Source organism: Mercenaria mercenaria, chromosome 12 (assembly GCF_021730395.1).
Source record: "Mercenaria mercenaria strain notata chromosome 12, MADL_Memer_1, whole genome shotgun sequence".
NCBI lineage: Eukaryota > Metazoa > Mollusca > Bivalvia > Venerida > Veneridae > Mercenaria > Mercenaria mercenaria.
The window spans coordinates 271,880-401,676 of NC_069372.1; the positions used below are offsets into that span (position 1 = coordinate 271,880).

At 36.2% G+C, this 129,797-nt stretch overlaps 3 protein-coding genes across 5 annotated transcripts; 1 reads left to right on the forward strand and 2 right to left on the reverse strand.

The window, feature by feature from the left end:
* Positions 1-2,423: 2,423 nt before the first annotated feature.
* On the reverse strand, positions 2,424-54,389 carry LOC123533796 (coiled-coil domain-containing protein 157-like). Of its 3 annotated transcripts, none has more exons than XM_045315674.2 (11): positions 54,284-54,389; positions 49,454-49,720; positions 47,115-47,286; positions 44,757-44,904; positions 42,131-42,724; positions 39,084-39,274; positions 36,503-36,679; positions 33,728-33,896; positions 22,304-22,491; positions 10,587-11,112; positions 2,424-7,814 (listed from the first exon to the last, which is right to left on the reverse strand). In XM_045315674.2, the coding sequence occupies exons 2-11, from the start codon at positions 49,696-49,698 to the stop codon at positions 7,660-7,662; spliced, it is 2,565 nt and encodes an 854-aa protein (XP_045171609.2). In that variant the 5' UTR covers positions 49,699-49,720; positions 54,284-54,389; the 3' UTR covers positions 2,424-7,659. The 3 variants fall into 3 exon arrangements, with proteins under 3 accessions (XP_045171609.2, XP_053374925.1, XP_045171608.2); XM_053518950.1 differs by lacking the exon at positions 54,284-54,389 and adding an exon at positions 52,392-52,603; XM_045315673.2 differs by lacking the exon at positions 54,284-54,389 and adding an exon at positions 50,059-50,437.
* A 13-nt stretch (positions 54,390-54,402) lies between these two features.
* On the forward strand, positions 54,403-93,571 carry LOC123533798 (translation initiation factor eIF-2B subunit alpha-like). Its single transcript, XM_045315676.2, has 9 exons — positions 54,403-54,549; positions 61,623-61,724; positions 62,321-62,460; positions 74,571-74,687; positions 75,015-75,127; positions 76,348-76,416; positions 83,212-83,287; positions 88,252-88,377; positions 93,391-93,571. The coding sequence occupies exons 1-9, from the start codon at positions 54,528-54,530 to the stop codon at positions 93,544-93,546; spliced, it is 921 nt and encodes a 306-aa protein (XP_045171611.2). The 5' UTR covers positions 54,403-54,527; the 3' UTR covers positions 93,547-93,571.
* A 26,732-nt stretch (positions 93,572-120,303) lies between these two features.
* On the reverse strand, positions 120,304-122,753 carry LOC123534993 (galanin receptor 2b-like). The gene has a single exon (XM_045317499.2). The coding sequence runs from the start codon at positions 122,751-122,753 to the stop codon at positions 121,614-121,616; it is 1,140 nt and encodes a 379-aa protein (XP_045173434.2). The 3' UTR covers positions 120,304-121,613.
* Between the last annotated feature and the right edge of the window lie 7,044 nt (positions 122,754-129,797).

Genomic DNA, 129,797 nt, shown 5'->3' on the forward strand with positions numbered 1-129,797 from the left:
TTTCTAAAACTTTGGAGCATCGTTACGCCGCTATTAAAATCATATGTCATTTAAATTGGCTTTCATTTTAAAAAGATATTTAATAAGAAAATATGAAAATCGTAAGCATTTCAAAACTTTTTGAATTTTTAAAATCCATAAATTAGCTAAAAAGATATTAAAAAATTAAAAATTCCGATCCCATACACAAACAATGCAAAAACATTTGTTTAGCCCACCAACAGATAAACAGGTGTTAATGCGTGACGTCATGGCGATCTCTCCTACAGGTTTACTGCTGTAACTAAAATACTGTTATTTTACTGTCCCTTTACAGCAGTAAAACTGTTCTTATTTTCTTACGGGTAGACCTGTGAAAGCCGGACCAGATTTTTCTATTTTTAGCTCTGGTGGCCATTTTGTGCAGCAAAGCGGAACGTTCCAGCCAAATGCACAAATAATTTTGGTACTGATCACACTTAGTTGAGAAAATGAAATTCCCTGACTTTACACTGACTTTTCCCTGACTAAACGATATTTTTCACTGACAAATACCTTCAAATATTTGTGGTCTCCTTCTCCCCTACAGCCTTCCAATGCACCATTTCTAATCCAGGCAAGGGTTGAAAATCCTTTCAGTCTTCAAAATTCCAAAGATAACATAAAAACGAAATTGATTCAAACACAATTAAATCATGTTTATACACAATTATACCAAAATGTGTTTGGAAATAGTTATAAATACCACTTGAAGATTACCAAAGCTGCTGAACATTTTAAACATCGACCTAGAATTTCATTTTTCCCTGACTTTTCATTTTTCACTGATCATTAACAAAATTTCCCTGACAATTCATTGACATTGAAAAAAAATCATTTCTCCCTGACTTTTCAAGGTAAGTGGCAACCCTGTGGACAAGATTTTTCTATCTTTAGCTCTGGCGGCCATTTTGTGCAGAGAAGCCAAATGTGTTGGTGATTTACACCACTAGGCTTGGTACTGATCACTCCTGTGAATTTTCGTCAAAATCCGGACAGCAGTTTGACCCATGAAAGTTGGACAAGATTTTTCTTTTTTTAGCTCTTGTGGCCATTTTGTGCAGCGAAGCGGAACATGACGGCGACATGCACAACTAGGTTTGGTACTGATCATTCCTGTGAAGCTTTGTCAAAATCTGGCCAGCAGTTTGACCTGTGAAAGCCGGACAAGCTTAATGCTGACGGACGGACTGGTGGACGGACAGACAGACGGCGAAGGCAAAATCAATACGCCTCCCCCAATTATGGGGGAGACATAATAAAGCAACAACTGCTCTAATCAACTGATTAAAAAAAACTTGTGAAAATACATCGTCATGTGTGTCACGTGCTCACATAATGAAACAAGAGCTGTCACTGATGGTGACAAATGCCCCCGCAGCACCTTGACCTTTGACCTGGTGACCCCAAAGTCAGTAGGGGTGGTGTACTCAATAAGTACTAACAGCATGTGAAGTTTGAAGGTCCTGGGTGAAGTGGTTCGCGAGTAAAGTGCCTTCATGCAAAAAGTTAACGTTGGCCCCCGTGACCTTGACCTTTGACCTGCTGACCCCAAAGTCAGTAGGGTTAAGTACTATCAGCATGTAAAGTTTGAAGGTCCTGGGTGCAGTGGTTCGCGAGTAAAGTGCCTTCAAGCAAAAAGTTAACGTTGGCCCCTGTGACTTTGACCTTTGACCTGGTGACCCCAAAGTCAGTAGGGGTGGTGTACTCAATAAGTACTATCAGCAGGTGAAGTTTGAAGGTCCTGGGTGCAGTGGTTCGCGAGTAAAGTGCCTTCATGCAAAAAGTTAACGTTGGTCCCTGTGACTTTGACCTTTGACCTGGTGACCCCAAAGTCAGTACGGGTGGTGTACTCAATAAGTACTATCAGCACGTGAAGATTGAAGGTCCTGGGTGCAGTGGTTCGCGAGTAAAGTGCCTTCATGCAAAAAGTTAACATTGGCCCCTGTGACCTTGACCTTTGACCTGGTGACCCCAAGGTCAGTAGGGGTGGTGTACTCAATAAGTACTAACAGCATGTGAAGTTTGAAGGTCCTGGGTGAAGTGGTTCGCGAGTAAAGTGCCTTCATGCAAAAAGTTAACGTTGGCCTCTGTGACCTTGACCTTTGACCTGGTGACCCCAAAGTCAGTAGGGGTGGTGTACTCAATAAGTACTACCAGCATGTGAAGTTTGAAGGTCTTGGGTGCAGTGGTTCGCCAGTAAAGTGCCTTCATGCAAAAAGTTAACGTTGTGACTAACGAACGAACGAACTAAAAGACGGACAGTTGAAAACTAATATGCTTCCCTTCGGGGGCATAAAAAACCAATTATTCTCAATATAAATTTTCTAGAAATTGCATCCAAACACCAGTTGCTGCTAAAAGAACACAAATTAGCCGAGGCACTGCATGAATAAAACACAAACTCACTTTCAATTTTATTACACAAATTGCATCTAGAGAACAATTATGAAAAAATAGCACTACTATATTGAAAACTCATTATTTATTTATAACCGAGTGAATTATTTAAATGATGCTTTCTTTTCTGTTTTGTTTTAATTGTTACATGTTTACTACACTGCTCTCTGACCAATTACTTCATATCTATCATTGCAATTATTTCATAAAAGTCAATGGAGACAAAATATGTTTATCAGTTCAACCATGATTTTAACACACATGTAACAATTCAGAATTTCATAAATCAAAGTTTTTCTTCATCCTGGAAGAGATCAATTTCGACTGTTTTATAGTCATATGCTTTATGCTTCCAAGCCAAGTCCAAACAATGACTTGCAAATACAGAAGGACGTACTTTTAATAACGTATAAATACTATGCACAATTAACAATTTACATATATTATATTAAATAAGATATCTGTATAATACATATAAAACTAACAAACAATGCTAGCTAAAATTTAAAGAAAGTTTGTAATTTGCTTGAATCAAAGGCACATGGAGTTCCACACTGTTTACAGTAAATTATCTCGTACTAGCTTTGGTTCTAAGGAAAAGCTAACGGTTTTAATTAAAACAAGAGCTGTCCGTAAGACAGCCAAGCTCGACTATTCGAAATATTGACCCAGAAGCAGGAAAATATTACCCAAAAAAGTTAAATATCAAAAGAGTTTTAAGTTCAAAAGGGGGAATAATTTGACCAAAATGCATATCAGTTATGGGACTTGCTGCTATCAACTAGTTTTATAACCCCGAAGGCACATGAGAAGTTTCAATTCAATATCTGGATTAGTTTTGGAGATAGAAACTTGCATTTAAAACTTTAACCAGAATTTTCAAAGTCCAAAAGGGGGCATAATTTGCCCAAAATACATGCCAGAGTTATGGGACTTGATCCAGTGAGGTTCGTAATGATCTAGAAAAAAAAGAATAAGTTTCAAATCTATATGCCTTTTAGTAATAGCTGTATGTACTTGCACACAAAACTTCAACCAGAATTTGCTAAGTCCAAAAGGGGGCATAATTTGGCCAAAATGAAGGTCAGAGTTATGGGACTTGATCCTATCAACTAGTTTTATAACCCCGAAGACACATGTGAAGTTTCAAATCAATACCTGTATTAGTTTTGGAGATAGTAACTTGCATGTAAAACTTTAACCAAAATTTTCTAAGTCCAAAAGGAGGCATAATTTGCTCAAAATACATGTCAGAGTTATGGGACTTGACCCAGAGAGGTTGGTAATTGACCTAGAAAAAGAAGAAATAAGTTTCAAAGCTATATGCCTTTCATTGATGGCTGTATGTACTTGCATGCAAAAACTTAACCAAGGTGTGACGCCGACGCCGACGCCGACGCCAGGGTGAGTAGAATAGCTAGACTATTCTTCGAATAGTCGAGCTAATAAGATATGCCCCATCTAATGATCATTTTCTAACCTTCAATAAGTATAGAAGTATAGTAAAGAAACCAATATAATAGTTCACATACAGCTCTACATCTGTTGTCTAAAACACACATCTTATAAATGAAATGTCTTCTATGTTCATTGCGTGCTGTATGAAATATCATGCATATCTGAATTCTAAATCCCTGTACACATTTCATCAGAGCACATACATGTTTTAACATTATGGTTTTTGTGTTCACCCAGTGCAGTATTACAAATGTATATCCATATCCACTGTGGGCTGACACGTGAAACGTAAAGTGTTTCTCAAAGACAGCACGTGTATGTTCCTCAATGAAAGCGTGTTAATAACATTCTGGCGTCCAACTCACCGGTGAGTATAATTAACACGGAATGCACTGTGTAGGTGTAGGAAATTTTACATAGTTTTAAACTTAGAATAAAGATTATGCAAATGCATAGTTGTTTTATGTGTTTCAACGTCTAAAACGTCAGCAAATTATGTACGTTTCATGAAATGAAGCAATGTTTTGATAATAAAGACCTAAATCTATAAATTTACACATGAAATGCAATTATAATGCTATTGTTTTTCACTAATAAGATCGTAGTGATAGAAAGTATTCGTTTTTAGAACCAAAACATAAATTATCATCGGTTAACGAATGGTTTTAAAAAAGTTGCAATGCCTGGATTAAGGAAAAACACTGTGTAACTTTCTATACGAAACCTATAAAAGTGAGTGTGTTTCTAACAGGGAGTGTGTGCGTTTTTCACTGAAGACATTTTAATAATGTTCTTTCCAATTATTGCGCGTCGACCGGTGTCTAGTCAACCGGCGTCGTCTGCATGCACTCATGAGAACTTTGGAATACCGCCACTGTCTCATGTCGGGACATTTCCTATCGTATATTATCATATCAGTGTGTGGTCTTTACTTGTCAAAACAGTGTTTTATTATGTTAAAAAACTATGTTATCATGTCAAAGTACGGTGTTAACTTGTCACAACAGTGTCTTATTATGTTACCTAGTCATGTTATCTTCTCAGAGTGTGCTGTTAACCTGTCAAAACAGTGTCTTATTATGTTAAGTACTATGATATCATGTTAAAATGAGATGCCAACTTGTCCAAATAGTGTCTTGTTATGTCAAAAAGCTATTTCAATATATCGAAGTACAGTGTGATCTTGTTTATAGAGCGTGTTATTATGTTTAAATAAGAGCTCCGCCAAGCGGGGCAATATACGCCCGAAGGGTAATATCGGAGGATGGGAGCAAAATTTAAGGAACTTGACTGTTGAAGCCCTAAGGACAGGAACAGCAAAGGGAAGAAATTCCAAAAAAAATTCTGAGTCCACAAAAAAAATTCCAAGTCCACAAAATAATCTTTACCAGGTACAGGTATGTCAAAATACACCTAAAAATTGGAGGTATCATCCATGTTGTACCATAGAAAAGTGGTCTCGGTTTTTCCCTACGGCCAATAATAAAAGTTTCAAAATAAGCTATTTATAGTAACATAAAAGGGAAGGAATTAAAAAACTTTTAATTGTGACGAAAAGGGATCTGCCAAATAAAAACAAAGGCACTGCAATGGAGAACAATATACACAAAATAAAGTCATATATGACCTTTGACCCCTAAGTGTGGCCTTGACCTTGAAGCGAGTCATCCGAAACATGTGCTCTGCATGTCGTCTCGGTTTGGTGAACATTTGTGCCAAGTTTCTTTGAACTCCTACAAGCAGTTTAAGAGTTATAGAGCCGAAACGAAACAAAATGATATGACCTTTGACCCCTAAGTGTGACCTTGACCTTGAAGCGAAACATCCAAAACATACGCTCTGCACGTCGTCTCAGTGAGGTGAACATTTGGGTCAAGTTTTTTTGAAATCCTTCAAGGGGTTCAAGAGTTACAGAGCGGACACGAAATTGCTAACGTATGGACGGACAAACGGACGGACACCGGGGGTATAACATAATACGTCTCTTCGGGCGTATAAAACCCAGACAAGATCAAATGATACTTTAACAAGATGACATAGCTTTGTGACATACTAAGACACTGTTTTGACAAGTTAACATCGCATTCTGACATGACGATAGCATGAAATTTCCCAACATAATACAGGTGCGGCGTTCGATAAAGAACATTTAATTATCTCTTTTCAGTCTCCATTTTAAATCATGCCTCAATCAATTAACTTCTTGCTTTTCATCGTGTGTATATAACTGGCAATGGACTGATTAAGTTTTGCAATTTATTAACAGAAGAGAAAAGGTATGGGTAGATTTCTCGGAAGCATAGAGCACCACAAACACAGCCACAGAGCCACGCATTTGCAAAGTAGGCCCTCAACAAAAAGAAGCTGTAAGAGCCTTTCCACCATCACTGAAGATGGAAATGAAAGCTTTTCAGTTAATTTATCAAGTTTTAAATCATTAACTGTTGATGCCATATCACGGCCAAGTACTTTAAACGTCCTTTGTTTATATTGTACTTTTGACGCAGTGAGTGTCTTGAACATGTATGACAATTTTTCCTCTGGATGGACCGCTGCGCTGTGACATAACGCATCATTTACCCTACCAAATGAAAGATGACAGTATCGACATACAACATGGTTCATTTCCTAAAATTAAACATGACTTCGTTGATAAATATACACATAAAATTTGACTTCGTTGGAAAACATACACACTCTCTGTAAACTGTGAAAAAAAATCCTTTTGTATGTTTTTTTTATCATAAAACAAAGAAAAAACTTCTTTCCAAGTCACGACATTTATTCAAGATATCACTATTATTAATCTTTTTTTCTTTGTAGTTAGTATGTACATAAAATTATTCAGGAAAGCACAAAGCGCATTCTTTCATGACATAAACTGCACTAAAACATAGTGTAACAACAAGAGGCATTTGTGTTACAGAAATAACATTTAACATCATGTAACTGCTATTTGATCTCCGCGACAAGTACTAAAGTCCAGGGAATACACAACTAAAAATGTGTCCATGGGACACAGATGCCCCCACTACATGACAAAGGACACAATTTTTTTCCTAGGTCAGGGGCCATAACTCCTACAAGACTTGATGAATCCGGACGAGAAACCCCAGGTGCACAACTGCACATGCTGACCAACATTCCTTTAAACTTTGGTGACTCTAGGTCAAATACTTTTGGAGCTACGCGCGACACAACACTAAAATGACCAATTATTAACTAAGTCAGGGGCCATAGCTCCTGCACGACTGAATGAATCCAGACGCGAAACCCCAGGTGCACAACTGCACATGCTGACCAACATTCCTGTAAACTTTGGTGACTCTAGGTCAAATACTTTTGGAGCTATACGCGACGCAACATTAAAATGACCATTTTTTTACTAAGTCAGGGTCCATAACTCCTACAAGACTGAATGAATCCAGACGCGAAACCCCAGGTGCACAACTACACATGCTGACCAACATTCCTGTAAAGTTTTGTGACTCTATGTCAAATACTTTTGGAGCTAGGAACGACAAAACATTCTCGGAAGGACGGACGGACGGACGGACAAGGGCAAATCTATATGCCCCCCAAAAGTGGGGGAAAAAATGTATCCAACACGTGGTTATCATAGTCTTCACTTGAAGGAATGTAAACACGCTTTCGCTGAGGAACATACACGTGCTTTGAGAAACACTACGTTACACGCAGCAGTCCCCAGTGATATCTCTCTGTCTTGAATATATTTTATCACAGCTCAGACATTTTTAATGTAAATAGTTGTTTTTTGTGTGTTCATCCCGTGCAGTATGACATATGTATATCCAAATCTCTCTGTCTGTCATACATCTTATCACAGTTCTGACACATAAAATTGTCTTTCCTAATATAATTATCTTCTACATCAGCAGTTGGAATGTAAGCCTTTCCTCCTGTTGTTGGTCGAGATCCTATAACATACAGTACAAATTACTACACTGAATTATTTATTTTGTTACTAAAGAAATTAAATAAAATATAGAAAGAGAGTTTTAAAATAAGCTCAGTGCTTCTTTGCAAATATGTTAATATCATTTAAACCATATCACTATATTTGTCCAGGCTTTAAGTGATGACAATTTAGATCATACAGCGGCTTTCTTGCTTTTATGGTGCAGGTTAACCCAATGTGCTCCAGGCAATATTTCAGACACAAGTAGGGACCTAGATAGAACCACTGATCTTCCATATGTCAACTGATTTATTTTCCTCACATGAAAGAATTCTAGATCCCAAGTGAGGCTTTAATGACAATATCTGTGCTTCTTTCTTTTATATCATGGTAAATCTATCTGATCAGCTATAACCTATTTTTTTTTTAAAATCTGTATGTGAAAAACAACAAGAGGACCATGATGGTCCTGAATCGCTCACCTCTTCCCACATTACCCAGTTTTGAGTATGACGTCATTTTTCTATTATTTGACATAGTGACCTAGTTTTTGAGCTCATGTGACCCAGTTTTGAACTTGACCTAGATATTATCAAGATAAAAATTCTGACTAATTTTCATGAAGATCCATTGAAAAATATGATCTCTAGAGAGGTCACAAGATTTTTCTATTATTTGACCTATTGACCTAGTTTTCGAAGGTACGTGACCCTGTTTTGAACTTTACCTAGATATCATCAAGGTGAACATTCTCACTAATTTTCATGAAGATCTCATGAAAAATATGGCCTCTAGAGAGGTCACAAGGTTTTTCTATTTTTATACCTACTGGCCTAGTTTTTGACCGCACGTGACCCGTTTCGAAACTGACCTAGATATCATCAAGGTGAACATTCAGATCAGTTTTCATGAAGATCCATTGAAAAATATGGCCTCTAGAGAGGTCAAAAGATTTTAATGATTTTAGACCTACTGACCTAGTTTTTGACCGCAGTTGACCCAGTTTCAACACTGACCTAGATATCATCAAGATGAACATTCAGACCAACTTTCATACAGATCCCATGAAAAGTATGGCCTCTAGGGAGGTCACAAGTTTTTTTTTATTATTTGACCTACTGACCTAGTTTTTTAAGGCACGTGACCCAGTTTCAAACTTGACCTAGATATCATCAAGGTGAACATTCTGACCAATTTTCATGAAGATCCATTCAAGGGTATGGCCTCTAGAGAGGTCACAAGGTTTTTCTATTTCAAGACCTACTGACCTAGTTTTTGATCGCAGTTGACCCAGTTTCAAACTTGACCTATATATCATCAAGATAAACATTCAGACCAACTTTCATATAGATCGCATGAAAAATATGGCCTCTAGAGAGGTCACAACGTTTTTTCATTATTTGACCTACTGACCTACTTTTTGAGGCACGTGACCCACTTTCGAACTTGACCTAGAAATCATCAAGATGAACATTCTGACCAATTTTTATGGAGATCCATTCACAGGTATGGCCTCTAGAGAGGTCACAAGGTTATTCTATTTTTAGACCTACTGACGTAGTTTTTGACCGCACATGACCCTGTTTCGAACTTGATCTAGATATCATCAAGATGAACATTCAGACCAACTTTCATACAGATCCCATGAAAAAATATGGCCTCTAGAGAGGTCACAAGGTTTTTCTATTATTTGACCTACTGACCTAGTTTTTGACGGCACGTGACCCACTTTCAAACTTGACCTAGATATCATCAAGGTGAAAATTCTGACTTATTTTCATGAAGATCTCATGAAATATATGGCCTCTAGAGAGGTCACAAGGTTTTTCTATTTTTAGACCTACTGACCGTGTTTTTTGACCGCACGTGACCCAGTTTCGACCTTGGCCTAGATATCATCAAGATGAACATTCTGACCAACTTTCATACAGATCCCATGAAAAATATGGCCTTTAGAGAGGTCACAAGGTTTTTCTATTATTTGACCTGCTGACCTAGTTTTTGATGGCACGTGACCCAGTTTCGAACTTGACCTAGATATCATCCAGGTGAACATTCTCACCAATTTTCATGAAGATCTTGTGAAATATATGGCCTCTAGAGAGGTCACAAGGTTTTTCTATTTTTAGACCTACTGACCTAGTTTTTGACGGCACGTGACCCAGTTTTGAACTTGACCTAGATGTCATCAAGGTGAACATTCTTACCAATTATCATGAAGATCCATTGAAAAGTATGGCCTCTAGAGAGGTCACAATGTTTTTCTGTTTTTAGACCTACTGACCTAGTTTTTATCGGCACGCGACCCAGTTTCGAACTTGACCTAGATATCATCAAAGTGAATATTCTGACCAACTTTCATAAAGATCCCATGAAAAATGTGACCTCTAGAGTGGTCACAAGCAAAAGTTTACGGACAGACGCACGCACGCATTTTGACGACGGACGCTGCGCGATCACAAAAGCTCACCTTTTCACTTTGTGACAGGTGAGCTAAAAAGTACAAGCTGAGTGACTGACTGATCAAACTTTAAACAAAACAACATAATAGTACACAGGTTTTAGTGAATAGTGTGTCACAACTGACTTTTGGAATGTCAGTGGTTCAACCAGCTGAGGTATTCCTCCAGTATCAAAAGCTGGATAAAGTCACCATATGACATAACCTATCAGCGTGACTCTAAGACCATAACAAAAACTGTTCATAAGACTTCTCATGGGAGTAAAAGTTTCAATACTGACTCAATAAACAAGATTCTGTTAAACCACCACTACTGCAAAAGATACATACCTGCAGAAGATTTAGCGCCTGTACTATGTGGCAAGTTCAACTTTCCTGCTTTTTTCAACTGCAAATATGCGCTTATACTATTTGTGTTCACTGGTGCCATAAATTTTCCACTAGAAGGACGGCTCTTCCCTGTTGAGGTGAATGTATTTTCCTTCTTAATCTTAACACTGTCCGGTCTAACAGCATGACCTACAATAAATTCATCTGTCTGCTTCTTTTTACCACTTAGAGGCCTATGACCAAAAGCTGGTCTGTCTTTTGATGGGGAAGACTTTTTAACTGCGCTATTGTCAAATTCAATATTATGAACTGCAGAATGATTTCTGTTTTTAGAACTGTGTTCTGCCATAGAATGGTTCTGGTGTTGAGCAGAATGTGTAGACTGTGTATCAAACATCCCTGGTGTCTTTGAGGAAGACTGGTTATATGTATTTTCCATATACGAATATTCTGGTTCATTTCCATGCATGTTATTTTCCTTGTGTTGAACAGAACTAGGCTCCCACAGGGGTTTGGGTCTTCCTTTCTGAAGCAAAAATTACCTACGTCATCTAAATAAAGCAACAATGATGTGAATGATGTCCAAGGAGTCTAGTTTCTGTTACAAAAGCACATGAAAAATGCATCACTAGAATTTAGCCAATAACAGAGATCAATGCTACAAATCATCTTTAAGTTAAAACATTAAAGTCCTCATGCAATAGAATATCTACTTTCACTGATAACATTGTCAAATAATGTATAGAATATATACATTATGTGACATTATTTGAATTATCTGAATCCATCTAAAAACATTTTCCGAACCGAAGTACTTTTCAAACTAAGTATAGTTTAAACAAGAGCTGTCGTAGGACAGCAACGCTCGACTATTCAACAGCCTTGTCAATTGAATGAATACAAAAGTCGAAAAAGGGGCATAATTTTGTAAAAATGGGAAACAGGCTTATGGAACCTGCACAGTGCTTATCAGCTCATGACAGTAGACAAGTGTGTGAAGTTTCAATCCATTCCCATTAGTGGGTACTGAGATACCAGCTTACACATAAGGATTTAACCAAAAACTGCTAAGTTGTAAAAGGGGCATAATTTTGAAAAAAATGCCAAGTAGGGTTACTGAACCTTTGCACTGCATGTCATATCATGACAGTGAACAAGTGTGTGAAGTTTCAATCCTTTCCCTTAGTGGATACTGAGATACCAGCTTACATACAAAAACTTAACCAAAAACTGCTAAGTCGAAAAAGGGGAATAATTTTGAAAAAATGCAAAGTAGAGTCATGGGACCTGCATAGTGCATGTCAGATCATGACAGTGAACAAGTGTGTGAAGTTTCAATCCATTCCAATCAGTGGATACTGAGATACCAGCTTACATACAAAAACTTAACCAAAAACTGCTAAGTGGAAAAAGGGGCATAATTTTGAAAAAATGCAAAGTAGAGTTATGGGACTTGCACAGTGCATGTCAGATCATGACAGTGAACAAGTGTGTGAAGTTTCAATCCATTCCTGTAAGTGGGTACTGAGATTCCAGCTTACATACAAAACCTTAACCAAAAATGTTTAAGCCGAAAAAGGGGCATAATTTTGTAAAAAAGCAAAATAGAGTTATGGAACCTGTGCAATGTAAGTCAGTTTATCACAGTGAACAAGTGTGTGAAGTTTCAATCCATTCCCATTAGTGGTTACTGAGATACCAGCTTACATACAACAAGAGGGTCATGATGACCCTGGATCGCTCACCTGAGTAAGTTGAGCTACATGTTTGAACTTTCAAATGTCAAACTGATGATTTTTAGAAATTTTTTGGAAGATTTTCCGATGTACAATCAAGTAACCCCTGGGGCAGGGCCAATTTTACCCCGGGGTCATGATTTGAATAAAGTTTGTAGTAGCCTACTAGGCAATGTTACATATCAAATATCTAAGATCTAGGCCCTCTGGTTTATTTTTAGCAAATTTATGAAGAGTTCCCTATGTACAATCAAGTAACCCTTGGGGTTGGGTCAGTTTGACCTGGGGGTCAAGATTTGAACAAATTTTGTAGGGGTCCACTAGGCAATGCTACATGTCAAATATCTAAGCTCTAGGCCTTCTGGTTTATTTTTAGAAAATTTTGAAGATTTGTCTATGTACAATCAAGTAACCCCATGGGGCGGGGTCATGATTTGAACAAATTTTGTAGAAGTCTAATAGGCAATGCTACATGTCAAATATCTAAGATCTAGGCCTTCTGGTTTATTTTTAGAGAATTTTTCAAGATTTTCCTATGTAAAATCAAGTGACCTCTGGGGCGGGGTCAATTTTGACCCAGGGGGTCATGATTTGAACAAATTTTGTAGAGGTCCACTAGGCAATGCTACATGTCAAACATCTAAGCTCTAGGCCTTCTGGTTTATTTTTAGAAATTTTTTGAAGATTTTCCTATGTAAAATCAAGTGACCCCTGGGGCGGGGTCAATTTTGACCCCGGGGTCATGATTGGAATAAATTTTGTAGAGGTCCTCTAGGCAATGCTACATGTCAAATATCTAAGCTCTATGCCTTCTGGTTTATTTTTTTAAAAATTTTGAAGATTTTCCTATAGAAATCTATGTAAAATCAAGTGACCCCTGGGGCGGGGTCAATTTTGACCCCGGGGTCATTATTTGAACAAATTTAGTAGAGGTTCATTAGGCAATGCTACATGTCAAATATCTAAGCTCTAAGGCTTCTGGTTTTTCAGAAGAAGATTTTTTAAGATTTTCCTATGTAAAATCATATGACCCCTTTGGGCGGGGTCAATTTTGACCCCGGAGTCATGATTTGAATAAACTTGGTAGAGGTCCACTAGGCAATGCTTTACACCATATATATAAGCTCTACGGCTTCTTGTTTTTGAGAAGAAGATTTTTAAAGTTATTCCTTTCGGTTGCCATGGCAACCAGAGTTCTGCATGGAATTCAATTCTTTGAAAAAAAATTGTAGAGCTTCACCCAAGGAACATTCCTGTGAAGTTTGGATGAAATTGACCTAGCGGTTTATGAGGAGATGTCGTTTAAAGTAAAAGTTTACGGACGCCGGACGGTGAGTGATCACAATAGCTCACCCTGAGCCTTTGGCCAAATCATGAGACCGACGCGGACGCAGACGCCGATGCAACACACGGATGAGTCCAATAGCTCTACCATTCTTTGAATAGTCGAGCTAAAAATCCATATCTTATGAGTCGTCAGGTCAAAAGTGACCATCTGCCGTAAACACTGAATACATTACTTTAAATATTAATTATATTATGACAGTTCTGGTAAATTAACATAATTTCCACTACATATAAACCATCAACACTCTTACACATAATTCTAATATAACTAACAATGCTTTAATCATCACAACAATATTATCAAGGTTGCCACTAAGTTGAGAAAATAAAATTCCCTGACTTTTCCCTAACTAAAACATACTTTTCACTGACCAATACCACCATATTTTTTCGGCCTCCTCCTCCCCTACAGCAGTCCAATCCACCCTTTCATATTTATTTTGTTTCCGATATAACTGTCTGCTCTGGAGGCAAGGCTTGCAAAGCATTTCTGTCTTCAAAATTCCAAAGTTAACATGAAAACAAAATTGATTCAAACACATTTAAATTATGTTTATACACAATTACACCAAAATGTGTTTGGAAATACTTATAAATACTGCTTGAAGACTGCCATAGCCACTGAACATTTTAAACATCGACCCAGAATTTCATTTTTCCCTGACTTTTCTAAAATTTCATTTTGCACTGACCATTATCAATATTTCCCTGACAATTCACTGACCTTGAAAAAAAGTCATTTTTCCCTGACTTTTCGAGGTAAGTGGCAACCCTGAAATTTATGTGGCATCACATTGACGTGATATTTAGTGCCATGTACACATCTTGAAATAGTGCTTTCAATTGTCAAATGTCACATAGAATAACTGTCTTAATTAATTTTTTTTTACACACACACAGAGTTGGTTATTAGCTGTGCAGAATAATTCGCCATCATTTGCCCCCTAATGGAACTATTCCGCAAGATGAATTACCACTTTCAGTCCAGGCTTGTATAAACAAATGAGCGTGACAACCTACCATTTGGCGCCATACATGCGCATATAAACAGTTCTATCATATTTTATCTAAATTTTACAATAAAAGATGTATTAGAATTGAAATAATTTATAGCAAAACCGTGTTTGAACACTATTTATACACTCTGGCTGTATTACGCCAGACGTATAACTGCCCATCGTGTATAAATAGTGTTAAAACACGGTTTTGCTATAAATTATTTCTTAAATAAGTTCATACAGAAAAACAATTCATAAGATGAGACATGTATATATCAAGGACTGACTGTAAAAAATAATGTGAATAGAAGGCAAAAAATTACTCATTAGTTATAAAATAATAACTTGATTTAATAAATTTGAAAAAATAAACAAGAGCTGTCTTTAAAATACATATCTCATGGTGCCTATCCATACCGGCGGACTCTTAGCGAAATCTGAGATATCGGCAGTTTCTTTGCGTCGGTACCGGCTTTTCTTTGCTATAAACAATGTCCAGATCGGATGAGGAGGCGAAAAATCAAGCTGCCATCCATTATAATATATATGCTGCTCAAAAATAAGTAGAGCACGGAACATTAGAATGTCTTTACAATGTATTGTAGTGTTTACTTTTTAATTATCAGCCATTTTGCTCGCAAACTCGATGAAATTAATTGATGGTGTACTGACATGGAACACTAACCCGACCTTTTCCACAGTCTTTAACGAGATTTTGCTTTGATATCATACGTATCAAGCACACTACTTGTATTCATTTTTCAATATTCTTCCAAAAAATACTGACAAATAGGCCAAAATGTAAATGTAATTCTTCAAAACCCCTTACTTCCGGTTTTGTCGGGGCACCGGCGGTCTCTCTGCACACCTGTTTTTCATGCACAGGCAGGTTCTCTGCATTACGCGCAGGAGGCTCTATGCTAATGTCAATTTGGACACGTTATAGCTTAATTCATTTGTTGTGTAGATCTGACTTTTTATAACTGTCAACCATCACACCTTATTTCAAAACGACAGAAACCAAGCTGAAAATGAGTTTACTATCGACCCATAATATTACTACACTCAACAAAATTCCTAATCGGCCAGTTTATATTTGTATTACTATATTGTCAGTAATGCATGTATTTACACGAAATTTCACATGCCGACATTTGGTAAGGTACTGCAGCTAATTATTAATTTATTTTTGGCGACTCATGGCCAAAGTAACCGCATTAGGCGTATTGCCTATTATTGGATATTTTGCACGTGCAGTGCATGTGCACCAACATGCACGTGTTCGTTTGCAATTTTGGCATAACTTACGAAAGTCCAACTAGATAAACACATATTATGGTAAAATTGACACAAGAGCAATTGGATCGAGCTGTCGGAATGTTGCTAGCTGGGACACATTTACGATACGGGTGTAATTATTTTTACAATTTCATTAGAATTTTGATGTAATTTGTTTGTAACTGTTACTTTGATGTTTACAGAAACCTTCACTCGTTGGTTATCTACCATCCGCGCTCTTTTGTCGAAATTTAACCAAAGTACAATTTATTGAAGTGACCGATTTTGAATTTTGTTGTATAATTTCGACAGCCCGGGCGCGTTGCTCTTGTGTCAATTTCACGATAATATGTGTTTTTCTCGTAGGACTTTCGTCAGTAATGTCAAAAGTGTTCATTAACACGTGCATATTGGTACACGTGCCATGCACGTGCAAAATATGCTAAATTGGCCAAAACGCCTAAAGCGGTTACTTTGGCGGTGGGTCGGTCAAAAATAAATCAATAATTAGCTGCAGTACCTATTTAAATGTCGGTATGTGAAATTTCGTGAAAATACTTGCATTATTTACAAAATAGTAATACAATAAAAACTGACCGATTAGGAATTTTGTTGAGTGTGTATTAAAATACTTTAAAGATTAACGTTGAAGTGACAATTTTTCTATTTAGATGTAAGAGTTTTTTTTATTGAACCAGGAATCCTGAAGACGTCTGAAAATTCACAGGGCAGATTAAAATTTCGGATGTTCAAACCCTTACATGCACGCATCGTTTCACAAAATATACTAAATATCTGTTTGTGTATTGCTATGAACAGCCGATCTACACCAAGAAAATCTATTTTGAAAAATTGTTTCTCCCCTTAAATTTCTTTCACCAGTGTCCATGTTGCCGGTTTCAATTGTTCTACGAGTGTAAAATTACAGCTGCTTTTTTGTTTAGTTATTTTTATCTTCATTGTGTGTTTTATTTTTTCAGATATCACATACTGCATGTTTTTAAAAAAGGTAAGTTGTTTTTATTGTTAATTAATAGGATCGATATCAATATTTTCTTACTTGTACGAACTTCACAAATTTATACTGATAGTCTAAACCGTTCAGGCTGTTGTTTGTAATAGGAATAGCAAATGTAAATATAACAAGAGGGTCATGATGACCCTGGATCGCTCACCAGAGTAATATGTTTCAAATGTCAAACTGATGATTTTCAGAAATTTTTTGGAAAATTTTCCGATGTACAATCAAGTAACCCCTGGGGCGGGGCCAATTTTACCCCGGGGGTCATGATTTGAATAAAGTTTGTAGAAGTCGACTAGGCAATATTACACATCGAATATCTAAGATCTAGGCCTTCTGGTTTATTTTAAGCAAATTTATGAAGATTTCCCAATGTACAATAAAGTAAACCCTGGGGCTGGGTCAATTTGACCCTGGGGGGTCAAGATTTGAACAAATTTTGTAGAGGTCCACTAGGCAATGCTACATGTCGAATATCTAAGCTCTAGGCCTTCTGGTTTATTTTTAGAAAATATTGAAGATTTTGTTATGTACAATCAAGTAACCCCATGGGGCGGGGCCAATTTGACCCTGGGGGTCATGATTTGAAGAAATTTTGTAGAGGTCCACTAGGCAATGCTACATGTCAAATATCTAAGACCTAGGCCTTTTGGTTTATTTTTAGAAATTTTTTGAAGATTTTCCTATGTAAAATCAAGTGACCCCTGGGGCGGGGTCAATTTTGACCCTGGGGTCATGATTTGAATAAATGTTGTAGAGGTCCACTAGGCAATGCTACATGTGAAATATCTAAGCTCTAGGCCTTCTGGTTTATTTTAAGAAAATTTTTGAAGATTTTCATATGTAAAATCAAGCGACCCCTAGGGCGGGGTCAATTTTGACCCGGGGGTCATGATTTGAACAACTTTAGTAGAGGTCCACTAGGCAATGCTACATGTCAAATATCTAAGCTCTTGGGCTTCTGCTTTTTGAGAAGAAGATTTTTTAAGGTTTTCCTATGTAAAATCAAGTGACCCCTGGGGCGGGGTCAATTTTGACCCCGGGGGTCTGATCTGAACAAATTTTGTAGAGGTCCACTAGGCAATGCTACATGTGAAATATCTAAGACCTAGGCCTTCTGCTTTATTTTTAGAAATTTTTTGAAGATTTTCCTATGTAAAATCAAGTGACCCCTGGGGCGGGGTCAATTTTGACCCCGGGGTCATGATTTGAACAACTTTAGTAGAGGTCCATTAGGCAATGCTACATGTCAAATATCTAAGGTCTAGGGCTTCTGGTTTTCGAGAAGAAGATTTTTTAAGATTTTCCTATGTAAAATCAAGTGACCCCTTGGGCGGGGTCAATTTTGACCCCGGGGTCATGATTTGAACAAACTTGGTAGAGGTCCACTAGGCAATGCTTCACACCAAATATCTAAGCTCTAGGGCTTCTGGTTTTTGAGAAGAAGATTTTTAAAGTTTTTCCTTTCGGTTGCCATGGCAACCAGAGTTCTGCATGGAATTCAATTCTTTGAACAATTTTTAGAGAAGACCATCCAAGGAACATCCCTGTGAAGTTTCATCAAAATTGGCCTGTTGGTTTAGGAGGAGATGTTGTTTAAAGGAAAGTGTGGACGGACGGACGGACGACGGACGGACGGACGGACGGACGCCGGACGGTGAGCGATCACAATAGCTCACCCTGAGCACTTTGTGCTCTGGTGAGCTAAAAACATATTTTGTATGGCAAAACCAGGATTCGAACTCTTTCCGTACGGCAACGTAACATGGGAATGTCAAAAAGCAAATTCATACTATATAATATATTGTTTAAAAGCAGGGGAACGATTCAGATAAAGGATCCAGAACACAAGTAACATAATATGCAGTTCAAAGATGTAAATGCATAAGTCACTTTTCAAACGGGTCTGTCCGGCCGCGCGCGGCTTATGAGGTCGGGCGAACACCGGTCTTTTCAGTCATGATAAAAACTGCCCATTTATTGTGCCAAGGTGGGTACCGACGGGGTTCGGGCAGCTTGATTTTAAAATAAACGAGAGTTTTTCTCGTGTATTTCGTACAAGTAAGAAAAATTGATATCGACCCTATTAACAGTAAAACAGCGTACCATTTTCAAAACCCTGTACAATCTGTGCTATCTGGAAAACAAGAGGGTCATGATGACCCTGTATCGCTCACCTGAGTAATATGAGCTACATGTTTCAAATGTCAAACTGATGACTTTTAGAAATTGTTTGGAAGATTTTCCGATGTACCATCAAGTAATCCCTGGGGCAGGGCCAATTTTATCCCGGGGTTAATGATTTGAACAAAGTTTGTAGAAGTCTACTAGGCAATGTTTCATATCAAATATCTAAGATCTCGGCCTTCTGGTTTATTTTTAGCAAATTTATGAAGATTTCCTTATGTACAATCAAGTAACCCCTGGGGCTAGGTCAATTTGACCCTGGAGGGTCAAGATTTGAACAAATTTTGTAGAGGTCCACTAGGCAATGCTACATGTCAAATATCTAAACTCTAGGCCTTCTGGTTTATTTTTAGAAAATTTTAAAGATTTTTCTATGTATAATCAAGTAACCTCATGGGGCGGGGTCAATTTGACCCAGGGGGTCATGATTTGAATAAGTTTTGTAGAAGTCTACTAGGCAATGCTACAAGTCAAATATCTAAGATCTAGGCCTTCTGATTTATTTTTAGAAAATTTTTGAAGATTTTCCTATATAAAATCAAGTGACCCCTGGGGCGAGGTCAATTTTGACCCCGGGGGTCATGATTTGAACAAATTTCGTAGAGTTCCACTAGGCAATGCTACATGTCAAATATCTAAGATCTAGGCCTTCTGGTTTATTTTTAGAATTTTTTTTGAAGATTTTCCTATATAAAATCAAGTGACCCTTGGGGCGGGGTCAATTTTGACCCCGGGGGTCATGATTTGAGAACTTTTTTGTAGAGGTCCACTAGGCAATGCTACATGTCAAAAATCTAAGCTCAAGGCCTTTTGGTTTATTTTTTAAATTTTTTTGAAGATTTTCCTTTAGAAATCTATGTAAAATCAGGTGACCCCTGGGGCAGGGTCAATTTTGACCCCGGGGTCATGATTTGAACAACTTTAGTAGAGGTCCACTAGGCGATGCTACATGTCAAATATCTAAGCTCTAGGGCTTCTGGTTTTTGAGAAGATTTTTTAAGATTTTCCTATGTAAAATCAAGTGACCCCTGGGGCGAGGTCAATTTTGACCCCGGGGTCATGATTTGAACAAACTTGGTAGAGGTCCACTAGGCAATGCTTCACACCAAATATCAAAGCTCTAGGGCTTCTGGTTTTTGAGAAGAAGATTTTTAAAGTTTTTCCTTTCGGTTGCCGTGGCAACCAGAGTTCAGCATGGAATTCAATTCTTTGAACAATTTTTGTAGAGATTCACCCAAGGAACATTCCTGTGAAGTTTGAATGAAATTTGCCTAGCGGTTTAGGAGGAGATGTTGTTTAAAGGAAAGTGTGGACGGACGGACGGACGCCGGATGGTGAGCGATCACAATAGCTCACCCCGAGCACTTTGTGCTCAGGTGAGCTAAAAAAACACAGGAAAGATAATAAAAAAGGCAGCTTTAATTCTACACCCGTAGAACATTTGAAACCGACACTGGTGAAAGAAATTTTAGAGGAAAAAAACTCAGTAGCAGTTTTGGTGTCGGCTGTTCATAAGTTCCAAGGTAAATCTTTTAAGTATTTCAATATAGTAATATTATGGGTCGATAGAAAATTCATTTTCAGCTTGGGTTTTTGACGTTTTGAAATAAGGTGTGATGTTGACAGTTATAAAAAGTCCGATCTACACACCAGATGAATTAAGCTATAACGCGTCCAAATAGTCATTAGCATAGAGCCTGCCTGTGCGTAATGCAGAGAGCCTGCCTGTGCATCAAAAACTGGTGTGCAGAGAGACCGCCGGTGCCCCGACAAAACCGAAAGTAAGGGAATTTGAAGAATTCCATTTACATTTCGGCCTATTTGTCAGTATTTTTGGAAAGATGAATACAAGTAGTGCGCTTGATACGTATGATGTCAAAGCAAAATCTCGTTAAAGACCGTGAAAAAGGTCGGGCTAGTTTTCCATGTCAGTACACCGCCAACTAATTTCATCGAGTTTGCGAGAAAAATGGCTGATAATTAAAAAGTAAACACTACAATACATAGTAAAGACATTGTTATGTTCCGTGCTCTACTTATTTTTGAGCAGCATGCATATTATCATGGATGACAGCTCGATTTTTCGACTCATTTATTAACCTGGACATTGTTTATAGCAAAGAAAAGCCGGTACCGACGCAATGAAACCGCCGATATAGCAGATTTCGCTAAGAGTCCGCCGATATGGATAGGCACCGTGTATCTCCCATGATGACCTGCCCCACTGTCAGTCCTGAGATCACTCTGACCTTGCCCTTTGTCCTAAAGACCACCAACATAAATAGGGTCATCTACTGACCACAGGCAATCATCCTATGAAGTTTGTGGACTTGTTTACCAAAGTGGTCATTGTTATTGGGCATATATTGGTTTTCAGTGTAAAGGTCATTGTGATCTTGACCTCTGACCTTCTGGCTAACAAACTACTAGAGATCATCTATTGGCAACAAGCAATTATCTTATCAAGACTGAAGGCAGTGAGCCATAGAAGTTACCGAGCAGAAAACATTTTCTGTCTGGGAGTCACTGTGACCCAGATGTTAGACATATTGGCCCCAAAATGCTGTGATAACTTTCAGACCAAAAGGCAATCACCAAAATGAAGTTTGGCGACTGTAGGCTAACATGTTTTGTAGTTAGTAGTTGGAAACTTTTTCAGTATAAAGGTCATAGCAACTTGACTTTTGCCCGACTGAGACCCAAAACAACAGAGGTCAACTACATGTATATAGGCAATCATTCTACGATTTGAAGCTTGTAGGCCAGTGCTTTCTTTAATTATTAAGAAGAAACTGTCTTCATTCTCAAGGTCATTATGACTTTGTTCCTTGACTTACTGGCCCAAAAACAAAAGGGGTCTTCTACAGACCACAGGCAATCATTCTGTGATGTTTGATGATTGTAGGCTAAAATATTCTTAACTAAATGAGTGGAAACTATTTCAGTATAAAGGCATGACACTGACCTGACACTGATATACGTATCCTAAAAACAGTTAAGGTCATTTACAGACAACAGTCAATCATCCTATTAGGTTCGATGACTAGACCAGTTATTCAGTGGACACTATTTTCTGTATCTGGGACAGAAGTATAACAATGCTGATTGAATGTGAAGGTAACATTTTTCAAGGCTGCCAAGTTCACCTACCTTAACATTTACATGAGTAGCCCATCTTTGGTTATCCTCCTCTTCTACATATTCAGGTTGTTCTTGTTGCATAGCCTGAAGTTTTCTGACGGAGTTCCGTAGTCCATCATTCTGTGTTTCAAGCAGTTGTATCCGGACAATGTTTGCTCTTATCTGATTTTCCATGTCTAACAATATATCGCCAGTCCCTATACAAAAATTAACATGTGTTATCTAACAAAACACATATAATAAAAGACCATGATGTTGTGGCATACTATGAAGTCTTGACAGTTCTTCAGTCCATTATTTTTGTGCAAAGAAACTTTTATTTCTGATCTAATTGGCTTTGACCCAATGTAATTATTATTAATACCTGCAATGATTCATCAACAAATATATGTCATACAAATAAATGACCTCAGACAAATGTTCAACCAATCATCAAGGCAGAAATATACTTCATCCAGGATTTGAACCTATGACATTCCCACTGGACCCTAACTCTTAACCCTAACCATGAAAACAGCACTGATCAAAACCCCAGTATCTGTTACATTTTGCCAAATACAATATTCCTTCTACATTAAGCAGAATTCAAATATCTAATTTTCAGCATCTGAGAATTTAACTTTTTCCAAGTATACATGTATGTACTCATATAAAAGGTTTATATTCAATAACATGGCATTAATAAAATTTACAAGTTGGATGCATACAAAGCATTACAGACATAGAAAAAGTTTTCTATTGAAATAAGTCATGCAATTCCTTTGGCAATTCAACATACTCTTAAAACTCAAGCCTTGCAATTACTCAATATCACTAGGCAAACCTAGTGCAAACAAGAGGGTTATGATGACTCTGGATTGCTCACCTGAGTAATATGAGCTACAAGTTTCAAATGTCAAACTGATGCTAAAATATTAAGAAAGTAGGTCAGTAGGTCACATTCATGGTCACTGAAAGTCAGTTTTAAGACCAGTGTGCGTAGCTATATTTGTCATCCAAATTTCAAGGCTCTATCTTAAAAAACAAAAAAAGTAGGTCAGTAGGACAAGGTCAAAGTCAAGTGACCCCTAATTACTTGGGGTCATCAGGTAATTATAATAAAACAGTCTAAGAAATATGATCAGAAAAATTTTAAAGCAGTTTTTCCTATATAACTCATATAACAAGTGACCCCTGGGGCAGGGCCTCTTTTCACCCCAAGTTAGAGAACCACTAGGCAATGCTACATACCAAGTATCAAAGGCCTAGGCCTTGAACTTTCAGACAGGAGGATTTTTAAAAAAAAATTCCTATATAAGTCTATGTAAAACTTGGGACCCCCGGGGTGGGGCCACTTTTCACCCCAGGGTAATAATTGAACAATCTTGGTAGAGGACCAAAAGGCAATGCTACATACCAAATATCAAAGGCCTATGTCTTGTGGTTTCAGACAAGAAGATTTTTTAAAGTTTCTTTCCTATATGTCTCTGTAAAATTGGGACCACCGGGGCGGGGCCTCTTTTCACCCCAGGGTAATAATTTGAACAATCTTGGTAGAGGACCACAAACAATGCTACTTACCAAATATCAAAGGCCTCGGTCTTGTGGTTTAAGACAAGAAGATTTTTAAAGTTTTTTCCTATATAAGTCTATGTACAACTTGTGACCCCCGGGGCTGGGCCTCTTTTCACCCCAGGGGCATAATTTGAACAATTTTGGAAGAGGACCACTAGTTGATGTCACATACCAAACATCAAAGCCCTAGGCCCTGTGGTTTTTGACAAGAAGATTTTAAAAGTTTAAAGTTTCTTTCCTATATAAGTCTATGTAAACTTGGGACCACCGGGGCGGGGCCTCTTTTCACCCCAGGGTAATAATTTGAACAATCTTGGCAGAGGACCACCAAGCAATGCTACATACCAAATATCAAAGGCCTAGGTCTTGTGGTTTAAGACAAGAAGATTTTTAAAGTTTTTTCCTATATAAGTCTATGTAAAACTTGGGACCCTAGGGGCGGGGCCTCTTTTCACCCCACGGGCATAATTTGAACAATCTTGGTAGAGGACCACTAGATGATGTCACATACCAAATATCAAAGCCCTAGGCCCTGTGGTTTTTGTCAAGAAGATTTTCAATGTTTTTCCCTATATAAGTCTATGTAAACCATGTGACCCTAAGGGCAGGGCCATATTTGACCGTAGGGGGATAATTTGAATAATCTTGGTAGAGGACCACTAGATGATGCTACATACCAAATATCAAAGCCCTAGGACCTGTGGTTTTTGACAAGAAGATTTTCAAAGTATTTCCCTATATAAGTCTATGTGCTAATATCAGTTTATTTAGCAATTCAATCAACTACACATGTTCACAGATTACTGTAAACCTCCACACTGAAGAGTGCCTATTAACTCCCTTGACATTAAACTAAGCCTGCAGGATTAGTCTCCCTTATTCAGAGGAGGTACAACTATTAACATTCATTATACTTCCTTCTTTTGTTAGTTAAAATATTATTGAATTTTAAAGACAAAAATGTAAAATTAAGCTATCCCAAAAAGAAACAATTAATTTAAAAAATCTAACTGTTACTTTACAGTAAACAAATACTGGAAAAAATAACAAAATAACATAACATGTTTAAAACAAAAACAATTAAAGATTATAAAGTACATGTAGCTGTGTGACCATGTAAAGTTTCAACAGAAAATATGTTCCAACAGTAAATAACTTTAACATTTGAAATTAACCCATTTTCTAACTCAGTCAATTCTTAAAACTTGAAGTAACACACATATTACAACAATTCCTTCAACATTTGTCCAGTTTGTAGTACTTTAATTAACTGGAGGCCTGATGCCCCAAATTTTGTCATACAGTTTGCTAACTGAAATTGACCTGGACACCATTTAACGCACTTTATCTCATTGTTTCTTACTGATTCCTGAATAGCAGCAATGTCTATTCTGAGCCTTTTGTCATCTACAAGTCTGGTTGAGAAGATGGCTTCAATGACGCTTTTATTGTCTACATATGCTGAAATTTGGATTGTTTTATCAGGAACTCCCAACAAATTTGTTAACATACTTCTATAGTAAATACCGGCTTCTAGTCCTTCCTGAAGACTGAGGGATTCTGCTGCTATTGTAGACCTAACAACACGTTTGATTTTATTTACTTTCCGTGATACAGGGCAGCAGTTCCCTTTACCATCAATTAACCAAAGTATATACTTGTACTGCCCTTTCCATTGTCAAGATTTCCCAGAGAAGCATCTGTAAATACTAGCAAAGACATGTCTGAATCAAGACAAGGATATCTGACGAACGATTCAAATTCTTTCAGTCTACTAACTACTCTAATAGCCCTTGATAAATCTTTCACAGTTCCCTGTTTCAGTTTTGTACTTAGTTCAATCATTTCAAAAGCCATATCGGGTCTGGAGCTCTGTACAACCCAATTCAACTTTCCAATCAGTTGTCTAAACAAAGTTTTTTCATCCGATCTGAGTTCAGATTCTTTTTCAGAGGCTCTGGCTACACTAATATTTTCCAGCTGTATACATAATTTGTATGATCTAAAACGATATCTTTTTCATTTTGCTGAAGATCAAAACCAATGTATTTGAATGACTTTTCTTCTATCTTTCCGGCTAGAAACCTATCTCTAAGTCTTTCTATTAATAGGTCAAAGTATTTATCCCCTGCATGAAGAAAATCATCTACATGACAACAGATAATGCCACGTAGTCCAAACTTACATTGGATAAAGCCCAAGCGAACTAATTCTTCCCTGACACTCAAATAGAACTGACGAGCACCATCTTTTAGCCCATAAAATCCATGTTTCAATTTCCAAATGATTCCTTTGGGGGTCATACTTTTCATTGGAGGTCTAACAAATATTTCCCTTTCGAGTTCCTTTCCCTGAAGAAATGCTGATTTAATATCTGTTGTCTTAACTGTCCATTTATTGTGTGACGCAAATGACAAAAATATACGCATTGCTCCTTTGCCTACAGTAGGACTATCCCGCGGTATGTCTATGATCTTTTCCTCAAAACCCCTTACAACTAACCTTGCTTTCACTTTTCCATCTTTTACTGTAATAACCCACCTTGTGGAAATTGTTTTCTGACCACAGTCTGGTACTTCTTCATCAGTTCCAAATTCTGCTAGCATTTCTAATTCAGACTGTTGAGCAGTCCTTGTTTCATCGGTTTGACTGGTTATGTAGTTATTTAAAACTTCTTCGTTCTCATCTCTTTGACTGAGAAATTTCCATTCTATCTTTTCTAAGTCAACACTCTTTTCCACTTGATTTTCGTCCTTTATATTGTACCAGTATTTATATTTCCCTGAAGCCTTTCCTGCCCTACTCGTAACTTCGGCTTCTAACCATTCATTGTTTTCTTTATACTGAATCTTATCCCCTTTATTCACTTTCATCTCACTTATTCCACCTTCTTTCTCTTTGTTTTCATTAGATTCTATTTGTTCACATGTTTGCTTAGCTATGTATTCTGAAATAGGGTTGCTATTCTCATTGTTCTCTATACTAGATACAGTCTTGCTTTGGTCTGTTTGGACTTTAATGGTATTATTATCTTCCTCATTCACACTCTGTCCTGCTCTAGATAACCTATTTGGGGATACCCTTAAAAAGACTCCTCCGTGTCTTATAAATATTACTTTTCCATCTTGGAAAACAACTTTCCCAGGTCCTAACCATCTCTCCTTTCCTTCCCGTTTATAGTAAACGAGGTCGCCATTTTCATAATTTTCTTCTGCAGCTCTAATTCTGTTTCTGAGTGCTCTCCTGATTCGTTCATTAGCTTCGGATTCAATAAATGCCTTTCTTGCTTGGTGAAGAGCATTCAAATGTTCCGCAAACTTTTCACTTGAAGTTGTGCCTTCCAGAGCGGGAAGCGTATCTTTCAGAATTCCAGGTAAGTTTGAATTTTTTCCAAAAACTAGCTGATGACTACTAAATCCGTTCCACATTTGTAATGAGTTTCTTGCCATATTTGCCCAAGATAACAGTGTCTGGCTATCACTTGAGGGATTTTCTGCCTGCAGTTTTAACAACATCATATCAGTTACAGCATGCACTCTTTCACAAAGTCCATTTTGAAAAGGACTTTCTGCTGAAGTTGTGCAGACCTTGACATCTAGAATGGAAGCTACCTCTCTCATTTCATCTGAGCTGAATTCCCCGCCATTATCTGTCATCAGCGCCCCCATGACCCCATACACACCTATCCAGTGCTGCATCATGGCATCAATCACATCACATGGTCGCTTCCTGTTGATGAATATTGAAATCGTATACCGAGACCACATGTCAATCATATGCAAAATCCATCTGCCTTTCCACTGTTTCAAATCCATCGACACTTTTTCATTGAATTCCCTTGCCATCGGCATTGCAACAACTGGTCGTGATGGAGTTCTTGTATACACTTTACAAAGTTCACATTTTTTATCAATGTCATTTAAATCGTCTTCATATTCATTTTTCCATATTTCCGCACCTTGAAGTAATGACCGTAATCTTTTCATTGGTGGGTGTGCAAATTGTCTATGCAACTTTAGTAATGTCTTGTACCTATCTTTCACAGTCATTTCACCCAGTTGTACAGCACATACACTTTCAACTTCAATTCTGTCAGATTTGTCAATAGGAATACAATAATGACCTGATGACGTTAAATTAAGTCCTACATCTCTACCAAAATGCTTGCTGTGTCATTTTGCAAATCCATTTTTATATTTGCTGCTTTCATTGCTGTTCTTGACAAAAGGAGAGGAATATCAGAGTCTACTACATCTGTTTTGATTGTCACTTCTTTTCCAGCAATTGTAGCTGGAATCATATATTCACCCTCGGACTTGAGTCTTGTACCACCTCCAAATTTAAATACCTTTTCTCCCTCATTTTTCTCTACCTTTTCTCTATTAACTTTGTCTAGAGTCTTAATGTAATCTTTCAACCATGTTTTTCCACATACCGTACTGCTACAGGCACTGTCTAAGACTGCACACTGTCGAGCATCTGCACCTAATTGTGATAAATCGTCTTTATTATAACCTGTAAATAAAACCACATGATCATCTTCTGTTACATTGACCTTAGCCATGTTTTCATAACTATCGGGACAGTCTGCTAGTAAATGCCTGTAAGAACCACATGATTTACAAGTTAATGTCCTTCCATCCGCCCCCATGGGGTTCATTTTCTTGCTTTGATTCCCATCTCGGCTCTTGTAATTTAAACCTCTACTATAACCCCGATTTCCTCTTCCTCCTCTCCGTGCTGTGCCCTTTTGGACAAATTCTGGTCTTGCTTTCACATACCCTGCCGCAAGCAATGCTTCCTCATTTTGTACAAGAAAAGCTGGTTCAAGTTTAATGGCTGATCCCGCACCATGTGAAGATAACGCCCCTTCCACAACACCGCCCTTGAACTTTTTCAATGAACGCTTAGCCTCGTCGTATAATGTTTCCTTATTTTCATAATTCATTCCTGTTAAGACTAACAATTTTTCTTCTTTTGAGATATTGGCCCGTCTAAGAAGTTTAAATGCTAGGATTTCAGAGGGCAGTTTCATACTCTTCTTTTCTATTTTTCTATACTTTGAATCAAACTGGGCAATATATTCAGTAATTGATTGGACATCCGAACGTTGAAAATCCTCAAATTCCTCAAACTTTTCTAGACTATCTGTTAAATCATCTTTAGCCAAATGTTTGTCCAAAAAATGAATTAAAGTATCTAACCCATCTTCCTTTTCAGATCATCCAAGTTTAATTGTTCAAAAACCTTTTCACGAATTTTATTCTCATCATCTTCTGGAAGTGATAATGCTATAGCAACACCCTGCTTCTTCTTATCCAAGTCTGTAACTTCCCTCCAAGCTAAAAGTTCATGTTTATATAGTTCATATGCTTTTGATTTCAGTGATGGCGAGTTTATTTTTGTTGCCATTTTTCATCAATTGTTACACTTTACACTCAAAATTTGCTGTCCAAAAGACGATACTTTCACTGAACACAAAATTGACACTGTCCTCTTCAAATAATATTAATATTCCGCTTTGCTACCACTTGTTAATACCAGTTTATTTAGCAATTCAATCAACTACACATGTTTAAAGATTACTCTAAACCTCCACACTGAAGAGTGCCTATTAACTCCCTTGACATTCAACTAAGCCTGCAGGATTGGTCTCCCTTATTTAGAGGAGGTACAACTATTAACACTATGTAAACCATGTGACCCCAAGGGCAGGGCCATATTTGACCCTAGGGGGATATTTGAATAATCTTGGTAGCGGACCACTTGATGATGCTACACATCAAATATCAAAACTCTAGGACCTGCGGTTTTGGATAAAAAGATGTTCAAAGTTTTCCCTATATAAGTCTATGTAAAAAAGAAAAAGTGGAAACTCCACAGGTCGCTCAACACAACAAAATCGAAAATGTTGCAGGCTCGGTTTGACTGAGCCTGTTCATGGACGGTAGTGGAAATGCATGCTACCGTCCACGCCCTCTAGCCCCGGGTTGAGCTGAACTCAACATTTACACACGTTAAAAGTACAAAAAACAATTTAGAGACATCCGCAGATGTGTTCATACGGCGGTGCACATGGAACCTTTAATGCTACACTAGTGTGTAAATCCATGAAAAGCGGCGTATGGTCCCCAGTTAAAATAATGGGTTTGTCCTAAATGAGAAAACAATGAGCAGAACTAAACAAACTGGAATTTAGAAAGGGGATCTGAGGTTATGGAGCCTGCATATCACAGGAACTGTGTGATACTGTAAACCATGTGACCCCCAGAGCGGGGCCATATTTGACCCTAGGGGAATAATTTGAATAATCTTGGTAGAGGACTACTAGATGATGCTACATACCAAATATAAAAGCTTTACGAACTGTGGTTTTGGACAAGAAGATTTTAAAAGTTTTTCCTTTCGGTTGCCATGGCAACTAGAATTCTGTATGGAATTCAATTCTTTGAATAAATAATTTTTAAAGACGACCATCCAAGGTACATCCCTATGAAGTTTAGGATGAGATGTTGTTTAAAGGAAAGTGTGAACGGACGACGGACGGATGATGGACGGACAGTGAGCGATCACAATAATTCACCCTGAGCACATTGAGCTAAAAACATATGAATGATTGATGTGTAAAATCCATCAATTCTATTGAAAGTTGTAATTTTTTTTTTCAAACCAACTCCCATTTACTTATAAATCATTCAGATTCATATTGGTCCAGACAAATGGGTGCAGCCCATTTCTCCACTTCTGTTAGCATTTCTCTTTTTTGTTAGCTAACTGAAAAATGAAATTCATATTGAACTGCTTCCTGTATTTTTTTCTTTTTGTATTCTGCTTATTTTTCAAAGGCCATAACATCATTCTGAAAATTACTTAAGTTTAAATTTTATGTTTAATCTGATCTTGTTTACAGCTTAGTGCCATTTTTCAGTATTTCAGTTATTCAATAGCAGACAGTTAACCTAACTATTGCTCTAGGACAACCTGTACTAACCTGTTATTTACAAGTAACTGCCACCTTCTATCAGGATACTCTATAGATATATCAGGACTGACTGTGTATAAACAAGAACATACCAGATATATCAGGACTGACTGTGTAAAAACAAGAACATACCAGATATATCAGGACTGACTGTGTATAAACAAGAACATACCAGATATATCAGGACTGACTGTGTATAAAAAAGAACATACCAAATATATCAGGACTGTGTATAAACAAGAACATACCAGATATATCAGGACTGACTGTCTATAAAAAAAAAGAACATACCAGATATATCAGGACTGACTGTGTATAAAAAAGAACATACCAGATATATCAGGACTGACTGTGTATAAACAAGAGATATATCAGGACTGACTGACCTATACTTGTCTGTATATTCCCCAGTGTATAAACAAGAACATACCAGATATATCAGGACTGACTGGCCTATACATGTCTGTATATTCCCCAGTGTATAAACAAGAACATACCAGATATATCAGGATTGACTGGTCCATTTATGTCTGTATATTCCCTCGTGTATAAACAAGAACATACCAGATATATCAGGACTGACTGGTCAATTTATGTCTGTATATTCCCCAGTATATAAATAGGAACATACCAGATATATCAGGATTGACTGGTCCATTTATGTCTGTATATTCCCCAGTGTATAAACAAGAACATACCAGATATATCAGGACTCACTGGCCTATACATGTCTGTATATTCCCCAGTGTATAAACAAGAACATACCAGATATATCAGGGCTGACTGGTCCATTTATGTCTGTATATTCCCCAGTGTATAAACAAGAACATACCAGATATATCAGGACTGACTGGTCCATTTATGTCTGGATATTCCCCAGTGTATAAACAAAAACATACCAGATATATCAGGACTCACTGGTCCATTTATGTCTGGATATTCCCCCAGTGTATAAACAAGAAAATACCAGATATATCAGGATTGACTGGTCCATTTATGTCTGGATATTCCCCAGTGTATAAACAAGAAAATACCAGATATATCAGGATTGACTGGTCCATTTATGTCTGGATATTCCACAGTGTATAAACAAGAAAATACCAGATATATCAGGATTGACTTGTCCATTTATGTCTGGATATTCCCCAGTATATAAACAAGAACATACCAGATATATCAGAACTGACTGGCCTATATGTGTCTGTATATTCCCCAGTGTATAAACAAGAACATACCAGATATATCAGGATTGACTGGTCCATTTATGTCTGGATATTCCTCAGTGTATAAACAAGAACATACCAGATATATCAGAACTGACTGGCCTATACATGTCTGTATATTCCCCCCGTGTATAAACAAGAACATACCAGATATATCAGGACTGACTGGTCCATTTATGTCTGGATATTCCCAAGTGTATAAACAAGAAAATACCAGATATATCAGGACTGACTGGTCCATTTATGTCTGGATATTCCACAGTCTATAAGCCAGAACATACCAGATATATAAGGAATGACTGTGTATATACAAGAACATACCAGATATATCAGAATTGACTGTGTATAAACAAGAATATACCAGATATATTAGGACTGACTGTGTATAAACAAGAACATACCAGATATATCAGGACTGACTGGCCTATACATGCCTGTATATTCCCCAGTGTATAAACAAGAACATACCAGATATATCATAACTGACTGGCGTATACATGTCTGTATATTCCCCAGTGTATAAACAAGAACATACCAGATATATCATAACTGACTGGCGTATACATGTCTGTATATTCCCCAGTGTATAAACAAGAACATACCAGATATATCAGGACTGACTGGTCAATTTATGTCTGTATATTCCCCAGTGTATAAACAAGAACATACCAGATATATCAGGATTGACTGGTCCATTTATGTCTGTATATTCCCCAGCGTATAAGCAAGAACATACAAGATATATCAGGACTCACTGGCCTATACGTGTCTGTATATTCCCCAGAGTATAAACAAAAACATACCAGATATATCAGGACTGACTGGTCCATTTATGTCTGGATATTCCCCAGTGTATAAACAAGAACATACCAGATATATCAGGACTGACTGGCCTATACGTGTCTGTATAATCCCCAGTGTATAAACAAGAACATACCAGACATATCAGGACTGACTGGTCCATTTATGTCTGGATATTCCCAAGTGTATAAACAAGAACATACCAGATATATCAGGACTGACTGGTCCATTTATGTCTGGATATTCCCCAGTGTATAAACAAGAACATACCAGATATATCAGAACTGACTGGCCTATATGTGTCTGTATATTCCCCAGTGTATAAACAAGAACATACCAGATATATCAGGACTCACTGGTCCATTTATGTCTGGATATTCCTCAGTGTATAAACAAGAACATACCAGATATATCAGAACTGACTGGCCTATACATGTCTGTATATTCCCCCGTGTATAAAAAAGAACATACCAGATATATCAGGACTGACTGGTCCATTTATGTCTGGATATTCCCCAGTGTATAAACAAGAACATACCAGATATATCAGGACTGACTGGTCCATTTATGTCTGGATATTCCACAGTGTATAAACAAGAACATACCAGATATATCAGGATTGACTGGTCCATTTATGTCTGGATATTCCCCAGTGTATAAACATGAACATACCAGATATATCAGGACTGACTGGTCCATTTATGTCTGTATATTCCCCAGTGTATAAAGAAGAACATACCAGATATACCAGGACTGACTGGCCTTTACATGTCTGTATATTCCTTTGTGTATAAACAAGAACATACCAGATATATCAGGAATGACTGGTCCATTTATGTCTGTATATTCCCCAGTGTATAAAGAAAAACATACCAGATATATCAGGATTGACTGGTCCATTTATGTCTGGATATCCAACAATTAGTCTCTCTCGTTCCTTTGCCTCCTCTAATTTATCATTCAGTGATTCCACTGTTGTTTCTAGTGTTGTTATACTCTGTTCTAAGCTCTCTTTGTCTGCTAACACATGCTCCATATCAGCCTTAAAATCATTAACAGTGAAAATGTAGAAATCAATGTAATATCATAAACTAATACACACATAAACACTGGCTAGAATACCAACAATATTCCAGTTTCTACAGTAGTCATTTAACTGTTCACAATGCTCTGGAATGCTATCATGAAGTAATACCATCATATAACAAGACCTGTCACAGGAGTCAGTGCGCTCAAATATATAGATCCTGGATAGTGAAATTGAACACGTCCGAAGAAGCTGGAATGTTTAATGACTCAAATCTGAATTACGATATTGGACAATAGTATAAGCTTTTGCCAAATATATTTAGTAATAACAGAGATAATTGTAAAGTGTATCAAAACATTAAGTATAAATGGGACATCATTAATGGATAATTTCTGCCAGAGTAACACACTGTTTGTGGTATGTTGCTAATAATGTGGAACAACTATTTTAAGTTGGAATCAAATCTATTTCGTAATAACTAAGATAGAGCAAAAGTGCACCACAACTTGAACCAGAAATTCTAAAGTATGAACGTGGCATAATTAATATCATACTGGAGTAAGAGTTGCAGCCCTTGTGTCATATGATATGGGTGATGAAGTGGAACAACCATGTAAAGACTGAATCAAAGTCCATTTTGTAACAACAGAGTTATGGTGAAAAATCATCAAAATCAAACTGAAATACTCAGTAAACAAGAGTGGCAGACTGTCACAAAATACGCCTGTCATCGAATTTGGCCTAACTCAAGGGCCATAATCCAAGCGCACCGCCCGCCGCCCCTGCCCGCTCGCCATGGGTATTCACATAATACGTCCCGCTCATTCAGAGAAATAATTACCTTGTGTCATAAAATATAGGTGATGATGTGAATGAACTCTGTTAAGTCTGAATCAAATTCATTAAGTAATAACAAAAGATACAGTGAAAGTGTCCCAAAATTAACCTGAAATTCAAAGGGTTTTTTGGGGGGATTGTGTTTTTTTGTTGGGTTTAACGTCACATTGACAATTATTGGTCATATGGCGACTTTTGAAATTCAAAGTAAAAAGGGGCATAATTCATTAATTATTGGTGCAAGAGTTATGACCCTTGTGTCATATGATGTGGGTGATGATGTAAAACAACTATTTTAAATCTGAATCAAATCCATTTGGTAATAACAGAGATAGAGTGAGTGCTTCAAATTCAAAACTTTAACCTATATTCTAAGTAAAAAAGAGGGTTAATTTGTAAAATATAGGTGCCAGAGTTATGGCCTTTGTGTCAGATAATGTGAAACAAATATTTTTTTTAATTTGAACCTGATCTCTGTAATAAGAGAGATATAATGAAAATGCATCAAAATTAACTTGGAATTCTAAGTAAAATGGGGTCATGATTCATAAACAAGAGGGCCATGAAGGCCCTGTATCGCTCACCTCATCTATTGACCTTAAGATCATCAAGATTAACATTCTGACCAAGTTTCATTAAGATATGGTCATAAATGTGGCCTCTACAATGATAACTAGCTTTTCCTTTGATCTGACCTGGTGACCTAGTTTTTGATCCTACATGACCCTGATTCAAATTGGACCTTGAGATCATCAAGATTAACATTCTGACCAAGTTTCATGAAGATACAGTCATAAATGTGGCCTCTACAGTGTTAACAAGCTTTTCCTTTGATTTGACCTGGTGACCTAGTTTTTGATCCCAGATGACCCAATATCGAACTCCTCCAAATTTTATTGAGGGTAACATTCTGACCAAGTTTCATTAACATTGGGCCAAAATTCTGACCTCTAGAGTATTAACAAGCTTTTCCTTCGAATTGACCTGGTGACCTAGTTTTGGACCCCAGATGACCCAATATCGAAATCATCCAAGATTTTATTGAGAGTAACATTCTGACCAAGTTTCATTAGGATTGGGCCAAAATTGAGACCTCTAGAGTGTTAACAGTCAAATTGTTGACGACAGACAACTGACGACGGACTCAGGTGAGATAAAAATTAGTGCCTGAGATGTGGACCTTCTGTCATAATATGATGTGGAACAACTATTTTAAGTCTGAATCAAATCTAGTTTGTAATAACTGAGACAGAGTGCAAGTGTACCAAAATTTTAACCTGAAAACTAAGTGAAAAGTGGTGAGAGTTATGGCCCTTGTGTCATAATGTGGGAGATGATGAGGAATAACTACCTTAAGTTTGAAGCAAATTTAACCAAGTTGTGGACGCAAAAGGACGCCGAAGCTGATGCTGACACTGGGTCAAGTAGGATTGCCTCCATATACTTTTTATAGTTGAGCTAAAAACTGGTCTACCATCCTGTCTGTGTTTCATACGGGAAAACCCTGTTGGGAAGGTTTTGCCAATTTTAATTAATACATGCACACAGTTAATGTGCTGTATCTGTTTGTCTTTTTATTTTTTCCACTTGCAATTAAAACAATTTCTTCCCATTGTGAAGATCCCTTTCCAAGAAAAGTACAGAAAGGATTCTTTTCCAAAGAAAGTCATGGAAACAGTCTTTTATCTATGGAAAAAAAAACCTACATGATAAAGTTTTCTGTCTGCCTTCCCTTATATCGCATTCACTATTCATATATCTCTCTACAAAGAATACATTACCTTGTTTTCTTTCATTTTTCTCTCCAACTGAGTTGTCTCCCTTTTGCACTCATTCAATGACTCTTCTATTTTATCTTTTTCTTCCTCCATTTCAGAGAGCTGATCTTTCAGATCTTTATTTTCTTCATCCAGTACCTCAATTCTGATCAACAGAGCTTCTTGTTTTGACTGCAGACTCTGCAGATAATCAATGATTTTTTAAACATTTGTTTTCTTGACAATACAGTACATTTTCAGCTTGTTACTGAAAATGAATAATACACTGCAATAAATTTCATACAAATAAAACAAGAGCTGTCGGATGACAATGCGCTTGACTATTTGAACTCTTGCCTACAGATGGAAATCATGATGATAAACAAGGGTTCAAAGTTTAAAAGCCATAATTATGTCAAATAGTTTTGACAAAATGTGGACTTGTACGAAAACAGAACCAATTTCCAAGTCCAAAAAGGGCCATAATTCAAGCAAAAATGGATGACAAAGTTATGTACTCTTGCCTACTGATAGAGACTATTATACTGAACAAGTGATAAAAGTTTCAAAGCCATATGTCAAACACTTTACACAAAATATGAACTGGTATGAAAAACTTAACCAAGATTTCTAAGTCAAAAGGGGCCATAATTCAGCCAAAATCCTTGATGGAGTTATATACTCTTGCCTATAACTGGACATGGTCATGGTTAACAAGTGTTGAAAGTTTCAAAGCTTTATCTCAAAATACTTTGTCAAAATGTGGACTGGTACGAAAAACTTAAGCAAGATGTGACGCCGACGCCGTGGTGAGTAGGATAGCTCTATTTATTCTTCGAATAGTCGAGCTAAAAATCATTCCAACCAGAACCATATATACCTAACTGACTTTTAAAACATTATGTTGTTAAATCCCTTTAAGCAGAACTGATTTTAGCAAAATTTTCTGTTTCAGTGTTCCATTTGGCAGTAACTTGGCTAATGAATAGGGATGGCAATGAGTACCAATTTTGGTACTCAAGTACTCGCCGATTTGTTCGATTGAGTACTCTGTTACTCAATTTTGGTACTAGAGTACTCGTCGATTTGTGCGATCGAGCACTCAGTTACTTGTTAAGAGGTTTCCGTAACTGGAATAGGCGAGAATCAGCCATATTTAGCATTTGTTCACTATTAAAGGGAGATAATTCAAAATCACTAATTGTTTCACCTTGGCTCCCATAAGCAATGATGTTTCAAAACTATTTTTCTGAAAAATGAGTAAATTTTAATAGCTCATTTAATATCGTAACTATTCTATATATCAGCGACTAATAAAATGCTAAGCCGAACTTCTGGAGCAAATTGCGAAGTCCGCATAAAATTGGACTGGTTCACTTTTTAAATTATGAAGGATATGTTCTTTATGATGTACCACTAATTTTAACATTTGCACACTGGTGTGGAGTGATTTTCTAATTGCTTATGATATAAGCGGTACTGCATTAAGCAGCATAATTACAATTTAAAGCGATCATGACTTTGCAAACATGTGTTACCTGTCAGGGTCATTATTGACCATTGTGCTTCAATTCACACCTTCATGTTTGTATAATCTGGGTAACTGATCAAAAAGATGACAGGTAGACACTTAGGTGTCGTTTAAACATGTTTCTAGTCTTCTTTTTTCCTTTTTTTTTTTCAAGTACTCGATTACTAAATTTCGTAATTGATACTTGGAACACCGTGCAAGTACATGGTTAACCGGTTAACCGTTGCCATCCCTACTAATGAAATATCCTGAACTTGACGCTTTTTTTTAGAAAATCTTTTCCAATGAGTTAAAATGGTAATACAGACACAGTTCCTAAACAAAAATCTAAAAATTACATAAAAATTTGTTAAATTAAATCTAATTTATATTACATCCAAAAAAAGCCAAATGGTTAAGAAAATAGAAACTTATAAATACTATCGATGCTTAAATGCTCTGACAGGAATTTGAGTGAGTGTACAATTGCACTCCTAAAGGTTTAAAACAGATTACAACATGCCCCGAATTCGATTGACCACTCTACATGTCAAAACAGTGATTTTTAGTGGAATTATTTCATTGTTGTCAATTTCATAAGCATGGTAGATTATTTTTAGTTTTCTAAAAAGAGCTCTTGTAAAGGTATGTGCAAGTAAGTGAACATTTACTTTCTGTAACGAAACCAATTGGTAAATAAAATTAAACAGTAACAGTATGTAAGAGATAGTAATATTCAGATTTACAAACAGAACTTGACCAATAAGTTTGCAAGAATAAATACAAAAAAATTGACTTTGAATTTAGGTTAGAAGATTGCAATTTGTAATTTGATATTTTACCTTTAAAAGTCACATCTACAAAATAAAGGTCAAATAACAATTTTTCCAGCAGGAAGACCTCACATGCCTCAATTTTTTCAGAAATGAGAGAGCACATGGGTCAAAACATCAACCTTCTTTATGCCAGCTGGATGGCTTCCTCACATGAAGTATTCTACACATCTTGAATAAGGAGGCCCATTGTTATTAGAAAACTTGTGCACAGTTATAACAATAAGTTTGAGATATGGATTTTAATTGAACATCTACAAACCTGTGTATGTTTTGCAACACTTTTATTTTTTGCCTGTTCTCTCTGCAGATCCTTAGCTGACACGTCCATCTTAACAGCAACATCATCAAGCTTCCCCTGTAAGTTTGACATCTCTTTCTGTAGACGAGATACCTCGGACGTGTTTATCTTGTTTCCTGATAACTCTTCTTCAAGCTTTGCCTTTGTACACTCTGAAAAGAATTAGTTATAGAATAAAAATTTGGAGTTTAAAGGCGTACGCTAGAATTCCTGTATATGAGATCATCAGATGGGCAAATTTTTTCCCAATAATAGAATTTCTTCAAACTTTGGATACTGAAGGACACTCATCCAAGAAACAAAAGTATGCAATAAAAGTCATACATGTAGGTCATTAGTCGTGAAAAAGAATTATCTGCCCTTGAAAACGGCATTTCCCCAAAAAAATTATCTACTGAACAAATTTTAGGGCAACTTGGTCCTGCAATAAACCAATTGTCTTGTTACAGTTAGTGTCCAAAGAAAATATACTAACCTTGAATAAATTATTCTATAAACAAGAGCTGTACGTAAGACAGCGCGCTCCACTATTCGGCGATTTGACAGTAAAATGAATATATGTCTCAATAAGAGACCTCTACTTTTAAAAGGAAGATACACTAAACGGCATATTTCTGTCAAGAATACAAATTAGAGTTATTGGGATTGCTACCACACATGCAAATGATGATGGTAAAGATATATTTTGAGTTTCAAGTCATTATCTTATATAGTATCAAAGTTATGTCCAGAAAACGAAGCTTGTCAAAAGATTTAAGTAGGAAAGGGGCATAATTTGGTCAAAAATACAAATCAGAGTTATAGGGATTGTTACCACACATGCAGATGATGATGATAAAAATACATTTTAAGTTTCAAGTCTTTATCTTATATTGTACTAAAGTTATATCCAGTAAGCAAAGATTGCCAAAAAACATTAAGTATGAAAGGGGCATAATTCTGTCAAAAATACAATAAAAGTTATGGGAAAATAACCACACATGCAGATGATTATAAAGAAATAATTTTAATTTCAAGTCATTATCTTTTAAAGTACCAAAGATAGGTCTATAAAAAAAGCTTTCAAAAAAAATTAACATGAAAATAATTCCAAGTATAACAAGTTTGTGACCTTGAACTTGGGTATAATGGGCCCAGCCCCTGCACATACTTTGTTTATATGCTGGACAATGTTTGTGTGAACTTACAGTAAGATATAAGCAATAGTAACAAATATATGACAGAAAAGCAAAGGTTGCCGAAAAACTTTAACCTTAAAAATAACCCAAGTATAACACCTTGGTGACCTTGACCTTGGGTATAATGGGCCCAACTTCTGCACATATTTTGTTTGTATGCTGGACAATGTTTATGTGAAGTAACAGTAAGATATAAGCAATAGTAACAAGGCAGTCTGAAAGACAGCTAAATCCCCCGCCACTGCTACGGATAGTGAAAGAATAAACCCTTGACCTTTAGCTGTGACCTTGACCTTGAACTGACATGGCTGACTAATGAATTCTGCACAATGTCTTGATGAGGTGATCATTTGACCCAAGTTTCATGAAAATCCTTCAAGGGGTTTAGGAGATACAGAGCTCAAACCTTTGACCTTGAGTTGTGACCTTGACCTTGAGTTGACATGGCTGACTAATGAGTTTTTGATGAGGTGATCATTTGACCCAAGTTTGATGAAAATTATTCAAGGGGTTTAGGAGATACAGAGTGGACATAAAATGGAAGGCTCAAACCTTTGACCCTAAGTTGTGACCTTGACCTTGAGCCGGCATGGCTGACTAATAAGTTCTGCACATTGTTTTGATGAGGTGAGCATTTGACCCAAGTTTTATAAAATTCCTTCAAGAGGTTTAGGAGATAAAGCGGACACGAAATGGAAGGCTAAAACCTTTGACCTTGAGTTGTGACCTTGACCTTGAGCCAGCATGGCTGACTCATGAGTTCTGCACATCGCCTTGATGAGGTCATCATTTGACTCAAGTTTCATATGAATCCTTCAAGGGAATTAGGAGATACAGAGCAGACACAAAATGGAAGGCTCAAACCTTTGACCTTCAATTGTGACCTTGACCTTGAGCTGGCATAGCTGACTCGTAAGTTTTGCACATCGCCCTGACGAGATGATCATTTGACCAAAGTTTGATGAAAATCCTTCGAGGGGTTTAGGAGATATACAGCGGACACAAAATAGAAGGCTCAAACCTTTCACCCCAAGTTGTGATCTTGACCTTGAGCCAGCATGGCTGACTCATGGGTTCTGCACATCGTCTTGATAAGGTGATCATTTGACCCAAGTTTTATAAAATTCCTTCAAGGGGTTTAGGAGATATAGAGCCGATAAAAAATGGAAGGCTCAAACCTTTGACCTTGAGCTGTGACCTTGACCTTGAGCCGACAAGGCTGACTCATGAGTTCTGCACATTGTCTTGATGAGGTGATCATTTGACCCAAGTTTCATGAAAATCCTTCAAGGAGTTTAGGAAATATGGAGCAGACACGAAAGTGTTACAGACAGACAAAAGGACAGAAGACCATTCCTATAACCCCCCACCACTTGTGGCAATATGACAGAAAAACAAAGGTTGCCAAAAAACTTTAACCTTTCAAATAACCTAAGTATAACAGCTTGGTGACCTTGACCTTATGTATAATGGGCCCAGCCCCTGCACAAACTTTGTAAGCTGGACAATGTTTATTTGAAGTTACAGTAAGACATATGCAATAGTAACGAAGATATGACAGAAAAACAAAGATTGCCGAAAAACTTTAACCAAGAAAGGTCACGCCGACACCAACGCCGACGCCAACGTAAACGCCAGGGCAAGTAGAATAGCCCCCTATTCTCTGAATAGTGGAGCTAAAAAGCAGTAAGTATTAAATTGTTTCCTTGTTTCTAACAGAAACGTAACAATACTATTTAAACCATAAGATTATTTAGTAATAAGATGTTGTATAAAATAAAAACAGTAATTTCTAAATATGTAACTCAATATTTTCATTCTTTAACATACCCATTTCTTTCAACAGTAATTGTTTCTCTTCCAGTTCACTTTTTCGCTTTTCCAGCAATGATTCAAGTTCATGTTTATTCTTTTCCAATAAATCTTTTTGCTGTTGCTCTAACTCTAGTGTTTGTCTATGCTGGGATTGTAGCTCCTTTATCTTCAATTCATACTCTTTATGCAAGGCAGTTCGATCATCTTTTTCTCGTTTTAAATCGCGATCGAAATTTTGAACACGTTTTTCCAACTTCTCACTCTTTTCTCTACATTCTGTTAATTCATCTTTAAGTGGTTTTATTGTTGCTGTTAGTTTACTGATCCTCTGAAGGTCTTTGTGTTGTTCTGCTGCCCAGCGCGTAACATCATTACCTGATAACCAATCCAAGTGCGACACCTGCGGACGGAATTTTTGTAAACAGGACGGAATCTGCTGCTGTTGACATATCGCAACGACAATTTCTCCGCACTGGCGGAAACTTTTCTGCACCACTGAACATGAGTCACAGGGAGTGAAAGCTGTTTCACTGGTCTGACATGATTTATTATATTCATCTTTTGAAATCAGACCGAATTCCTTCAGTTGTGCAGGGTTAAGGCTCAGGCCTGGAAAACAATATAATTTTTTCTTTATCATACATGTAGATCTTTTTGTTTAAAGTTGGTGTTATGTAAGATATATGTCTTATGTAAAGATACTGTGAAATCATTAATATTCTTGGCAGACTAGTTTTAGTGGACTTCACGGTTGCCTCAATCAATGAAACTAAATCCCACTGAACAAGAAAATTTCCAATTCTTTTATTTTGATATTAAGTGGAAAAGCCATGATTTCATATCCCAGTGAAAGAGCTCTTCTGGGCAAAACCAAGAAATCTTATATCTACAAAATTAAATGATTTCACAGTAGTTGAATATTTTTCAATCTGAAAAGGAGACAGAAAATAACTCATTGACATACACCCAGAACCACTCCATTCTTTTACTCTCCCTTCGACAAAAGTGCAGTGAAATGAAATAATGTAAATCTTCCATATTTGACAGCAAATTATATTTAGAACCTGGGGATTTAAATGAACTATTTCAATCATGTTCTCCTTTATTTATGTATTTTATACTTTTAAATTTTCTTTTTCATTTTAAAACTATTATACAAGAACTATGAACTAAGTATCTCTGCTTTATGACTAGAAAATGCCCCCCTTAATGCTTTCAGTAACTGCACAAGGAGCAGAAATTATTTGGTCACTGTGCACAAACTGACCTCAAATCAATAATCATGGGTCATTTACCAGTCATAAGTGACCTCCGTATCAAATGTGATCTTAGACTAAAGCATTCTCTAGTTATCTGGCAAAAAAAGTTCTACTGTTCTGGGTCAATGTGACCATAACCTTTGAAATACTGACCTCAAAATCACTAGGGGTCATCTGATGGTCATAATCAACTTCCCTATTAAGTTTCGTGATCCTAGGCAAAAGCGTTCTCATGTTATCGTCCAGAAATGGTTAACAATGTGACCTTGACCTTTGACAAACTGACCTAAAAATCAATAGGGGTCATGATCAACTTCCCTATTAAGTTTCGTGATCCTAGGCCCAAGCATTCTCAAGTTATCTTCAGGAAACCATTAAACTGTTCCGGGTCACTGTGACCTTGACCTTTGACCTACTGATCTCAAAATCAATAGGGGTCATCTGCTGGTCATGACTAATCTCCCTAACAACCTTCATGATTCTAGGCCCAAGTGTTTTTTGAGTTGTTATTATCAAGAAACCATAGACCTGTTTTGGGTCAAGTGAACTTGCCCTTTGACCTACTGACCTAAAAAAACAACAGGGGTCATCTGCTAGTCATGATCAACCTCCCTATTAAGTTTCGTGATCCTAGGCCCGGGTCACTGTGTCTTTCACCTTTGACCTACAGAACTCAGTCAATAGGAGTTATCTGCTGGTCATGATCAACATTCATATTAAGTTTTGTGATCCTAGGCCTAAGCGTTCTCAAGTTATCATTCAGACACCATTTAACTGTTCCTGGTCAATGTGACCTTGACCTTTGACTTACTGATCTCAAAATCAATAGATGCCATCTGCTGGTTATGACCAACCTCCTTATCAACTTTCATGATCCTAGGTCCAAGCGCTCTCGAGTTATAATCCGGAAACTGATTGGTTTGCATACCGACCTACATACTGACCGATCAACATCTGCAAAACAATATACCCCTCCTTCTATGAAGGGAGGCATAATAAAAGATACAGTCTTTTTGTTGGTTTTAGTTTTGGATTTAGCACCAATTTCAACAAAATTTCAGTCATACAAAGGTGGATAGTTAACCTAGTCAGTGTTCCTGGTTTCTGTACCAGTACTAATATGTTCTCTACAAGTAATTGCAAATTTCTCCACATGAATCAGAGCTTGGGGATAAAATGACATCAGATGCAAAGTCTTTTTATTAGTCCAACCTTTAAAACTGTTACAAAACTAGACCAACAATTAACTGCATCAAGACGGCAAGGATTAATTTGAAATAAGCAGATTACTAAAATTTCATATTCATATGCTTAAACTTCTTTGGACTACTACTGATGGGAAAACAAACATGCATTTCAAATGAACTTTCCAAAATACCTACCTGCCACCATTTCTGCTCTGTTTGGAGGTATCAGACCACCAAATCCAGCTGTCTTAGGTCTCTGACTACTATATGACTGTTTAAGTTCTAAATCAAGTCTCTTCACGTCTCCCTCCAGCTCCAATACTTTACGGGACATTGCATTTTTCTAAGGAAATAAAAGAGAAAACAGACTACATAAAATATGCAAATATATTAATAATTTTAGTAACCATGTTAAAGTGTATCTTAGTTTGGAGCAGCCACAAACTAAGGAGTCCAAGTGCATATCAAAAACTTGCACTTTGACCTCTTACACTCTCACTTATCAATTTGATTTCTACATTAACAAGAGGGCCATGATGGCCCTATATCGCTCACCTGTTATCATTGCACTTGAGGACAAGAAGGTCCTCAGAAAAAATATCTAAGTCCAAAGGACAGGAACAACAAAGGGAAGAAATTTAACCAAAGAAAAAAACATTCTTACAAGGTACAGATATGTCAAAATACACCTAAAAATTGGAGGTACCATCCATGTTGTACCACAGAAAAGTGGTCTCGGGTTTTCCCTACGGTCAATAATAAAAAAGTTACTAAAATATATAGTAACGTAAAAGGGAAGTAATTAAAAAAAAAATTATTGTAAGTGAACAAAAGAAGGATCTGCCAAATAAATCTGTTGACATAAATGAAATTTCAGATCAGTATCTTCATTAGTTACGGAGATATACCCATTTTAATTTGAAATAAAGGGAGGTAATTTGACATAAAATAATTCCATAGTTATCTACCCTGATTGGCTCAGTCCAACTAATGACAAAAATGAAATTTCAAATAAGTCCTATAAGTACTTACTGATATAAATCCATTTTGATTACAATCAGGGGAGGTAATCAGATATAAAATAACTCTGGAACCTACGATTGGATCTGATTTGTCATGAAATCCAAGATTTATTGTTGTTGAAGATATTTTGGAAGTTTGTATCAAATAAAACCATAAATGAAGTATCTATATGGCTGCAAAAGCCAAAATAGCCAATTTTGGACCTTTAAGGGGCCATAACTCTGGAACCCATGATGGAATCTGACCAGTTCAAGAAAGGAACCAAGATCTTGTGGTAATACAAGTTGTGTGCAAGTTTGGTTAAAATCAAATCCTAAATGAAGCTGCTATTGTGCAGATAAGGTCAAAATAGCTAATTTTGGCCCTTTCAGGGGCCATCACTCTGGAACCCATTAAGGGATCTGGCCGGTTTAAAAAAGGAACCGAGATCTTATGGTGACACAAGTTTTGTGCAAGTTTGATTAAATTCAAATCATAAATGAAGCTGCTATTGTGCAGACAAGGTCAAAATAGCTAATTCTGGCCCTTTCAGGGGCCATAACTCTGGAACCCATAAAGGAATCTGGCCAGTTCAAGAAGGAACCAAGATCTTATGGTGATACAAGTTGTGTGCCAGTTTGGTAAAAATCAAGTTATAAATAAAGCTGCTATTGTGCAGACAAGGTCAAAACAGCTAATTTTGGCCCTTTCAGGGGCCATAACTCTGGAACCCATAACGGGATCTGGCTAGTTTAAGAAAGGGACCGAGATCTTATGGTGATACAAGTTGTGTGCAAGTTTGGTTAAAATAAAATCATAAATGAAAACCACTATCGCGCAGACAAGAAATTGTTGACGCACGGATGGACGCACGGACTGACGACAGAAGAAGGGTGATCACAAAAGTTCACCTTGTCACTACGTGACAGGTGAGCTAAAAACAAAAGAGCAGTTCAAAACGACTGTAACATTTCATTACAGTTCAAAGTTGGGCTAAGATACTACAAGGAAATGACCAAGAGATAGCTAATCTTAAGCAAAATATATAGTCACAAGCTAAGTACAAGTTGAAATGATCAGCAAACAAGTAGCTGCGTTCAATAAATGCTTGATGCCCCCGGTGGCATCCTTGTCGCTACAAAGCAACCTAAGTCCAAAACGAGGTCAAGTTCAAGGTCAAGGTCAAACTGAGGTCAGGTGATGTCTGAAGATGAGGAATGGTCACAGGTTACATCTGCATTAGTATCAAGTCATTCTAGTTAGGGGTATTGATGCTAGACGAAACGGTCCCATTTGGTTAACCTCGTACGGACGGATGAACGGACAGGACAATCACTATATGCCTCCCGCATCAGTAGATGCCGGGGGGCATAAAAAGCCTTTTTCCCCCTAGTATTTTTTCTAACTCTATATTACATTAAGGCTGTGGACCAATAATGAAAATTGGCAATGTTCATTCAGTTACATACATGTATTCTCTGTTTGCCATTTCCCTATGATTTAACGATGGATAACATAATGCATTTAAAATGAAGTACATGATTTACTCACCTCTTGAACTGTATGTTTAACAACTTGGTGAAGCTGTGACAGTCTTGACCAGTATTTCTTTGATATAACTCCTACAGATGTCCCAGAGATGTGACCCCATTCCGTGTCCACCTTTGCACTTTTCAGAATACCTTCTGTAAAACTGGACATGGTATGAAGCAACAGAACAAGTCTGAAAGAAAATCAGGACAGTTTTATTCAAGAAGAGGGTTATTAGAGTAGTGGACCCATAATGAAACTCTGAAATTTCCATGTGATTATGTAGTCTGGCTAAGCAATTTGGCATTCTTAGACCTATATGTGCTTAAAACAAACATGGCTTTCTGTAAAAACCGGTGCATCCCAAAGGATAAGTAATTTGCCAATTTTCATAACAGATCAACTAGCTTAAAAGTTTGATCTATAATATTTACAAAATTACAGCAAACAAATTTCAGCAGCATTGAAAATTAAGTGAAATTCCAAGTCAGATAGAAGCAAAACAAGAGCTGTCGGATGACAGCGCGCTCGACTATTCGAAGCATTGATTGAAGACTGGGGTCAAAATATTACCACAGATATTCAGACAAAAGAAAAAACATGATTAGATGAACAATGTTCCTGTATTTGTGGATTTCGATAAGTCTTGCACTAAATGGCAATGTGTGAACCAATTTCAAAGTCCAAAAAGGGCCATAATTCAGCCAAAATAGTTGTCAGAGTTATGTACTCTTGCCTACAGATTGAAATCATGATGATAAACAAGTGTTCAAAGTTTAAAAGCAATATGTCAAATGTGGACTTGTATGAAAACAGAACAAATTATTTCCAAGTCCAAAAAGGGCCATAATTCAGCCAAAATAGATGACAGAGTTATGTACTCTTTCCTACTGATAGAGACTATTATACTGAACAAGTGATAAAAATTTCAAAGCCATATGTCAAACATTTTACACAAAATATTAACTGGTACGAAAAACTTAACCCAGATTTCTAAGTCAAAAGGGGCCATAATTCAGCCAAAATCCTTGATGGAGTTATGTACTCTTGCCTGTAACTGGACATGGTGATGGTAAACAGGTGTTGAAAGTTTCAAAGCTTTACCTCAAAAGCCTTTGTCAAAATATGAACTGGTACGAAAAACTTAACCAAGATTTCTAAGTCAAAAAGGGCCATAATTCAGCCAAAATCCTTGATGGAGTTATGTTCTCTTGCCTATAACTGGGCATGGTGATGTTAAACAAGTGTTGAAAGTTCCAAACCTTTATCTAAAAAGACTTGTCAAAATATGAACTGGTACGAAAAACCTAATCAAGATTTCTAAGTCAAAAGGGGCCATAATTCAGCCAAAATCCTTGATGGAGTTATGTACTCTTGCCTATAACTAGACATGGTGATGGTAAACAAGTGTTGAAAGTTTCAAAGCTTTATCTCAAAAGACTTTGTCAAAATATGAACTGGTACGAAAAACTTAACCACGATTTCTAAGTCAAAAGGGGCCATAATTCAGCCAAAATCCTTGATGAAGTTATGTGCTCTTGCCTTTAACTGGTCATGGTGATGGTAAACAAGTGTTAAAAGTTTCAAAGCTTTATCTCAAAAGACTTTGCCAAAATCTGGACTGGTACGAAAAACTTAACCAAGGTGTGACGCCGGCACCGTGGTGAGTAGGATAGCTCTACTTATTCTTCGAATAGTCGAGCTAAAAATGAAATCTTAATCATTGAGAAACCATACAATAATGTTCCCTCCGTACTGGAGTTTGAATGATGAGGATTTCATTTCATAGCCTCTATCCAACACATCCAAGAACTATTGGAAGACATTCTATGTGATCTAAATTGAACAATTTTTTTTAAATTTTTTTTCATTGCAATACCAAGGCTTTTTTTTCTTTGCATGTTAATATGTGACTGAATCAATTTTGACAAGTCTGAAAAAGCATTATACAGGGACTGACCCAGAAATACTGTCACTACTGCCATTTTAATAACAGTCTTAAAAACAGCACACACATGTATGTTGAGTTTATTTACCCTATCAACCAGACCTAACATATGAATTCAGTGAAAACAGTCAGCATGGTTCGAAATACTTATTGAATACTGTAAAAGCAGAAATTTTTGCGAGGGTTTAATTTTCACTATATTCGCGAGGGCCTACATCTCGCAAAAATTAATCCTCGCATAAATATACACCATTAGTATAATTCAAATGCAAATTACCATTTTTACAATTTTGCGAATATTAAACCTCACAACTTACTCAAAATTTCAAATTTGCGAAATTTTGACCCAGCGAAAATGTGCTTTTACAGTAGAATGAAGATAATTTATGATTCAAGTATGTAACAATCACACCTGTCAATGACAAGTTCATACAGAGCGATATGTGCCACTTGTCTCTCCTCTTCATCATCAGAGTAACTGTACAAATCCAGTAAATCCTCAATGTCTAGGTCTGATGCCGACTTGTCTGGAAATTTCCAGCTTGTACTCTGCACAGGACCAGTCCTTGACACGATATCCATTACACAAGACTGAACGTCTCGGACATCTGTCTGCAGACTCTCCATCACTGCCGCCGCCCCCAGAAGGTATGCCATCACTTCTTCTTTTACAGGATTACTGAGAAAAATAAAGAAAGCAACTGTGGATTACTATACACAAATCCATTTAAGCACAAAAATATTGGCACTTTTAGAGTGAGTGGAGACCAAGGGTATCTCTTATGTCAATGTGACATGTATTAATCAGCATGGCCAATTTATTAGCATTGCGATAACAGATTTCATGGGAATCAGAATGTAGTAAATATAGGATCATTGAAGACAAAAGCTGTCAGAGGACATATCAAGCTCTAGGGAAAAAGGCTTTTGTAATATATGATGCAAGGAACTGTATTATTGAGTAATTGTGTTGAAATCCAATGAACTGTAACAGAGATAAAGTGAAATTTCATTTACTGTATAGCAGGTTAATTCTGCAGGTAAAAAAATCTGCGGTTTGGTCCTAAAATGGGAATTATTTAATTTCTGCGACCTTAGAGAAAAGCAGGAATTAATTTTTGCGGTTAGCATAAACCGGAAGTAAGTTATGCACATGGGAAATAGCCACCGCATTTACTACGTCATAATTAACAACTCAAATGCATATCGTTTTCATCAGTTATTTCAGTGGCATTATCTATTCATATAACGTCTGTTAAACTTTTCATAAACCTAGCGTGTTTTGTGATATACACTTGTAAGGATTTCATGCCCGAAACAGTAACCATTCATTCGTGGACAATAGATTGATACAATAACAAAAACAATCAACCGCAGTCAATAGTGTGGTAATAACTTGACTGCAGACAAAAAACTTGTGAGATAAAGATAAAAGGTCATTATATTAAGCGAAATATCAAAGTTTATTTTTGCGTCAAAAAATTCTGCTGATAGTTTAAATGTGCGGAATTTATTTCTGCGTGACAGCCTCGCCCAACAGAATAAGCAGAAATAAAAACCCGCAGAATTAACCCGCTATACGGTAAATATTTTCCTGAAATTTAACAAAATCTGGATGTAGATACAAACACATGGGCAAGAAGAGTCCAACTAAACATGCAAATGGACTGAAAATAAGAAGGAATAAGCTGAGAATTAATTATACTTCTTGAATTAGACATGATTTTGACCAGTAACAAGAACTGTCAGTAAGACATCACGCTCGACTTTTCTCAGAGCTTGACTCTGAATCAGAGCTTTGCCAGTAAAAGGGGCTTAACTCAATCAAATATACAATCAGAGTTCTGGGGATTGTTTCTTCTGGTGTAGACTTTGATAGACTAAGTCAAGCTCACCTCAAGCGGGCTCGACCAAAATGTTGTTTCCTGACCAGTGAAATATCTGTAACTGTCTCTTCAACAGCAACAACATGTCCATACAATAAGTTGGTCGCTAAAAAAATTGTAACAGGTAAATGTAATGAATGGGAAGTAAAATCAATGGTCGCTGTTCGCGTTTTACGGGACGTCGCTTGTCTCGGGTACATTATTGTTGAAATCGCAAGGGAGGAATTTAAAGTGGTCGCTTAGGTCAGGAAGTTGCTTAACTCAGGTGGTGGCAAGAGCAGTTCCGACTGTATTAATAATCGTAAAGCTGACACTCTTCTATAAAAGGATAGCACTGAAACAAAAATTCAATAACAAATTTTGATTCATGTTATATTTCTGATTACCTTTTTCCCCTACGACACTTATATTCATTGTTTCACAAGGCGATGGGAAATAAAAATTTATCAGTTATCAGAAAATAGCCATCTTTATTTCTACCGTCCTAAAAATTTGGAAGTGGCTAGGGGTCAGGTTACCGGACCTCTAGAAACAGAGATGTCTGGTAATCAATATTCATGTACTGTTATGTACTGTATTCCTAGTATTATCAGTTATCAGAAAATAGCCATCTTTATTTCTACCGTCCTAAAAATTTGGAAGTGGCTAGGGGTCCGGTTACCGGACCTCTAGAAACAGAGATGTCTGGTAATCAATATTCATGTAACTGTTATGTACTGTATTCCTAGTATATAAGGTAACTGCTGGTAAAAGTTGTGATTTAAGTTGTCATAAAGTTGCCGTTATAATGTTTTTTTGTAAATTTTTATTTATACAGTCAGGGGTGTAACTGTTTCAAGTTATCGCAGTTTATAACCCATCTGAGTTATTGCTTAAACTTTCATAACTTGTTTCAGTTATCATAAAATATTACAAAGCCCTCCTGTGCCAATTCCTCATTGTGAATGAGACTAATGCAATTATTTCCTGAATCCTTGACCTTTTATCTTTCCAGCTATGAAGTTAAATTTTTTACGCAAGGCTGATAAAATTTTACGCAAACGTTTTAAATCTATAAAACTCTTAATATCCCGTTATGCTTATCAGGTCATGCTCAGACTAAAAGAGAATTTGATTAACCACAGTTTGCTACTAATTTCACTTTAAAGGTCACTTTGTCAGAACAGCAAAAAGTGAGTTAACTATATTTTATAACTAAATTAATACAGGTTATGAAATGCTTGAAAAAGTAACTGAAATAGGTTACATAACTTAAAACAGTTACACCCCTGACTGTTCATATGTAATCTCACTCGGGTTCAAAGCATATCTATTGAATATGAAATTTTAACAGCTATATCCGGTAATCACGGTTATTTATTTACTCAAGCAATAAAACAAATTCAACAATACATGACCACAATCCATGTCTTAAATACTAAAGAAAACATTAAATTTATCAGTCTTGAGAAAAACAATAATTACATCATGATGAAAGCTTCCTATTATAGCTAAAAAAATTCAGCTCTGAGATGTTTATATGCTGTTATGGATCTCTGAGCTGAAACGAATCCCGTACGGAAACCTAACCAGTAATCGTGCCAAAAGTTTGTCACACTATAATTTCATCAAATGAAATGCAATGGCCTCACCCCTCACTTTAAAATATTTCTAATCCATTTTTCTTTTGATCTGACTTAAAATAATCTATGCAACATTATTTGAACATAGATTATACAAACAGGTTTCAAATGGGTACCTTTGTCTGCAATATTCCTATTACAGCATACAAATTGCTATTTATTATCTATCGAATTTGTGATAATATTTTTCTCGGGATTTAAAAATTATAGATAGATTATAGGGGATGAAAATCCCCGATACGGCAACGTCCATATATAGTTATTCGTCTGTGTTCTCTGCATATACTGAGGCAATTTTTTCGATGTTTTCCAGTTCCGGTTTATATACACACCGCAGACTGGTTGTCTGTATGAGCATCCGAGCACCCCGAATCAGTCACAGAAATTCGTAAACCGGGCCAACATGATTCTTTTACTTCTTTTTCGTAATGAAAACTGTACATCTATGCAAATGAAAAACACTTTTAAAACAGTAAGGAAGTGTAAAGGCCGTCAAGTTTCTGCGTGGAGTGCAAACAAACAAACAAAAAATTCCTAAAGCCAGTGCGAGGAACGCTGAATGACGTCACCGTCACGGCTTCCCGTTAATTAAGTATGATATTCGCTGTAAGAGGTATGATGACACTAAATGTAAACTTCACTGTTTCTTTTGGGTGTTGAATATTTCTTTGTAAGTAGTTATATAAAAGATAAATCCCCATGCTAGGCAGTGCCTTAATTCATATTATTTGTTTCCTGCCACTTAGTGACTTACAATATTTTTAAAAGAATAAGAAAAAAACGAGAGCAAACATTTGAAATCATCTCCTGGTTTTAAAGATAAAATATAGTCTCCTCTTTGTAAATACCGTTCTTCGTATTCATGTTGATTACCGGACCCCTAGCCAGCCATGTAGGGGTTGTCTATAGGTCCGGTCACCGGACCCCTAGCCACTGCCTAAAAAGGCAGTGGCTACGATTACGGTATTGTAATCCTAGCCTCCGGTTCTAGGATTACGGAAGTTCCGTATTCCTAGACAACCCTAGGAGGATAGGCTAGGATTACGGAAGTATTTTAAGAGGCATAAAGTATATGTTAGGACACGCATAAATGATGTTGTAACTTACTTATTTCACTTAATTTTTCATGCCTGCCTTAGTATTTCGTGTTTTCTATCCGCCATTTTGGGTTAGTAAAATCTTAATGGCGGCGCGCGGAAATATATTAGAAATATGAGTGTCAGAGTTAGATTAAAAAAAAAATATTTCTATACTTTGAATTTTATGATTTATAACCATATTGTATGTTATTAAAGACCATTTGTGTTGACTTGATGAAAAAATGCAGGTATATAGGAAACATAGATAATTCTATAATATTTCCGCTCACCGCCATTAAGATTATACTAACCCAAAATGGCCGATCGATAGCACGAAATATTAAGTGAAATTGAGTGAAATGAGTAAGTTTATAATGTCATTTATGCATGCCCTAACATAAATTTGATGTCTCTTAAATACTTCAGTAATTCTAGCCTATTCCCATAGGGTTGTCTTGGAATACGGAACTCCCGTAATCCTAGAACAGGAGGCTAGGATTACGGTACCGTAATCGTAGCCACTGCCGTCTAAAAATTCATCCAAGTCAGATAAATTAGCTATAGCTATACCCTAAAATAACTCGGAAGATTTTGGCAACCTTTAATTTTAGGAATACACTAATAAATTTAAGATCATAATTAATTAAAACAATACCATAAAAGACTTTAGACTACATGAAAGTCGAACTAAAATGTATTAGGAATTTCTCATTTGCCGATGTCAGCCATATTGTTTACAGAATGTTGCTATCTGCCTCGTGACATCCTATTGGATACAAGAAAACGTATCATCCAATTAAAAACCAGCTTGCTTTTCCAAACGGTGTCGATATAAGAAATTACATCCGGAAAAATTGTTAACACATTTATTTTGGAAGAAGAGCGGTTTATATTTAACAATGGATGAAAATCAAAGAGAAGGTTAGACCAACTGCATCAGTTTCCATTTCCTTCTATTTATAGTTGTCGCATAATTGCCATAGAGCTGTTTGTAAAAGCTGTCACAATATTATTCCTTTCTCATTTATAAGAACTTATTCTGATGCAAGACCAAGACATTCTAGACAAGCTTACTGTCGCTTAGACAAGCTTACTGTCGCTGAGTGGCTGTTTTTTAATTTCTGACTTTTGCAGCCACCGCAGTTTGACCGTCACAATATAAAACACACTGTATACGTTGGATTAGTTTGACTAAAGAGATTCAAGAGTCATCTTTTATCAAGTTGTAGTGATTGTAGCTAGGTTTATTGATCAGGTCGGCGTGACGTCACATCCGGAGCAATCGATTATGCAAATTACCTTGGAGGTGAAAGCAGGACCTCGCAATTCGTAGCGAATTAACTAGCGGTATGGGTTGTGATGTTTTAATTCTCAAATAAAACAAATCAAGAGTCATCTTTTTTATCATCTGCAGTCCTTACGCTATGGTACAATCTATATATTTTTTTAAAAAAGTAGGGTTTTTGTGATAATTGATTTTGTGGCATTTTAAAACGGTCTGGAAAAAGTGACAGGTTATGTATTGTCTGCTCTTCGGCGCTACGGATCAGATATGATTAAAACAAGTTCCCAAGCTTATTCAACATTTTCTCAGTTTGCTATATATATATTAATCTAAACTAAATATCTGAGAACAAAACATTTTTTTTATTCAACTTCTTTGCTTGAAATCGTAGCAGTTGTTTCTTTCATCTCTTTCAAGTGTCTTGAAATTTATTTTTTTTTCTTTTTAAGAAAGAACAGATCAAATAAACAGTAAATTAATTTTCTGATATTTTATGTCTTTTTTAAATAAGCTGATTTTCTAAATGTTTTAATGCTCTGAAATAATTATATTGTTGCCATTTTCTGAAATGTACTTTGTGCGATATATTTTATTTAGTTAATGTAAAATGCTATAATGTCGAAGTACATTAAGTATAAAAGTCATTTAAATAAAGTTGAAAACTTATACTTTATTCTATATGTAATCTTATTGCAGACATTTTTTTTTTTGAAGAAATGTCCTTCCAGCCAAAAAATAGTTTGGTGAATTAATTTTAAAGTTTCAAATGAACTAAATGTTCGGGCATGTGTATTGGTTAAAGTTTTTTTATGTAGTAGCTCTATTAATCCCTTTGTCAATTGACACGCAAATAACAATAATGTGCACCTTCCAAATATCATAAGACCCTGAAGGCATACATCAAACGGATAAGACAGGAAATTACCATAAGGCCCCGAAGGGGTACATTAGAGGGATAAAACAAACAGGAAATCAATCTATTAATAAGTGATAGTCATTAGGAACTGGTCAAAACTGATTTTCATCAATATACCACATACTGATTGGTTTCCATAGTGATTTATGACTGGAATGAATGCTTTAATTTTGTGGTATGTGGAAGCAGTCAATTGTGACAGTCTAACAATTAACAAAAAAAAAATGGATATTGAAAACTACAAGATATGACTAACATTATTCTAGACAAAGCGTGCAAATTATCGTTCTCAGTTTTAAATAATTGACAAAACAGAGATCAGTATTTTTTTTAGTATTTTCGTAATTGGAAGTCATCAATTTATTGATACGTCCTGGCTTTTCATAAAAAAGAAACTAGCATGCAGTTATTATATATATCATTTTATCTCCGCGTGTAACACAGTAGCTCTAGATGTCATATTACATTTAAAACAATTGTAACATATAAAAAACCGCTTTGTGTTATAAATGCTATTGTGATCCTGATACCCTTCGAGGGAGAAAAAAATCCCTTCTCCAATATTTACGCATAATGTGGCATAAGCTTTAAATTATGACACCTCTCATTAAATTTCATACGAATGAGAATTTAGGTAAGAGGTGTTGATTTGATTAAATCTGGAGTGACTGAATCACTTTTGACACCATAGTATAAGCTATCTGGCTTTCAGAACTATTTTAATGGCAGGCTAATAAATAGAACGAGAAAAGTGAAACGAATGGAGAAACCTAATCAGATGAAATAGATTTTCTGTTTTATTTACTTTAAAAAGACCTCCGATTTTTTAAATTATAATTTTCATCCAGTCCGTCACAAATATGAGACCTTGCAGCTTACACGGATCAATGATGAATATCACGTCTGAAACCTAAAAAAGAAAGGTTTCTTTCTCGGGAGTGATTTCTGGAACATCAAGCTACATTATAAATTCACTGACTTATTAATATTGCCCAAAATTTTACTTTAAGCAAATGAAAACAACCAGCACTAGTGAAACATGAAACGCTTTTCAATTACAATTTAGCGTTTGCTGTCACCTCCGCTTGTTGCTACGCAACGCGATACGCTGAAGTGCCCGGATATCCGACCTGATCAATAGGCCACTTAGCTCTGCTGTTTGTTAACCTTTTAGTGATTTGGTTACAGTGGCTGTCTTCTGATCAGAGGACTGGGGTTCAAGCCCCAGTATAGTCCAACTAATTGTATGCCAGTCGCGATATTGTGATAATGTTTGCACAGGTCAATATCTCTCCTCCACATACAACCCACTTACCATTCAGAACAATGCGGAAAGTTTCCTTTCTATGTTTATATAACCAGCAACACTCAAATCGGGCTTAAAATACATATTTAAACCCAATTTATAACACTAAAAATTACATGTGATTGTCTTGAAAGCTCATTCCAAATACAATTAATTATTTTATGTCCTAAATAATGGGAAAACCTCCATTTTGTATGTAAAAGAGTTTTAAACTCCATGTATGTCAGTGTGTTTTCTGCGTACACTGTTAAATTTCTACCTCAGTCATGTAAAGCTCTATGTGTATCGATCGGTTTATAAATTTTTAAACCTTGTTATACATTCCACGCATTTCATTGGTTACCAGGTTTTTTTTACCAAGTAAGTGACGCCAGTAGTTGGCGTCTTCCCCTCGGAAGATTTTTCCAAAAAAAATCAATTTTCCCAAGTCTAGTAGTGGCGAAAAAAATCACAAATTTTCATGTGGTTTGGTACACTGCTTTTATCTTTCTCTTATCTAAACTGCAATCGATTTCTTGTCCGTATTTCTTTTCTTACTCTGTATGCTTTTCTTTTTCTTGCGCATCGTTATATCATGGTCAAAGATGACAGTAAAACGTACAACGTAGATGTAGATGTTTTAGTAATATCAGATCCGCTTACCTTAAAAATCATTGCATCCTTAATAGTTTGACATACAGCCTCTTTCGCGTGATTTTTTTCCCCTTTGACCAGTGCCCAGCGTCTTCCCCATCTCCTAAAAAAAACCTTGTTCTACATTTATACATTTCAAATTTTGAATATGTATACAGAATGTGTTATGGTAGGTTTAACATACCATTTTTTTACCATTTGTTTATATTTGGCATTTTTAAATCATTGTTTATGTTTTCCTAGTGAAAAATAACCATGCCAGTGAAAAATGTGTACGTAAAACTATAAATCATGAAGTTTAAATCGCGTTGATTTCAACCACAGTTTTGATCCTAACTACTTGAGACGTAGAGGCAGACATATGGTAAATGTCAGTCTGTGAAATCTGTCTGCCTTGCAGTCAAAAAATTGAGACTATAGCCCCAGTATAGCCTTATTCATTTGGATTATAAATCGGGATGACTTATTTTATGATCTGATACTTACATAGTTGTCATCTACATCTACATCTTTCACCAAACCATCGATTTGGACCGACTATCACTGGGCGGCGCTGTCAGAGAAACAGTTGCTAAAGAAATAAGTACATGTATGTTTGTGAATAAAAGCTAAAAAGACAATATGCTACATTTAAAATAGGACAGAAGGAGTGCATTTACATGTTGACCACTGCCAGCCTCTCTCTAAAGATACTGAGGCAGGGCTGGATTTGACATAGGTTGGGAGTTCCAAAGTCGGATGGTCCTGTGGAAGTAGGAGTCTAATAGAAAAGTACTGAGTGTGAGACTGAGGGATTATGTAATTTAGGTTTCTAGCTGGGATAAGATGAGATTGATTGACTGCAACTGTCTGTACCCTTATTTTGTAAAACAGTACTAATGAGTTGAATGACCTTCTGTATTGGAGTGTGTTCCATTCTAAGGTGAACGCTACTAGTGTAACTGTAGTTGGACAAGATATACCTGACAGCTGACCCTCTAAGCCATACCCGTATCTGCAATTTACTGTTAGAAAATCAAAGACATAAAAAAATCCAAAAAAGTCATAAAACACAGACTTACTTGCTCCAATAAATTTAACATTAATATTCATGTAGAAACTTCAGATGGGTTGAATATAACTCACAATTTTAAATAAGAGACTTAAATCTTCAGAAATGTGACGTAAACTGGTGTGAGAAGATATTTACCTCAACATGGGTTTTGATTCACAGCGGACTGCCAATGACTCTAAATTGAACAAAGAAAACACAAAATATAAATTAAAAAATTTCAGCAATTTTATGCTTTAATGTCAAGTTAAATTCATAATCAGAGATGTAATCAATACAGATACATTGTACATTTACCAGAAAATGTTCCCAATTGATTTCATTGGGGATTTCCTAACAGAAATTTACAGAATAAGTTGGACATGATGAGACAGCAACAGTCAACAATCACACTGTCCCAAAACGTCCTATTATTTGGACTAGCCCCAGTAGGGACCTTGGAATTTTCTCTCACATGGTTTACTTTAATGGTGTCAGAAGTGTTTGACAGACTTATGTGATGGGCATGGAGTGTCATTTTGGAGAGCTGTTGAACTGTGAAAAGTAAAGGGGGAGAAGTGTAGTGATAGAAGGTTTATAGGCCACTTCCAACAGCCTTGCTCTTCAGCGACGTAGTTAAAGGGGCCGCCTAAGGATCACGAGGTCTGGAGTTCGAGCCCCAGAACTGTAGGGACCTTGGTATTTTCTCTCCAAGGATTTAGTTTAAAGTAATATGTTCCTCCACACTGATGTCAATGGCATGAGAAAGGAATTTGTTTAAATTTGATTTCCAGTAAAATTGAAACTGAGCTTCTGCACATGGTCCCATTAAAGTTAGACCTCAGTCTGTGAAAAAGCATTATACATTTTCTAAGCATAGTTTTCTCAGGGTATGTTATTTATCAAATAATTAAAAAGAACCAAAAAAGTATGGTTTATAATCTATTCCAGCTGTCATTTTAGCTGGAATTAATTAACTGCGCTTTTACCTCTCTTCTATAGACAAGAACATGATTGTATGTTTTGACAGCTAGCTTCAAAGTTTAAATTAAGGCAACTGCTGATATATGTAGTATAATGTGTCTTTTGTGAATTATTTAGCATGCAGTTTGAGGAAACCTGTTTTTCATTGTTATTTACACACTGATGGAGATTAACGCGCAGGTTTCAAAGGAAATCAGAATGTCATGCCAATCATGTTTCAATTCAGCTACCTGATTTATGGACCGCAGTGCTCCAGCTAGCTATTTACAGCAGGGCGCATCGCCCGTTCCGAAATTCGTTCCGCCCTGTTGCCCCGCCAGGCACCCTGTCGGTTTTACAACCATTCATTTCTCTTTTTTTAGCCAAACTTCCCTTTTTTGCCTCAGTGATATTAATACACTGTTTTATTGTCCCCTTTTTATCGAGTGATACACGCCGGGGGGCATTGACATAATTAGCAAACAATTAAACAATTACCTGCTGTAATCGTGCCCGAGGCAGACCATGATATTTTAGACTGCTCCACTAGCATTAAAATCATTGAACCTTAGTGTTAAAACAGTTTGCAAACCAGTCTGAAATCATTATCATTTCGCGCCACCTGTCAAAGTGTACTTTCGTTTTCGGTAATATAGTCGTAAATACCCCTTTATACACCGATGTAACTCATTGCAGACTTGGAGCGGTCTTCTGCGCATGCCCGAAAGTGATTATCAATTGTAGCGCACGGCAAAAGTATGCATATTTTTGCATGTCCGCATGCATTTAGTGTACAATATGCATAAAATACTGACTAAAGGTTAGGGTTAGTATCACCATAGTTACAAAATATATACATTTATGATATTTTCGTTCAAATTTAGTTAATCCGGTATGTACCGGAGTCTGTAAATTATACCGGCGCTCCAAGTCTGCATTGAGTCACAGTCTTTATACACAACTGAAACTTAAGTCCAGACAACAGACATTTATATGTAATTAATAAAAATCGATCACAATCAAATTTAAATAGGAAAATATTTTGATTTTATCGTTTTACAAGTTTTTGAAATAGAAAGTAAGTTGTCGTCTGCTTTGTGAAATTGCCGTTTTTTCATGAAGATTTCTTTGAAATTAGTTTACTAAGATGTAATGACAGGGTACACTTTAATGTCAGATACTGTGAAATGCTGTTAAACTGTCTTTGCATCATAATATTTTTTCAAAAATATTGTTAAAACTGGACATTCGACGACTTTTAGAAAAAAGTGTAACCATATCCGGACATAAAATTTTGGATACCCGGAATATGTCTATTACAAGTGCTAAACTTGCTTTTAGACTGTTGTAAGTTAAAAACTTTGCCTGATTTCATTTATTTAAGTGGAAGTTTAAACTTTATTTTCTGTATATAATATGTTGCAGGTATAAATTTATAAATATCAAGTAGCCTACATGGAGAAGATGTGTACTGAAATTGTAGCAAGTAAAATAGGCCTAAACACATAGATATTGTTATTCAGTATGCAATTACAAAGAAATGTTACAAGTTGAAAATCAATGCCAAGTAAAATACAAACAGCAGAATTTTTAGTTAATAAATAGGTGCATTAGAGATGACAGACATAGCCTATTAAAAGACCATACCTAAAGTGTGCCAAAAACATGCCTAAATTATGCCAAATTCCATGCCTAACTGCTGGACCTCAGGACATAGTTTTGACTTTTGACTGGGAAGCCATTCAATAAACTTGTGTATAATCTAATGATCTGTATTTTTAGGGTTTAAGACTATAACACTATAGCCTTAAACAGTATCTAATTGAATAACTTCTTTTTTAATGGGCTGTTACTGTTACAGGTATACTCCAATACTTCAGCCAAATTGTTGAGGAACATCCGGACATGTCGGCAGCTGTTGCAGCCATCAAAACACTTCTCCACTTCATAGAAAATAATAGAAGTAGGTTTATATATTATAATTCACTTCATTTTATAAACTAAAGGCTGTGATTACTATTATTACTATTTATTTCTAGGTCCAATGTTATAAAACTTAGTTTGAACTCCAGTCTAGAATTTCCAGCATCTGATTGGTTACACAAACTGAAAATTGACTGACAAAGTTGCATTGTTTGACTGGTCTTGGAAATCTTTTAAAACTAGATAATTATAAAGAAGTTTGTGACTTGAACCAGTAGTAGAACTTAAAATTCACAACAAAAACATTGCTCATTATCCAGTGGTAGAGCAAAAGTAAAGTGTTTATTGTAATACATAACTGTACTAAAGTTACACTAACAGTAATAGGACGGAGTCTAACTGTTTTGCTGCTGTCCTGGTGACTGCCCTGTAGCACAGCTCTGGAGGTGCTTTAAAAATGCTTGAAAGGACTGGAACATGTCTTCCAAAATTATTTACATATAGGAAAGTGGGATGTGACATATTATGATTGTGTTAACATGGCTTGAAACACTAAATTGTTTTTGTAATATTAATAGCAAGTGTAATGCATTCTATAGAGAATTGTAATTTTAAAAATGGGTATTTTAAATTCAGTGGAGACCCTGGCTGGACTTAGAGCAACACTGAAAGATGCCACAAATACACTGACACAGACAGACAGCAGTGTTACGTCCATATCTTCAGGCTGTGAACTTTTCCTTAGATTTATCACACTCACAAGTCTGGAAGATACGGTAAGTTGCAAATTTTCAGGGGTAGATGCAGTATTATGAGTTGGAGAGGTCATGCTTTTTAGCAATGCTTCCCTTGAAAGTACATGAAGCAGAGTTACTTGACATACTACTTGTGGCTTATGTCTGTGTTTGAGTATCTTTCCTCCCAGCTGTCAATTTTATATAATAGCTGGTTTACTATTTTATGAATTTTCAAATACATGGTAGTTTTTGTTGTACAAAATTACACATTAAAATGACTATGTAGTTGAATTATTCAATTTTAAATTTTGAAAGCAAAATAAGCCAAATATTTCTTAGAAATGATGCTTATGTCCATTTTCTTAAATAACATAAGAGCTATAGCTTTGAAACTTTGTAAATTTCTTTATTCACAGTATATGAGTAAGAAGGCCAAGAACCATAACTCATTTCTTGCATATTGCCTTACGTCAAGCATTTTCAGGCAGTGCTCCTGTTCTGCCATTTGAAAGAGATACACCGGTGTAACAGCCCAGTTTTTCCCCCAGTCAGTTCTTTTCCCGGGGAAAAAACTGACTAGTCAATTCTTTCCCCCGGGGAAAAAAATGACTAGTCAGTTTCTTCCCCCCCCCCCTAGTCAGTTTTTTCCCCCCTTGTAGTAAGTTTTCCGATAGGGAAAGAAACTGACTAGTTAGTCAGATTTTTCCCCAGGGAAAAACTGACTAGTCAGTTCTTTCCCCCTAGTTTTCCCTTCAAGTACTGGATTCTTTCGGTATTGTTATTTGGGATACAAGTGTCTATTCATTTTCCATTTAAATTTCAGATGAAACAGGTATTGTTTTTCATTTGAATAAACCTGTATGTTTCTTAATTGTAACTTTAATCAATGTTTTTTTTGTCAAATCAGATTTTTTAACTTCTGTTTGATTGCCATTACTATTTAATATCAGTCAGGTGCGGGGAAGAAATTGACTGGTCAGTTCTTTCCCCCCAACATGTACTTGACCTGTCAGGTGGGGGAAGAAATTGACTAGTCAGTTCTTTCCCCACTAGCCAGTACTTGACCTGTCAGGTGGGAAAAGAAATTGACTAGTCAGTTCTTTCCCCCCTATATATAGTTAGTACTTGACCTGTGGTGTGGGGAGAAGAAATTGACCGGTCAGTTCTTTCCCCACTAGCCAGTACTTGACCTGTCGGGTGGGGAGAAGAAATTGACCGGTCAGTTCTTTCCCACCTTGCAGATACTTGACCTATCAGGTGAGGGACGAAATTGACCAGTCAGTTCTTTCCCCCCTAGCATACATTTCACCTATCAGGTGGGGGAAGAAATTGACTAGTCAGTTCTTTCCCGGCCCTTGCATATACTTGACCTGTCGGGTGGGAGAAGAAATTGACCGGTCAGTTCTTTCCCACCTAGCATATACTTGACCTATCAGGTGGGGGAAGAAATTGACCAGTCAGTTCTTTCCCCCCTAGCATATATTTCACCTATCAGGTGGGGGAAGAAACTGACCAGTCAGTTCTTTCCCCCCTTGCATATACTTGACCTGTCGGGTGGGGAGAAGAAATTGACCGGTCAGTTCTTTCCCACCTTGCAGATACTTGACCTATCAGGTGAGGGACGAAATTGACCAGTCAGTTCTTTCCCCCCTAGCATATATTTCACCTATCAGGTGGGGGAAGAAATTGACTAGTCAGTTCTTTCCCGGCCCTTGCATATACTTGACCTGTCGGGTGGGAGAAGAAATTGACCGGTCAGTTCTTTCCCACCTAGCATATACTTGACCTATCAGGTGGGGGAAGAAATTGACCAGTCAGTTCTTTCCCCCCTAGCATATATTTCACCTATCAGGTGGGGGAAGAAACTGACCAGTCAGTTCTTTCCCCCCTTGCATATATTTCACCTATCGGGTGGGGGAAGAAATTGACTAGTCAGTTCTTTCCCCCCATGCATATACTTGACCTATCAGGTGGGGAGAAGAAATTGACTAGTCAGTTCTTTCCCCCCTTGCATATACTTGACCTATCAGGTTAGGGAAGAAATTGACTAGTCAGTTCTTTCCCCCCTACATTTGTAGCATATACCTGATCTGTCAGATTGGGGAAAAAATTGACCGGTCAGTTCTTTCTCCCCTAGCATTATACTTGAACTGTCAGGTGGGGGAAGAAATTGACTAGTCATTTCTTCCCCCCCCCCCCAAGCCAGTACTTGACCTGTCAGGTGGGGGAAGAAATTGACCAGTCAGTTCTTTCCCCCTAACATATACTTGACATATCAGGTGGGGGAAGAAATTGACCGGTCAGTTCTTTCCCCCCAACATATACTTGACCTGTCAGGTGGGGGAAGGAATTGACTAGTCAGTTCTTTCCCCCCTAGCCAGTACTTGACCTGTCAGGTGGGGGAAGAAATTGACTAGTCAGTTCTTTCCCCCCTATATATAGTTAGTACTTGACCTATGGTGTGGGGAGAAGAAACTGACCGGTCAGTTCTTTCCCACCTAGCCAGTACTTGACCTGTCAGGTGGGGAGAAGAAACTGACCGGTCAGTTCTTTCCCCCCTTGCATATACTTGACCTGTCGGGTGGGGAGAAGAAATTGACCGGTCAGTTCTTTCCCCCCTTGCATATACTTGACCTATCAGGTGGGGGACGAAATTGACCGGTCAGTTCTTTCTAGCAAGTACTGCCTAGAGGGGAAAGAACTGACCAGTAAATTTCTTCCCCCACCTGACATGTCAAGCATATGATAGGGGGGAAAGAACTGACTTGTCAATTTCTTCTTCCCACCTGAAAGGTCAAGTTCTGGCTAGGGGGGAAAGAACTGACTGGTCAGTTTCTTCCCCTACCTGACAGGTCAAGTACTGGCTAGTGGGGAAAGAACTGACTAGTCAATTTCTTCCCCTACCTGACAGGTCAAGCACTGGCTAGGGAGGAAAGAACTGTCTGGTCAATTTCTTCCCCTACCTGACAGGTCAAGCACTGGCTAGGGGGGAAAGAACTGTCTGGTCAATTTCTTCTCCCTGGCTAGGGGGGAAAGAACTGACTGGTCGAATTCATTTCCCCACCCGACAGGTCAAGTACTGGCTAGGGGGGAAAGAACTGACTGGTTAATTTCTTCCTACCCTGACAGCTCAAGTACTTGCTGGGGGGAAAGAACTGACCAGTAAATTTCTTCCCCCTCTAGCCAGTACTTGCTCTGTTAGGTGGGCGAAGAAAATGTCTGGTCAGTTCTTTCCCCCCTAGCCAGTACTTGACCTGTCAGGTGGGTAGAAGAAATTGACCGGTCAGTTCTTTCCCCGCCAGCCAGTACTTGCTTTGTCAGGTGGGGAAGAAATTGACCATTCAGTTCTTTTCCCCCTAGCAAGTACTGCCTAGAGGGGAAAGAACTGACTGGTAAATTTCTTCCCCCACCTGACAGGTCAAGTATATGATAGGGGGGAAAGAACTGACTGGTCAATTTTTTCTTCCCACCTGAAAGGTCAAGTTCTGGCTAGGGGGAAAGAACTGACCGGTCAATTTCTTCCCCCACCTGACAGGTCAAGTACTGGCTAGGGGGGAAAGAACTGACTAGTCAATTTCTTCCCCTACCTGACAGGTCAAGCACTGGCTAGGGGGGAAAGAACTGTCTGGTCAATTTCTTCTCTCTGGCTAGGGGGGAAAGAACTGACTGATCGAATTCATTTCCCCACCCGACAGGTCAAGTACTGGCTAGGGGGGAAAGAACTGACTGGTTCATTTCTTCCCCCCCTGACAGGTCAAGTATTTGCTGGGGGGAAAGAACTGACCGGTCAATTTCTTCCCCCTCTAGCCAGTACTTGCTCTGTTAGGTGGGCGAAGAAAATGTCTGGTCAGTTCTTTCCCCCCAGCCAGTACTTGACCTGTCGGGTGGTTAGAAGAAATTGACTGGTCAGTTCTATCCCCGCTAGAGAGTACTTGCTTTGTCATGTGGGGAAGAAATTGACCAGTCAGTTCTTTCCCCCCTAGCAAGTACTGCCTAGAGGGGAAAGAACTGACTGGTCAATTTCTTCCCCCACCTGACAGGTCAAGTATATGATAGGGGGGAAAGAACTGACTGGTCAATTTTTTCTTCCCACCTGAAAGGTCAAGTTCTGGCTAGGGGGAAAGAACTGACCGGTCAATTTCTTCCCCCACCTGACAGGTCAAGTACTGGCTAGGGGGGAAAGAACTGACTAGTCAATTTCTTCCCCTACCTGACAGGTCAAGCACTGGCTAGGGGGGAAAGAACTGTCTGGTCAATTTCTTCTTCCTGGCTAGGGGGGAAAGAACTGACGGGTCGAATTCATTTCCCCACCTTAGAGGTCAAGTACTGGCTAGGGGGGAAAGAACTGACTGGTTAATTTCTTCCCCCCCTGACAGGTCAAGTATTTGCTGGGGGGAAAGAACTGACTGGTCAATTTTTTCTTCCCACCTGAAAGGTCAAGTTCTGGCTAGGGGGAAAGAACTGACCAGTCAATTTCTTCCCCCACCTGACAGGTCAAGTACTGGCTAGGGGGGAAAGAACTGACTAGTCAATTTCTTCCCCCACCTGACAGGTCGAAACTGGCTAGGGGGGAAAGAACTGACTGGTCAATTTCTTCTCCCCAACCAACAGGTCAAGAACTGGCTAGGGGGGAAAGAACTGATCGGTCAATTTCTTCCCCCACCTGAAAAAACAAGTACTGGCTAGGGGTTGGGGAGGGGGGGGAAAGAACTGACTGGTCAATTTCTTCCCCCACCTGACAGGGCAAGTACTGGCTAGGGGGGAAATAACTAACTTGTCTATATTTTTCTCCCTCCTGATAGGTCAAGTACTGGCTAGGGGGGAAAGAACTGACTGGTCAAATTCATTTCCCCACCCGACAGGTCAAGTACTAGCTAGGGGGGAAAGAACTGACTGGTTAATTTCTTCCCCCACCTGACAGGTCAAGTACTTGCTGGGGGGAAAGAACTGACCAGTCAATTTCTTCTCCCACCAAACAGAGCAAGTACTGGCTAGCGGGGAAAGAACTGACCGGTCAATTTCTTCTCCCCACCTGACAAGTCAAGTACTGGCTAGGGGGGAAAGAACTGACCAGATATTTTCTTCGCCCACCTAACAGAGCAAGTACTGGCTAGAGGGGAAAGAAACGGTCAGTTCTTTCTAGCAAGTACTGATTAGAGGGAAAAGAACTGACCAGTAAATTTCTTCCCCCACCTGACAGGTCAAGTATTTGATAGGGGGGAAAGAACTGACCGGTCAATTTCTTCCCACTTAACAGAGCAAGTAATGGCTAGGGGGGAAAGAACTGACCAGTCAATTTCTTCCCCCAACTGAGAAACGGGTGAAACACAATATAGGGAGCTTATGCAGAAACTTATTGTTATGTGATGTTATTTCACATTTGCTGTGTTATATAAGAGTAAATCTCACATTCTTTCAATTATGAATGTTTGTTTGAGTTTCAGCTAAAATTTCAACTCTGTAGCTCAAATGGTCTCAAAGATATGACCTAAAACGTATACGAAAAATGGCCCTTTTTCGGCGTTATGCTGTTGCACTTAGAATATTATCCCTTTTGCTTATAATACAACTTTTTCAATTTTTTGATATGTGTAAATTGTGTATATTCAACTGTTGAAAAAAAGATTAAGGATCATTTTGACATTTGGTTTGTTGAAATAGGATGAAAATTGTGGAAGTTATTAACAAAACTGTAAACATGGTAGTATGTTATGTAAATTTCATCTTAAATTTCTTCAGCTTGTTATGAGCCATAAAACCTTAATAATACAACTCTTTTTAAAATAATTTTTTAACAGAATTAATGTTCTGATATAGCACATTAGCATGGAAAAGCATTTCTTTGTCTAAATTGCAAAAATTATATTTCACATTTTCTTAAAAAATGTAGAGTCCGTAACCATGTGAAATTTAGCAACTAGAAATGTCTTTATAAAGTTTTGATAATATTATTATTCATTCATGATCTATATGGATTACAGAAAATACTTTAAAGTTAAAATAATTCATAAAGTTTAGCTGAAAAACTAATAAAATGGTTACGGACACTACTAAAAATGTGTAGTGTCCGTAACCTTCTTTTAAACATAAGTTTTTGAGTTTTAATTACTTAATTTAAGATGAACCATCATATTTTAAAGTATTGTTTTCATGAAATGTAAGATCAGTTGTTTCTTTTAAAATATTAATTAATGATGCAATCATATGGAAAGTCCCCGATTGCATCATCTCTAAGAACAGCATCTTTCTCCTCGGTAGCACCAAGGTGAATTTACTAACCACAGAAAATTTTATGAAATGATGCATCATTTATTAGTTTATTTTAGCAACTGTATATGTTTCCTGAATATAAAAAGATCAAGTTAACAAGCTATTCTATAAATAAAGGTAAGTTAATTTTCTTTGTTTCAATATGAAAAATTGAGTAGTGTCCGTAACCAAACGAGTAAAATACAAAACTTATATTTCAACTGTAGAATGGGTTGAATATAGCTTTCTGTGACATCTTGCAGGTAATAAACCAATTTGAAAAACATCATTGACCATGTAGTTCTTCAAAATTACTGGTCTCAACTTAATTTCTTCCAAACATTTTATCTTTTATATCATAACAATTGTTTCGTATACACATTACAGTATTTTAAAATAATCCATTACTTATTGTAGTTATATTTTGGCATTTTAAGTATCAAGTTATCAAACAAGGTACCAGTTTCATATGTTAATATCAGCATTTTTTTTATTTAGGAGTTAATATTAAAGAAACAAGTAAAGGTTACGGACACTACTTGAAATTAGATGTACGCATGCATATTGTAATTTTTGACGAGAAGTATTTTATGTAAACAAATATCAGTGAATTATTAGTTAAAGTCTTAAATGACAATTTAACAGTCTTTAACTTTTATCATTTCTACAACAAAAGGCTATTAGAAACCTATTGAAAACACTAACATGAAAGAAAAACATTTAGATTAATAAAAATGTTGAATTGTTTTAAATGGATATAATTTCTTTTGCAGATGGATTTGAGGTCCAGTGAAACAAAAAATGACAATGAACTTAAAAGAAAAAAGAATGCAGAAAAGGTTAGAAAGTGGAGAGAAAAGCAAAAACTTAATACAGAAAAGAATGAAGAACTGAAGAAAAAAGACAGAGAAAGGAAAAATAGGGCAAGGGCTAAGCTGCGACAGGAAGCTGAAAGAAGTAAACCAAAGCTTGAAAAATTAAGAAAGCAAAAGAGAGAAGAAATGAAGCGCTACCGACTAAAACATAAGAAACAACAAGAGAAAAAACAATCAAATATGGAAACTTGCAATAAGATAAAGACAAATGAAAGTCTTAAAAGAAAATTGGCAGTGAAAAGAACGCAGACCTGGAGAATGCGAATAAAACTGAACGATCAATCCAACTTGCAAAATGAGAATCTTGAACAATTAGAACAACTGAGAGAAGTAGATACTTCTATTCCAAGTACTTCAAGCTCATTCACATCACGATTTTCCAGATATAGGCAAGTCAATAAAACTAAGTCATCATTACCCAAAACACCATCAAAAAGGGCCGAAGTTGTAAAAAAATTAATTCAGTCGCCAACAACATCGAAAATTCTAAAGAAGGAAGGATTGATACTCACACCAGAATGCAAAAGAAAGCTCCAATTAGCTGATGATGTCATCACATCCTTACAAGAAAATATAGCAGATGCTAAACAGACAAACAGTTCTAAATCAGATAAAAAGCATGCTTATAACATTCTCAGAGCCACGATTGAGAAGAGAACAAGAAATAAGTGTGGTGTATATGTACGAAAGCTGTTTAGCTTTTCTCACAGATCCAAAGTAACTGCAAAGAGACAGTGGTGGCAAAAGCAAGAAAGGAAATTTAGGAAAGATAAACTCAGTGAGAAAACACGGCTATTAGTTAAACGACACTATTTATCCGCAGAAGTGAGTAGAGAAGTTCCTAATAAAAAGGATGTCATCAAAGTAAAAACAGATGATGGAAAGAAAGAGGTCCTCCAAAAACATCTTATGACTATGACATTAGAAGATGCTTATAAGAACTTCAAATCTTTGTATCCAGATGTTAAAATTGGTTTCACCTTGTACAAGAAACTAAAGCCTGAAAATGTCAGAAAGATATCAGAGACAAATAGAAAGTCCTGTCTCTGTCAGATTTGCTGCAATTTCGCTCTGAAAGTAGAAGCTTTGAAGAAACATGTTAAAACTGTTGAAACCCCTGATAATAAGGAACAATTGACAAAGATACTTCTAGATAAGGAAAGGATTTCCTCTGCTACCCTTTGTCAGTTTGAAAACACACCAAAGGCATCATGTCTTGAGAGAACATGTCAGACATGCAGTACAGAAAGTTTGAAGGAATACTTTAAAGATCTAACTGAGGAAAGTAATGACAAGAATATTACATGGCACCAGTGGGAATCAATTGAAATAAATAAGGAGAACAAAGTGAAAAGGTGTGTTTCATGTGTCCCAAAAGAGCACAATATTGAAAGCTTCTTAACAGAAATGAAGAAAGACCTTGAAGTGTACCCTGGTCATATTTTCAGGGCTAGATGGCAGCAAAAGCAAATGACTAATTGCATAGATCATTTGAAACCTGGATCAATAGCCATGGTAATGGATTTTAGTGAAAATTATGGCTGTTTATTCCAAAGTGAGGTACAGTCAGGATTTTTTGATAGAAATCAAGTCACAATCCATCCTATGATGATTTATTATAAAATAAAGGAAGATGAAAAGAACAAAGAAACATTAGTGAAACATGCAATTGTTGGAATAAGTGAAGATAATAAGCACGATGCTGATGCTGTATTAGAATTTGAAAAACAGGCATTAGATATTGTTTCGAAGGATACCGGTATTCAGATAGAAGAAATACACCAGTGGACCGATGGGTGTGCTGCACAGTATAAGGGGAAAAAGTCATTTGCAGACATAAGCCTTAGAAACAAACCTAGTATATGTAGAAATTTTTTTGAGACCAGTCATGGTAAAAACGTTTGTGACGGTCAGGAGCCATAGTAAAAAATTCCTGCTACCAGGCAGTCATTAGTTCAAAGAAAATAATTGGCACAGCACAAGATGTTTTTGATCATTGCGAACAAAGACTTACATCAATTAAATCTCAAACTGAGGGAGAAGTAAAGACTGTCTCCAAACGACAGTTTATACTAGTTAAAGGTATTAAGAGAGATCGATCAGAAACCAATGTAAACACGTTGAAAGGAACAAGAAAACTACTACTAAGTTGAAGACTAGAAAACTGTCATGCTACTGTTTAAATTGTTTACAGAACATTGATCAGTGTCAAAATATCGACTACTGTCATAGATGGGAAACACAAACATTAAAAGTATTGAAAAGTACAACAAGAAAGCAGTTAGAAAACATGGAAACAGATCAAGATAACATGGAACTAGAAGACATGGAAATAGATCATCTGGATAATAAAGACTCAAATACACAGGAAAACACAGAAATAGATCAGGAAAACATAGATAGTGAAAATACTCAGAATACTCAGCCTGAAAATAATAAAGAACATTTCCAACCAGGTGTGTTTGCAGCAGTCTTATTTCCAACAAAGAAAGGAAAGTCAGTCACAGTATGCATTGGTCAAATTCTTGATATCGATGACCAAGAATATCAACTGAAATATATGAAAAAAAGTGGGAAGACATACATCTGGCCAGACAAGCAAGATGTATCTTGGGAAACTGATGACAAGTTGCTAGCTTCCGTAGGCGAACCAACAATGAGTGACAAAAGGTCTCACTTTGTTTTCGATTCTGAGGAACTAAAAGACATTTCAAAAAAGTTGTCAAAAGACTACAGATATGTTTATTTCCGCTAAACAGATAATTATGTAGTGTCCGTAACCAGAGCTTGAACTGATTTGTATTGATTTACTGACTATCCTTGGTTAAAAGAAGAACATTTACTTATGTTTTACATGTTTGTCAAAATAGATTTGTGTTTATTTTTAAATGTTTAGTTAAAACTCCTATGAAAACAAATAGTTTTCTGAAATTTTATTTCTCTTATCAGAACTTTTTAAAATATTTTTACTAGAGTTACTTTTTACAGAAATAGAACAGTCCTATATTAAAATGACATTGTTTAATGCTGAAGGAAATACAATTCAAAGCATATTTTCAAATGAAATGACATTTTTCTCTCAATGATTTGTATGTAGTGTCCGTAACCAAATTTACAGTGTTTTTAAATTCAAAAATTTAATACATATAATGTAATATGATACAACATTTTGAATTTCTATTGGATAAAGCAAAAGCTCAGTTTCTATTTTGATCAATTATGAGATTTAAAGTTAAAAATCAAGACGTTCAGAAGAGTTGATAACTGGTCAAATTTCTGGCAAAATTATTTGCAAGAAATATTGAATGAAAATCATATGTAGTTAAGTTTTTTTGTTCATTATTTTTGTTTGATGTATGTTCAAATATGAGAAAATGTTGAACTAGTTACAAAATAATAAAAAATAACACAGTTTAAAGTATTTAAATTGATGTTATAGTCCTGTGTAGTGTCCGTAACCAGCTCCAAATGAACAATTTGTCGACAGGTGAAAAAACTTTTCCCATGCACCAATCTACATAATATTTAAGTTTCTTAAACTTTATGGATAGTACAAAATAGAAAACCATTTTTGATGACAATCCACAGACCTTTATTTTACACCCCAAAGTGCAACACTACTGTTCCCTTGATTGTGTTTCACCCGAAAGCAAGTACTGGCTAGTGGGGAAAGAACTGACTGGTCAATTTCATTTCCCCACCTGACAGGTCAAGTACTGGCTAGGGGGGAAAGAACTGACCGGTCAATTTCTTCTCCCCACCTGACAAGTCAAGTACTGGCTAGGGGGGAAAGAACTGACCAGATATTTTCTTCGCCCACCTAACAGAGCAAGTACTGGCTAGAGGGGAAAGAAACAGTCAGTTCTTTCTAGCAAGTACTGATTAGAGGGAAAAGAACTGACCAGTAAATTTCTTCCCCCACCTGACAGGTCAAGTATTTGATAGGGGGGAAAGAACTGACCGGTCAATTTCTTCCCACTTAACAGAGCAAGTAATGGCTAGGGGGGAAAGAACTGACCAGTCAATTTCTTCCCCCAACTGAGAAAGCAAGTACTGGCTAGTGGGGAAAGAACTGACTGGTCAATTTCATTTCCCCACCTGACAGGTCAAGTACTGGCTAGGGGGGAAAGAACTGACCGGTCAATATCTTCCCCCACCTAACAGAGCAAGTACAGGCTAGGGGGAAAAGAACTGACTGGTCAGTTTACTTCCCCCACCTTACTGGTCAAGTACTGGCTACGTGGGAAAAGAACTGACCAGCAGTAATTTCCTTACCTAATAGAAGAAATTGAAACAGGAAAAAGGCAAATAAAAAAAATACAACAGAAATTAAAATAAGTTTATTTAAAAACATTTCTTTAATTTACACAAAATATGAAACATATTTCTTATTTTATATGAAATTTAAATGAAAACCGACTATCGGAAATGAAAAACAGGCTAGTTAAGAATAACCAAGAATAACCAGTTCCAATTCACTAACAGGGGAAATAATTGACTAGCCAGGAAAATTGATGAGGGGGGAAAGAATTGACTAGTTAGTTTTTTCCCCCCATAAGAATGATCAAGAGTAACCAGTTGCGATTGGGGGGAAAAAATTGACTAGGGGGGGAAAGAACTGACCAGTCAGTTTCTTCCCCGGGGAAAGAACTGACTAGTCAATTCTTTCCCCCGGGGAAGAAACTAACTAGTCAGTTTTTTCCCCGGGGAAAAAACTGACCGTTACACCGGTACATAACCTATGAAACAACAAAACACCTCCAAATGTTTAAAATGTTTTATTAACAGGGCCTTTAGAAGGTTTTTTTCCAGAAGGAAAGTTTATGCAATATAAGTCTGGTTCAGTTAAAGATTTGCTGAAAGTTTCATACAACTTTAAATAAAAATATCCTTTAATAAATTACAAGTGCAAATGACTAATGAACCTGTTTTTTTTATTCCACAATAAACATTTTGTTATAAAATATAATTTTATGTTATATGCAATACTCTTTAATTAATTCTGAACATTATCTTTAACTGCAGGACTTTCAGAAGTGTCAGAACATTATGGTAGAAAGAGGGAACATGTTTCTACAGAAAGTTGCCTCATCTAGACAGAAAATAGCCAGACAGGCAGACAAGTTTATCAGAGACGGCTCAGTAAGTGTGAACAATGTCATATTAATGTTCACATAGGTTTTCATATCTAACATGATATTAGAAAAGTTCCATCTTGTGAACAAACACATCTATTTTGTTATAGTTTATAAGCAAGGTTGTTAAAAAACCATGCAGTTAGATTTAACAAGCCATAGTGTCAATTTTTACAAGCCCAAGTGTTCATTAATAAAAGCCAGTGTATAGATTTTACAAGCCTTGGTTAGCTAAATTTATTAGAAATCAGTGTCAGATTCTACAAGTCAGATTTTGCTAGCCAAGGGTAGGGTTCACTAACCATTTTAGTAGTCTAAATGTTTTATATTGTAGAAAATATTGATTCACTCGCATTCAAGAGTTATACAACATGTGTTAAAAGAAGCGGCCCAGTCAAAGAAGAGATTTGAGGTCTTTGTTACAGAATCAAGACCCAATGATGCAGGGTAACTTATATGTACACATTATCTAAAAACAGTTCATTTTTGCAATGTAAATAAGTGTTAGTACAAACTTTTGTAACAAACATTGCCAATGGCAAAGCACAGTAAAAGTTAAAAATACTGAAGATTTTAATTTAAATTTCAAGCAGCAGAAGTTGATAAGTAAGGGGTATAGTTCCAGTGGACTAAAAATCATTTATTACCATAACAAAGACTTAGAGCTGCATTTGTTCCTGTTTCCTGAAAATTTCCAGTTTGTTCCATACTGTGAAATCATTTAATTTTGTGAATTGAAATTTTGTTGTTTTGGTCAAAATGGCTGTTTCATGGGGATATAAATTTTTGCTTTCACTTTTTTTGAAGATCTTATGACTAAGTTGTAACAAATCAAAGAGCATAGCATTTTTATGACGAAAAATCTCAACTACCTATGGTTGGATTCAGACCCAGCACGCTCGGGTCTAGTCCAATGCTTTAACCACTGAGCCAAAGAGTCGACTCCCTGACTTAGTTGTCGGAGATTGGCTTTAAACGTACAGGCTATGCGTACTTAACCTCTTCAAAAAAGTCATTTATGATGACGTAGAAGCGATTTTGGCATAGAAAGTGCCATTTTCGACACAAGATAAAGTCTGTTTCCCATATGAGTTATGTTTCCCATATGAGTTACGACTTTTTGCAGTAACAGAAATTGAAAGGCATAGCATTTTTATGATGAGAAAAATCCCAATTGTCGCTCGGGTACTAGTCCAATGCTCTAACCACTGAGCCAAAGTGTTGACCCCCTGACACAGTTGTCAGAGATTGGTTTTAAACCTACAGGCCGTAGCAAAGCATTAATGAATGGGAAATTTATTTGTTCATTGGGGTGGATAAAATGAACCGCAAGATCTACAGTTATTTGTCTGCAACGAATATAAAGGGTTTTGCATGATTATGAATTTGCCTAACCTGAGGTTTTGCATGCTCACAGCAATTACTGTAAATGATAGAAGAAATTGTTAAGATTTTAAAAATGTCTGATTCTGTAATTGTTTCCACTTTTAATACACATGTTACCCTGAAAAAAATCAGCATAAAATCAAAACTTCTTCTATGCTAAACGGTTTTGATATGAGCAATTATTAAAAAAATCTGATATTTATATTTGAAGCAACCATAATGCACAAACAAGGATTATTCAAATTGAAATAAGATGCTATATTTCTCTCCCTTTGGTACAGAGTGAAGACCCTGGAAGAATTAAGAGCTTGCGGTATACCTACAACATTGATACTTGATTCTGCAGTCGGGTAATAACTTTAGTTTCTGCTGATCTTCAGCCATTCTTTCTTTTCCATTAAATAAGACTAGGTATAAAGAAAGTGATAAGTTGTGAAGCATTCAAATTTTATTGCCCTGTCTCTTTTTAAAAGTATAATGTCATAGGTGGGGTAATTGTGATTGGGAAAACATTGTTATATACATTTAACAACAGTCACACTTTTAAGGTGAAATTTTTTTGCTCTCAGAAACCATTGAAATGTGCCTGGTTGCTTTGAACATGAATTAAACACACTGCAAACACAAAAATTATTAAATTGGTTCTAAGTTATACATTTATGTGTTGATTTTTTTAGCGTGAGCTTTTGTGATCGCCCTTCGTCCGTCCACAATTTCTTGTGAACATGATAGAAACCACATTTTGCAAGCAATTTTGATCAAACTTGTACAAAACTTGTATTGGCATAATATTGAATTTAATCAAACTTGCATAAAAACTTGTGTCACCATAAGATCTCAGTTCCTTTTTTGAACCTGCCAGATCCCTTAATGGGTTCCAGAGTTATGTCCCCTGAAAGGGCCAAAATTAGCTATTTTGACCTTGTCTGCACAATAGCAGCTTCATTTATGATTTTATTTTAACCAAACTTGCACACAACTTGTATCACCACAAGATCTTGGTTCCTTTCTTGAACTGGCCAGTTTCCATTATGGGTTCCAGAGTTATAGCCCCTGATAGGGCCAGAATTAGCTGTTTTGACCTTGTCTGCACAGTAGCAGCTTCATTTATGATTTGAATTTAATCAAACTTGTACAAAACTTGTACAAAACTTGTGTCACCATAAGATCTTGATTCCTTACTTGAACCGGTCAGATCCCGTAATAGGTTCCAGAGTTATGGCCCCTGAAAGGGCCAAAATTAGCTATTTTGACCTTGTCTGCACAATAGCAGCTTCATATATGATTTGATTTTAACCAAACTTGCACACAACTTGTATCACCATAAGATATTGATTCCTTTTTAGCTTGACTATTTGAAGAATAAGTAGAGCTATCCTACTCACCACGGTGTCGGCGTCGGCGTCACACCTTGGTTAAATTTTTCGTACCCGTCCATATTTTGACAAAGTCTTTTGAGATAAAGCTTTGAAACTTTCAACACTTGTTTACCATCACCATGTCCAGTTATAGGCAAGAGCACATAACTCCATCAAGGATTTTGGCTGAATTACGGCCCCTTTTGACTGAGAAATCATGGTTAAGTTTTTCGTACCAGTTCATATTTTGACAAAGTCTTTTGAGATAAAGCTTTGAAACTTTCAACACTTGTTTACCATCACCATGTTCAGTTATAGGCAAGAGTACATAACTCCATCAAGGATTTTGGCTGAACTATGGCCCCTTTCGACTTAGAAATCTTGGTTAAGTTTTTCGTACCAGTTCATATTTTGTGTAAAGTGTTTGACATATGGCTTTGAAACTTTTATCACTTTTTCAGTATTATAGTCTCTATCTGTAGGCAAGAGTACATAACTCTGTCATCTATTTTGGCTGAATTATGGCCCTTTTTGGACTTGGAAATTGGTTTTGTTTTCGTACAAGTGCATGTTTTGTCAAAATTATTTGACATATGGCTTGTTAAACTTTGAACACTTGTTTATCATCATGATTTCCATCTGTAGACAAGAGTACATAATTCTCACAACTATTTTGGCAGAATTATGGCCCTTTTTGGACTTGGAAATGAGTTAAATTTTTCATACCTCTATATTTTGTTTAAACTGTTTGACTTTGAAACTTTGAACACTTCATAACCATCATGGTCATATATTGCCATTAAGTGCAAGACTTATCGAAATCCACAAATAAAGGAACATGGTTTGTCTAATCTATTTTTTTCTTTTGTCTGAAAATCTGTTGTAATAATTTGACCCCATTCTTCAATCAATTCTTCGAATAGTCAAGCACGCTGTCATCCGACAGCTCTTGTTATATGCCCGAAGGGACGTATTATGTTATCCCCTCGGTGTCCTTCTGTCTGTCTGTCTGTTGGTTAGCAATTTCCCTTCCGCTCTTTAGCTCTTGAACCCCTTGAAGGATTTCAAAGAAACCTGACACAAATGTTAACCTCATCGAAACGACGTGCAGAGCACATGTTTCTGATGGCTCACTTCAAGGTCATGGTCACACTTAGGGGTTAAAGGTCATATGACTTTGTTTTGTGTGTATATTGCTCTGCATTTGCATTGCATTGCATTGCAGAGCACTTGTTTTTATTTGGCAGATCCTTCTTTTGTTCACTTACAATATTTTTTTTTAATTACTTCCCTTTTATGTTACTATAAATAGCTTCTTTAGTAACTTTTTTATTATTGGCCATAGGGAAAAACCAAGACCATTTTTTTGTGGTACAACATGGATGGTACCTCCACTTTTTAGGTGTATTATGACATATCTGTACCTTGTAAGAATATTTTTTTTCTTTTTGGTTAAATTTCTTCCCTTTTGTTGTTCCTGTCCTTTGGACTTAGATATTTTTTCAGAGGACTTAGATTTATTTTTAGCTCACCTGAGCAATGCTCAGGTGAGTTTTTCTGATCACTCGATGTCCGGCGTCCGGCGTCTGTCTGTCGTCTGTCGTCCGTCAACATTTAGCTTGTGTATGCGATAGAGGCTGTATTTTTCAACTGATCTTCATGAAACATGGTCAGAATGATTACCTTTATGAAATCAAGGCCGAGTTCGAAAATGGGTCATCTCGGGTCAAAAACTAGGTCACTAGGTCAAATCAAAGAAAAACCTTGTGTATGCGATAGAGGATGTATTTTTCAATTAATCTTCATGAATATTGGTCAGAATGATAACCTTGATGAAATCTAGGCTGAGTTCGAAAATGGGTCATATCGGGTCAAAAACTAGGTCACTAGGTCAAATCAAAGAAAAACCTTGTGTATGCGATAGAGGCTGTATTTTTCAATTGATCTTCATGAATATTGGTCAGAATGATTGCCTTGATTAAATCTAGGCCAGTTCGAAAATGGGTCATCTTGGGTCAAAAACTAGGTCACTAGGTCAAATCAAAGAAAAACCTTGTGTATGCGATAGAGGCTGTATTTTTCAATTATTCTTCATGAATATTGGTCAGAATGATAACCTTGATGAAATCTAGGCCGAGTTCGAAAATGGGTCATCTCGGGTCAAAAACTGGGTCACTAGGTCAAATCAAAGAAAAACCTTGTGTATGCTATAGAGGCTGTATTTTTCAATTATTCTTCATGAATATTGGTCAGAATGATTGCATTGATGAAATCTAGGCCAAGTTCAAAAATGGGTCATCTCGGGTCAAAAACTAGGTCACTAGGTCAGATCAAAGAAAAACCTTGTGTATGCGATAGAGGCGGTATTATTTAATTGATCTTCATGAATTTTGGTCAGAATGATAACCTTGATGAAATCTAGGCTGAGTTCGAAAATGGGTCATCTGGGTTCAAAAACTAGGTCACTAGGTCAAATCAAGGAAAAACCTTGTGTATGCGATAGAGGCTGTATTTTTCAACTGATCTTCATGAAATTTAGCCAGAATGATTACCTTGATAAAATCTAGGCCGAGTTCGAAAATGAGTCATCTGGGGTCAAAAACTAGGTCACTAGGTCAAATCGAAGAAAAAACATTGTGTATGCAATAGAGGATGTAGTTTTCAATTGATCTTCATGAAATTTGGTCAGAGTGATTGCCTTGATGAAATCTAGTTCGAGTTTGAATATGGGTTATCTGAGATCAAAAACTAGGTCACTAGGTCAAATCAAAGAAAAATCTTGTGTATGCGATAGAGGCTGTTTTTTTTTTCAATTGATTTTATGAAATTTGGTCAGGATGATTGCCGTAATGAAATCTAGGTCAAATTTGAATATGGGTCATCTGAGGTCAAAAACTAGGTCACTTGGTCAAATCGAAGAAAAAACTTGTGTATGTGATAGAGGCTGTATTTTTCAATTGATCTTCATGAATATTGGTCAGAATGATTGCCTTGATAAAATCTAGGTCGAGTTTGAACATGGGTCATCTAGGGTCAAAAACTAGGTCATATCTAAGAAAATGCTTGTTTTATCGCAAGAGACCATTTTTTTGGTCCAATCTTAATGAAAATTGGTCAGAATATTTGTTTTCATGAAATCACTAGGTCAAACATGTTTTACACTGTTATGGTGTGTTTCTTAGGTGAGCGACCTAGGGCCATCTTGGCCCTCTTGTTAATTTCTTCCCTTCGTTGTTCCTGCCCTTTGGGCTTCATCAGTCAGAATTTTGCTCCTATCCTCCTCTGATGTAATCCTTCAGGCATGAAACTACTGGCCTGATTTGAAAATAATTTTATTTGAAGTAACTTAGAAAATTTCAACTATTTTCTCATAATTTTTTTGATTGATCTTGATTATAATTTTTAGCTTGACTATTCGAAGAATAGGGTAGCTATCCTACCGGCGTAGGCGTGAGTGTTAGCTTGAGCATCACACAAATGTTAAAGTTTGCGTACCACCCCAAATATTTTCAAGGTCTTTGAGATTTTGCTTTCATATTTTGCATACTTGTTTACCATCATGACCCCAGTCAGTAAAAAGGAGGAGGCAACACTATCAAGCATTTTGACTGAATTATGACCCCTTTTCGGCTTAGAATATGCTTATTGTAATGTTAAAGTTTTACTCATTGCTTATATTATACTATCAAGCACTGAGAATAGTCGAGCACGCTGTCCACTGACAGCTCTTGTTTGACCTTCTTGTCCTTAAGTGCAGTGATAACAGGTGAACGATATAGGGCCACTATGGCCCTCTTGTTTCTGTTTGTCTTAAAATATGCTCTCCTATAGTTGTTAAGGAAACACAAAACATATCCAGTTTATATAAATGTGGCCATTTCCATTCGATATGTTGAAGAAGGTTTGTGTAATGACAAGATTTTCTTGAATTGCATTGTACTAATGGTAAATATTTATGTAAGGATTGATGTTCACGATGTGAGCAACCTCATGAATATCGTGAAAATTAAAACTAAACCCTCGCGTTAATATCTGCTTTTACAGTAATTTACCAAAAGTATAGTGCAGGAGGAAGTAAACCATTTTTGATGCTTTTGAAATAATGGAGAAATCAACATTTTAATGGCTTTTTTGTCGAGCCCGCTTGCGGTGAGCTCAATATAGTCGTCACTTTTGGCGGGTCGGTGTATGTGCGTCTGTCCGTCCGTCAGATTTTGTCCGGACCATAACTTTGACATGCATGGACCAATTTTGTTTATATTTGGCATGAATGGTTACCTCAATGAGAAGGTGTGTCATGCGTAAACCCCATGTTCCTATCTCAAAGGTTAAGGTCACAGTTGGAGGTCATATTGAAGTTTGTCCAGAGCATTTCTTCTTCATGCATGGTGGGATTTTGATGTAACTTGACATGAATGTCCACCATTATGAGATGGAGTGTCACCAGGTCCCTGGGTCTAAGGTCAAGGTCATACTTGACAGCTGGCAGGCTCGACATTCTGCCCGTGGGCATACTTGTTACCAATATCTATCACTGTGTCAGTTTTCAGTGACATAATATTATGTGCATTTTATGCCAAACTTGGTGGAAATGAATCTTTTGAAAATTTTCATCCCATCTATGGGCGAGTAGCTTGCCAGTACAAGATGATTCAGTTCTTGCAGAGATGATGGGAATTTAATGTATTTTCACTGGTGTTGTAAAAACTTTTCTGTATCCTTTGGTGTAGCTTGAGTTTTGGACTGTTGGTACAGTGTAGTGTGTTATACAAACAGCATTTATAAATGAATGCATAAAGTCATTTGCTACTACAAGAAGATATTTTTAAAAGGAAACTCATTGGTTTATCTTATTTCTTCTGTTGTTTTTTAAAAGCCATATGGAAGAACAAGAACCATGGGGATCAGAATTTCTGGCTCTCCAGTCAATGTTTTGATGGCAACTGCTGGACCCCATAACACCCAAAACATTTATCTTCCAGCCAAATAGTCTTATCCATACATTCAAACTTCAGGCAGTGAAAAGGTTTTTATAGCACTACAGTAGCCAAAAATGTTACACCAAGTCTTTATCTGTCTGAATTCAGTTTACTTATATTGGCATAAATTCATTGAACTGTGATGGTTGCAGTAAGAAAACGCAAAATAAAAAAGTCACAAGCGAGTGTCAGATTTTACTAGCCAGGATTAATAAGCTTGAAGCTTTCATTACAGTCGAGCTAAAATGAACTAATATAAACTGTAACATTCCGAATGATGTGGCAAAAATAAAAAGGCCTGGAGCATTGCAAAGTTAGCTAGTCCATGTAATATAACTGAAATAGTGTGGTTTGAGTGGTTTAACAATCAACAAAATTTACCAAATGAATGAAATTAGTAGAATTACGTAGAGCATTTATTTTTGCTTGCTTATACCTTAGGTAATGTCCTGGGTTACACCTATGGTCTTCTTCCATGTTCAAAAGCTGAAAAGATAACATATTACCTATGTGAGGAAGCCATACAGCTGACATACAGAAGGCTGTTTGTGTTACCCTAGTGCTAGACCAATGATGAAATAATGCACGGAGATGTACCTGGGGTCTTCCTCCACCTTCAAAGCTGGAAAGTTGCCATATGACCTATAATTGTGTATTACCTATAGTTATATGCGTGTGATGTTAAACTCACAAACAAAAACAAACAAAATTTACAAAACAGAACTATGCAGTTTTCTGTAGTGCATGCATTATGAATTTACCAGACTGCTCTATTATAAATGGTTTAGTGTTAGATGGTGTATTTCAGTTATGTGATGGAGAAGGTTGACATGGTATTGTGTGGTGCTGAAGGTGTCGTAGAGAGTGGAGGTATTATCAATAAGGTAAATAACATCGACTAAACCGTCTTTGCTTGATCGTTTAATTACTGGTTTTAGATGTGGCAAATATACAGTTTAAAGTACTGTAGATTAGGTGATATTTGGGATGATTTTATGTTTGCTAATACTTGTGAATGATGCCACTTGTGCAGGGCTCCAGATAAGATGCGTATTAGCGTAAATTACGCTTTGAAATAATGCATATACGCATGTCTAATCATTTTTAAGCGTATGAAAACGTATAAGAAATTACAGAAACGCACACAAATACTTTGTACTAGCGTAAACAAAATCTGAATCGTCTGGATGTTTTATTTAACAGAGCACGGTAGGCATTAATTCTCCCACACAATGCATGCGTAAATCAAATAGTTGGGAATTTATATTGACGGTACAGTAGTGTATTTTAAAGCGGTGTCGGTTTAAAATGTCAACTTCCGGTGCGGAGTTCACAACAAAAATTCTTCTTTCTAAGAATGAAAAAGTGAACAAACACTCTATGCATTCTTTAAACCAGCAAAACTGATCCGAAAATTTAGCTAAAGTTATATTGAATATTGGACTCATTAAATTTTTGTGAATGAAGCCAAGAGAGAAAAAAGAAGCAAAAACTTGCATACTGAATGGAAACTAAACTGCAAACAAATTCATGGGTGTTATGTACTTAATAAATATGTTATAAAACTGATTTCATTCATTATTAATTTTCAGGGGTAAAATTACTCCTAGTCAATTTCAGATTTTACCATTTTACTCAGTCACAAAAAATATGATGAGTAAATACTCATAGGCCAAAATAATTATCTGGACCCTGCTTGTGAATTCTGAATATTTGTGAATAAGAATATGCATCAAGTTCTAACACAAACACATAGGTTTCACTAAGTCTTAAAGGTATATTAGATCCAAATTTTATAAATATAAATTCACAAATCAACACAGCCTTATCAAAACATGTTTTGCTTTAATAATCTTCTGCAGTTTACAATACAGTCTATCTTGTGTTAAGAGACCACCCAAGGGACAGGCAAAAAGTGATCTCTTAAGACAACGGTCTCTTAGGAAATTGGGCATAATATATTGGACTTAAGTTTTCACGTGGTTTTTACGTGGTGTATGTAAGAGACACATTGGGTAAGGATGCAGATAAAATACATGTTATCTATATCAATTTAATAGTTTAAAATTCTCTTCATTTTATGCAAGTGTTTCAAAATAAAGATTAACATATGCATAAAATATTTACATACATCAATAAAACTTTAAAGTGTAATAAAGTGTGTGTTTTACTTCGATAAAATCAGCTGAATTTCACCATTTTCTATTGAAAATGATTTCATTACATTACGTGTCGTTATTGACATCTTCCCTCTCCCCAGATATTGTCCCCAACACAATATTATTTCATTTCAGGAACTAAGCTAGCCATCCCGTCGATGCCTTAAAGTTAATGTCCCCAAGATCACTCGCGAACTTAAGAGCTTGAGTGCACAAGATAGGCCCAGACACGGGCATTCTCCTAGCAGTCACGTCCTAATACCACTCATATACCAAATTGTTTAAATCCTTGTGAACAGTTACTCACCTCGCACGTTTACTATCACCTGAAACATTGTTTTCAATATCCTCCAATACTTCTGCTTTCTGTTTCAGAATGTTTTGGATCTGGGTTTTTCCTACGCCCACTTCTTCAGCAATTTTACGAGCACTTTTGTTCTTACTTAATTCCAACACATGAGCTCTATCATCCAATGTTAACACTTTCCATTTAGACATATTCAAGATCAATGAACTACACATAGGATAGCTTACAATATTGAGTACAAAAACATGTATAACATGATATGCGATTTTCCTTATTTATCAAGGTCAAGTTATTATTGGAAGAAATTGGTGGATATTAAACACAACGACGAATTTGATTGGTCATATCGGTCTCTCGCTAATAATTATGCAGTGATTGCGGGATCCCATCAGATGTTACTTACATTTCTCACCTTTTGCAATCGAGAATTAAGTGTCAACATGTTCGCATAATTAATCGGCGACAATGTTTGATATAAAGATGATTTAATATGGACATAGTTAAATTTTAGCGGTCGCTTAACAAAAAAAGATCAGTCAATTTTGCCGAAAATCAGCTGTCACTGGTCGCGTTAGACAAAAGTCGTTTAGCACAAATATGTTAATATTAAAATTGTTCGGGGGGAATTCAAAGTGGTCGTTAAAGACAAATGGTCGTTGAGGACACGTGGTCTCATCCACAATATTGACTGTATATGAAATACAGAAATGACGTTGAGGCGCCAAATTTAAAAACATGAACAATTACTTCATATAGTTTATGTAAGCATAAGAGTAACAAGTTTGTTTGTATTAACAGTACTGTGTATTATGTTTGAAATTGTACACACTGTATACATGTATAGATAAACACAGTATAAATGTGTACTACCAATAAAAATAAAACTGGCGTTTTTTTAGCTCACCTGAGCTATGCTCAGGTGAGTTTTTCTGATCACTCGATGTCCGGCGTCTGTCTGTCGTCTGTCTGTCCGTCAACATTTAGCTTGTGTATGCGATAGAGGCTGTATTTTTCAACTGATCTTCATGAATATTGGTCAGAATGATAACCTTGATGAAATCTAGGCTGAGTTCGAAAATGGGTCATCTGGGGTCAAAAACTAGGTCACTAGGTCAAATCAAAGAAAAACCTTGTGTATGCGATAGAGGCTGTATTTTTCAATTGATCTTCATGAATATTGGTCAGAATGATTGCCTTGATGAAGTCTAGGCTGAGTTCGAAAATGGGTCATCTCGTGTCAAAAACTAGGTCACTAGGTCAAATCAAAGAAAAACCTTGTGTATGAGATAGAGGTGGTATTTTTCAATTAATCTTTATGAGTATTGGTCAGAATGATTGCCTTGATGAAATCTAAGCCGAGTTCGAAAATGGGTCATCTCGGGTCAAAAACTAGGTCACTAGGTCAAATCAAAGAAAAACCTTGTGTTTGCGATAGAGGCTGTATTTTTCAATTATTCTTCATGAATATTGGTCAGAATGATAACCTTGATGAAATCTAGGCCGAGTTCGAAAATGGGTCATCTCGGATCAAAAACTAGGTCACTAGGTCAAATCAAAGAAAAACCTTGTGTATGCAATAGAGGCTGTATTTTTGAATTGATCTTCCTGAATATTGGTCAAAATGATTGCCTTGATGAAATCTAGGTAGAGTTCGAAAATGGGTCATCTCGGGTCAAAAACTAGGTCACTAGGTCACATCAAAGAAAAACCTTGTATATGTGATAGAGGCGGTATTTTTTAATTGCTCTTCATGAATTTTGGTCAGAATGATTACCTTGATGAAATCTAGGCGGAATTCGAAAATGGGTCATCTGGGGTCAAAAACTAGGTCACTAGGTCAAATCAAAGAAAAACCTTGTGTATGCAATAGAGGCTGTATTTTTCAACTGATCTTCATGAAATTTAGCCAGAGTGATTTCCTTGATAAAATCTAGGCCGACTTTGAAAATGGGTCATCTGAGGTCAAAAACTAGGTCACTAGGTCAAATGGAAGAAAAACATTGTGTATGCAATAGAGTATGTATTTTTCAGTTGATCTTCATGAAATTTGGTCAAAGTGATTGCCTTGATGAAATCTAGGTCGAGTTTGAATATGGGTTATTTGAGGTTAAAAACTAGGTCACTAGGTCAAATTAAAGAAAAATCTTGTGTATACGATCGACTGTTTTTTTTTCAATTGATTTTTATGAAATTTGGTCAGGATGATTGCCTTAATGAAATCTAGGTAGAATTTGAATATGGGTCATCTAAGGTCAAAAACTAGGTCACTTGGTCAAATCAAAGAAAAAACTTGTGTATGTGATAGAGGCTGTATTTTTCAGTTGATCTTCATGAATTTTGGTCAGAATGATTGCCTTGATAAAATCTAGGTCGAGTTTGAACATGGGTCATCTAGGGTCAAAAACTAGGTCATTTCTAAGGAAATGCTTGTTTTATCGCAAGAGACCAATTTTTTGGTCCTATCTTAATGAAAATTGGTCAGAATATTTGTTTCCATGAAATCACTAGGTCAAACATGTTTTACACTGTTATGGTGTGTTTCTTAGGTGAGCGACCTAGGGCCATCTTGGCCCTCTTGTTATAACAATCAACTGTTACTGATTATGAAACTTAATTTATGATTTAATAAAGTTAGATACATTTGCTGAGGATTCTATACATTTGAAGTAAATGTCTAAAGATGAAATATGTTTAATAGTGAAAGATGGCCATTGGATATCTTTAAAGAGTTCATATTGGAAAATATGAACAGTTACTTCATAGTATCTATGTACTAGAAAAGACCCTCATGTAATAGCCTCTGTTTACTTTCCCAGTATCAAAGCAGTGTCTTGGGGTATTTATCTCCTTCTTTGAAAGCTCTAGTTTAATTTTGTGGGCGCATAATTTCATCGTTTTTGCCAAAAGCTAAAGGGCTATTTCATTGAGGTTTTACTTTGTGAATTTAAGTGTTTGAAGGATAAAAGAGCGGGAAATTTAGTTTTTTGATGCAACCGCAGAATCCTAAAAAATGTGTCTGTCATAAATATTGATAATTTTACAGTACACAGTGTCTGCTAAATATGTATGTTAAATTTCATGCAGTTGATCTTTACATTTTAATCGACATGATTAAACTGAAGATTTTAGTTTGACAAGTACATTTTGAACTTCTGAGGCTAAAATGCTCAATGCTGTTTATTTTGATACCTCAAAAGTTTATTGAAATAAGAATCCTACATAAACCTATACAAGGATGGAGTCGCAGCCTCTGAATATTAAAAATAAAAACACCATGGCATGCTACAGTATTTTTTTATTCAGTGCTTTTCTCCAGCCAATTTCGAGTTCAGCCAAGTCTGACTCTTCAATTTTGATTAATTTATTTATATCTTTATTACAGATTGGAACATTTTCCATAGCAATAGCTGCCAAGGCCATGAATAAACCCTTGTATGTTGTAGCAGAAAGTTTCAAATTTGTGCGACTTTTTCCATTGAACCAACATGACCTGCCTAATGAATTCAAAGTAAGTTATCTTTCTAGCTGGACTATTTTGTAATTTTTCAAATAGTAGAGCTTTTGTATTCACCCTTTCATCAGTGTCACGACAACTGCGTCCAGGTCACAAAAGTTTTGCACGTAAGCAGGTTTCTCAGTATGTGATGAACTCCAAGGACTAGTTACATAAGTCTATTTTTGTTTTGTCAAAATTATGCTTTTTTAGCTCACCTGTCACAAAGTGACAAGGTGAGCTTTTGTGATCGTGCAGCGTCCGTCGTCCATGCGTGCGTGCGTAAACTTTTGCTTGTGACCACTCTAGAGGTCACATTTTTCATGGGGTCTTTATGGAAATTGGTCAGAATGTTTACCTTGATGATATCTAGGTCAAGTTTGAAACTGTTTCACGTGCGATCAAAAACTAGGTCAGTAGGTCTAAAAATAGAAAAACCTTGTGACCTCTCTAGAGGCCATATAATTCGCAAGATCTTCATGAAAATTGGTCAGAATGTTCACCTTGATGATATCTAGATCAAGTTCGAAACTGGGTCACTTGCCATCAAAAACTAGGTCAGTAGGTCAAATAATAGAAAAACCTTGTGACCTCTCTAAAGGCCATATATTTCATGGGATCTGTATGAAAGTTGGTCTGAATGTTCATCTTGATAATATCTAGGTCAAGTTCGAAACTGGGTCATGTGCGGTCAAAAACTAGGTCAGTAGGTCTAAAAATAGAAAACCCTTGTGACCTCTCTAGAGGCCATACTTATGAGTGGATCTTCATAAAAATTGGTCAGAATGTTCATCTTGATGATATCTAGGTCAGGTTCGAAAGTGGGTCACGTGTCATCAAAAAGTAGGGCAGTAGGTCAAATAATGAAAAATAATGAAAAAACCTTGTGACCTCTCTAGAGGTCATATTTTTCATGGGATCTGTACAAAAGTTGGTCTAAATGTTTATCTTGATGATATCTAGGTCAAGTTTGAAACTGAGTCAACTGCGATCAAAAACTAGGTCAGTAGGTCTTAAAATAGAAAAACATTGTGACCTCTCTAGAGGCCATACCCTTGAATGGATTTTCATGAAAATTGGTCAGAATGTTCACTTTGATGATATCTAGGTCAAATTTGAAACTGGGTCATGTGCCTTCAAAAACTAGGTCAGTAGGTCAAATAATAAAAAAATCTTGTGACCTCTCTAGAGGCCATACTTTTCATGGGGTCTGTATGAAAGTTGGTCTGAATGTTCATCTTGATGATATCTAGATCAAGTTTGAAACTGGGTCAACTGCGGTCAAAAACTAGGTCAGTAGGTCTAAAATTAGAAAAATCTTTTGACCTCTCTAGAGGCCATACTTATGAGTGGATCTTCATAAAAATTGGTCAGAATGTTCATCTTGATGATATCTAGGTCAAGTTCGAAAGTGGGTCACGTGTCGTCAAAAAGTAGGTCAGTAGGTCAAATAATGAAAAATAATGAAAAAACCTGATGACCTCTCTAGAGGTCATATTTTTCATGGGATCTGTATGAAAGTTGGTCTAAATGTTTATCTTGATGATATCTAGGTCAAGTTTGAAACTGGGTCAACTGCGATCAAAAACTAGGTCAGTAGGTCTTAAAATAGAAAAACCTTGTGACCTCTCTAGAGGCCATACCCTTCAATGGATCTTCATGAAAATTGTTCAGAATGTTCACTTTGATGATATCTAGGTCAGATTTGAAACTGGGTCATGTGCCCTCAAAAACTAGGTCAGTAGGTCAAATAATAAAAAATCTTGTGACCTCTCTAGAGGCCATACTTTTCATGCAGTCTGTATGAAAGTTGGTCTGATTGTTCATCTTGATGATATCTAGATAAAGTTTGAAACTGGGTCAACTGCGGTCAAAAACTAGGTCAGTAGGTCTAAAATTAGAAAAATCTTTTGACCTCTCTAGAGGCCATATTTTTCAATGGATCTTCATGAAAATTGGTCAGAATTTTTATCTTGATGATATTTAGGTCAAGTTCAAAATTGGGTCACATGAGCTCAAAAACTAGGTCACTATGTCAAATAATAGAAAAAACGATGTCATACTCAAAACTGGGTCATGTGGGAACAGGTGAGCGATTCAGGACCATCATGGTCCTCTTGTTTAAGTCTTACATGTAAGCAGGTTTCTCAGAAGCTGCTAGGCCAAATGCTTTCAAACGTCACACATATCTTTAGCATCATGAGATGTCTTCATGCGGCAAGTATGTTTCTCAGGAAATTACTTGACCAAATGTTTTCAGATTCGCCAGATGTCATTTCATAGATATTGAAACTGTTGTTGTTTCAAACACTGCAGGGCTTAATTTTGATCCTTATTAGCTCGCCTGAGCACAAGTGCACTCACTTTTTTTTCAAACAACGTCTCCTCTGAAACCATTGGGTGGAAGTTGATGAAACTTGGTCAGGATGTTTCTTGGGTGGTCCTCTTTCAAATTTGTTCAAATGGTTCAAAAAGTTCCGCTTGGTTGCACATAGGGGCTGCCAGAGCTAAAAAAATCTAACAATATCTATTTTTAAAGCGCTTGCCTGATTTTTTTGAAAATAATTTCACACAAATTGTCCTTGTGTGACCTTCTACCAAGATTACACAAGGTCATAATGCTGGCACCAAAATGCTATGAATTATGTCCCCATTTTACTAGAATTTTAGGTTCAGGTTGTGATTCACTTTTGCTCTATCTCAGTTACTACTAAATAGATTTGATTCAAACTTAAAATAGTTGTTCCTCAATATTAGCCACATGATATGACACATGGTGCATTACTTTTGCAGAATTTTTCCATGAATTATGTCCCTTTTATACTTATTTAATGTTTTGATACACTTTTTCTGTCTCTGTTATTACTATATACATTTGACACATCTTCATCCACATTGGAGTCAACACTCAATTGACAGCTCCAGCTTCCTCAGTTGTACCCAGTTTCACCATCCAGCATCAAATTAGTCGAGCCTGTTGTCTCCTGTGACAGTTCTTGTTAGCTCACCTGTCACAAAGTGACAAGGTGAGCTTTTGTGATCACGCAGCGTCCGTCGTCCGTCCGTCAGTCTGTGCGTGCGTGCGTAAACTTTTGCTTGTGACCACTCTAGAGGTCACATTTTTAATGGGATCTTTATGAAAGTTGGTCAGAATGTTCATCTTGATGATATCTAGGTCAAGTTCAAAACTGGGTCACATGCCATCAAAAACTAGGTCAGTAGGTCTAAAAATAGAAAAACCTTGTGGCCACTCTAGAGGCCATATTTTTCACAAGATCTTCGTGAAAATTGGTCTGAATGTTCACTTTGATGATATCTAGGTCAAATTTGAAACTGGGTCATGTGCTTTCAAAAACTAGGTCAGTAGGTCAAATAATAGAAAAACCTTGTGACCTCTCTGGAGGTTATATTTTTCATGGGATCTGCATGAAAATTGGTCAGAATGTTCATCTTGATGATATCTAGGTCAAGTTCGAAACTGGGTCACATCCGGTCCAAAACTAGGTCAGTAGGTCAAATAATAGAAAAACCTTGTGAACTCTGTAAAGGCCCTATTTTTCATTGGATCTGCATGAAAATTGATCAGAGTGTTCATCTTGATGATATCTGGGTCAAGTTTGAAACTGGGTCACGTCCAATCCAAAACTAGGTCAGTAGGTCAAATAATAGAAAAACCTTGTGACCTCTCTGGAGGACATATTTTTCATGGGATCTGTATGAAAATTGGTCAGACTGTTCATCTTGATGATATGTAGGTCAAGTTCGAAACTGGGTCACGTGCGGTCAAAAGCTAGGTCAGTAAGTCAAATAATAGAAAAACCTTGTGACCTCTGTAGAGGCCATATTTTTCATGAGATCTGCATGAAAATTGGTCAGAATGTTCATCTTGATAATATCTAGGTCAAATTTGAAACTGGGTCACATGCGGTCAAAAATTAGGTCAGTAGGTCAAATAATAGAAAAAACCTTGTGACCATTCTAGAGGCCATAGTTTTCATGGGATCTGTATGAAAGTTGGTCTGAATGTTCATCTTGATGATATCTAGGTCAAGTTTGAAACCGGGTCAACTGCGGTCAAAAACTAGGTCACTAGGTCTCAACATAGAAACACCTTTTGACCTCTCTAGAGGCCATATTTTTTAATGGATCTTCATGAAAATTGGTGAGAATGTTCACCTTTATGATATTTAGGTCAAGTTCGAAACTGGTTCACATGTGGTCAAAACTAGGTCAGTACGTCTAAAAATAGAAAAACCTTGTGACCTCTCTGGAGGCCATATTTTTCATGAGATCTTCATGAAAATTGGTGAGAATGTTTTCATTTATGATATCTAGGTCAAGTACAAAACTGGGTCACATGCCTTCAAAAACTAGGTTATTATGTCAAATAATATAAAAAAACTTGTGACTTGTCTCTAGAGGCCATATTTTTCAATGGATCTTCATGAAAATTGGTCAGAATTTTTATCTTGATGATATCTAGGTCAAGTTCAGAAGTAGGTCACATGAGCTCAAAAACTAGGTCACTGTGTCAAATAATAGAAAAAAACGATGTCATACTCAGTTCATGTGGGGGCAGGTGAGGGATTCAGGACCATCATGGTCCTCTTGTTTAGTTAGGAACCTACTAACCTAATATTACCAGCTACTATACATTTTAAACTTTTAGTTTGCATTTTAGATGGTAAAATTCTAGTTTTTCAACCAGTTTAACTCAGATTAAACAAGATGCAGGAAAATTATGTCAATATAAAACAGAAATGAGATCATGGTGCTTAAAGCAAAACAAGAACAGAGTTTCCATTTAATTTTATCATTTTGATTTGACTGAATACAGTATGTCTGCAGTCATACCTTCATTACTGTTACATGTGTGGAAGTTGTTTAGTTACATAGTGGTACATTTCGTCTTCAAAATCAGAAATCCACAAATAGATCAAAATTCTCGGCAAAATTGCCACAACAAAATTTCTTGCCCACATAAATAAATGACTACAGTAAGCATATTTTTTCTCTTCTTTATTTCAGTATAAAGCATCTACGCTAAAGAAAGGCAGCAATCTAAATGAAGAACATCCCCTTGTAGATTACACTCCACCCAATTATATAACATTGTTATTTACCGACCTTGGTGTGCTTACGCCATCTGCTGTCAGTGACGAACTTATTAAGTTATATTGTTGAAAAATAAAATGAAAACAAACTGTCAGTGAATTTTGGTTCTGTGTTCAGAAAGTACTTATTATTAGTGATAAAGCCATCAGCATTAGGATGGCAAGATGTTTGGTTGGACATTGTTTGCCAAGATGGAATTTTTTTCATGACCCCAAATAGACGGATAGCCCCATTTATTTTACCTGTCATTGGCATGATAGTGGTCTAGGAATGTCGAATCTCCAGCCTTACATTGATGAAATGAAGAGCACAAAAAAAATTGTTAATTAGATGCATGCAATGCAGTGTTGTAAAGTGTTGCAAAAGTTGTGTTTATGATATATTTCAAAAAGGATAATTAGCAGAGAACACAACCTGTCCAGAGTAATGCACCATTAGAAAAACATATGCAATTGTTGTACCAAGTTGATCTGCAGAGGTTAATTTACTAAAAGTTCTATATAATTGGAAAGAAAATCCATGTCTTTGTAGAGAGCTGTTTGCTCCATGGAGGTTCATACTGTACATGTATAGGATAAAGCCTTCATTGTGTTATTTCTACTAAAAACATTTTTTTCAACATCTGAATGTCTTTTTGTCTAGTATGCCTAAACATCTTATGCAGCTGGAATTTCTACATGTTTGTTGAAGATATTGTTATAACATAACTGTTTGGGCAGCTTTGTTGGAGGGATTCCCATACAATGTCGTAATCATTTTGCTATAACTGTTGGTGGTCTTGTAGTCCCCCATGACAGACCTTGCTGCCTGGCATTGAACTGCTTCAATCTACTGAGTATTTCTACTTTTATTGGCAATGCTTCTGATGCATACTCGAGGAAGGGTCGCACTAGGAGCGTGTACCGGTTCTCGATATAAATTGAATACAGGTATTAACTATTATAGGTCCGGTCAATATATTCTATTGGGCAAAATATGGAACAATTAAAAACAACTAAAAAAGAGTGTTTTTGTAACATATTCCAGCTGTTGTTAGTCCCCTACTGTGCCCCTTATGTGCTTTTTGCTGTCCGTCATTCCATCTGTCCGTCCGCCCATCTCTAAGGGATTTTAATATTACTTGGCATAAATGTTCCCCATGATGGGACGACATGTTATGCACAAGGTCACAATTGGAGGTCAAAGGTCAACAGGGCTTTTTTCCTGTCTGGTCCATAACTGCCATCCATGAAGGGATTTTAATATTACTTGGCACAAATGTACCTCATAATAAAACGATGTGTCCTGCACAACTTTCAGACCCCTAGCTCAAAGGTCAAGGTCACACTTGGCAGTCAAATGTAAACATGGCATCAACAGTTTCGTGTCCAGTCCATAACTCTGTCATTCATGAAGGGATTTTTATATAACTTGGCACAAATGTTCCCCATGATGAGATGATATGTCATGGCAAATCCTGGACCCCTGGCTCAAAGGTCAAGGTCACAATTGGAGGTCAAAGGTCAACATTGCTTTTTTCCCGTCTGGTCCATTACCCTGCCATCCATGAAGGGATTTTAATATTACTTGGCACAAATGTTCCTCATGATAAGCTGACGTGTTGTGCACAAAACCCGGACCCCTAGCTCAAAGGTCAAGGTCATGATTGGAGGTCAAAGGTCAAAAGGGATTTTTTCCTGTCCGGTCCAGAACTATTTGGCATAAATGTTCCCAATGATGAGACGACGTGTCATGCACAAACCCCAGAACCCTACCTTAAAGTTCAAGGTCACACTTGGAGATCAAAGGTCAGTGGGACTTTTTTTCCTGTCCGGTCTATAACTTTGTCATGCAAAACAGGATTTTAATATTACTTGGCAAAAATATTCCCTGGATGTGTCATGCGCAAAACCCGGCCCTTAGCTGTAAGGTCAATGTCACACTTGGAAGTCAAAGGCCAAAAAGGCTTTTTTCCGGTCCAGTCTAACTCAACAATCCTTAAAGGGATTTTAATATTACTTGGCACAAATGTTCACCATCTTGAGACGGAGTGTCATGCGCAAGAACCTGGTCCCTAGGTCTAAGGTCAAGGTCACACATAGAGGTTAAAGGTCAGATACAAGAATGACTGTGCGGAACATTTCTTCTTTATGCATGGAGGGATTTTGATGTAACTTGGCATAAATGTTCACTACTATGAGACAGATTGTTATGCGCAAGAAACAGGTCCCTAGATTTAAGGTCAAGGTCACACTTAGATGTCAAAGGTCAAATTCAAGAATTACTTTGCCTGGAACATTTCTTCTTCATGCATGGAGAGATTTTGATGTAACTTGGCACAAATGTTCTTTTGCTTGTGACCACACTAGAGGTCACATTTTTCATGGGATCTTTATGAAAGTTGATCAGAATGTTTATCTTGATGATATCTAGGTCAAGCTTGAAACTGGGTCAACTGCGATCCAAAACTAGGTCAGTAGGTCTAAAAATAGAAAAACCTTGTGACCTCTCTAGAGGCCATACTTTTCAATGGATCTTCATGAAAGTTATTCAGAATGTTCACCTTGATGATATCTAGGTCAAATTCGAAACCGGGTCACGTGCCTTCAAAAACTAGGTCAGATAATCAAAAAACCTTGTGACCTCTAGAGGCAATATTTTTCATGGGATCTCTATGAATGTTGGTCAGAATGTTCATCTTTATGATATCTAGGTCAAGTTCGAAACTGGGTCAACTGCAGTCAAAAACTAGGTCAGTAGGTCTTAAAATAGAAAAAACCTTGTGACCTCTCTAGAGGCCATACTTGTGAATGGATCTTCTTGAAAATTGGTCAGAATTTTCGCCTTGATGATATCCAGGTCAAGTTCAAAACTGGGTTACGTGTTTTCAATAACTAGGTCAGTAGGTCAAATAATAAAAAAACCTTGTGACCTCTCTAGAGGCCATATTTTTCATGTGATCTGAAAGTTGGTCTGAATGTTCATCTTGATCATATCTAGGTCAAGTTCGAAACTAGAAACAAGGTCAGTATGTCTAAAAATAGAAAAACCTTGTGACCTCTCTAGAGGCCATACTTTTGAATGGATCTTCATGAAAACTGGTCAGAATGTTCACCTTGATGATATCTAGGTCAAGTTTGAAACTGGGTCACATGCCATCAATAACTAGGTCAGTAGGTCAAATAATAAAAAATCTTGTGACCTCTCTAGAGGCCATATTTTTCAATGGATCTTCATGAAAATTGGTCAGAATGTTCATCTTGATGATATCTAGATAAAGTTTGAAACTAGGTCACGTGCAGTCAAACCTAGGTCAGTAGGTCCAAAAATAGAAAAACCTTGTGACCTCTCTAGAGGCCATATTTGTCAATGGATCTTCATGAAAATTGGTCAGAATGTTCACCTTGGTGATATCTAGTTCAGTTTTGAAACTGGGTCACGTGCGATCAAAAACTAGGTCAGTAGGTCTAAAAATAGAAAAACCTTGTGACCTCCCTAGAGCCAATATTTTTCAATGGATCTTCATGAAAATTGGTCAGAATGTTCATCTTGATGATATCTAGGTCAAGTTCGAGACTGGGTCACGTGCCGGGCAAAAACTAGGTCAGTAGGTCAAATAATAGAATAACCTTGTGACCTCTCTGGAGGCCATATTTTTCATGGGATCTGTATGAAAGTTGGTCTGAATGTTCAGCTTGATGATATCTAGGTCAAGTTCGAAACTGGGTCACGTGCGGTCAAACACTAGGTCAGTAGGTCTAAAAATAGAAAAACCTTGTGACCTCTATAGAGGCCATATTTGTCAATGGATCTTCATGAAAATTGGTCAGAATGTTCATCTTGATGATATCTAGATAATGTTTGAAACTGGGTCACGTGCGGTCAAAACCTTGGTCAGTAGGTCTAAAAATAGAAAAACCTTGTGACATCTCTAGAGGCCATACTTTTCAATGGATCTTCATGAAAATTGGCCAGAATGTTCACCTAGGTGATATCTAGGTCACTTTTGAAACTGGGTCATGTGCGATCAAAAACTAGGTCAGTAGGTCTAAAAATAGAAAAACCTTGTGACCTCTCTAGAGGCCATATTGTTCATGAGATCTTCATGAAAATTGGTGAGAATGTTCACCTTGATGATAACAGGTTCAAAACTGGGTCACGTGCCTTCAAAAACTAGGTCATTAGGTCAAATAATAGAAAAACCTTGTGAACTGTTTGGAGGCCATATTTTTCAAAGATCTTTATGAAAATTGGTCAGAATTTTTATCTTGATGATATCTAGGTCAAGTTCAAAACTGGATCACATGAGCTCAAAAACTAGGTCACTATGTCAAATAATAGAAAAAACGACGTCATACTCAAAACTGGTTCATGTTGGGACAGGTGAGCGATTCAGGACCATCATGATCCTCTTGTATTTCTACTTATTTAGGGATCTGTTACATTAATTTCAGTTTCAATAATTGAGTCGATAAAAGCATTTGCAAACAGTCTTAATTTGTGTATGTTGTATTTTTGAGAGTGGTGTCGTAAGCCTTTGATTCAAAAGAGAGGCTAGCCAACATGTCGTCTGCACAATTTATGATTTAAAAAATCCTGAATCCATTGGAATTCTTTACTGATCCAGATAATACATGTTATTTTTAAAAGCCGGTTGAAATGTGTAACTCAGTGAAACAAACTTATAAATATAAAATATGATATGATAAATCGAATACCAATTATTTTGTATTTACACAAATACTGTAATGATAATTCCAACCAATACATAGCCCAAGGTCATTCTAGACTAGTCTAGCACTTAACTTTGATGGACTTTGGGCATCTTGCCAGGTTACGTTGTAGAAAGCCAATACTTAACAGTTTTCTTCAGAATTACTTCCCTTTGATATATGTTATTTTATTACAACTTTTCTCTATTTCCCTGCCTTAAAAATGAAATGTTATTTATTCTATTTTTTATATATAAAAGATTCTTGAATGATGAATTACCAACTGTACTTTTTTAGATACAGAAATTTAAGTAAGTTTAAATTGAGTAATAACATACTTTATATATAGCAGACTATTGACTGGCTGTTTAGGACAGGCTGGACTGTAATACAGGTATCTCATAATCTGATGTGACATATTTTTGTTTGTTTATATATAGAATGTATATTATAGATAGATACATATGATATATATAGATATATATTATATAAATTATATATTTATAGAACATTATAGAAAAATCTTGAGTGTCCACCTTCCACACTATTGGCATGACTTGCTTTCAAACTTTCAAAGATGAACAAGCTTGATGTGCAGATGTCCATAAAGGAAGCAAATTTTTCTGTGATTGGATATAATTTTAGTTTTATTTGGCCTTGATGTTTGCCTCAATGAAGCAGTGTGTCACGCCAAACTTCCAGACCCTACCTCAAAGGTCAAGGTCACACTTAGAGCTTGTCCTCGCCACAACTTGAAATGCATTTAACAATCATCTTTTGATTTGGCATTAACGTTTGCTTTAATGAGACGTGCAAACCCCAAGCCCTAATCTCAGAGGTCAAGGTCACACTAAGATGCTACAGGTCTTGTAAGATCTGTAGCATCATTATAAGGCCCTCTCAATTTGGTAAAATGGGGGCATTCGGACCTTTTTAGGGACCACTAGAGCTAAAACTAAAAATAACTTAAAACAGCTTCTCATGAACTGCTTGATGCATCTTCATCGAACTTGATATGTAGCATGATTATAAGATTGTATGCCAAATTTATTCTCCTGTTGGTACTTGGCCTCTTCTAGAGGCCACTGGAGTTAAAAATAGAAATACCTTTAAAAGGCTTCTTCTGATGAACCACTGGATGGATCTTCATCAACCTTGTGTAAGGTTTCCTCCCAATATTGTTCAGATGAGGATGCTAGGTCCCAGTAGAGCTAAAATAGTAATACCTTTAAATGACCTCTGCTCATGAATAGCTCCACGGATCTTCATCAAACTTGATGTGTAGCATCATTGTAAGGTCCTCTCCCAAATTTGTTTAAAAGCGGGTGTTAAGCCCTTTTAGTGGGTGCTAGAGGTTGAAAAACATTTAAATTACTTCTGATGAAGCGCAGGCAGGACCTCCATCAAACTTAGTCTGTAGCATTATTATATGGTCTTCTCCAATGTTTGTTCAAATGGAGCCACTTGACACCTTTTATGGGCCGCTAGAGCCACAAATAGAAAAACCTTCAAACAACAAGTTCTCATGAACCGCTTGATTGATTTTCATCAAACTTGGTCTGTAGCTTCAATATAATGGTTGTGATTGGTCGTTTTTAGGGGACAGCAGGGCCAGAGAAAATTATTTAAACATCATCAATTTTGTTTTAATGTTCACACATTTTTGGCCATCAGGGTAAAACAGAAAAAAATTAAATAACCTGTTTTAATTATAACTGTCCACCAAACTTGGTCAGTAGCAAGGTCAGATTATCGAGGTTCTTGAAAAAATGGTGAGCGTCTTAGGCCTCTTTTGGCCTCTTGTCTTGATGTGGTTCAGGGACGATCTATGTATGAAAAGAATTGGAACCACTGCCTTACCCTTGCATGATCGTAAGAGGTGACTAATAGGATCTTAACACTTGGTTTTGCTGTAACTCTGTGATTCCAGAAGGTATACAAATTTTGATTCCATACCTCATGTTTTTATTTCGATGTAAATGAGATGTGAAACCAAAATTTGTAGTCCTGTTTGGCGCCATATAACCTATACCATGTTGGTGCGCCGTAAAACCCAAATAAATAAATAAAAGACATCTATTTCCAGCATCATTTCAGTAAGCAGAGGGCCACCAAACTGTTGAATGATATTGTACTGCAGTTGCAAAGTTTTGCTTTTTATGCTGATGGTATATATAATTTTTTACATGAGATCAGTGACGTCGCATTTTATAGCAAAATGGCGACAGTCATTGTTGCTATGGTTATGATTTTAATCACCCTACAAGGTTCATTTTTAGGATTACAAAAACAACAGTACAGTTTTTGTGAATGCGTGACAAGAACACTGTAAAATTATATATTTATAGGTTATTAGCTTTGTATCGGGAAATATGCACAAGTTCTTCAGCTGAAATATTGCGCGACTTTAGGAGCGCAATATTCTTCCGCTGAAGAGCGAGTGCATATTTCCCGATGCAAAGATAATGACCTTTTTAGCTCACCTATCACAAAGTGACAAGGTGAGCTATTGTGACCGCTTGATGTCCATTGTCAGTCGTGCGTCGTCCGTCAACAATTTCTAAAAAAAAATCTTCTTCTAGAAAACCACTGGGCAGAATTACACCAAACTTCACAGGAATGATCCTTGGGTGGCCCCCTTTCAAAATTGTTCAAAGAATTGAATTCCATGCAGAACTCTGGTTGCCATGGCAACCAAAAGGAAAAACTTTAAAAAAAAATCTTCTTGTCCAAAACCACAGGGCCTAGGGCTTTGATATCTGGTGTGTGGCATCATCTAGTGGTCCTCTACCAAAATTGTTCAAATTATCCCCCTAGGGTCAAATATGGCCCCTCCCCGGGGGTCACATGGTTTATATAGACTTATAAAGGGAAAACTTTGAAAATCTTCTTGTACAAACCCACATGGCGTAGGACTTTGATATTTGGTTTGTAGCATCATCTAGTGGTCATTTACAAAGATTGTTCAAATTATCCCCCTAGGGTCAAATATGGCCCCGCCCCGGGGGTCACATGGTTTATATAGACTTATACAGGGAAAACTTTAAAAGTCTTCTTGTACAAAACCACATGGCTCAGGGCTTTGATATTTGGTATGTAGCATCATCTAGTGGTCCTCTACCAAGATTGTTCAAATTATTCCCCTAGGGTCAAATATGGCCCCGCCCCGGGGGTCCCAAGTTTTACATAGACTTATATAGGAAAAAAAGTTTAAAAATGATCTTTTGAAATCACAACACTTAGACCTTTAGTATTTGGTTTGTAGCATTGTGTTATTGTCCTCAACCAAAATTGTTCAAATTGTACCCCTTGGGTGAAAAGAGGCCCTGCCCTGGGGGTCTCAAGTTTTATATAGACTTATAAAGTAAAAAGTTTTAAAAATCTTCTTGTCTGGAACCATACGACCTCGGATTTTGATATTTGGTATGATGCATTGTCTAGTAGTCATCTACCAAAATTATTCAAATTATGCCCCTGGGGTTAAAAGAGGCCCCGCCCTGGGGTCACTTAGTTATTATGTGAGTTATATAGGAAAAATACTTAAAAAGTCATCTGATCCTATTTCCAAGACTGTTTAATTATAATTACCTGATGACCCCAAGTAATATGATGTCACTTGACTGTGACCTTGACCTACTGACCTACTTTCTTGTTTTTTAAGATACAGCCTTGAAATTTTGATGACATACACAGTTGGGGGTCTCAAGTTTATATAGACTTATAAAGTAAAAAGCTTTAAAAATCTTCTTGTCTGGAACCATACGACCTCGGTTTTTGATATTTGGTATGATGCATTGTCTAGTAGTCATCTACCAAAATTATTCAAATTATGCCCCTGGGGTTAAAAGAGGCCCCGCCCTGGGGTCACTTAGTTATTATGTGAGTTATATAGGAAAAATACTTAAAAAGTCATCTGATCCTATTTCCAAGACTGTTTAATTATAATTACCTGATGACCCCAAGTAATATGATGTCACTTGACTGTGACCTTGACCTACTGACCTACTTTCTTGTTTTTTAAGATACAGCCTTGAAATTTTGATGACATACACAGTTTTGCACACAAGTCGTCAAACTGAATTTCATTTACCATGAATGTGACCTACTGACTTTCTTAATATTTTATCATCAGTTTGACATTTGAAACATGTAGCTCATATTACTTAGGTGAGCGATCCGGGGTCATCATGACCCTCTTGTTATTACATACGCATCTACACATATAAATATTATGTAAACATCATAAATATGTTCAATAGCCTGAATAGGATTGACAAAACAGAAGTAAATAGAAAAGAAATAGTGCAACAACACACACTGAATTACGTCACGCACCCGATATGAAATTCAGGCGCCAGTGTATGGGAAAATATCGACGTTTCCGGTACCAGTGTTACTTAACGGGGAATAGAAACGAGTATGTAATAATCTACTTTATTTCTCTTTTTAAAGTATGGTTATAATTTCACATGTAAAATGGCGAATCAGACAAAATCTGTTGTGACATTGATCAAGTTCAAAAGCTGTGCAATATCAATATTTATGCACATGTCTTAAGTTATGAAATATATTTTTTATGTTCAGTCTGCAACATTTTGTCAAGCTGCCGTTCTTGTTGCCGTCTGCTGAAGTACAAAGGTATTGACCAGTCTGATGACTACTGTGAGTGCAGTTTGAATAAGGGTTTTCATCCATAAAGTTAAAACAGATGCAATTCTTATATCTTCACATGTAACCTTGTTGCACCTAACTGCTTTTCTGAAGAATCGATGCCTTGTATAAGACTCTAACTCTATATAGTGTTATATAAACTACATGGAGGCGATGTCGGCAACTTGTACATGTACATACTACATATATCAGCGATCAGATTAAGCTAGGATCATAAATGTTGCAGACTGTCATATCATATGGGACACCGCTGCTTAGGACTTACTACGTCATAACAATGATAGGGTAGAGACGATAATTTCTTGCACAATTCTGGCGTTTCCGGTGATATTGCCATGCCGGCAAAACCCATCTGGAACACCCATGCCAGATGACTCGCGTGCTGTTAAGGTTCAGCAGTATATCATAAAACAACAGAAATTATAAGTCAACAAACAACATCTTGACAAACAACTTATCTGTCCAATAAATGTTTTATATATAAAATATTCTAAAGGAGTTGCCCCCACCCTCTTTGAAAAAGAATGTCATTTGTAAAAGAAACAAATGTAAACATTTGTCAAAAACGATGTTTTACTTAGTTTTGTTAAGTTTAAACACTGGTACATTGTTGCAAATGCATCAAAACGAAGACCTGTAACAGCTTTCAAAAAATGGTGAGTTTTTAAAGGCGCTGAACTGTCCAGAAGTGTGGCCCCTTCATGCAGTCCCTTTCCGGAATTCAATACATATATGAGTAAATTGACAATGGTTTTGTAGAATAATATACATGTTTTATATGCTGTTTAATTTTCATGTAAAACAATGCTTTCTTTCTTTGATTTGGTGATGTTCAAACTTTTTTCTCTGAAACATGGACCTAAAAACAAAGAAAAGTATCAAACAGGGAGTGCCACGCACCAAAAGCATATCAGAACAAAACGAACAACACACACACACACACACACACACACACACCCAAAGCCAACACATAAGGACAAGACGAACAATAAGCATACACACACGCGCGCACACAAAGCCAACACACAAGGACAAAACGAACAAACAAAGGAACACAGTGGGGCACCGCCTTGGAACGGTCAGTGGCAAAAACACCACTGGGGAGCTTAAACCGGTTTATGGTGCGCACCCAACCTCACTCTTACTCCCACCATGTTCCAAAGACATGGGGCAGTGTAAATAAAAGAAATCCCCTCCAGGTGAATCTCTAACACACGTAATGGAAACAAAAAGGCATGGCATGTAAAACACAAAAATGCTCGTGTATAAATATATAAAAAGCAAACCTTAAGAACCAAAAACGTATGTACTCAATGCCTTTTCAGAAGATAGAGCAACAAGAGAAACACCCTTAAGGGCCCGACGAAACAGGCCAGAAGACAAATATCAAAACAGTTCAGTCCTGGTAGGATTTAAAAACTGCTCATCATAGAGTCCTCCCCCTCTTCCGTCAGACGCAATCAAAGAGGGGAGCGTAGTGTCCAACTGTAAACGGGTTGAACACTAAACATGCGGTATGTCTCAAAACAGTTGGGTCGTAACCTCTTTTAATAAAACGTTTGATAATCTTTTCAAATACATTTGGAAAATTACCATGACCCAAGATCTTACGAAGTTTGTAAACCACATCCCCATAAAAAACGGGTTTAGAAATACCTTCTCGCAGAAGTGTCTTTAAATTACTATTGAATTTTAAAACTAAATCAGAATTACGATAATAAAATTTAGTAAAATATTTACGCAATTTGTAATAACGGTAGCCTTGCTGAAGAAGTTTACTTGTAATATATTGATTACGTTCATTGAAATGCTTGACATGACTACACGCTCTGGCAAAACCGAATTAATTGAGAAATATATACCCCATAAGATGTAGCCTGAGGTACATCCCCATCCAAATGGGGAAAATTTACAATACTAAAATTAAAATCATCCCTCTTGTCATAAATTTTGGTATGTATAATATTGTCATAAATAGAGAGATGTAAATCTAAAAATGAAGCATCAGTATCCGAATTGTTAGTTTTAATTAACTGAAGCTCCCTAGGATAAATAGTACCCACCAAATGACCAAAAAACGGATTATCCATATTAAGAATATCATCCAGATAGCGTGATGTATTATTAAATGCAGTTATAATATCTGCTTGCGTATCTGGAGAAAGGCTCAACATAAAGTCTCTTTCATAACAATATAAAAACAAATCTGCGACAAGGGGTGCACAATTTGTTCCAATGGGAATACCAACAACTTGTCTAAAAACTGCATTCCCAAACCTGATGTAAATGTTGTTCAATATAAAGGAAAGGGCTTTACAAACTTCGTCACAGGTCCACATAGAATAATGTTTAATAATATTGCTAGTAAAAAAAGCTTTATCAAAATTGCAAGCGATAAATGTAGCATTCTCTCTGGCAAAAGTCTTTTGAATTAGGGCAGTTAATTTGTCATTTATTAAGTTATGTGGTAAAGTGGTATACAAAGTAGAAAAATCGTATGTACTGACTGTAGATACCTTGTAATTATTAATTTTCAATTTATCCAGGATTTCGCCAGAATTTTTAATCGACCAAAATAAGTGTTTACCAGAGTTTTCGTATACTTTATCGCAGTATCTTTCCACGTGGGCTTTCACAGCAGTTAGACATGATGTTAATAGTTTTGAAATATTTGTAGTTGTACAACAGCTTGAATTAGCGATAAAGCGAGCTTTATATGGTTGTTTATGCAATTTAGGAATCCAGTACATGGTCGGTAGTTTAATTTGTTGATCGTCTATACAAACTTTTAAATTAGAAACTTCAGTGATGTGATCAGTAACCAATTTGTTTTCAACAGAAGGACTCAATGTATAAGTTTTAGTGCTATTTAGTTCGTTTTGTAAAACATTAATATAATGCAGGCGTCAAATGATGATAATATTGTTGGCCGCCTTGTCTGCTGGAATTAAGACATACTTAGAATGAAATTCTTGGATTTCCTTTTTCAAATGTCTTAAAGTAAACTTGGGGTTTGGTGGAAGTAGGTGTACATTAGTTTGATAAAATTTTATTCGAGAATCAACAATGTTAAAAATATTTCGTCTCCAAGACGTTAATGCATTGGGATCAGCGTTCTCACGACGACACCATTTAACACAGAAGGTTTCAATGGATTCTGCAATGTGACCACGACAAGCATTAAAATAATAGTTGAAGAAATTCTATATTTAGGTCCTTTAAAAAATAAATTACGAATACGTTTGTCTTTAATAATATCAAAATTACCAGTGATGACATGACCTGCATCTGAATAGCAAAATTTTGAGTTTTTACATTCGCAGTAAGAAGGAGTATTTGTTTGAACATCTAAGTCGGAAACAATTTTATTGTAATTGAAAATAACATTTCTTACAGGTGTTTTATATTTATAACAGATAATAGGAACTTCGGAGTTTCTGAAATATTTAGGCACAGAATCAATGACACGTTTATCTCGAAATATACTAGGTACATCGATGAAGTCAATACCTTTGTTCATGAAATATATTTTAAGAAAATGTCTCTCATGGTCAGATTGGATGTCAATATGTGGACGGAGAACATGTTGTGTGTAACTTTGAATAAGATATGATACAGTGTAAAACGGATCTGTTTGAATAACATACTGGTCCGCTTCCTCGTCCAGCTTTTTAAGAGACTGTACAGATAAAGATGAAAGACGAGAAAGCATTGACTGTCTACCAGAGTTTGAAAGAATTAAATCGAGGTCAGCAACAGATATCCCGGCACAACCAGTTTTCAACCGCTTAACAAGTTTTCTGTGCAGTTTTGTACAAATGCAAGTCCAAATCTTTGGTTTATTGTCTAACACTTTCTATCAGCATAAGTGCTACAAAAGCATACCATTTAAGTTTCAAGTTTCTAACTGAACGAATCCCTGGCAGGATGATTTTGAAAGCCATCAGTAGGAAGTCATGCTGAAAATTTACAACCTAAATTCAACCTCAGGTGGTATTTTCCTTCCAGCAAAATGAAACAGCACTAAACTTTTACTGTAGTTTCATTACAACATTGCAAACATAATACACCCAAAATTAAAGTCTGGCAACAAACACTAAAATCAACATGGCAGATCAATATGCTGTAGGTACACTTGCCTAAATTGGCACCTAAATTAAAGGGGGTAGGGTAAAGTAAATGGCAGCCAAAAGTTAGTGCATTATCTAAAGAACTATATCATGTGCTCAATTACTCCAGAGAACCAGGGTGTCACATCTGTTACATTGATAGCTGTCACATATGACGAGGTATTATATAATTGCTAAGCTTTTGACACTCCAAATATTTCAGATTGCACAGAAAATGAAGAAAACTGTTGCAAGGACTGGCATCATGATTGCATTGTCAAAATAATTTAATAATAGTATGATTCACAATTCTGGCAGTAAGCATGTGTTAAGCAATAAACATTTAGTGGAAAAGATATATAAATACTGATATTGGCTTAAGCAAGAATAGGTAGTAGACTAGGAAAGACGCAGGTTTTTTAGTAATAAGAAAAAACTCATGAAAACATAGTACTGCTACATAAATGGAATTTATATAATTTTCTAAGTACCAAAACTGAAGGAGAATAGGTTCATAACATGTTCTGTCTCTGCTGTAAACAGTGAAACAATCACAACTGATAAATTTGGCTTGTAAAGTTTTTTATCATACAAAGTCCTAGGCGGTTGAAAATAGGTTGTGTTTGAAAATAGGTTGTGTGGGGATATATTGACTTTAGATTTGCGTTTAACATTACGATTTCTTCTAATTCCATGAGACCTGGATTTACGTTTCCTAATATTTGAAATAGAAAAGATATCGATATCAGGGTTATTACCTTTCTGAAACTATCTTTCTGATAAATATTATCATTTAAGCCCAACGGAAACGGTGACTGTAAATTTTTAATCCATTTGAATTCTGCTACATGTCTGGCTTTAATTTTAAAACTAGATGTGGAATTAGTATCATATACGATTTGCTCTACTGGTTGCATTGTTACCTGATCAAATGTATGGCCAGATTTACGAAAGTGTTGGTATAAAATGTAGTAAACTTGTTCCGACTACGCATTTTGTATGAATGTTCACGGAAACTCTTAATGACAACTAGCGATTCTGCTAACTATTTGCTTTATTTATTCTATTTTATTTTATGCTTATTGGTGAAATACTGGAAAATAGCAGTGAGATATAAATCGATATCACTCACAGTGCCGAACTTCTTTTTTTTCCAGATAAATTATCTCCCTTGAAATATATTCTTTAATTACCTCCCTTTGCTGCCTTTAAAAATTACTGGATTACACTAATACTCAAGCCATACACGAGTCATGAACTGCTAGACAATCCTATATAGAACAGGCTAGCTATATAATTAAATTTGCAAAAGAAATAATGTTACCTTTGTCAGTTTGGTTGCTAGGCCTTGCCATTCATGTAGCTACAGATATGTGTGTTTCCTCTACTTTTTTCCATTGGTTCACTATCGTGTGGTAGATATTACTGGCGACAGCACATTTAGCTGGTTGTTGTCTTAGTTAATTATCACAAGACATCAACTCAACCTTACGTAATATGCCAGCATTTTTCGTCGAAGTACTTTCCCCCTCCAACTCCAAGCCCAGCCAGTTGTGTTCAAACTTCCATCCATTTTGTTATGCTATGCAGCTCCTAGATCAACATTTCCTAGTTATTTCTATTTAATCTATGATGATATTTAATTCTGCAGCTTGATTTTCCAAGGACTTACGCATATTCAACAGTTGTTTAGATTTTTCGTGTTGTTTTTTAATCTGACTTTCAGCGTGTGTTTTGGTAAACAAAGCAAGCTTCCGGTTATTCTACGAACTGACGGATTGACCCGAAAAGTTTTAAATATGCTTCTACTTAACTACGCGCATTTGTCAATGTCTCTGCGGATTGTGTATTTTTACACAAAATATTTAAATGCAGTTTTTGTTTTTAAAAACAAAATGGCGTCGTGTTGATTTAATGAACCTAATCACCAATATTCGATATTAATGTGCCTAAGTGTCCATGGTAATTTAGCGGTTGTATCATATGTAACACGGTAGCTTAAATAAATCCGAATTTCGTCATGAAATATTGGATTTATATGAACATTTATGCACGTAATAAACAGAAAATTCGCTGATCTTCACAAACTAGCATAAAATAAAAAGAAAATTTGTTTGTTTGCAGTGAGATATCGAAATATATCATCACCGATAAGGGAGACAATTCTGATATTTTCACTCAGGCTCCGCCTTCGTGAAAATATTCAATTGTCTCCCTTATCGGTGATGATATATTTCGATATCTCACTGCAAACAAACAAATATCCTCTATATATGCAAGAACAATAATCTGTCAAAAGAAAAAGCTTTTTATTTATACAATATGCAAGAAAAATATCAGTCATATGTTTATGAATCGGATAGAAATATCCGTTCCTTGGCCACTTGCACATGGGCGGTAATTCGACAAGCCTCGTTACCGCCCAGTGGGCAGGTGTGCAAGTCTCGTTACTGCCAAATGCGCAGATATCTCCGAGATGGATATTTCTATCCGATTCGTAAACACATGACAGATATTATTATTCTTGCACACCGGACTGGCGTTTCCGGTGATTTTACCGATGCTGGCAAAACCCTTTTGGCACCCCCATACCAGATGCCTCTCGTGCTGTTATTGACAACTAGCGATTCATGCATTGATTATACATTGTTTAAGTAAAATAAGAAAAAGTCAGATAGGCCTACCTTGATAGTTTCTCTCCGTTCCTTGATTCAAAATGCGTTAATTTCTGATAAGAACATACCGTTACGCTACAAACGATAAAACTTAAGTTGAACTTTGTTACTGTGTTTCTCTGAAACGTCATTACTGCTTACGAACGTAAATTTCCCGCTGTTTTTTTTTTTTTTTGTTTTTTTTTATTATTATTATTATTATTATTATTATTATTATTATTATTATTATTTTGGTTTTACGGCGCACCAACACAGTATAGGTTATATGACGCCAAACAGGACTACAAATTTTGGTTTCACATCTCGTTTACATCGAAATAAAAACATGAGGTATGGAATCAACATTTGCATACCTGCTAGAATCACAGAGTTACAGCAAAACCAAGTGTTAAGACCCTATTTGTCGCCTCTTACGATCACGCAAGGTTAAGACAGTTGTTCCAATTCTTTTCATACACAGATCGTCCCAGAACAACATGGGGCTGTGTACATACTCTATTATAAGAAAGAGTGCTGCAAAGAAAGTATTTCTATTTGCTTTATTTATTCAATTATTTGTAAAATACGGTGTGCAAGAAAAATAATCTGTCGGAATAAAAAGCTTATACGTACACGATATGCAAGCCTCGTTACCGCCCAATGCGCATCGGGATGGATATTTCTATCCGATTCGTAAACACATGACATATTTTATTATTCTTCTGTTAAATGATATAGAAAATACGTCACAACGATTCTGTATAACGTGTGCAATAAGCGTAGAATACGAAAGCTGGAGTTGATCGGATTTTAATGAGACTGGTGCTACAATAGGTGATTACTGTAAATGAGTCAAGAAATCAGAGGTGTTGTCAAAGACGACTGTTTAATCTGGCACACATAATACAGACATTTCTAAAAGGTTAATTACATAGAGATTATTCGTTAATTTTCACGAGAAAAATATTAAAAGGATTTGCCAAAACATCTTTTTCATGCTTTGTTAGATGAATTAAATGCATGTCACCTTTTTGCATCAGTCTTTCAAATATGCTTAGATGCCACGTGATTGAGTCAGCGGCCTGTTTAATACTGGTAGTTAAACAAAAATATTAACATTAGCCCTATTCTTTTCCATTGAAAATTATGACGTTCATTTCGTATGAACAGCAAAAGGAATGGCGCGAAAGTTACGTCAACGCTGCTTAGTGATAGGCTTAACGGGCCGCTGTTTTGACGACGTCCGCGTATAGTCAGGGAGAACATGTCGGTTGTTCCGTCTGGTGAACAGAATGGCCGGAAAGCTGACTTTAATGAAATGATTTTTTTCGGTGTTCATGCGAAATGAACGACAGAATAGGATCGGCAAATCCATGAATCGCGCTGCGAAATGAACGACAAAATAGGATCGGCAAATCATGAGCGATTCATGTTTAATTTGCCGATCCTATTTTGTCGTTCATTTCGCATGAACACCGAAAAAATAGTTTCATTTCTTATATTTACATTATATTTCCTTTCCATTTGTAAACTATATGATATTATGAATTGCATATAATATGTAGCATTTAGCATTAAAATTAGCTTCCCGGCCATTCTGTTCACCAGACGGAACAACTGCGACGTCATCTAAGGAACGTTCTCTCTGACTATACGCGGACATCGTCAAAACAGCGGTCGGTTATCACTAAGCAGCGATGACGTAACTTTCGCGCCTTTCCTTTTGCTGTTCATACGAAATCAACGTCAAAAGTTTCAATGGAAAAGAATAGGGCGAATGTAAATATTGTGAAATGCAAGAAAATATGTGTATTTTATGACAATCTTATTTACAAATGGAAAGGGAATATAATGTAAATATAAGAAATGAAACTTTTTTGGGGGTGTTCATGCGAAATAAACGACAGAATAGGATTGGCAAATTAAATAAGTATATACTGGCTATAAAATATGTTTAAATAAAACAAAAAACAAAAAACGAACAAACAAGAATCGTCAGCGCGATTCATGGATTTGCCGATCCGATTCTGTCGTTCGCATGAAAACGGGAAAGAAATATTTCATTTCTTATTGGAAACAAGTTTGATTTAGAAAGAGTCCCTTTGGGTTTATATATTGCAATAGCTGGTCGCCAAATCAATTTTATTGTTTTATTAAATTTGGTTAATTAGTGGGAGCTAAAAAAATCGCCATTTAAAATCAAGTAGTCTCAAGTAGGTACCCGTGGCTGGAATGTAATTCCGTTTATGTTCAGCTTAAAGAGTTTTGTTGTATTTTTGATAAAACAAAATACATTATTGGCATTCTTTATGACGGATAAATCATTCCTTTATAGCATCTATTAAAGCACGAAATTTTATTGCGTAAACAAACTAAATATCATATCTTCTATATTCAAAATGAAATGGTTAGGCGCCTAAACTTTAAAGGGCTGCAGCACATACCACGACCCTTTTATATGTCTATAAATTGTACTTAATTCTAAAAAAAACAGTGCCATTCCTCAACTTAAATTGTGTCATATCTGATGCAAGAAAAAATAAATAAAGCCAGTCAAGCGATAACACCGTAATATCAGCTCAAAAGAGACTCCAAACTGAAATGGTTGTGAATTCTAATTCTATAATACACTTATTGATTGAGGAACTATTGAATATGACATTATGTGGCTACCATTTCGAGCCATTTTGCTGTCTAACGTATATAAAATTTACTTTCTTATACAAATGTTCGTGTTTATGACGTCCGTAACCGAGCGCGTTTTTTTTTCTTGGCAAAGTAGAATTATTTACATTTTAAACAAACCATAGATTGGAGTCTATTTACGTCATTGTCGTAGGTATACAAGAATCTCACGGAAATTACCGATCATCATTACGGGTCCGCTACCTTAAATACTTGTATAGAAATGTTATTAATTGCAAATGTTTCAACTTTATGCAACTCTATGGATGATAAACCTTATTCAAACAGCACTAACCAATATCTCATTCAGCCGAAATTTTTTATACCCCCACAAAACGAAGTTGGGGGGGGGGGGGCGTATATAGGAGTGAGCTTGGCGGTCGGTCGGTCGGTCGGTCCGTTGGTTTTTGTGGTTTCCGGATAACTCATGAAAGTCTTGACCGATTTGAATAATTTTTGGTACACAGGTGTATCATCAGAAAATACAGGTCAAGTTCGAATTTGGGGGGTCAAGGTCACAGTGACTCGGAATAGTTAAACTGTTTCCAGATGATAACTTGAGAACGCTTGGGTCTAGGATCTTAAATTTTTGTACACTGGTGTAACATGATTAAATACAGGTCATGTTTGACTTGAGGTTAGTAGGCCAAAGGTCAAGGTCACAATAACACGAAACAGTTCCAAAGGTCAAAGGTCATTTAAACATTTTCCGGACAATAACTTGAGAACGCTTGGGCCGAGGATCATGAAACTTCATAGGGAGGTTGATCATGACCAGCAGATGACCTCTATTGATTTTGAGGTCAGTAGGTCAAAGGTCAAGCAAGTGCAGCTTTGACATTGGCTTAGTTCTGTGACAAGACCATACTGTGGGGGTATAATTCGTCACTCCTGTGACAACTAGTTCTTTTAAGAGCGTGGTAACAAGAGTTTGAGCTTTAAAAGAATGGTATTGCCGTCAAAGTTCAGCTCTGTGCTGAGTTATGATATCGACCAGCATTTGCATCTGAATTCGCTAAATGTTTACAAAGCATCAAATATTGTTTCGCGTTAACGAGAGAAATTATAACAGTGTTTTATAAAGTTTTATCATTTATTATAGTGTCATCAGTGTACATTATACAAAAAAATCTAAACCTAAAATGAACATATAACCAAAGTGTATTACCATTCATAAGTAGCTTTGAAACAATACATAAACATGTAAATTACTGTTTAATATATTTGTGGAATAATTCTGGCATATTCGAGTACCAGCAAATCTGTCGGGAGCACTGAATATATAACAGAATTAAATGCCACCTCCGTTTGCCACAAAAGGTCAGATAATTCTTGTTTCGTTTCGAAGACCTGCAATTTCTGTAATTACCTTTTAGCTGTTAAAGGCTTTCAATAAAAGAGATCATTTGTTTTAATTTCCCCTGCACAAGTAACATACCTACTTGTTTTGTCAATTACTTTAATTCCTCTTGTATCTAGTATCTGTTAGCCGCACGCAATCATCTCTATATGAAAATGGATTCTTTTGCAATTATTTTCCTGTTTGAGTGATTAACAGATTTAATTCAGAGTGATGCAGATATTTCGTAGGTACAGGTATTTTTTTTAAACAACAAAGTTGGTTTCGTAGTGTTCTCTGTTAATAACATCTGCTCTATCCAGTCGCAAAGTGAGGGGATATGTCGTTATCAAAGTTCATTTCCTTTTCTAAGGACAAGAGTTCTAATGAAAGAATCAAGACAATCTTATAACAAAAATTAATGCAAGTTACATTAAGTTTTATATCTCTTGAATCAACATGTTGGACACAAATACAGTACATAAATAGCTTCAGTCGGGACTGATTTCTGGTTTATAGTCTAGATCAAGTTTGATTTTAAATTCTAAAGATCACATTTTCTCTACACGCTAAAACGCTCACATTAGTCGCAGGGTTTGGAGGCTTAATTATAAAAGCCGACCGTGATGACACTCGGTAATTTCCGTGAGATTACGGATTCTTCGTATGTGATTTCGGCATTTTCCGACTGTAACGGAAACCGTTGGTCATCTGAAATACATTTACGGCCGAAGATATCCGAATTGTCAGACGAGAATACGGAATTGGCGATAGTCATTACGGGTTTAAGTGAAATGAAAACATTATGCTTAGTACGAATGAAAGGTTCATCTACAAAAGCTGGAAACACAAGTACTTCCATAGACGTGGAATTCATTCTTTTTATTCACAGTTAAGACGGATAATCGTGCTTATTTCATATCGTTGACCGTTAACTTGTGCTCCAAAATAATCAGATTTAAGTATTGTAGTTCTCATTAATGACTTTGATGTGATTAACTTGTCATTTAGCCTCACTAAAAGGTTCAAGTACAAATTAACTTAATAACTTAATGACTTATCAAAGCTTGATTAAATATTATTTTCTTTCTTACTCTTTAGGGGATAATGTATACAGAAATAAAGGAAACAGTCTTATCAAATTTTGTGTGCAGATACTAATACAATGTAGATAAAGAAATAATAGAAAATAGTCATCTAATATCTAATATTTATTTCTTCATGAACGGAGTAATCGTTTAAATAATGCTTTGTACAATCACGTTTTCTCTATCTTACCTGATCTACTCTTGTTATGTTCAAGGTGGGATGATTTATGTAAATGATTCAAGAAATGTTAAATATTATCAAAGCTAACACGTAATTTATAACCTAACGAGGTTCTAACGACTGATACCAGACCGCTGATAACTGATTAATTAGTAGAGTTTCTAGATAATTTATTTGCAAAACAGATTATAGATGCAACATACTGTTAAGTTTAAAATTGAGATTGATATAATTCAAAACACAAAGCACATGATATAACAGGACAACAACAGCTGTATTTATTTTCAACTTTTTCATGGTACATTGTTACAAAATAACAAAGTTTAAATTAATTAACACAGTTACGATTTTCTGATTTTACATTTATTTACAGAATCTTAACAAAATCCTATCACAAACAAAATCAAAATCCATAGTTTATAGCAATAACGATAATAATAATAATAACAATAATAATAATAATAATAATAATTTGTTTCTACATATAGTCTGAAATTAGTCCGGCATATTATAGTTATAAAACAAGTCTAAGGGGTCTGCGTTTCGCTGAATACATTTACACATTCTGTAGCATTGTAAGTTATTTTGTTCAAAACTCAGCAATGTCCATTTTCTCGTTTAGGCAACATGGTAAAAAAAAACGGAGAATGCCGAAAGCGCATGCAGAGGTTACGTAATTTGCCGATTGTCACTAACGGGTCTTAAAGGTCAGCTTGTCATGATTAAAGAATCCAATACTTCATAACCGTAACATAATGCCTTTTTCTAAGGAAAGAGAAGTTATATATTAAGACTAATGATATTCTTTTGAAGATTATTTACTAATGAGGGAGACAGTTTGTACTCAAGGTATTGACAAATAGCCATGCAGTGGCTCCAATTTAAGAAATAGCTTGAAGGTTGGTACAAAAGAATTTTGGAAATATCTAAAACCCGTACAGGATTATGTCCTTATATCAAAAATAACAAGCAGAAAAAAACGTACTAGTCATTTATATATTTATCGTAGACAGTACAAACAATTATTTTAAAAATACAACTAAAGACAAATGCACTAGACTACACATATATCAAGTCATATGTCAATTAAAGAAACCCACACACAGATATAAAACAATGCTTAATACGTACTGACACCGAGCCATAGCGACAAAACTGCAGGTAAACTATATATATTGACTATAGCTTTTTGATAAACCTTAGCCGAACAGTCAGAATAGAAAGGACCGTGACAAGAGCAAATAAACTGGCAAGACACAAACTGTATTTGATATAACCACTTGCCAGTCAATAGTAGTTTTAATTAGAAAATAAAAATTAGAATGTGTCTGTAGGACACAGGGTGTGCCCCACTGGTACATTTGTCACAAATATGTAACAGGAATCAGGATGGAACCTTACCAGAGTATGTGTAAGTTAAACAGCATGTCGGCTGCAGAGTTCTTTTGTAACCCAGAGAAGAGGCCCTGAAAAGAGACATATTCAAACTGCAGGGTCCCTTTCCTACATCTTGACGCAGATAATTTAAATGTTTGCAGTCTTAAGGGGGTATAGCCTCAACAAACATTTTATATAATGGATAAATTATTCTAGGCCATTTACTTTTTGAGCTATGAGCATCACAAACAAAAAGTCCTCTATTTTGGTTATTTCAAGGGCCATAACTCTGTAATTAGCGCTAAAATCTCAAGAAGAATGCCAAGTGTGCAATGTCACATCAAGATAAAGACTCGTGCAAATCTATATGTAACCGCCTCAGTAGCCTAGTGGTAGAGCGTCCGCTTCGAGTGCGGGAGGTCGTGGGTTCGATCCCGGCCGCGTCATACCAAAGACGTAAAAATGGTACTAGCAGCTTCCTCGCTTGGCGCTCAGCATTAGGGGATAGTGCTAGGAATGGTCAGTCCGGTGTCAGTATAATGTGACTGGGCGGGGTATCATGCCACGTGTCTACAGTGTGATATTCCAGTGAGGCAGCACTATAAAGCTGGGCATTGTGCTTACTGCTACAAGTAGACACCGTCGTTTATATAACTGAAAAATTGTTAAAAAAGACGTTAAACCCGAACACACACACATATCTATATGTCCCCACCACTCTTAGTGGGGGCACAAAAATTATTGATGAACCAGAATTTATATTGGTTGACTTTGTTCGTAGTTTCTGATTTGAATTGCAAACGGTTCTACAGTTCGCGTTTTGAATTCTAGTCATCTCTTACCTATAAGCATTGCGATTTGCGGACGAGAATGCAGTTCACATGTTGCAAATCGAATTACAAACTCCAAACTGATCAACAGCTTTCGATTGGAATTGCTATCTGAAAACCTGTCTGAATTTCGAATTTAAAATCGGAATTTCGAATTTAAAATCGCAGGTCAGTTTACAATGTGGATTCAGATTGCAATCTAAGGCCTCTCGGATGAAATTTTAAAAGTCATGAAGTTAATTTCAATTCAACAACAAAATTAATTGCGTCTTAGTAGACTGACATCCAGATCGTACAGCAACAAAAACAGAAAAGGAAAGTTTTAAAACATCAGGAAATTATTACAATATTTCTTAAGAGTGTTTTGAAACTTTGACATATTACATATTATGGAAACACATGACAATTACAAACGTAGTTCTTTTTGCTATTTTTTCCATTTTTACACTGACTTAATTTTAAAGCTTTATATATACGGTCGTTAACTACGAATTCCCCGTGGTGTATTGTTGAAGCTGAAAGCAAAGTTTTTATTGCCATTCCGACTCATGATTTTTCCCTGTTTTAGTATTTTTAAAGATAAGCTCATACTTTTATAATATGACCAAATTTTAATTTGAAAGAAAGATCACTTTAATCAAAAAATCTGGAATCCTGTCCCTTTAAGGGATCCTGAACAGAGGTGACAGGTAAAACAGGTGTAGTTGCAATTCGTACGGATATATGTTATGAAGTTTGAATTGCAAACTGTAGTCATGTCTGAAATACAACATTTGCACTGCGAAGTTTGTGTTCTCATCTGTATTGGAATTGCCAACTTCCATAAGAAACGTAAACAGATAAATAGTTTTCTCTATTTCGCGACCTTTAATGTTGGGAAGTGAGTTAGTTCTAGTGAATGTAAGCATTCTGTAACTTAATTTAAATAGACGTTGAAATTATTAAAGTTTCATTCCTTGGACTCCAGTTTGCAATTTGAATTGCGTACTTAGTTTGTATTTCACAATCTGGATCGCAGACTACAGTACAGTTTGCAGTCCATTGAATAGCTAACTGCGAAATACAGACTGTCTTTTACAAGCACTTCGTATATATTCATATGTCTTGGAGTTGACTTTTAAGTTATGAAAGCTAGTTTCCTAAGTCTGCGATTCGCACTTAAAATTGTGTTCTGCTGAGTGGACTGTAATTTGCATTTTAAATCAAGAACTGCAGACTAGTTTGCGATTTGAAGATGAGTAGACCATTATGACATTCAAATTCAAACACAAAAACATAAAACGGTACAATACAGTGCTACACCTGTTTCAGCTGTCACCTCTTTTCAGAAACCTATAGCGAGGCGCTTACTGTACGCAAATAAAATTTGTCACTGTCTTGAAATTAACTTATGAATAATGCGTTTTTTTTCAATTTGAATCGCGAACTGCAGATAAGAGCTCTTTTTGCAATTCGCACTGCGAACTGCCGACTGCGAACTACAGACTAGTCCGCATCGCGAACTGCCCACTGCGAACTACAGACTAGTCCGCATCGGGGAGTGAAGATCCGTTTTCAGTGCGCGATTCAAATCTTGCACTGTAGACAAGACTTTAGCTCGAAAATCGATCTCCATAACATAAACACGTGCGATAAACAGATACACCTGTTAGGCCTAGAGCTGGAAGGTGACCCCACCCCCGCCCCCCTAGGGATTTTTGTAGACCCCATTAGTTTAGAAGCCCCTTGTATGTAGATCATATTTCTGAATTCTGCCATCTGGCAAGCGGGTTCTCTATGAGTTACAGCCTGTTATTTACGTTACCTTAACAGTTATTTAATAAATGATAAAACTGGAATGTGGTGATTTATATGGTAGAAACAACCAGAATCATTAGCAAGTGGGTTCAGTGATATGCAGAATATGCTGTTGTCAATGTTCCCGCCTAGTTTTGTTCTCTAAATCGATCAATTCTTTTTGTAATTTACGTTACCATTATAGTAAAGTATAGTATTTTCAGATACACAATACATTAGTATTTAAAAATTTATTGTTCAACAGTTTTAAGAACAAGTGCGTTACCATTATTATATACTGGCGTTACTAAAAGTTACGATATATAGATTTTTATTTCTCAGTCAATAGATTGTTTATGTAATCCTTTTAATTACTTCAAACTTAGATAATGCAAGTATCTTATCAAGTTCGATATAAAATGCATATAGCACAGCACTGACATTGTAACCTACGTTATGATACGTTACTTGATGTGTATTTTAGTAACTGAAAAATACACGCTTACAACCACTTATCTGTTTAACCAGATAAATTCACATAAATCAAAATTGAGAAATAACTAAGTTGCGGAGTTCAGTCATCTAAGTCGTCATAAAATTCTCTTTTTATTTCAAACACTTTTCTTTGTATGAACTTTCAGTCCGTTTCTGTAATATTAGTGCCTTCTTAAATGCTTTCCTTGCGGGGTTCTGTCTCTTCAAACTCGCATAGAAGCAAACGCTCAAGAACTTCCATTACAGTCCTGTGTATATTTAGGGTATGGTTGTAGCGTTTACCTGGTAATACTTCTTCCAGTGAACCTCTAGAACAAATTCCTTATTCTGTTGCAAGTTTACAAGACCATTTTCCTATGTTAATTTTCCTACAGGCCAAAATATGGAGCAGATTGTGTGAAATACACCCATTCTAACAATTACGTTACCAAGTCCATCTCTAGACTGCAGAACCAAAGAATATGCCCTCTTAGCAACAGCCGAATCACATGCCACTATAGTATATTTCTGGCTAACTTCATTACTTGCATCTACTGACGTTTTTAACATATGCTGGACTGTAGCATTACCACTGATTGAATAATTCCAAGGTGCCATATATATGAAACAAGTTTGAGCACTCACTCTCTGCAAATCATTTCACACATTTGTAATTTATTTATTTATTTCATTCTATTTCAATTCATTTCATTTTCCACTCAATGAAATCAGTTTCATTTCACGATCATGAAAAATGATTTTCTGTTAATCTTGTTTAAAGAAAACTATATATAATTTATGTAATTAGTAATTTTCGTTACACAGATTTATAATTTGTGATATATTTATACGATTTAAAATATATGATACATATTTATGGAATTTGTACATGTTACATATCTGTTTAAACAAAATATTTTACCATATCCCAAATATTTTTCAACTTTTGTAAAAAAAAATAATCATTATAAATTTGAAACTCATATTGTCAACATTATATCATTTTATCTTCTTTTCTATTTTCGTCACAATTTTTGGTAACGTACATTTGATAATGTAAATTACATGCCTATAAGTGTCAATTTTACCTTCAAGATATAAATCTGTATATTCTGTCTTTATATATTGATATACTGTGTAGCTAGTAAACCATTTATGGATAACTGTAGTGCCAGTCAGTATTTTCTAGAAATTATTAATGGTAACGTATAAAGTAGGCTGTAACGTAAAAAGAACCCGGCTGCCAGATGGCAGAATTTCTGGAATGATAGCTCATATTATATGCTTTAAGAAAATCATAGCGTAGAAATATCCCTAGATGGGGGATGGGGGGTTATTGTCAGCTCAAGGTGTATGTTTAATCTTTCATGCGTATTAAGTAACCTTCATCACGAGCCATCAATTTGCAATCTGAAAACGGAAAAATGGCCTGCTATGCTCAGTTTGAATAGGAAACTGATGACTATATTGCATTTTGAAATTTGATTCATGAACTGCAGACCATTTTGCACTTTGCAATATGATTTCCAAATTAGGACCTGCAAAATTGTGAACTGCATTCTACACCGCAGTTCGCAATTCGAATAAAGGAACGCTGACCAGATTGCAGTTTGAATTTTGAATCATAGACTGTATACCAGTTAATTTGCAATGTAAAACGCGAACTTTAAATTGCAGTTTAACTTAATCGAGATCCAATATATGACTCAGTATTTTAATAGATTAATATTTCCTTTTAAATCATCTTGTATAAAGAGAGAAAACGGGTATTTCGGGCTCAAAACATCCACATCCTTTCATAACTTTCCTACATTTTGACAACATGTTATATTACCATCTAAAAGACACAAGTTTTAAAATATTTAACAACATCTACAGTCAATGTTTTTATGATCATATACAAACAATGCCAGGCAATAAGGCATACAGTATGTATCGTTTTTAAATCATTAATTGTCCAGTTCAAAATGTTTTGCTACTTCTTCAAACTGAAATCTTACAACGAATAATGGTCTTCATCCTTCAAAGGGAAGCGTTACCTTTATTTGCGGCACAAAATGTTCATTCGTCTTCATTCATAAAACGAATACATGTACGTGTGCAGGTACTTGAACAAGGCATTAACATGAATGTTTTAAGATTCTGAGAACAAAGCAGCGAAAGATATAAATGAAGCACTCTTAAAAACGCAAACATTTAAAGTTAAAACCTTATGAATAATTCTGTAAGAGGCAAAAACACTTTTGCTCTCCGGCTATCTTCTAATATCTTACAGCATTAGTTGATAGTGTCATCGAGAAATCTTTACTGTCAGCGGCGCTGTCTAGATCAAGATGATGTCGCCGCCGTCTGCTACACCAACATCGGCGGCAATACATATCTATAAATACCCGTCTGTAATGGTTGGACACCAAAACATATATGATGAAATCGTTAGCAGCATTTATATATGAAAATAAATTACTGATATCGATGAACAGCCAGAAAGATAATTTGTATTTTCCATCAAAACTATAGCCTTTATCAATAAATGCCATGATTTTGATAAAAAGATTTGGCAAGGAAAGTAAAAAGTACATTAACGTTATGCAAAACACCGTCGTGGTTATTTTCGTCTGCTGACTATTATGTCCCTGTGACGTCATACTTATTACTGTGCGCCTTTCGTTAATTGCACGAGAATACACGATCGGGATTGTTATGTTAATGACAAGAACTGTTGCCGCCGGAATGACGTAATCTATGACGGTTTGTATCAGCATGTACATATCCATAGTTTCAACAGCGTCCTTCTGAAACTGAATATAGTATTCTGTTATGTTGTCTGCCTGATAAGATGCAACTTCAAAATACAGTGGATAAGGAATGAGAAAGATTACATTGAACAAAAAGCAGACTACAATTATGCTTTTTGGATACTTCGACACCCAGGAGTTCTTCACGGTGAATGGACGAACGAGTGCATTCAAGCGATCAATCGACATGACGATGATCAGCGCGTGCGAAGAATGCGCCAAAACCATATCGATGTAAATCGTTCCTAGTTTCATATGTTCTTCGACATAGTTCGCCAACTCTTCGTCGTAGAAGTCAATGATATGCGGAATATGTCGAATTAGTCCGACAATAAGGTACATCAAATCGAGTAAAGTCAGGCTGTACAGATAGAGGTATATTGACATCTTCAGCTGCTGTGTATCCTTCCAAAGAACGCCAAGACCAAGGCTGTTTCCGATTATTCCAAATGTACAAATAATTGGTGAAACTATGATGTTTGAAATAAAAGCGAATCTCTCGTAGGCTTCTTCGGTAACTGAGAACAACCCGCCGTCATTCTCTGGCGATAGCCAAGGCAATGTAGAATTTTCATTTGCCAATGTTGAATTGTTTGTACTTTCCATTCTCCCTCTGTAATATGCCTTTTCACATCTCAAAAGTTCTGAAAATTCGAACAAAAGGTTTATTGAAAATATTCATTTGAGGTAAAGTATAGGCTAACCTTTAGGAAGGAACTAGATCTATTTGATAAGTGTCATAGCAGCAGAATTATTTGTACCGTCACCAAAAGTTTATAATTATCCGGTTAGTATTGACGACATTGATTGCAAGGAGAAATACCCAGCTATAAAATAATTTGTAAAATGTCTAAATCCCTTAAATCGTGTCCAACACCGAGGAGTATTACAAATCTACCGTCCATTGGCAAAGTATCTTTTTTAACTGTGTTACTTTTCCTGTCGACATAAACGGTTCTAAAGGGACACAGAAAAACCCGACAACGTGTGTCGTAAGATCGGTCCTTTGAATGTAAACGTTATAATAAAGTCGCGTCGTGCTAAAACATTGCGATTTCCCGTATGAATGTTATTTTTGCAAAAGTACTTGCTACTTTTCACAAAAAAGGTCATTTAAATTCATCCCTTGTAGGAGTTTAGTGTCAGTCTAAATATGATAATAAAGTAAAGCCTATAGAGAATGATTCTATTTAACTTTACAAGAAAACTACCATCATATGATTTTATGAAATATGTTTACCTTATTCTGGACCTTTAATGACACTCGACAGTTTCCGTTCGAGAATGTATTCTATCTATCTAACTTCGGCATTCTTACTGGATTTCCGTAACTTCCGGAATGCCCGAACCACAAAACAAACGGAAATATTGACGAGTGTCGTTATGAGTCCACTATCTTAATGCATTTGCCACATTCTGCTCTTTAGTTTTCAGTTCATCAGTACATTTATAAATCACTTGCTCCAATTTTCTGTAGATTATTTAATTATCAAGACATTTCATGATTAGCAGGTTAATTCGTGGTGTTAAGAATTCCGGAAATGCGTTAGGGTTAGGGTTAGGGTTAGTGATGGGCAAATCGGTTAGATTTGACAACCGATTAATCGGCATAATCGGACAAGCCAACCGATTCAATTAATCGGATATAATCGGATAATTGGTTACTCAGTTACATACCTATAAGCTCACATCACAGTGTATGTTTTATGTCATTACTTAAGAAATGAACCACGCAGACATCAAATATCCTATTTCTATTGTATCCCTTCATAAACACGAGTAAGTTAACAGCATAAAAGTAAAATATTTGTGAAGATAGTAAACTTCAAATCAGGTACTCTTAATTTCACCAGTGACTTATCCAGTGATATTGTGTTATTTAATTAAACTTATTTGGAGCAAAAAGAAATATTAACGATTTATTAATTCTTAATTCTTAATTTACGACTGGAATGATTTCAATCCCACATAAGCCAAAAATGAAAATACCTTTGCTAGTATGCTTACGTAAGTCTTACGGCATGCAATGCATACTGCCATACTTATGTCAAGAGTTTTGATGGTTTTCCCGGCTTAATTTTGTAAAAGCCACATATCTTCCAAAATCTGGGTGATCGCAGATGACTTCAATTTCTTTTGAGACTTTGGAGGAAGCCATTTTTACGTAGAGTAGTTTCCCTTGGCGTAACTGCCCCCAAAGAACCGTAAATACCAGAAATAAAAAGGTCAGAAACAACTAAATTATCCCTTTAGGATGCCAAGTAATTAATCGGTCAGGGAAAAGTGAAGTCGGCGATCTCGCTCATGAATGCAACGCCGACGATTATTCGATTGTCGCCGATTGTCGGCCCATCACTAGTTAGGGTTAGGGTTAGGTTAGGAAATCGATGCAGGTAAATTTTCACAATTTTTTTAACTCGCGTATGGCATTTTTCGCGAATGGCATTTTTCGTGATTATTAGCAAAAACAAAACCATCGCGAATATTTTTCTCATCTACAGTAGTTTCACTTTATTAACTTCATAATTATATGCTAAATAAACTCCGCAAGTATGACATTTGTAATCAAATAATTTATGTATCGTTATACAATGACGTTAAAATACCGTACTATATAGGTTATGCCATTTATTCTTGCATAAAAACTACTTTTTTTCACTAGATCCGCCCATGTATAAACGGGAGAAAAATCGTGTGCAAACAAGGCAATTCACGTGCTGTTAATACATGATTTTTATTTTTGAAATGCTTTGCCAGGGACGTATGTATGTATTTTTGCGCATACTAATATTTGGCATCTGCGTCTTGTTTCTTCCATAACAACCTCTTCTTATAGCATTATAGATACAATGTAATCCATAGTATGTTTAGCTGTATCAGTATCCAACCCCAAACGTACTGCCCCCATCAGGTTATAACACACTAAATAGTTGTTGTTCTTTATTCTATATAAAATTGACCTAATTCCAATGACCGCAGCACACATCAGGACCCATTTTAAATTTCTGTAACCTACATTTTCTTGAAGAATATTGTCAGTACTAACTAAAAATCAAAAGAAAAGTGGGGGTCATGTTTGATGCAAGAAAAATAATTTCAGTCAAACACACAAATTGCAAAATCAGCTAAAAAATGAGACCCCAAATTATACTGGTGGTGTATGATCTACGTTTCCATGAAAAATTGTGTAATGTTGTTATTTCATTATGAAAATGCTACCTACATGTCAAGCATAGATCTGTCATGTGATTTTAGCAAAAAAATTGCAAAGAAAATAAGGAAAATAGCTCTACAGAGCAAAAAAACTGAGGACTATTTGTATCCGCCATTATGCGACTACCATTTTTTTTCGCGCCATTTTTCTTTTTAGTGTCTGTATGCCATCAATGTACGCACTAGCTTCTCTTAGAGTTCACTCCCTTTACAAAGCGTCTGTTCAGTTATTATGAATAACTGTGAATAAATAAGTATTGCATGTAACTTGTGCTATTGCTCGTTTATAAGTCTTATATTTATGATTTTTGTTAGTATCAGCAGGTATGTTTTTACCTGATTTTTTTCGCAGAATTCATGTAATAAACCTTGAAAGCACTACCCTCGTACTCATCCGTACTCTAAATGTGTTCGTACTCAAAATAATTCAAATGTAAATTTATTATTGTTAAAATTGTGTTCCTGGTAATCAAATTTTTAAGTTATATGCAAAATTATTGGTAATATAACGTTTGTAATAACTAGAAATAAAAATAAGATGCTCAAAAACCTTCAAATCACGCTTTTGGTAGTGTTGTTGATATGTGTGCCCTGGTTATGGATATTTAAAACGTGTTTACCGTTTCCAAGAACAACCGAATGGTAAGTAAAAATGTACCGGAATTGTAAAGTCATCACATATGAAAACAATGCATTAAGTCGTCCTGTAATGTTTTATATGCCTCATATTATTCGTTAGTCCAACTCGTGACGTAATTATCGGTCTCGGTCACAAACAATCCCGCGGGCTTCTGCAGACGTTAATACACAAAATACGTTTGTTTATTTATTTTTCATTTTGTGAATTTGGAAAAATCAAAAGTTTCTTTTGAAAACGTGCTTGTATCGAAATTCATAAAAAGTAGCTTCAGTTTATCATAATCAAATCTGTTAGAATATCTTAAGTCCCTCTTTCTGAACTCTTATCTGAATTTCAAAAAATTATTGAGTCGCTGCGCTTCCTCAGATATAATTGCAATAATGCAATTTTTACTTCCAACAGTATGTGGAAATTGGATGGAAGCGATTGTATTTCTATTAAATCCGTTGCAAATGTCAGTGATAAACATTCATAACACAAATAACATTATTCTTGTTGGAGATGTAAATGAAAATCAACTTAGTGACACCAATACAAAATTTAACGACTTGCTCATGATATATAACATGGCTAATTTTATTACAGAAGCAACTCGCGTCTCAAATAACACTAGTACCTTAATCGACCCTATAGCCGTTTCAAATGGCATTTCGGTGTTCCAGGTTGGTATTTTGAAAACAGAAAATTATATAAGCGACCATTACGGTACATATGTACATATTGAAATTAACCTTCAACATAATGTACCTTTTAAAAGAAAAGTATGGAATTATAAACGCGCCGATTTTGAAATGTTTAATAATCTGATACAAGCAACTGATTGGTCCTTTTTATACGACGGTACTCTTAATAACGCATGCGACTCTTTTGTTAGTAAATTTCTAGAATTAGCAAGAAAATGTATACCGTCATCTTTTGTTACTGTCCGTCCTAATGACAAGCCTTGGTACAATTCAGAGATACGTAAAACCTCGCGACAACGTGATCGACTGAAAACCACCGCAATTCGTTCCGGAAAAGATTATGATTGGCACAAATATAAATGTACACGCAAAAAAGTAAATAATATGATAAAACATGCAAAAGAGCTATTTTATAGTAATATAGAATTTACCTTGAATGACCTCACCAACACAGATCCGCGTCGATATTGGAAAATTGTCAAAATGTTAGTCAAAGAAAACTCAAAAGGAAGTAGTATTATCCCAACCCTTGTAAATAATGACCAAACTTTCTCTGTGTCTGATATTGAAAAGGCAAATACTCTGAATAATTATTTTGTGTCTATTTCAAATTTAGATGATTCGAATGTTTCTCTTCCATCTTTCATTGCCAAGACAGACTCTTTGCTAAATGATGTAACAATTTCGGAACAAGATATATTTGATGTTATTTCTAACCTGCAATTAAACAAAGCATCTGGACCCGACGAAATAAGCCATCGTATGTTAAAAGGAACAGCATCCACAGTTAAAAACCACTTAATATTTTATTTAACAGGTCCGTACAAGAAGGCATTTACCCAAATTGTTGGAAACAAGCTAATGTTATGCCACTTTTCAAAAAAGGAGAAAGTAACACCCCATCTAACTATAGACCAATCTCTTTAATCAACTGTGTAGGTAAAGTCATGGAACGTGTTATTTTTAAATACATGCACAATTTTTTAATGTCAAACAATTTAATATACAAAAGTCAATCAGGGTTTCTACCAGGACATTCCACAGTTTTTCAACTCATAGATATTTATAATCAAATCTGCAAATCTTTTGACGAAAAAAATGCAATTGTATAGTCTTTTGTGATATATCAAAAGCATTTGATAGAGTTTGGCATAAGGGTCTTATTTTTAAACTTAGACAACATGGCTTTTCAGGCAAACTAATTGACTGGATTACTCACTATCTTTCAAATCGCAGCCAAAAGATTTTCGTTAATTCCTCTTTCTCAGACTCTAAAGAGCTTAAAGCTGGCGTTCCCCAAGGCTAAGTGTTAGGTCCTCTTCTCTTTCTAATATACGTTAATGACATCGCAGATTCACTTATAAGTACGACACGATTATTTGCAGATGATAGTTCTCTAGCCGCTTCGTCTTCCGATATACACGAAATTGAACTTTCTCTAAATTCTGACCTTACAAAAATATCAGAATGGTCAAAACAATGGCTGGTTACATTTAATCCTACAAAAACAGAAGCTATGTTCTTTTCCCTCGCGCGTAGACAATGTCCTAATCTATTGTTTGAAAATACTCAGTTAAACTTTGTCGAACATCACAAACATCTTGGCATAACACTCTCTAAAGATGGATCTTGGCACGAACATATATCTAATATTGTAAAGTCGGCAGCAAAAATTCTAGGATCTATGAGAGCGCTGAAATTTAAACTTAGAAGGCACACCTTAAACAAAATCTATATAGCTTACTTGAGACCAGTTCTAGAATATGCCTCTGTTGTTTGGGATAACTGTGCGAATTATGAAAAAGATCAATTAGAAAAGATTCAACTTGAAGCAGCGCGTATTGTTACTGGGCTAACGCGTTCAGTGTCAATAGAAAGACTTCTCAACGAAATTGGATGGGTTTCTCTTTCTGACCGCAGAAAAAATACAAAAATCAATTTTAATATACAAAGGAAAAAATGATGATCTTCCAACATATTTACTAGATTTATTTCCACCGTGAATGACTTAAACCAGTACAATTTAAGAAACAATGCCGATTTTGAAATTTTAGCCAGGCGTATTGAAATTTACTCCCAGTCTACTATTCCCTTTGCAATAAAGTTATGGAATGATCTGAACATTGAAACTCGTCAGCTACAAACTCTTTCGGCTTTCAAAAGTAAACTATAAGAAATTTTCGAGCCTCCACAATTCCCTACTTTTTACCTAATCGGTGACAGACGATACTCTGTGTTTCACACTAGGATAGGAAACAAGTGAAGTAATCTAAACGCCGACTTGTTTAATAATCACATCAGAGAAAATCCAAACTGCGACTGCGGATCCGAAACGGAAGACGCAGAACACTACTTCTTTAAATGCACTCGTTTTCACATCAAAGAAGAGAACTTTTTACTAAAACAAGATTAATTCATCCACTAAGTGTCAATTAGCTATTATATGGCAATGATAATATTTCTATAGAAGATAACACTACTCTTTTCACAGAAGTTCAAAACTATATCAAACATACAAGACGTTTCGACAGTACATAATGTATTTCCTTTGTCCTCTTGTCATTATTACGTTACTTTGGGACAGGATGTTTGTGATTACTGGGTAGACACTCGGGGATATGGAGCAGCATATATTTTTTTCTTTTCTTCTCTAGCTCAACTATAATGATTACAACCATAACTTGACTAATACTAAAACTTATTAATTATCATTGTGTAGTTATTATCATAGATACTATTATTGTTATCATTTTGTTACTACATTGTTATCATTATCATAATATTTCTCTTCTTCTTCTTCTTTTTCTTCTTTTTATCTTTGTAGTTATTATCACTATCATATATCTTTGTATAAGGAATGCTTAATTAAACTAATACAAACGTTCATTTTTCATTTGCTATTAATGTTACGCACTTGGGAAGGGCTGACTTCTAATGTTGCAATAACCTGTAGCCCAACCCATTTGCTTTTGTTACTTATTATGTATATGTGCTATGTATTATGTGTTCAGAAGCAATAAGATATGATTAAATAAAAAAAAACATTCATAAGCGTTTACAAAGATATCTTTTCAGTTGAAATATGTCTAACACAAAGGTAAAGAATTAATAGAA

Bases quoted from the DNA above. Each gene is read 5' to 3' on its own strand.
- LOC123533796 (XM_053518950.1), bottom strand. The intron at 42,725-44,756 runs GTAGGTATTTTG...ATTGTTTTCCAG, and splicing joins CAGAGCAGAAATGGTGGCAG to GCCTGAGCCTTAACCCTGCA. The intron at 11,113-22,303 runs GTAGGTGAACTT...TTTTTGCTTCAG, and splicing joins CTACTCATGTAAATGTTAAG to AAAGGAAGACCCAAACCCCT.
- LOC123533798 (XM_045315676.2), top strand. From the start codon at position 54,528: ATGGATGAAAATCAAAGAGAAG. The intron at 54,550-61,622 runs GTTAGACCAACT...TTACTGTTACAG, and splicing joins GGATGAAAATCAAAGAGAAG to GTATACTCCAATACTTCAGC. The intron at 74,688-75,014 runs GTAAGTGTGAAC...TTTATATTGTAG, and splicing joins AGTTTATCAGAGACGGCTCA to AAAATATTGATTCACTCGCA.
- LOC123534993 (XM_045317499.2), bottom strand. From the start codon at position 122,753: ATGGAAAGTACAAACAATTCAACATTGGCAAATGAAAATTCTACATTG.